General features: G+C 36.3%; 4 protein-coding genes and 1 long non-coding RNA gene across 7 annotated transcripts; 2 read left to right on the forward strand and 3 right to left on the reverse strand.

Annotated features, from left to right (window-relative positions):
* Window positions 1-8,118: 8,118 nt before the first annotated feature.
* Window positions 8,119-8,900, reverse strand: LOC115632885. The gene is made up of 3 exons (XM_030530164.1): window positions 8,607-8,900; window positions 8,376-8,546; window positions 8,119-8,310 (listed from the first exon to the last, which is right to left on the reverse strand). The coding sequence occupies exons 1-3, from the start codon at window positions 8,887-8,889 to the stop codon at window positions 8,261-8,263; spliced, it is 504 nt and encodes a 167-aa protein (XP_030386024.1). The 5' UTR covers window positions 8,890-8,900; the 3' UTR covers window positions 8,119-8,260.
* Window positions 8,901-9,845: 945 nt separating this feature from the next.
* LOC115633106 (mucin-5AC) lies at window positions 9,846-18,836 on the reverse strand. Of its 2 annotated transcripts, XM_030530489.1 has the most exons (3): window positions 18,799-18,836; window positions 17,942-18,141; window positions 9,846-12,886 (listed from the first exon to the last, which is right to left on the reverse strand). In XM_030530489.1, the coding sequence occupies exons 2-3, from the start codon at window positions 18,108-18,110 to the stop codon at window positions 9,957-9,959; spliced, it is 3,099 nt and encodes a 1,032-aa protein (XP_030386349.1). In that variant the 5' UTR covers window positions 18,111-18,141; window positions 18,799-18,836; the 3' UTR covers window positions 9,846-9,956. The 2 variants fall into 2 exon arrangements, with proteins under 2 accessions (XP_030386349.1, XP_030386350.1); XM_030530490.1 differs by lacking the exons at window positions 17,942-18,141; window positions 18,799-18,836 and adding an exon at window positions 15,353-15,455 and having other exon boundaries at window positions 9,846-11,537.
* On the forward strand, window positions 18,763-21,245 carry LOC115633107. 2 transcript variants are annotated; one of them, XM_030530491.1, is made up of 5 exons: window positions 18,763-18,838; window positions 19,180-19,411; window positions 19,917-20,174; window positions 20,256-20,731; window positions 20,792-21,245. In XM_030530491.1, exons 3-5 carry the CDS (start codon window positions 19,952-19,954, stop codon window positions 21,113-21,115), a joined length of 1,023 nt encoding a protein of 340 aa, XP_030386351.1. In that variant the 5' UTR covers window positions 18,763-18,838; window positions 19,180-19,411; window positions 19,917-19,951; the 3' UTR covers window positions 21,116-21,245. The 2 variants fall into 2 exon arrangements, with proteins under 2 accessions (XP_030386351.1, XP_030386352.1); XM_030530492.1 differs by lacking the exons at window positions 18,763-18,838; window positions 19,180-19,411 and adding an exon at window positions 19,505-19,805.
* Window positions 21,246-22,543: 1,298 nt separating this feature from the next.
* Window positions 22,544-42,979, reverse strand: LOC115633105 (PDZ domain-containing protein 2-like). Its single transcript, XM_030530488.1, has 6 exons — window positions 42,961-42,979; window positions 23,937-26,749; window positions 23,731-23,859; window positions 23,272-23,668; window positions 23,071-23,208; window positions 22,544-23,000 (listed from the first exon to the last, which is right to left on the reverse strand). The coding sequence occupies exons 2-6, from the start codon at window positions 26,559-26,561 to the stop codon at window positions 22,852-22,854; spliced, it is 3,438 nt and encodes a 1,145-aa protein (XP_030386348.1). The 5' UTR covers window positions 26,562-26,749; window positions 42,961-42,979; the 3' UTR covers window positions 22,544-22,851.
* A 96,669-nt stretch (window positions 42,980-139,648) lies between these two features.
* Window positions 139,649-140,139, forward strand: LOC115633109. Its single transcript, XR_003996321.1, has 2 exons — window positions 139,649-139,734; window positions 139,883-140,139. It is a non-coding gene; the product is annotated as an uncharacterized LOC115633109 (long non-coding RNA).
* The last annotated feature ends 4,040 nt before the right edge of the window (window positions 140,140-144,179 follow it).

The following is a 144,179-nucleotide window of genomic DNA, read 5'->3' on the forward strand; positions in this document are numbered from 1 at the left end:
AATCTATTTCTAAAGTAGGACAACAACTTTATAAAACATACATACTATATGTTGGAGAACTCTTTGACTTGTTTTCAATATGAGAACAGATCTTTATGTGTTATTCTTAGTTACTGTTGAAGTGTAAAAGCATTCGCTTTTAATTAAAATAATGCCCTGAAAATGTGTCTGAAGTTATTTCCGTACAGAGAAAATGTGAAGTGAAATTGGAAACATGGCCTAAAGTGCTGTTCCTGTGCACGTTAATGTCAACTCAATAAACTTTTTATTTATAGCCTTGTTGTCCTTCCCCAGTCCGAAAAACAGCTTTATAACATGCATCGATTCCTTACCTATGGTATAATTTTTTTTTATTTTCCGCACACAGTTTTCCCACAAATTTTGCTGCTCTTTCCACAGCGACTGCCAACAGTATCGTGTTGCGTTTAATCAAAAGTGAGATTTTTAATGCCAACAGCCAAAGCACAACAACACAACAGTACAACAAAGGCGACATCCCAGCGGTAGCAATAACAACAATAATCACGATTACAACATGCCAACATATTGTTTTATTTCCCTCTACTTGCCATAAAAGCGAAGAAGACCCAACATTGGTAGCCGTCGGTTATATAAGGAGACAAAAACGCCCCCTCCACAGCCCCGGCTCCAGTCGACGCGCAGTAGGAAGATGTGCAGAAATAAAGATAAACGAAAACGAAAATGAAAAGCTGGAAATGAGTAGCGAATACGTGTTATTCGATGCAGTAATGCCTGCCATTGCAGATGGCAAAGTTCGGAGATGAAGATGCCAACGACTAATGAGGCGACTGGCGACATCTGTTGTTGAGTAGCTGAACAAATGGAGATTCTATGCATAACAGGGAGTGCATATGACATACTATATATTTTTATGGCAACAACTTCAATCCAAAGTTAATTCAATTACACTGAGCCCAACAGTGTGCTAAGCCTACAAAATTCGTATAATATAGTATATAGTATACAGAAACTGTCAAATTCCTCTGCTCTACTGATCTTTTCGTAGAAGAAAAGAAAATTCGTATTAGTCGAAGAAAAGTTGTGTTTGTAGCTTGTAAGCTCTAGCGCTAAAAGAAGTGTAGATTAATCTTTTTTTCCTACACCAATCACAATTACGTCATTTTGTTGTCTATTATATTCCAAATAATGGAATCATATTATGAATAAGTCATACATGCTATCACCGATTAGGCGAACCAAAGTAGGAATGCGTCTTACGAAGTACTCGTATTAAGACAATGACAAGCGATTCCTTATTTTACATTCATCAAGTTACAGGTACGGATATATTGCAAGTAGATTTTGCAAACAGTGGGGATGATCAGTTGCAGAAACAGAAGTATATACGCTTCTATGCTAAGATTTAATTAAGTGTATGCGACTTAGTGGAATTAAATGTAACCATCATGTGGAATTAAATATAACCATGATTCAAGTACTTATCTTTGGATCACATATTAGATTCGGTATCTTGACTCAAACGACTACAGGAATTAACTGTATTTGAATAAAAATCGCCAAACCTCTACGAAGGCTAAAAAATATATACATATGTGCATTCATGTAACTATGAAACAAAAACATTAAAATTAATTTTAAACGCTTATTGGTCTTCAATCATCCATTTCTTTGCTGCCAATATACACCAAGTCTGTAAATAAGTCTCAAAATACTATATATATATTTTTCAGGCTGTCTGCTTCAAGCTTATTCTTTGGACATTGTTCACTACTGCCTCTACACACATTATCTTCGGTCTGTTCCTTGTTTTTGGCCATTATTCACACACTCCCAACTAACTGGTTGACTGTCAAAATGACATTGCGGGAAATTGGCATCACTGTGCTTCTTGTTTTTCTTTGCTGCTCGTTGTTTGGCATTTAAACTAATCGTTTGCCACTTTGGCCTGTCATACGTCACTTTATCATGTACTTATGCCCCCGACACCCGATCGCCCGCCCATGCCGCTAACTCGGGCGAGCAACCGAGTAACCCGCCAAGGAACCCACCCACTCGCATTCTCTCTGGTCAAAAAACTGTCAAAGTTTGCCGAAGTTGTTGTTTTTGTCGCAACTCTGACATTTTACTTTGTATGCCCATAAGTTTCAAATTTCACTTGCCACCTGCAGAGTTTTGTTTACTTACCCGCCAGTTAAGATATTTTTGCTTTCCTCTTTTCGCTCGAAATTGTGTGTAGCGCCATCTGTTGTCGCATGGCTGCACTACACACTAACTTGTTTGGCTGCCTCTGCCAACAGCTAAGACCTTCCGTTGTATGTAGCCAACGGCTTTAACGACTCTCTGGTCGCGTGTTAGGAACGCATTTCGGAGGGGAGGTGTTTCGATTTGTTGTTCTGGTCGCACTTCGCTTATCTTATCGAAGGCCAATTCCGGGGGTTGGTAATTACCAAAACAGTATTTCAGAACCAACTTGAAAGTTAATTTAGATAGATAATAATATTTGTGCGCTATAGGAAATTGACAGCCTTTTCACAATTTTCAATACCTTCTTCAATCCTTAGATGTCTGAAAGTATTATGATATCATTATATTATAAGTTGGCGCCTTGCATCGAAAGCATTCTAAATTTCTGTTGGACAGGTAGAATATCTGTTCTATTGAGAAGACAACAGTCGTTGATAACTATTTTCGTTTGGTTTGGGGTGGTATTTCATTTTGATTTCATGTGTTCTTCATCAAGAAAATGTTTAATTTAGAATTACATTGATGTTTAGAAACTCATTTCAGTTTTCTCTTCTCAAAAGTGTAATTGTTTTCGTCATTCTAGACTCTTCCTTTTTAAATCAACCACAAATATATACACGTGTGTATGTTATATACATTTATGTACATATAGAATTCAGAAATCATTTTCATTGGATTTATTTATTATTGATGTTGTCGACTAGCTGCATTCTTCGTGTTTTATTTGACTGTTTTATCAAGTCGATTATTCTATGCAAGTAAAAAACGTTACTATATCTATTCAGAAGCAGTACTGTTCAAAGCTTTAATCGTCTGCCTGTCCAGCGTTTCCATTTCAAGAACCACAGACTAGCAAATAATTTTTGTTATTAATAAAGTTTACAGTAAAGTGCAGCCACAAAAGAAAACCAGGACAAAAGGAAAAGGAAAGGCGAAAGCGAAATAAAGAAATATTTAAACTGTTACTTTGGCGCAACTTTTGCTGAGATTCCAAAAATATTGACACTACATATATACGATTTTTATGTTCTTGTCCGGTAGAAGAGAAAAAGTTTTCATAGCGGTACAATACGCGTGCCAGAAGTTCAAAGGCGAAATGAAGTTGAAAAGAAAGCAAAGTTTTGCGAAGGAAGTGAAATGAAATTTTCGACAACAGGGGAAGGGGTAGAGGAAAGTGGCGGGAGGGGGTAGGGAAGAGGCGCTTTACTAAAAGTAAAGTGATATGCATAGCCAAGATGCAATCGGAGCGCCGAGAACAAGGAATGAGTGAACGGGAAAGCCGCAGGATCGCCTGCAAAGGGCGTGGAAGCGAATTAAAGAAAATGCAAAAGTGAAAGAAGTTAAAAGTTTTGCAATAAGTGCTGCAAAAACTCATGGATAACGGAGGGGCAGGGAGGGCAGAGATAATTGCAGCTGTGGCGGCAGCTGCAGAGTCGAAGCAGAAGTTGAAGGACAGCGAACGAACGAGAGTCGTAGAAAGTTTATGAAAGGCGACAAAAAAATATGTTGCCAAGACTGGCAGCAGGTATGGCTTAACTGTAAGCCTACAAGTATTGTTTGTATGTCTGCTCGGAACCACTACCTGAGTATTAAATTGACTATAAGTTCTCACCTGAAACCGCAGAGTTTTGAATTAAAAAATGGAAATTATTTAGATTTAAATATTGAGTCGTTCTGTTGCCTACATCGAAAATATTCTGGCTCGTCGTCTACCAAAAAAAATGTTTATTCATTCCTACACTTTCTACATTTGTGTATAAAAATATGTATACTTTTTCGAAAAATGTTTACTTGTTAAAAGTGTGTCTTGTATGGAATATTTCAACACTATGGGGGTAATTTTTCTGCATCACAATATTACGCAATAAATTTGAATATTTCGCAAATACCCATCCATTTAGTAATAATGGTGACTCTTCTTAGCTTGCATAATGGAATCGGAACTAATTTTATTTGTTGATTTCCATTTGAAAGATGTATACTTTTAACTTGTATAGAAACGAATTGCAACTCCATGGTCTGACAAGCTTTCAATATTTCGTAGCTTTTTAAAGCAAACCAATAAACCACCGTAATGTTTCAGAGTTGTATTATGTAGATAGTATTGCTAGTTTGCATAACCTTTCTTAATCAAGGACTAAAGGACCTAATTTTAATTGCTGCAAACAGCCAAACCATTTCTTAAATATAAACTTACTGCAGAAATAAATGGATCAATTGTATTAATTTTAAATTCAGGTATGAATGAAGGAGTTAAATATGTTGAAATAAGCAATACCGCCATTTTAAAGCTTAATTCATTCACTTTTAAAGCAAGGTGTTTTATTAGAAAAAGGTGTTTACAATTGGTTATAACATTTTACTTTTCGCTTTAACCTTAGAAATTTGGCGTCAGTATAAATTAGTGCAAAAACAAGAAAATAATGCTAAAGTCGAGCGGCCTCAACTCTAAAATACCCTGTACCACCCCACAAATAAATTTAATTAAAAACAAGTAGGGAAGCTAAAGTCGGGTATCCCGACCTTGAAATACTCTCTACATATGTGTAGTATAATAATGCGTATCTGTGTGCCTGTGCAAAGCAGTAACAACAACAACAGCTGCGGTCACTGCTTGGTCATATATACATATATGGCTATAACTTCCTGTTAAATCGGCCTATCATTATGAAACTCGACATACGGACTCATTAGCACTAATGGGCGGTATTTTTCGAATTTCAATGAATTTCCAAGAATTAAGGGAGTTATAGATTGCGAGTGAGAGGGGGGGGGGGGGGGGGGAGGGAAAGTCCAAAATACACATTTTGTGCGTATTCACATAAGGCATCTTAGACTAAAATTTGGTGTCCCTAGGTCGCATAGTCTCCCAGATATAGGCTATTATACGAATGGAAAATCGGAAAAACGCCCATAGGGGTGAAGTGGTGAAGTGTCACGCTGATCAAGAATATATATATTTTGTGAGGTCTACCACGCCTCCTTCTCTGTTACATACATTCGCACAAAACTAGCATAGGCTTTCACCCTTTGGGTACAGGCTACAAGTATAATTAAGAGTAGAGGCACTGTGAATAAAAGCAAAGGTGCAGCTGCCAAATGCGGCCAGCAAAAAGGACCATATAGCCCCAACAATGGCTGTAGTCTTTCCCCATACCCCACACTCGAAACCCGAAACCCAATCCCCACGCACATCTTAATCAAGCGGCAATTGTTTTGACCGCCAACGCCGATCGGACAGCGGCCCAACAAGACCGGATCGCCGTAGTTAGCGGCATTGTTACACTTTTAAGCGGCGATGCTCTCCAAACGTTTAAATATGCGACAAAGGTAGCTGAACCGGGCCGAACTAAAGTGGACCAAATGCTGTGCCTGCCCAGCCACGGCATAGCCAGAGCTGGACCAGTATCTGTATCTGTATCTGCACCACTGCGGTTCATTAGCGCACCAAATGCGATTTGTTGTGCTGCGAGCTGTGGCGTGTCCGCAAGAAGCACACCCCGCCATCGCCATTGCCATCGCCACACAAAAACTCGCCCACTTGGGGCACATAGGAGTAGAGCACATATGGGCACATATGCGGCTTATAGCGGGTGTTCATCTGTGTGAGGGGCTGGGCAGGGGAGGGGAGGGGAGGGGAGTGGAGGGGAAGTAGTTACAAAGAGACTAAACTAGAACACATGAACACGTAATTTAGTAGCCGCTTTAGCGCTTTTGTGTGAAAATCACAACAACCAAAGCCATGGCAACGGCAACGGCAACCACTGGTCCGCCAGTCCGCCTGTCCGTCTCTTGTTTATGGCCATTCGCCTCATTGCTGGCACTTTTTTGCAGAGGAGCGGCGGGTGCCGGTGGCTCGACAGTAATAGCCGGTTTGCCGGTAATTCCTTTTTATAAATAGCAACGGTACAAAAGAAGAGAAAAAAATGTATTTCATTTACCAAAACGACCCAGCGTGTATGTGTTCATGTGAGGGACTGGTAATTGTTGGGCGAACCTAAATGAGCGCGGGGCCGGTCATGAAACTAATCAGTTTTTTGGTCATGAAAAGTCACTTGAGGAAAATCAAGGCTGGACTCGGCAGCCGAATACAAACGGCGACAATTTCTGTCGGCTCGAAATGAAATTGCCATTGGGGGACCAACATAAACTTGGGCTCGGGTCATAGGTGACCAGCACTTTATGTTTCCGTCCGCGCCCACACGAGCACCAAACGCTCAGCGACTGGCCGAGATAGAGCATCAAGAAGGGTACTTCAAACGCCCACGGGACCTTGGACGAGTTGTGGAAAAGCCGAAGGGTCAACGTGTGAGCAATGTGATCATGAGGGAGCTAATGTTTTTGGCCAAAAAGATTAACTATCGAGAGCATTAAGTTGCGTGCAAAAATAAAAACAACTTTGGAATATAATCTAACAAGAGTAAAAACAATGGCTGTATTACGGACTTACCATTCCTTTCTTACTAAAATAGAGGGCCTTGGTTTCAATTTAGTTACTATTGCCAGCCAATTTTCAATATCAACTGATTAAAGCATTAAGAACAGTCTCTCTGTCCATCCTTCACCTTAAACTTCAATTCAATCCGAGTAACAACTCCACTTAAGCTGCGGCCATAATTTCCATGGAAATTTGTTTTATTTCTCCAGAAATCTGTATGTCATTAATATGATTTTCTTCAATTAAAACCAATATATTTAATTTTCTGAGACAACAAACATGTGTAATTAATCAATTTAGTCCACAAACTATTTGCATGTCTCGCCATAGCTTTAGTCATTAATTTTACATTCTACGAAAAATTTAACAAAATTGTTTATAGTTCCTATTTTGGTAACTGTATTTACTTATATTAATATGTATTAATATTGGAAAACCCTTTTACGACACTTTGTCACTGTGTACTTCCAAAAAACTAATCAAATGGGAATCAAATATACTTGTAGTATACATATTTATATATGTTATATATATGTTATTCTTCCCCAACGACTGTTGTTATTTAATGATTTATTCAAAATGGATGCAAAATTAGCAAAAACTTTAAACTCATTTCAAATATATATCACGCTTTATTAGCAAACCCAATTTGCAATAAGATTAATTTAAAATTGACTTGACTTAGGCTTGGGGTAAGAAAGCGGAAATATAAATACATACCTTGACATGTATTTGTATTAAAACGAAAGCTTTTATGATTGTTATAAGGAAATTGTTTCATAATTCGAAATTTTCAACAAGTCGCCAATTTATTGATTTTGTGCTTGAAATGTATATTCCAGAGTTTACCAAAATCGTCATATTTCATGGAATAAATTTCCTTACATGCAAAAAATATGATTAGGCTGGCCAATTTTTGTAAGTGTTATGCATGTATGTTTTTGTAACATATAGATAGCTGTAATAATTGTTTGGGTGTGCATATAGAAAATAAAGTCTGTGATATTTTAAAAACTTCGAACAGGTGGCTCTGTAAAGACTTACCATTTGATTAGCCTATCAAGTCGGAGTCGATCTATTTCAGATATTGAATAAGACTCGGGAATCCATTAATAAATAATAATAATAAAACATTCACTACTCCCAAAAGGTGCACTCAATTCGTAAATCATTCTCGAATCTCGAGTGCTCTGCAGCGTAGAATGTAAAGTTGTTATCGATAGCCAACGGCATGCGGCGCTGAATTTGAATTTTAAAAACAAAGATAATTTATTTTTTGGACGACTTGGCATTTTATCATCTTGGCGTGTTTATGGCCCCTCTAGATCGTCAGCAAACTAATCGTATGCTTCAGACAATTCGGAAATTGTATATAAATTAATTTTCATTATAATCAGTACTTAGGCCTTATCAACACTTCAGTGGCTGATTGTTTGTCTGATTGTAAATATTCGTTTTGTTTTAATTTTTTCTGCTCTTATCAAATTTTATTAAAGCTGCACACAAAGATAGTCTAAAAATACAATAAATACGATAGACGGTACATACATAGCTATATATTATTAATTATCTCATCGTTCAGTCCATATTGCGCTTTTATTCCTGGTAGGAAGCCTCAGCGTTGTCGGGAATCAAATCGGCATCATCTTATACACATACAAGTATATCTATAAAGTTACCTCAGTCTATAAACAAAATGTTTTTCACATACCTTGTTCAGAGTCCAAGGCATCGGCAGCATTGGACATATCGGGAATCAAATCGGCATCATCAGCAGCGACCTCATCGGCATCACTGGCAACGGAAATGTCGGGCACCAAATCAGCATCGGCGGAATCGGAATCCTTAGCATCGGCAGCTACGGACATGTCGGGGACATCGCCTAGAGAAACTAGCTGCTTAACAAATTGCATGGGATGCGAAGGTGGTTCTTCAATCTCACCATCAGCGGCTACGGAAATGTCGGGAATAAGATCCATATCGTCGGCAGTGGCGTCATCGGCATCGCTGGCCACCGACATATCGGGCAAGCCACTCGCAATGCGGTGAATATGGCTGAGCATGTCGGCTATCTTGGGCAGCTGGCGCAGATGCAATTCCACAGACTCTGCATCCGCAGCAGTGGAAATGTCGGGAATAAGGTCAATGTCCACATTTGGGGGCCGGGGGACTGAAGCGCCGAAGACAAGCGGCATCAGAAGCGCACAAACTGCCAGGTATTTCATTTTTGCGGGTAGCTCTTTCAAAACTAAACTGCTGGCCTAGCATTGTGGGGCTTTATATAGCTTCGGCATTTCCTTATCGCTCAATTCGCGTAATTTACAGTTTTCTTTTCAAGAGCTCGCGATAAGATTGAAGAAGGGTTCCCACTGATAGATTTATGAGCAGATAGCAAGCAGTTCTCCTATCCAGTATATGTATGGTTAGCTATCTATAGTTATTTGCAATGAACAGACACTCTCCCTAAACTTCGCAATGACTGGTTGATTCGCACAGAAATTTGTACTTTGCAGCTAAATCAGCTATGACGTAATATATAGTATGCTATCAATTTAACTTAGTCATCTGTATTTAAGCATACTTGTATACACAATTTTTCTTTTCCTATACTTCATTTCAAATTTCTCTATCTTAGCCAAGCACTGTCTGTCAGAACCACAATGCTTTTAATGTAAACACATTTAAGAGGATGTTTAATATTTAAACTATTTATCAACAGTTTCCTTCTCTGCTCTTAGCCTTCAAAAATTTCTTATGATTTTATTAGTGATGGTGTTTTCTTTTTCACCGCTTCGTTTTATTTCGTATATACTTGTACTCACAAGAGAAGGAGTCTTCAGTGAAATTCTCTTTGAAAATCACTTTTCCCATAATCGATTGTGAAATTATGGAAAGATGGATGCAATACTTTACCATTTCTTTCAATTACTGCTCATACTTTACCATACACAGGAGCATTGGGTTCGATTTCCTTTCTCCAGTGATTAAAGACAACTTTTACTTCTGTGGCCTTAAGCTTAACAAATCAAAGTTTCAATTTTATTTCAATAATGAAAAATGTAAATGAATAATGTGTAAAAAAAAGGATAATACATTTCCAAGAAGTATAACATTTTTCCGCGAAATATCTTAATTATAATTATATGTGTATGTGTCTGTATGAATAAAAAGTCGAAAAAAGTATGAAAACATTAATAAATCAGATAATTATTTATAAAAGCAATGGGTTGGTTTTTGTTCTCTCTTAAGCGAATGTAAATAATGGTTGATGCTTTGGTTAACACCTCGGCTCTTACATGCCCAAAATATCATCGTTGTCATCGATATCCTGGGGCTCACGTTTCAAGGAGGCCAGCGAGAAATTATCGGCGGCAATGGTGGCCGCTGTTTCCTGTTGCTTGCCACACACTCCCGACATAGTATTCGATGTTTTCTGGGGCACCGTCTTGCGAATCTCGCCCAGCAGCTGATTCAAAGTTTGGGCACGACTGGCGAGGCTCTTCGAGTTGTTGGGACGTGCGGTAACGGTGGTTCCACCTTTGGGATTGGCCACCACCAGGTTGGGGCGCTTTTGTGGTGAGATTTCAATGGTACGAGCCTGCGGCTTCGTAAAGACTTGTTCACCGCTGGCCACACTGGCTATTTGTGGAGTTTTAATGCTTGAGGGCGATGGCTGCCTGTTGTTGGTGCCAATTGATTGTTTGCTGTTGGCTCGAACGAGCGGATTTTGGCCCGCCACACCATTTGTCGGATTTGCGGACGCAGTATTCGAGTAGCGTGGACGCTGCTGCGGCACTGCAGCCTGTCCGGGCGACATCATGCGACGCTTCAGCAAGCTGGCGTTGTCGAATTCGTTCAAAATGCCGGGACTTGGCTTGTGGAGCACCCTGGCATGCACCGGACCACCGGTGCCACAAATAGAGTAGCGACGATTCATCTGGCGTATAGTATTGGCTGACGTAGCAGCACTACCACCAGCGATGGGTGTACCAGTGGGTGTGGTGGAATTTTTGTTGATGGCATTCGCATTCGGATTATTTCCGAAAAGCGCTGAAAGTGGACTGCCAGTGACGTTGCCAACGACGTTCGTGTCCTGAGCCTTGGAGACAGTTGTGATCCTGGCGGCTGGCACTGCAAAGGCTGTGCCCCCACCAGCTGCCGGCGAGGCACCCTCAGCAGCATTTGCTGAACGTTGCCCAATTACCGGTGCACCTGGGGAAGTAGCAGCACCTGAGGCGCCATTACCATTAGCCGCACCTCCGGCCTTCGGTCCCGGCATCTGCAGTATGCGATAAAAGCGCTTATCCTGACTCTCGGCAATAGCAGTGACGGCTGCTGTACCGGGTTGCTTACAGATCCGTTGCAAAATGTGCCGTGGCACACTAATCTCCTCGCCAGTGCGCGATCTGAGCTGCACCGAAGCTGGGGGCGAGTGGGAAAGCCCGGCGCTGAACTTGGCCGCGCTAACTAACGCGGCAAGCTCTCTAACCAGTCGCAGTTCCGGATCGGTGACGTGCTCGAAGTTTGAGGGCGTATTTATGTTGAAGTGCTGCACCTCGCCGGCGTTCGGAAAGTCTGTGGCATCATCGAAAGTCTCCATCAGTGATTGTAAGATCTTCTGCTTGAACTTTAGTTTCTGGCGCGCATTCATTTCGGCCATTTGTGGGCGTACGATTTCCAGAAAGTGCTCATCGCTAAAGATGTCCATGTTCTCGTATTGGGTGGCGCAGTCCTGCCGAACGGGCAACACAATCGGAGAGGGGATTGTAGTGATGACCACATTGTTGTCATTGGAGGTGGCGCTTGTGGAAGTGCTGGTGCTGGTGGTGGTGGTGGTGGCACTGTTAAGCTGCTCTGTACTACTGCTGTTGATCTGAAAAGGATCAATAAGTTCTATTATGTTGCCAATGTCTTGTGGCGACGACTGACGCTGCTGCTGAGAGGCAGTGGCGGAGGCTACGGCTGAGGCTGCTACTGCGACTGTGGCAGTGGGTGTTGGGGTTGTGGTTGGGGTTTTGGCCGCTACAATAGTTGTCCCACCGATAGTTACACGTTTGGGTGCAGTGACTTTGACAGCTGGAGAAGAAGTAGCGGAAGAAGACAAGCTGGTTTCTGTTGCTTCTGCAGCTGGGCTCGACCCTTTAGCTGCTGTCGCACCAAATTTAGAAACTATTGCATTTGCCTTAGATAATGCCGAGGTAAATTCTGTGCTTGCTGCCGGCGATATTGAACTGCGACGATTTGGGGGAAAAATCAGAGTTTTTGGAGCACTGCTGACACTGGCATTGGGCCTGGGAAAGATATCGTCATGGGGCAATCGCAACGCAGAATTTGTAGCCGCCTTGGCATTTTGTGACTGCTTCTGTTGACTGATCTGTCGGGGCACTGGGGCCATCTTTACCGGAGACGTTGAGCTGCGCATGCTCTCCGCCACACCCAAGCACATTGACTTGCGGCGCTGAAGACGCGTCATGCGCTGCACTGGCACGGTCTTGATGGGCATTTCGGAACGCTCGGTGCGTCGTGGCCGACCGACGGGCCTTCCTACGCGTGCACGCGGCTCCTCCATAGGCTGCTCCAGTGGATCGGGAGTGCGCGACTGTTTCTTGCTAATGATGAGCAGACTATTAGGATTGCTGCCACTAGCACTTTGCTTGATAAAGAACTCGGCTCGTGGCGAGGGCGATGAAGACCCAGAGCTTGCCTCCCGCTCCCCTTCGTCCTGCTGTTCGGATTCCTTTTGAGATGCAGGTTTGGGGTCCGTCTCGTCGTCATCAGTAGCCAAATCGACCGATTGCACACTACTGCGCGGCACGTTCACCTCTCTATGCTCGCTTTCCTGATCCTGTGCGATACGTTCGTTATCCTTTTTGTTTTTATTGTTGTTCTGCTCGTCCATTTGATGTGGCTGCGGCGTTGAACGTCGCTGGACTGCCCTATTGCTCGGCGACTGCTCGCTGTTAAAAGCCCGCGCATTCACCTGTGGAAGCGAAGCTCTCTTGCCGTCCTGCTCGCGATCGGCCGACATGCTGTCGCGCTTGTGCTCGTCGTCGGCGGTCACTTGACCGTCGGCTGACAAGATGTGCGGCGTTAGAAACTTCAATTCGTCGGCGAGATGGAAGGGCGGTCGCTTCTGACCCGATCGACGCTTGTGGGCATCGGCCATCAACCACCGCCAGTAATCGTTGCGTATTTGACGCCAGCGACCCTTGCATTTTTCAACTGTATGTGGCGGGCAAGAGAGAGGGAGAGAGAGTCAGTCAGAGCGGAAGATAGCAAGCAATGATGGTCCGAAAGTACAGGTAAGGCTGACATTGAAGCCTAAAGATCAACCCCGAACGATACCTGCTTACAGAAACAATCCTGACTCGGCTTAGCAGATGGGCCTCATAAACGCTTATAGATACTATGTGAGGGCCATAAAAATGGCGTTACACACGTGCACCGCATTCGAGCAATACTGGGGCTTTCAAATTGTCTACCCAAATTCCATGCTACCTAGACTGATATATAAGAACGCTGTAAAGAGGTCGCAAAAACCCATGGCGAATAGGCAGGTTTAAAAATCTTAATAACATCTGTAAATTGTTAGAAATCGTTGCTTGAACATTTCAGTGGCCTATAAAAATTGCAGATATAGCTTGATTTTTAACTAGTACCCAACGCTAGAAAGAAGTTTAGAAGGACATATATATTTCGTACTACAACTATAATCCAAACAACGCTTGCTATTAAACATTTAATTTAGTAGTTTTGGTTAATGTCTGTGTGCATGTTTAACTGATTTGCTAAAAAGCAATTTAGGGAAATTTGATCCTTAAGTGTTAGTGAAATATTTAGTAAGTTATTTCTACTTACAGCTAGAAATGAAATGCCGAGTATTAGAAAAAGTACATGGTATTAGCTAGCTCGTTATAATGACAATGATATTTAAATATAGTTGAACTTTCTGAAAAGGAATCAGTTCACTTAATATGTATAGTGCGTTCGGAAAAAATATCAAATTTCAAATATGTAATAAAACCACTTTAATAAACAACAACCAAAAGAATGTTCTGAACAGTTAAACCAAACTAGACACAGATATTTTTAGTTTTAAGTACAGAATACAATTCATCGTCAGTTTAACTGTCAGTACTTAGCTATGAGAACAGTTTCAAAAATTTGAGCAATTTATTTCAATTTTATCGTCATCTGCGATTTACGACTAACCTTAAAAAAGACAAAACCCTGTACTATAGTACTATAGAATTATTTCAGAAGATAACAAAAAATGTACATAATTCCGAGGCAAAAAATAAAGCAATACCAAATTGTTTACGATATTTAAGCGACAGTTAAAGTTTCACAAAGTCAGTTTGATTTTCCACAAAAAATTGATCATCATTGGAAATACTTGTTTCAACAACTCCCGTCGCTGCTTATGCCTGTCAGATTTAATTTTTTTATTTTTAAGCGAATAAATTCATATTTATGTTAAAAGGTAACCAGGGAAGATATTTGCATTTGTTGAGAAAGGGCGCATAGTAGTTAGAAATCAAAAAATATAACAACGGTGATCATTATAGGAAAGTATTTCCAATACAAATAAAACCCTGATGTGCAACCCGTTTGCAAAGTCATACACATTGACATTTCTCATATATGTTTATTTCTGTGACACCAGAGTCACAGTATTGCCATCTCAGAGTTAGAAACTCATGCAAAATGAATCGCTAAGAAATAACACATGCACAGAACACAATTTAATATTGATACGAGTATACTTGTACTATATGATTATTGAGAATAATACCTAAATCAACTATAAGTAATTTCACAAAATGAATACTCTTCACTATACCGGATATATATATATATATATATATATATATATATATATATATATATATATATATATATATATATATATATATATATATATATATATATATATATATATAGCATTTTTCATGACGTCATCAAAGAGATAAAATTTCCGAACAAAAATAATATATGTATGTATGTATTGACAGCTACTCTAAATTTAGTTGATATAAAATTTATATTTTAAAACTGCAAAGTCAGCTCACTTGTAAGGAAATAAATAGTAATTAGGAATTCAGGAAATGAAGGCGCATTTCGAACAAGTTTAAGTTTGCAACGCTATATAGATTTAAAGCAGCTCTGTTGAATAGAATAGAATACAATAGAATAGAATAGAATAGAATAGAATAGAATAGAAGACAATTGTTTGTAGACAAACTTATTTGTACAGCTTTTGTTCTGATTCACACCTCTTCCGCCAGTTACTTTTCAAATAATATTTCTTGCAATTACGGGTATCGATAGCGTAGGTATCGATCTTTCGTGCATCGTGTGAGAACAATTTTCTTCACTAGTCCATCACCAAGACTTGCATATACTTGTATGTATATGTTTGGGCACGAGGGTGTATTTTTTTATTATTTCTTTTGACCATTTCGGCAACTTTATTGGATGTAATGAAATCATGAACGATGCACCCAATAACCTTAATTTTGTATTGCCGCTCCTTGCCAAGCCGCCTCAAGCCGATTTTGCCGCAACATCAGTCGTCATACTTTACATATGTATGTATATATTTGTACATAAGCAGTTGTGTATGTGCAAAAAAGCAAAGAATACATATTCATACATACATAGGTACATATGTATGTTAATACATACCAAGTCGCAATAAACCATTTGAAGTATGTAAGACATTTTGGCGGACTCCTACTTCGATAATTCGATGTTGCCGACGAATCAAAATAATAATAATAATTTGGAATGCGTATTGGACACACTAATCAAAAACGTCAAAACATTACACAAAGTAGTTTGGCGAAGCTTGCTAAGTTCTAAAGTCAATTTAAGACACAAAACGCTTTTAGACGCCGACGCGCCAACTTGAAAACAGGCCTGCCAACGCGTCAGAACTGAAACTCGCAAACCGATTAATGGGGCCAATTTAGTCACGTGGTGTAGTGGTGTGACAATACACTAATTGGCATCACTTTGTAAGAACTACGGCCCCAGTAGTTTAAGGATTTAGTTGTATTTGTTTTTTAACATCTGATCAGTGCATGCGCACAAAAGTTGGGTTTGTGATTGTGAACCGCTGTGAAAATTGACTGTAAGTGGACCCTTTTTCGCAGTACTTACAATATTTCAGTGAAAAGGTGGGGGTTTAACAACGTCGGCTGAGGTATAGATAGACACTTTTGCAACCAAGTGCCCATGTACATATGTATGTAAAAAGTATACATACATACACACACATGTTAAAACTTTAAAACGTCCACATGCAACGAGAAGCTATTTTGCCTTATATTTTTAGAAGCAAATAGATAGTTAAAAGATCTTTATATTTTTGCGATCCTGTATGCTTAATATTTACAATTACTTTGCAAATTGTCTAATGTGTACAGACATACGTATGTATATTAACGTACTCGGAACGTACTTTGGCGAAATTCAGACGTACAATAAGTTTGTTTTTCTTGCTGATGTACGGTTTCTTACGTGGGATTCGGTCACGAAAATGTTGTTTATGTAAGAAATTACTTATGGTTGGTCCTGTGACATGAATATTGAAATCTAAGCCAACTCTTTTGCGATTTCCACGGCTATTGTTTGGGGATTCTTTTTAATTTGCCGCAAAGTCCAACGTTTGGTTGTGAAAGACAGTTTTTCTTTCGCACCTTTTCTTATAGTTATTTTTTTTAAAGTTTGAATAGTTCGAAGTCTTTAACTTTTTTGGAAATATCCTTTTGCGATAAACCTTCCAAATGGTAATTAATAATTAAATTTCGCAGATCTAAACGGGTACACTGCTTTGTACCACTAATTTTTCTAGAAGCTATCAAAAAAGTGGTCAAAACTCTGCAAATTTATTCCTAAACAGGTCATTTGGAATAACCGTAAAGAAAAAACAAAACAAATTCTAACAGGACATCAAATATGGCCACTGACAGTCGCCAACAGCAATGAGGACGTTTTGGCCGTCAAATTTGACATTGCTAAACGGTATAATTTATAAGACAATTTGCAAAGAAATTTCAAATATTAAAAATACAGAATAGCAAGAGTATATACATTCCTTCAATTATCTATTTGGTATTATGCTTTTTAAAGCAAAATAGCCTTTTAGCCTGTGTACGTATTGAAAAAGGACTGATCATAACATCACTTTGGACGTAAGTACATTGGTAATGCTTTTAAAACTATCGCGTTGAAATGTGGAGTTTGAAACTAATAGGCTACGACTAAATCGTATATGTAGCTTTCAAAGGCATATTAACTGGTTAATTGATTTATAAAAAACTGTCAGAACAAATTATATGTACAAACCTGCCAAAAAAGGTCTTTGAACGTATTTGAACGAACAATTAATATTCCATGAGGGCAACAATAAATAAGTGTTTTAACCAAACAATTTTTTCAACTTTATAAGTTGTATACTAATAAAGTCCAAGCACAAATGACTCTTTGCTCAAATGTAGGTAAACACAATGTGACCTCATCTCAATTTTTTAATACTAAACAATCTACAAAATGACATCCATTATCAAATTCAAATTAATAAACTCTTTGTAAATATAAGATTACAAATTCAATTTCCATTTCACAACTATTTTGAAAACAGAACACCATTAAATTTGGTAATTATTATTCTTTTTGTACCCAAACCATTTCCCAAATTGCCATAACTTTGAATATTAATTGTGCTTAATATATTTGTTTCGAATGGAAGCTTTAAACTTATCTTAAAAGTTTCTTCAGAAATAAAGAAACAAAAATATATTAAATAAAAAAATGGGTTGAAAAATAATTGAAACAAACATTACATGCACACAAAAATATAAGCAAAATAATAAAACAATAACTGCATGCCAGTACTTCGAAAAAACGTTTATTAAATGCACATGCAAGCAATTATTAGAAATGATGTTAGTGATCCAACACACAATATTAATCAAATAATTCCTGCCGATTAATTTAAGGCTTCACTTTAAAAGTTGGTAATCCTTATTTGATATTAATGTTTTATTTTATATTTATATTTAATTGAATTAACTAAATGTTTTTCATAACGATTAAACGCAATTGAATTTGCAAACGCGATAAGTCGATTGCAAAGCCCCACAATTGTCAACACTAACAATCAAATACTTTTACGTTCGTCAACTTTGGTCGCTGCTTGCCAACATACTATTCCCAACAAACAACTGTGTCCGCCGATAACAATATAAATGTGTATTGTGCAGCACTTACCGCTCTCTCCGATTTCCGCGGCCACGACGTCCCAACAATTGTCTGTGTGTAGCCTTTTCCGATAATTTGCATTATTTCGATCATATAATATGGGTTTATCAGCCACGGCACGCAACAAAGCGATGTTAAATTTCATTGACGCTTTAAACGGAGATTCGCCCGATGCCATTGTTTCTTTTAAACCGCTGCACAATTCAACACTTTTAAAATTATATTATTTCACTTTCTGACACAAAACCTACTTTAGAGTAAACAGAACGCGTCGCAGCAGCGAAACTGACACAACAGAACTGCGAACAAGTATCACACACACATACACCAACGCACAAGCTTGAGAGAGAGCGAGAGAGTCTCAATGTAGCAAACAGCTAGCGGGAGAACGCGGTCAAGTTAGTGCATTGGTATTGGTGCGTCAGCAGACAATTATGCGGGGTTGTATTTAGTTTGCACGTGAAGCAGCCGATAATCGATAACTAGGATTGTTATCGTGTTGTTTTTAATTCTTGAAAAAAGCAAATATTCCTTTTTAAGCAACAGGGTATTTTTTCCAAACACAAATTTCAGTTAGCTTTTGGATATTAGTGCCTTCACTTTTTTCTTTATGCAAACTTATATATCATTTAAAATATAGCTCCAAATGTTGTACTGATCTATGTACGTTGAAAGTCGGCCAGTTGCTAGTCGGCTTTCTGGTAGTCTAGCTGGTAATTCTTTTACTTGAAATGCCGTCACTCCAGCTGGCAGCACTGTTCATTCGCTCGCGCTCTCAGCACTTGTGAGTGTGTGTGTGTGTACAGTGGCTGGCGCGCAATTGTGTTGCTGCCAGAGGGTTGCTTTGAGTTTCGCGCGGACTATACCTTCTGCCGGCTGAGCCCTGTCGACTACGCCACTGTTGCGGTTGGTTTGTTTTCATTTCGTTGGGTAGGGTACTTTGGCTAAAATTGTTGCAAGCCTTTTTAGTAGGACTTGGTAATGGTTTTTATCGAATTATTAAATTTATAACAGGCAAAAATTGTGACGTTGCGCTCTAAAATGCTATGAATTGAATTGCCAAAATGCTATTGAATTTTTAAATTTGACAAATTCCAACACAACAGACATACATGTGTATGTATGTATGTATGTACATAAATAACATTGGCTTTTACTTCATCGCATCTGTCGTTTTGACCTCGCATTTTCGATTGTACATTGTAGTCTGTTACTTTAGTACAACGGCAACACTCGTCGTATTGCAGCACAGCAACACTGTTCGTAAAAATTGAGCGAGAGAGAGAGAGAGAGCACAAAATAATCAAACACATGTCTGTGTGCTTGTGTGCAAACGAAATAAAAACAAGCAGCGGCAGCAACCGACGAGAACAACCGCAATTTGCAGTAGCAGCAACATCACGGGAATAAAGAGAAAATAGGAAAGATAACTAAAAGCAGGGCCAAAGGCGATTTATAGAAATTAATAATTGCACGCAGGTAAGTGAAAAAACTATAGCACCAGTCGTCGGCAGTCGCAATGGCAACACTTGTTGTTGCTTGTTGATTGCCTCGGTCGCATTGCCAACAGCTTAGCGGCAACAAAAACGGAGAAGCGCCAAACAGCTGTATGTGCACCACACAAAATAAACGTAAATGGTATTGGTGTTAATTGTTCAGCATTCGATGCTGATAGTTCCGGTCGCGTTGTTCACAGCTGCTATGTAAATAATAGAGATAAATAAATTGAGAGAGCGGCCGGCATCCATGAAGTAATTAATTATACCACTTTCCTTAATCTGAACATTTTTACTTTGATTTTGTATCAAATTCGTACATACATACATTTGAAGTCTTAAGCACAAGGCGAACGTGACCAAGAATACCCTATTGTGTGAGTTCGTGTTATCGAATGTGTAGTTATTGTCGCCTGTGCCGGGGCGAGAGCGACACATTTGATTCTCGTCAGATTAAACAGACTGTTTTGTTTCTATTTGTGTGACAGACGCTGTCAAGTCGTATGAAAATTAGAAACTCAAAATGAATTCGCGACGTAGAGCTAGAGCCGGAAGTAGGAAACACTCCTACGCATCTGCTGCAGGAGGCAAACAAATGACGCCCGAAATCTACGAAATGAATGTAAAGATCTGTCGCCTGGTGGAACGATATCCTTGTATGTACGATCGCAGTGATCCCAATTATATGAAAAAAGCGACGATTGAGTCCGCCTGGGAGGAAATTGGAAAAGAAATGCACGACGCGGGTAAGTAACTGCCGGTCGGCGATACAGCATCCCCCAGCTTCTTTTGAGTTGCTACTATTTTTTGTTCACTACTTTTTATAGTGCCGTCGTGCAAGGAGCGTTGGCGCAACATACGGAGTAGTTATGCGCGGTCGATCAATGTGAACCGCCTCACCATCCACAACCGCATCACACCGTATTATCTGAGCGAGGAGCTAAAGTTCCTCTCCCGTCATATCACCCCCGGTATTCCTATTCCCACCCGCGCACAGCGTTCGAATCAAACGTCGGGCGACGATGGTGCTGGCCATAGGTTAAATAATCCCAAAAAGCGGCATTCGCGTAATTTGAGGCGCACGAATTGTGAAAATGCTCCTGAATTAGATGATAGCTCATTCTACTCCGGGGCCTCGAATCTGGAAGAAGAGGGTTCAGAAGACGGGCAAGATGAACGGAAGCCGGTGCAAGGGCTTCCAAGCCAATCGCAACGCAGCAAGAGCGAGAATAGCGCCGTCGAGACCCTGCCTAAGAAACGAAAATTCCCAGGAACCTCAGATAATGAAGTCAAAGCGGATAATGTAAGTATTATGACTGTTGCCTTGGTAACACTTTGCTAAGCGTTATTTGTCCAAATACAGATCGGATCGGAACCATCATCCACACCATTGGCGATGGATTGCGATGAGGCATTCTTACGGGGTGTTCTACCAGAAATGAGACACATGAGTTTCCATCAAAAATTGTTCTTCAAACGCCGCGTGTATGAGCTCATAGGGGAGATCTTTCCGGAGAGCGAGGACGTGCAACCATCTATAAATGGCGAGACCAGTTCTACCCAGCATGATGATGAAAAACCGCCAGAAATAGCCATGACCTCTCAGCCTCCATTGCAACATTTAGGTTTGGTTACTCGTTCCTATCTTCAGCTTCCAGCCTTGCGTAAAAGACCTTCCAAAGATTAGAGTGAATGCCACAGCATTTCAATACAGTATCGGTTGAGAATGGAGACCATCGACATTCCAACAAGTTAATGTACAGTGTTTTAATGTACTATAATTATATAAATAAAACCTTCTTTTAATGTTTACACAATTAGCGCCTTTTCTAATTGCATCGAATCTCAATAATATTCTTGAGTGATCAAATGTTTTTTAATATACCTAACTTGACCGAATTTCTATTGGAGTCTAGTACTTGTAAGCTTGATGGATGCTCCCCAAAGTATGCTTCAAAAATAGTCCACTATATGCCTTCATTCGGTTGGCATATATTTTTCCTGTCCCTTTAAATTTACGTCTAAAAATAAATATATACTTTAGTATTATTTATAGCTATTATTCATTAATTAATGTACATATTTATAATTTTTAGACTACATGATCGTGTAATGTCTACATAAATATACCTTGATTCGAAGTTCAAATAACTGTTTTGTTGAAACTTATTTTTTTGGTTGATCCTCCTATGAAAAAACTCCAAAGTTCTCCTTTTCTATTAAAATGATTATTAAAATTTAGATATTTGCTTCGATGTTTTTATACAAAGTGTAGTGATCGTGAGAACACATATTAAAACATTAGTACAAATGTTATGATCTAGAGAAATAGGGGACAAATATTTTTCCGTGATTAAGAAAAGGTCCGATGGAATAGGTTGTGAAACGTGGAAAGATTTTGAATATGTTGTTGGAGAGAAAACTCGGTATTATTGTCTTATCTATATGAAAAATTACACGAAGATGAAATTACTTCCGACCCACATAAAACATAAATAAAAATTCATGAATTACATCATCTTTTTATATGAAAATGTCAAAGTTAGTTTACGATCGATGCAGAAAATGAACATTTCTTCACGCTGATAATATATTTTTTATTATGTTTTTTGTTTCATTTTATAAATTGCAGATATACATATGATATTAGCAAATAATTTTGTTTGCATACATTGTTGTTGTTGTTGTTTAAATAATAAAATTATGATAAAAGTAATTAAAATAATATATAACGTTCCCGTATAATTTATGGCATAGCATAATGATAAAAGTACACCGAAGTTCGATTCGTGTCCATATACTCGTATTGATGGTATACCAAAAAATTGCATATAAGGAAAATACCGCTGTTAAATAGAGGGGTTTCGTTTTAAATTGTAATACGATATATATATATGTATATATATATATATATATGTATATATATATATATATATGTATATATATATATATATATAGATATATATATATATATATATATATATAGATATATATATATATATATATATATATATATATATATATATATATATATATATATATATATATATATATATATATATATATATATATATATATGTATATATGTATATTAGTTTAGTAATATTATGTACATATCAAGCAATACATATTATGTATTAGGCTCAAGCGCCGCAAAGATTAAAAGTTAAACTCGTTTTAGAATACATCAAAGAAATTGCACTTTAAATTATTTAAATATATGTATGATATTGTTATACGCGTATATATGTATGTATATATATATAGATATATATCTCGGTATATATATGTAAATAAAGTCGTGTAAATGCAAAACATAAAGTCGCAACTTAGTCGTCCTCGTTGGCAAGGCCCGTCTCGGGATAAAAAAAACGAATCCGCTTCGATTTCAAACTTAAAACTAATTGTGGCGCATTCTGCGTTTTAGGCAAAGGAAATCATGACAGGACCCAGCGGGAGTTGTTTCATAAAATTCCAGGCGTCGACGCGTGTCATACGCGCCGTGGAAGCACCATTTATGCTCAGAATCTCATCGCCATTGCGCACCTGACCGGTTTTCTGGGCAGCGCCGCCTACAAATTAAGATAGCAATTAATAGAATCTCAAAATAATAGACAACACGAAATTGTTTCGATTCTTTACCCATGAAAACTTTCTTCACAATTAGTGGGCGGTTGCCCAGCGGCGAGTCGAAGCCACCCTCGATGGAGAAACCTAGACCACAACTATCCTTCACAATTTCCACACAGCGTGCGCCACCGCCAACAACAGTGTCCTCGGCTAGATAACAGATAGGTTAGAATTTAGAGTAGAGTTTTGAAAATGCCGCCAATCTTGACTCACCCTGTGCGCGTATTTCCGCGGCGCGCTCCAACAGCTCGCTGGTGCTCAGCTTGGCCGCCTCTCCGCGCGACATCTGACGACGAGCACGTATACCCGCTATGGCAGCATCTACGTCCGACTCATGCAAGCTAGCCGGCTGCTGGGGACTGCTGGAGCCGGTGCTAGGTGTGCTGGGCGTGGCCGCAGATCCAGTGCCGCCCTCATTGGACACAATATCCAGATCCAGGTCCAGGGAACGTGAAGCCTTGTGGTAATTGCGTTTGCGTTCGTAGTCTAACTCCGTGGGCTTCTCATTTAGCGAGCTAAGCGAACCCAGCGAGGAGCGTTTCTTGGTCAGAGTTTTAAGCACCAGCGATTCGGAGCGTGTGACCACCAGCACCACCTCTGGACGTGGCGTCTGGTTAAGAAGAAGAAGAAGAAGTTAATCAAAATTATTCAGCGGTGTATTTATCGACTCACCTTGAGCAAACTGATGGATTCTCGATGGGTTAGACCCCGCATGCTCATGCCATTGACGGCCAAGATGCGATCGCCCTTCTTCAGGCGACCATCCTTGGCGGCTGGTGTGTTGCTCAAGATCTTGTGTATCTGTAGGCAGAGAAAAATAGAGAGAGAAAGGGAGAATTAATTATAGAGAGTCTGGGCAATATTTTTACTATATTTACCGTTATTTCCTTAGCCTCATAGTCAGATCCACCAGCCAACGTAATGCCAATGCTGCTCTCGGGCGTATCACGCTGAAGCACAATAATGAAGGCTTCGGGAGTTTTAAGTGGCGGATCCGCCTCCTCGACAATCTGTTGGACATCCTGGGCGGTAATCAGACTCTGATTGCTGCCCAGCGATGAGAAGCTACCGAATTCTGTGGCCGTCTCCTGTGAGGTGCTCACATTCTGTGTGGTCGAGCTAACCCCCGATGAGCTCGAGGCGAGAGAGTCGAGCGAGGAGAAACGCTCGTGATGGGGTGTGCTGGCCTTGCCATTTATTACCACCGGTTTGTGTGTATTGTGATGGGGGGTGGGCAGAGGAGCTGCTGCAGCAGCACTGCGTTCAAATTTCTCACGAAGCTCTGCGGTATTCATCTTAGCCGGCTGTTGCTTTGAGGCAAGACTGCGACGCTCTAGCAAGAGGGAAGATGACGATGCTGGGGAAGATGTGTTGATGGTTGCTGCTGTTGTGGATCGCTGCTGTATCCATTTTGACAGTTCGGGGGCGGGCGCAGTGGGCTCCAGGGCCCGTTGTGCCAAGGGAGCTGCCACGGGCTTGGCACTGACCAGCTTGAGCTTGGCTTGCTGGGTGGGGTCAGCCTTGAAACTGGCCTTGCGCTCCTCATCGATGAAGATGGCACTGATTTTGGCAGGCGTGACTGCCGCATCGGAACGACGACTGCTATCATCGGTATCTGATGTTTGCTCCACATAGGCCACACTAATGATCTTGTCCACGATCAGCTGCTGTCCTTGCAGCTGCTGTTGTGATGCTAGCTGTTGTTGTTGTTGCTGACCACGCAGAGCAGCGACCTTGTAGGCGCTCATGGTCGGTTTGGATTTGAGGCGTCTACCCACACAGGCTTCTCCGTCAGTGCTATCATCCTCCTCGGCCTCCACATCCAAGACATAGGGACATTTGGCGCTGCGACATTTCGCCGAAGCGAGTATGCTTTTCCGGTTGGAGCTACCTGATGTTGCTTCGCTATTGGCTGACGAGGACATGGTCGTGTTTGTCTTTAAGACGCGTCTAGTCAGATCAACGGTGGGCGTGCTGCCCAACGAACTGCAGCTGGCCTGTGAGCCCGCCGAACCAGAGGTCAGAGTCGAGGTGTTCGAGCTGGCTATGGAGGTGTTTGTCTCGGAGCTTAGGGTGCGCGTTAGTGCGAATTTCTCGGGGGGCGAGGCCACGCGTGCTGTGCTGGAGAACACCGAATCCGTATCGCTCTCCTGATCCAGATGCGAGCTCGGCAGAGGTGGGGCACGTGTCGGTGTCACGAGAGAAGTGCGTGGCGGCTTTGCTGGTGGCTGTGATAGCTGCGGCTCCAATTGGCGACGCTGTCCACCAATAATTCCCAATCCGTTGGAGGTTCCATTATAAAGACTGCGATAGCTACTCGTTGTGATTGGCGTTGTGGTTGGTGTAGTTGGTGGTGGCCGGGCGCGTGTCTCGCCCAAACCACTATCCGTTGAATCCTCACCACTGGCTGCCTTCACTTGACTCTTGATCTCCGGCAAATCCAGAATGGGTTCCAGCAAATGCGGCCGCTCCGGAATGACTAGGCCGCGCAATTTCGAGAGGCTACGTCGGCGCTGCTCCAATATATTAGTGATCGCTGCCTTTCGATTGGCCTCACCCTCGCCCGAGAAGCTAATACGCCGCTCCAATTGAGCGGAGGCCAGTGAGGCAACGCTGCCATGCCGACGCGGTAAAGAGGCATACGAGGGCGTATGCAGCGTATTTAGGGAGTACATCGAGTCGGCGTGGTGTTGCAGTTGGGGCAGCTGTTTGGCCAACTGATATTGACGCTGCACATCATTTAGATTCTCTACGCTCATGGCGCGAGTCTTCAGTGGCGGCGTCGCCAAACTGGAGCTGCTCGAGTCCAGCAAATTTTCGCTGCTCATGTTCAGCGGCTTACGTGTTACGGTAAATGTGGGCGTGGCACTGGCCGAGGGTGTGGGCGCCGGTGCGTCATTCTCATTGGAGAACATGGCAATTTTATCGCGTACCGATTTCTCCGATTTTTCGTCCTTGCGCCAATCACTAGACTTGCGCGGTGCGCTCAAGGAACGTTGATAGTCGCGTGTGGTGCTGCCGCCAGGTGGCGTACTAAGTGTGCTGCCGCTAGGGAGCGTGCTAAGGCCGTGGCTCGTTGACAGGGAACGCGATGCTCGCGCATCCTCCACATTAACGATCAAGTCCTGGCGATATAATTTGCGCGGCACTGTCGGCGGTGGTCCCGTCTTTGGCAGCGGTGGTGCTGCCTCTAATTTGCTGTTGCTATTGTTGTTGTTGTTGTTGCTGTTGTGTGGCGTTGCCTCAAAGCTGAGCTCTGTAACGGTGGCTGGCGATGCTTTGTTAGCCGCAGCCGCTTTCAGCAGCGTCGAGGGCGGCATTATCAGTGGCTCGCTGAAGTTTGGTGGAAACTCGTGGCCATCGGGAGGCAGACGCGAATAGGTGGGTGGCGAGGCGTAGCTCAGATAATCGTGGACTAACAACTGTTTTATGCTTGTCGCTCCTGCTGTTGTTTTTGTGATTGTGGTGCTCGTGTTATTCGCCAGTGGTGGCAACAGCTCCATTTTGTGTTTACTGGAATTGTTGCTGTTTGTTGTTTGTCCTTTTGTTGTGGTTGTCGTCTTTGACGCTGCGGTTCCTGTGGGAGTGCTGCCAGGTGTTGTGCTGGTTTTTATGTTGATGTTGTTGTTTATAATTGTGTTGGTTGTTGTTGTTGTAGTTGTGTTGTTGTTATTGTTTAGGGTGCCAAGATCTGTAATAGGTTGAAGGAATAGTTTGTAACAGACGGTTAGAACATTTAAGGGCAAACAAATGGTAACAATAATCAGGTGGAATAGAGCACATTTTGGGAGAAGGGAAATGTTTATAAACATAAAAGCTAGGTCCTAATTCGGGTTCCCAATTGTTTTAAGTTTAGCTTTTTTACTTTCAATAAATAACAGCCAATGATCTTTAGATAGTTTTTATATATTAAGTACATATTTAATCTTATTTATCTGCACAATGTGGCACTTGTTAGTTTATTTTAGTCGATCGTAGGCTAAAGATGGAGACTGTTACCTCTTCAAGTTGGCAGGTGCTGTGGCGTTGCCACCTGGACTAGAGTGATTCTCTTTTTCGATAATAAATCAATCGATTACATAACAAGTTGCCCTTACTTGTAAAAAATAAATAAAAAAGAACATTTGATGATCAAATTTCGAAATGATGCAGAACAGAAAATGTCTCATACAAGTATGTTATTTTTGTGACTGATATTTTGATTAAAGAGGCAAGGGATCATATTTGAAGAATAGTGTGATTTCCAATTAGGATCAGTGTTATATCAGTATGGATTGGGTTGGGTTTTAATGTTAGCATCCACTTTTACAAATAATACGAATTTGTGTAAAAGTCTGTTAAGATTCAACAAGAAAAATGAAAAGAAAGAAAGGAAAAGTTTTCAAAGCCATCATTTCCAACCATATTTAAGTGTCTGCCAATTGTTGGCTTATTAGTCGAGGGAACGCACTTTTTGCTCTCTTACAACAAACATGTAATTATATGTGGGTCTGCAAAACTTTCGCCCAAAAATAGATGTCATTAAGCCGCAACAACAGAAAAAAGTGACAAAGCTTATAAGACAATTTAGGGGGAAAAAAACCGCAATAGCGAAAAATTTGGCTGAGGCTTTTGTCTTAGCCGCGAAGCGTTGACAAACGTTTCTAATAATAATGACAGGGACAAATGCAAAATAAATAAATTATAGACAGCAACAAATAAAAAAGAGTTTAAATAAAAGCGAAAGCTGACAAAGCAGAATAGAAAATTCAGCTTAAGACAAAAGGGCCGAAAGTAAAAACAAAAAACAAACGGCGACCCCCCCGGGCTATTGGTGACAAATTTTGCATAAGTTGGGGGCGATGTGATGTGCGATTTCTATAACCTCTTAATAAATTAGTGCTAAATTAATTATTTATATTATGCATTTATTTGCAATGCACTTATAGCAAGGCTAACAAGCTGAAGTCAGCGCTTACAGATGCTTTGTTTTGTCTTGGCCATAAATTTAAATGGAATTCATCACAACGTTTTGGCTGAGAAAACACGCCCACATCAATTTTACTTGTACGATTTGCATTTTTAATTAAACATGTTAAAAACATAAACAAGCCGTATAAGAAAGGCAGACGTGATTAAATTTTATTTAAATGAAAATCGCCATGCGTTTCATTTTATATTTATTTATATTCTCTATTTTTATGTTTTTTGCTTACACACATTTTGCGATTTCTTTCAGCGACCAAAATCGTTAAGCAAAATGTTAATGAACCTAAGCAAATGTAAACGTTGCCGAAAACAGAATTGTTTAATGAAAGAAAGAAGGTTAAAGAAATTGCATTTCAGCTCAAGTATTGAAGTAATAAAGTAATGATATTGCCGAGCAGAACATAATTGGTAAATCCAACTGTTTAACCCATTCCAATTGGGCTAATGAGTTCAACTAACCACATGCCGGGAATAGAGTTTTGCGGAAAAAGGTCAGCCAGACATTGGAAATTAAAATGAAAAGAATTTATGTATATGGGGGGAAATGACATCACAGCCATAGTTCTATGGACTTATCTATTAACAAGACTAGCCCCATAGATTTACTAAATATTTTAAATATATTCTATAAAAATATATTTTGTGTTTAAAGAGTTGCTTTGTTTGAGCTTCTTTTGATGATGATTCCTGAATTGCTGAATTGATGCAAATATTTTCAATATTTTATTTTTATTTAAAACCGAAAATTTTTGTAAAAAGTTAATTATTTGCAGTATTGAGTACAAATAAATTCGATATTTATGCCATTTCCTCTTTTAGGCCACACAGAAACGTTTCCTAGATTAAATGAATAATTTAAAAAGAAGTTTCGTGAATATAATAAAAACTTTATTAAGGAAACAGAATTTTAGTCTCCCAACTGAATTAAATATATCGAACCACATATTTGATTTAGCTTGAAAATAAATGTAATCGAAAGACAAACTGCCTGCAAAAACATTGAAAAGCAGCTATCGTTAGCACGAACGAATGTATTTAGATTTATTAGATTTGCTCACAGTTTCTGAGTCAAAATAAGTTTACGATATTTATCCAGCTTCCTAACTTTGTTATTCTCGCAATTTTTCAGTAGATTTCTTGTTATTTTAAATGCCATATCTATATAGCCAGAAAGTTGGCCGGCCAATACTAAATGGCCGAATACTGAACGCTCGTTACTCAACGCATATCCATAACCTTTCTAACCTTTCACACTACCATCGGGGGCCAAACCAAAAAAAATTACACAATTAAATGTGGCCAGACAGAAACACAGCAGGTAGTAATTGTGAAATATTGTGGCGAAAAAAAATCAAGAAAATCAAATACCAAACGTAAGCACACACAGAAATTGTTAAAACATTTTGCTAAATGAGCTGAAGCCAGGGCTAGAATCGTGTTCTTTAATTGCTGGCCGCTAAAGGCGGCGGCCAATACGAAATGGTAGCAGTTAAGAATAAGAAAAAGAAGTTAAGACGCTGCGAGACTCGATCGATATTTCAATTGTTCGATAATAATCTAAAGCTTGTGAAGAATTAATATTCATAGGCAAACAATAATCAAATTGAAGAGCGAATAACAAATTTAAAGGCAACGAAATCGAAATTGCGCAGAGTGGGCTTTAAAGATTCGAAGATTAATCGTCCATGACAGGAGAAAAGTGGTCTGAAGGGGTTTCCAGTTTAGCGGCACATTTAAATAAATGCTCTCGCCCTATCAAATTTTAATTACTTTTGCCGAAATCTGAACAATTAAGCGTGACGAGTCGACGCGTAACCAACAACAAAAAATTGCTTGACGGCGCCCAAAGCTTTTCTCTCTTCCCCATGCGATAAATAATTATAACAACTATTAAATTTCATTAGGCATAGTATGAAATTAATAAAACGTAATTAGTTAATAATATGCGCTAAGGCATCGAAAATCCAGCACTTAATTGTGAGCAATTTTCAACTCTTATATAATAATAAGTGTGTGGAAAAGTTCTAAGACCATACACCTATCAGACTCTAATTGGGTTTTAAGTTTCGGACACAAGCTACTTATATAGGTGTGTCATCGATAAAGAGAGACAAAACAAGATACGTATGTTGAACAAACGAAACGATTGTTTCATTAAATTGTTTTGCTGCTTATGACAAAGCTAAAAATATACAATTATGAACTTCTAATCAAAAAGGAAATGACGTTACTAGACTGTGATAGAATGTTCAATAGAAGCATTCGATTTCGGATCGCTTGCTGCTGACTCAGCCCGGAACGTGCCAGGCTTTCTGCCTCACTAAACAAACACACCCAACATATGTATATTCGTACTTGTATATATTTATTTACTTAGATATTTTGTAGTTTGCAGTGGCACTTATTTATGTGCTTAGATTTATTTTATATACGTGTATGTATATCATTCGATGATTTCACGTTTAATTTATTGTATCTTAACAGCGACTCTAATGGGAATTTATTAAGCATTTCGTATTGGAGCTATTGTTAAAACGCAGCGTTTGAGATATTGATTGATAAAAGCACATTAATATTGCGCAGCAGCTGATTATCGAAAGGTACAATAAGAATTCGCATCGGTTTTATTAAAGTTGTTATTGGCAAAAATGTTTATTAAACGATTATTGGGTTATTATATTTTTGTAGTAATTTCCTTCAATTGCGTCAAGTGTTTCGCCTTTCTTTGTAAATTTATATATTTCTGTCAAAATTTAACCCAAAAAGTAGACCTTGTTTATCGAAACTCAGAATTAATGCAAGAAATGTATCGAGTAAAGAAAAAAAAACTGAAAAATACATCAACAACAACAAATAATAATAAAAAAAGGAGCAGATTGTAAATTTATATACTCCTGTTAAAATTTACCCCAAAAACTAGAACTTTATAGCCCCACCATCAAGGACATCAATATACAAGTACGTGTATCGATACTCAGACTCGCGAATTGTTGCAAGAAATGTATCGAGTAAAGAAAAAGAACTGAGACAACAATATATTATGTATGTTAAAAAATAATTAGATTGTAAGTATTTATTTATAGTAATTTTTAATAATCCTAATTTTTATAATGAAAATTACTCGGCTTCAGAGAATAGGTTCTTTGCTTGCCAAGCTTTCTGCTATAGAGAAACAGTTTCTCTATAAACAATCGAAGGAGGAGCTTCAGTATAATTTTATTTTTGGTTATTTTTAGCAATCCTAGTTATTTCTTGTTTGTTATTATTGCTTTAAATATGGATTATTTCCAACACATTGTTACTTTCCTGTTGTTTTATTTCGTACTGAATGGTATCGTTCGAGTATTTAAATTGAAGGTTGCAGGTGCAACTGAAATAGTTTATAATCGTGCCACTAAATGATACCATGAAATTGCTCAGCTGAAGAGATGATTGAAAAAGCCTATAAACAAAGTAACCTTGCCTTTCTCCAATTTTAGCGAGGCACTTAACCGTACTGAGATCATTTTGTTAAAATTGCAATTAGTTGGTTGTTATTGCAATTACGCGTGGTATGCTCCGTAAATACTTAAAGTATTGATTATGCTTGTAGCTAGTATTTTATTTAACAATACATGTATGTACAAGAGTATGGTTGAGCTTAGATTTCAATGCCCAAAGGTCATTAAAAGAGAAGCTTCAACTGCAAAGCTGCTCATTCAATCGAGTCGAATGGCCGGTTCGAGTACATAAAATTCTTGGCACTTAGCGCGAAAAAAAGAACGCCACATGTCATTTCAGAGCACTCCACTTTTGACTCTTCGCGCATTATAATATGTATGTACGAGTACCCATATACATATACATATATGTTTGAGGCATTTCCGTGCCGACTCGACGAAGAGCGAACGAAGCCCAAGACATGCCAAAGTGTCGCTTTTAATTAGAAGTGAAACCAAAGTGGCTGGCAAGCTGATGCCATGGCTATAGAATTTGTGCGCAACTTCAATGCCAAGAACTAAGGCAAGTTCTTTGGAATCAAGCTTCGAGCGTTTGATCACATAAGCCGCCTAATAACTTCCGTTGTTATCATGGGACCGACCGGCCAAACCAACAAACGACCGTTGACGGGAAATGGGCGCATGTGCAGTTTAAAAGTGCAACAATAAGCAGAGGGAGGAGTGAGAGAGAGAGAGAGAGAGAGAGAGGGGGGAGAGAGAAGAAAGAAAAGCCACCTACTGATAATTATAAACTCTGTAGGCCAGTGTTTCCCACAGCGCTCCACTTAATGGGCTGCCATCATTTGCCTCCCTCTCCCACTCTCTCTCTCGCTCTTTCTCCCTCTCTCTTGCTCAGTCTCGCTCTATCTATTTTTTAGCCAGCTTTTCATTTGTCTATAAAAATCCTGTAACAAATTGCAAACATTTAGCGCACAAAACGCTCTGCTCTGGCCAGTCGCGCCCCTCTCTGCGCTTCCCAATCAAACCATTCCCCGACGGTGGGAAAAATCGTTGCCTCCATGGCTGCTTACGTACGTAAATAATTGAAATTAATATTTTCTGTTGAATTTTTTTCTGCTTTTCAACAATTTCTTAAAACATTTTATGCTCGCCATTCGTCGGTGTTCTTCTGACGAGCCCCAGCAATGGAAAAAAATGCGTAGATTGGTAGCTCGCACATTTTTCTACACACACAGAGCCGCTTCTCCATGGTTCTTGTTTTATTTTCTCAGTTTTACTTCTTGCCACCAATTTGCTGGAGTGGCAGGCGCAAAATAACAAGCGAGATAAATAAATAAAAAATAAATAAAAACCAACAACACACACAATCTGAGAGAAATATTTCAGCTAGCAAGCATGGCATATTTCATTTTAATTATTTTATTAAAGCGTTGCCGTAATGTGCAATTATTTAAATTGTTCGTAAATATTCAATTGCTATGGGCAGTTTGATGGATGGACATACAGACGTACACAATATATGTATATATACGAGTATATATAGAAGCAAGTGTATTTGTGCGAATATATTGGCGCCTTGGGCACATCAAAGAGATTTTGATTTTGATTTGTGTTGCAAAATGCTGAGCATTCGAATACTGTGCAAGCAAGCCCTAATCGAATTTAAGGCTCACGTCAGGCTTATAATTCAGTTCTCTATAATAAGCATGAACTGCTTAAATGTGTCTAAAAGCACACTGTGTTGCCAATGTTTTCCAGTGCTGAGAAATAATGAGTTTTTGATTAATATTCAAATTGAATAAAGGCCAGAAACAGTAGCCTTCATTGTGCACTTTCAATTGAATGTCTTGAAAATGTTAATAATGCAATATATAGTAGTATATGTGTAGATTTATATGTACTGGTATGTTAGATGAATAATGGTACAACAGCATGTCGAATTGGCTGATTTATTTTCATTTGCAAAACTATGTGTAGAGCATAAGCCGAATATGTTGTTTATAAAATAATTTGCTTCTCATCGCCCAATTAGAAGCGTGATGGACGCCTTTTAAGAATCGAAAAATGCCAACATTTTAAATTTTTTCTATAATAAAGACTATATAATAATTATGCAATTTTGTTTTTTAATTAGGCAGTCAATACCCAAACAACAAAGTATTATTTTGGTAAAATTATACAATTAGTTAGTTAATTATTATATTTAGCAACTGTCTTTATTAAGCCATACGAATATTGGTGTGGCTGCCTTAGGATATTTATATTTCTATCTGAAAAACCGTATCAACAGCTTAAGCTCGTGCACACATGCAAATAATTTGCACACTTATTTGCAAATTTTGCACACTTTGTCGTTGCAGATTGTTGCTACACCTTAGTATAGAATTGTCTTTAATTATATTTGAAGTAAAATAATTTTCATGACACCCTCGTAAGCTTCGACAGATTTGCGTACAAATCATTTTCCTAGTTCGACAAGAAAGATTTTTATAAATTAATGCACTAGTACCAAAAAAAAAAATAAAATAAATAAATTTGCCTGGGGGACCGTTGCTTTATAATGCAATGCTGCTTGTGTCTAGACTGTCTAGGCTATATAAATTAAAAACTTGAATATTTTTTCAAAAAGAAAAAGATATGTTTTTAAAGGCAATAACCGTCTGTAAAAAGTTTTTAGTTTTTCATCATAATTTTTGCTTTTTGATTAGAAAAACGTAATAAATAGTGCAATAATTGAGTTTCTTTTTAGCTCTTATAGCACTGAAAAGTTAATTAACTAATTTAACAGAAACACTTCCAATCAATTTCCTTTTTTTTTTTTTATTTGAGATATAAACGTAAGCCTTTGCTCTTCATGCAATGCAGTTTTGTGACACAAATAGAATAATGCTAGTGTGAATTGAGAGGAATAGTTTTTGGTGTTAAATAAATGCATTTCAACTTGATTATTACTACATATAATCGCATAGATACGAGTAGGAAATAACAGACAGTATTAAAAATAGTTAAAGTTCAAGCAAAAACATAAAATTTGGGTAACAAGTTCAATAAAATCGTATCAAGTTCAGGTAATTCCAGCTTTAAGTTAAAAGAAACCGCATATTTGCTGAGCGACAGCAGCAACACTTCTGCCCCCACATGCGAGTCTCACAAATACTCTTCTTACCTTTAAAAATATTTAAGCACACAAGCGAGCGACCATAAGTGGCATAAACAGAGCAGCTGCTGCACAAACAACCGCTTGATTACACACACACACACACACACACACACACACACACACACACACACACACACACACACACACACACACACACACACACACACACACACACAAGCAGAAATAAAACATTAAAAAAACGGCCAAGCCATTTCTTTATTAAATAAATAAGAATGAAAAAAAAAAAACAGCAACAGAACCGCTCGACTTCTTGATGGTGGCAAAAATTCTTCAGGTCTGTCTCTTGGTGTGCACGCCGTTTTGCATTTAATGTGTCATGCAACGCTGCCTGAGTCCGCGGGCCGAAGCTGCCTCCGCCTCTGCCACAGACACCGCCACAGTCATAGCGGCTGTCGTTGCATATGTTGCAGTTGCAACAACAGCCAGTGGTGGTGGTGGTGGTGCTGGCAGTTCAAATAGTTGTTGTTGTTTTTGTTGCTGTTGCTGTTGCTATTGCTATGTTATGTGACAAGCGCCGCAAAGTGTTGCAAACAATGGCAAAAGGCAAAGAGAGCTGGAAAAACGGCTTATGCATATGGCAAGCAAGGAAAATGTGTTGCCAAGAAAAATGTGCGCTTAAATTGCAAAGAGAAAGAGATTGACTGTATATGTGTATATAGGTGTATGTGTGTGTGTGTGTGTGTGTATGTGTGTGTGTGTGTGTGCTTGTGCCGTTGCATAAATATCGAGCTAAAGTGCCAGGTTGGCTGCCTGTCGGCTGAGCTGTCGGCCAAGCAACGTCTGCCACACACGTTGCACGCACCCAGCGGCTTTGCAACTTTGCAACTTGACTTAAACGCATTTTTTTCACCGCCGCAATGGGCTTCAACATTTGCTCGTTATGTGAATGAGACAGATCAGCATTTTTCTTAAGCACACTGGCAAAAAAAGAGTTGCACACTGTCAAGGAATCCAACCACGGATCATCGATAGAAATCACTCATGATTGTGAAACATAGAACTTATTATTATACTAATATGCAAAAGAACATATAGAAGCTTCGTATAGACTTTCTCTAAACTTTATTGGAAAAATTTTCGAAAACTGACTGTCTGATGAGTGCTCACATTATCAATCTATTCTGTCAAATGGAAATTATTCAAAAATTGAATGCAAGTAAAAAATATATATACCCTGTATCAGAAGGATTAAAACTGTATATTGGGTAAAATATGTAACAGTCAGAAGAAAGCATCTCCGACTCAAGATACATACACATATATATTCCAGTATGCTAAGACAATTCGATACAGAAGGGGATTCGCTCTTCTTCTTGTTCTTTACGCAATATAACTCAGCGCCTAAAGTTTATTTGGGTATTTGGGTTGTATCAAGCAAAATTTGTGTATTAAAAAGTCTATAAAACCGAAAATAATTCAATATTATGCAATTTATGACAATGTTCAACACTCAGAAATCAATTTTACTCTCTTGAAAAATATATACGACATCTTTGAATACCTTTATAATAGGTAATAGTTGAATATAAGTCGTTGATTCCATAGCAACAGGAACTTATTTTATTTATCTTTAGATGTGAATCAACAGACATGCAAAAAATTAGCCCACAATTTTGTGTTCTATTACAAGTAGGGTTTTTAAAAAGGAGCTCCCCAAATAAATATTTGTTGTATTTAGCTACGATTAAGTGTAGAATTGGTAGTGTTTTTATATAAAAAAACAATTCGAGAAACTTGTGTGTGTCTGCATATCGGACCATATCTTTAAAATTTCCTATCGGCTGGATGGGGTATACAATCTGAACTGAATTGCAACTTTTATACTTAATATTGTATAACGCCTTTTAATTGAAATAGTATCTATAATGATAACACTGTCAATTTTTTGCAAAATAAAATCTGTTTTTAAAAAAAGGTTAACATTAGGTTTGGACTGTATTGTATTTTATTATACAAGTATGTTTGAATAGTCCTTATCTTCACCTATTTGCAATTTCCTTTATTTTTATAATTTAATGATTTTTAAGCTTGAAAATAATATTTGCCTTAATTTTATTGCCAGAAGAAATTCAATTTGTTTTCAAATTAAGACTCGCATTGTCCCATATATTACCTTTATTGTAGATTATTTCCCGGATTTAGTTTTTATACTCGTGCTTTCCTTCTTTGTTAGCTCAGGGTCTGCAGAGGATTGTACATGAATTGCATAATTAAAGTTATGGCAGCAGTTCATGATTGATAGCTGACACATTCCATAATAAATAAACCCATAAAATGAAGTCAGGCGTCTCTTAAAACAAAAACACAAAAACAAAAAACAAACTATGTAATTCCGATTTAAAGCGCATACTGCATTTTCCACAGCTTTTATAGCCACTCCGAAAAAAAAGAAGTAAAACGAAAAAAGATCATTCACACGAATTGCGATCGCATCTAAAAAATGCATTGCCCATAAATTATGAGACGCAGCGCCAGCATTTTTATATTTTTTGAAAACAAATAAATCTTGGCAGACACATAAAACTCAAAAACCAAAAAAAAAAACCAGAGTCGACTGGCCGACCAAAAGTGACCGCAATTTAAATAAAGAAAAATGATGAAAATAAAAACGAAAAGCTAAAAACTAATTAAAATAATACCAAGAAATTACGGAAGCAACTAATTGGCTTGACTTTTAAGTGTGACATTTGTGGAACGAAAACTTCAAGTTGAAGTTGCTTTTTATGTTACTAAATAATACACTCGAACTAGTTAGTTAGTTAGCCAGTTAGAGGGGCGCTCTTATATAACAGCAACAATGATAAACAATTTGAAGTCAAGTCGAGAATCGTAGCGAAAAAGTCGGCTGCCTTTTGATCAGATCTGATGCACGAGAAAAGGGGAAGAACATTTGCACTCGTTACTTAAATACTTGAATTCCAGGCGCATTTCGTTGCAAGATATTTCATGTGCCTTGTATCCATGGCCTGGCATCTCAAATATGAGTTTGAAACGTGTGTTTGATGGCCGCCTGCCGCTTGTCATTTAATTGCAAGCCAATCGACAATTAAATGTTGCAAATGGCATCAGGGGGTTAATTATATACACGTACTCCTATATAGGTATGTATGTATGTATGTATATATGTTTGTGTATAAACGGGACAGCTTCTAAATGTGTGTGTGTGTTGAAAAAGGGCGTAGTTGGGAAGCAGAAAACAGAGCAACGGGCACACGCTTCGCTGCACATTTTAAACGCCAAGGTTCAAAACTATTAAAAGTGTTTTCTTTGGCCCGAAAGGCCTCCTCAGAAGCGGTGCATTCAATTGTGGCATGATTCTGAGTTTTGTGCTACCAAACACCTGTGACTCTAACCGAACCGACCGACTCACCGACTAAGAGAATTTCTGTCTGTCTATCTGTCTGTCTGTCTGTCCATTTGTCGGGTTTGTCTGTCTGCTGTGATCTTTATCAGACGCACAGTCGGCACTTCAAGTTCAGTTTAGTTAGGTTTCGAAACCATTTTCAACTCTGTTCTCATTGTATTTCAAGAGTATGATGGACTCCTCATTTCCATTTGGCTGCGTTCGAGTCAAGTCAAGTGAAGTAGTTGTTGTTGTTGTTGTTGCTGCGAGTTTCTTCAACAGTAGCCGCCTCACCTTTTGTGTAGATTTTCTCGACAGATTCTACGCATTGTTTTCTTATCAATTAAAGCGTGACCTTTGTTGTGGTTTATCTGAGCGAATTAGTTCGGCAAGTTGTTCGGTCGGCTGCTTTATGGTCTAATTAGTTGGCTCTAGAAAGTGCCCACCAAAACTAAAAACACATCATTTGACTCTCTGGGGTCATTATGAGTTCATCAACTCATAATGAAAACTCACATGGGACTGGTGCAGGCGAAAAAGCCAAACATGACATCAAGTTACGACTTTCTAGGCGAACTTATCGACATTATAAATTATAAATAACCTGCTATCAAAGATCATAAAATACAAAAAATGATGACAGCATAACGAAATCAATTAATAAATGAAGGAAACACAAAACTTTATAATCGTTGAGAGTGTGTGAGAACGACCTTTATTTATATTTTATAGTCGACTATAGCTGTCTGAAGTTACACCTTTTAATATCTAAAGCCAAAGCATTGGACATACTATTAAAGAGCAATAAAAGCATTTTACAACAGCACCTTCAAATTGGTATACATTGGTGTATCTAGATTTATGACGTTTGCCACTCGAAGCTCACAAGCACCCATTGCTATGTATCTGATAGCTATAAAAACAAATACACCTGTCAACGAATGCCAAAAAGTCTATTCGATTTGTACAAGTGTCAGTTGGCCTGGCTTTGAAAGCACTGCTGCTGTTGTAATAAAATTAAAGCAAACACGAATGGAAAACTGTGCCATAGACTATGGAAATACCTAACAATTGTGCATGTACATGCATGTATGTATTTGCCAGATACAAATGTATCTGTGCTCTTCATAAATGCAACTGCAACTTCTGCACACAGTCGAGTTAATTTGAAGGTAAATGAAAAGAGGCAAGGTAAAACGTTTGTTAGTAAATGGAAATATTGAGTTGAATCTCGTTGAAAAAAAATTATTTTAAATTTTCATTTGAGATTACGACTTTTGTCAAATCTAATGAATAATTTAAAGTGACTTAGAAGGGGTACTATTGATTGCCAATTCTAAGTTACAGCGCCGCAACGGCGTTATAGTGTTGGAAAATGCCCGCAAGTTTCACTCCAAAACTCACAGATGGAATTTTTTTTAACTTTAAAAAGTGCGTTTTGAATCGAAAATAGCTACGCTCTATCTCCCTTCATGGAATCAAGCTAAAATGCTGCTGTCCTCATATTTAAATAAAATAATAGATATCCATATTGTATGTCACAAATGAGCGAAAAAATTCGGTACTCATGGAACCAGCAAATTTGAATGAATTCTTGTTTGTTTTTCGAAAAATATCAGAATTATTTTTGTAGCTAAAAGTAGTTAAAATAACAAAAAAAATGAAAAACAAAATATTTCAATTGCTCTTTTATATTGTACAGATTGCTATTAACCTTCAAGCATAAATTGTATAAAGTGTATGATTTCTCAAAATATTCCAATTTGGAGTATTTTTCGAATTGCTATTCAAACTCTGATAAATGACAAGTAAGAATATTATAATGCAAAAGAATCTATTACAAGCAAAGTATGGTCGAAGAGACTCAAATATTTCAGAATATATTGAAGACATAAGAAGACATACATTTACATTGTTTTTATTACCGATATGAAATCATAAATTATATTTATTTATGTAACCAACTTTTTGCAATGCTTTTCCTGTTCAGACTCCTTTTAATTCGATTTACTTACGTATTCACTTTCGGAGCGCGTAACATAATTACCTTTCAAAAATTGTCGCAAAAAGCGTTACAAAAAAGAAGAAAAAAAAAAACTGAGTTCGACATGAAAGAAATGATAAAAATGGTAAGAAAAAACCCAATTTCAATTGGCCAGCTCTTTGTAATTTCCTGAACTTGCCGCAACCCTTTGCCAATTTTTGCCATAAATTCTCTCTTTTGTTTTCGTTTTATTCGGTGCACAATTTTGTTGACATTTGCAAATTCTTGTCACATTTAGCGGTGAACGCAAAAATGAAAAAAAGACACGAAGCGATCATATAAAAAAATGTATTGTCTTGTTTTATTTTTGTTACTCAAGCGAATTTCAACTATTTATTTGTTGGCGGCGGCCTCTTTTTGTGTTTTTATTTAATGGCCTGCAAAGCGCTGGAGTTGCATTTAAAAACGCATTTAAAAGCGACTCACCTGCCCTTGCCCCCGCACCTTCCCCCCGCCTACCAAGAGTTGTGCAAATTATAATGCAGAAATTGAATGAAAGCAACAACAACAATGACAATAAGTTGACGGCTCTACTCGCGTAAGTAGGTAAATGTTTATTTTGCGCTTAATTCTGCATTTGACAGCACTTTGTGGCTTTGAATTTGAAATCGGCCCTTGGAGGCTATCGTTGGCGAGTGTAGGGCACGGGGTAGAGAGGTGCAGGTGACGAATTTGTAACATAAAATATTTATGTAAATTATTGATGCGAAAACGCGCAATGAAAGTAGTTCAGTTCAGTTTTCAAAAAAGTGTTTGTCTCTGGCATACAAATGGAATACCAAAAAGGTTGGTTTTCAACAAATTGGCACAACGAAAGAATTTCTTTGTGTTACCATCGCCATTGAAAGAACAGAACTTTTACTTATTTAGTATGTGAGCAGGTGGTTTTTGTTGCCTTTGTGGCTAAAAAGAATGTGTCACAAATGAAAGCTAATTCGAACCTGGTGGTCTATCTGTTAAACGATATTCCATATAGAAAACAAACTCTTAATTATGATTTTTTATGGCTAATATTTATTTTTAACATTATATTTATAGTAAGCATTGATTTTCAAACGCCGGCTACAGAAACTTTTGAAAATATAAATTCTTTCTTGGAGGGTATTGAACAAACACAAGAATCTAAGAAGAAGCTTAAAACCATGATGCTAATGGATAACTAGACTGATCTCCAACACCCTGCACCACGAAGGACTTTATCTACGTTATATGCAATATTTATCATTATATTCAACAAGATATTAAAGAAAATACTTGTATATTTAATCTAAAAATGGACAAAACCAAACATAGGCATAGAATAAATTCCCAAGATAATTTTGCGGAGCAGTGAATAATCAAATTTATCTGTGTATATATATTTTATATATTTATAATAAAAAAGTTTGACATGAGTTCTAGTTAATAAAACACACTATACTCTTGAAAGTTCGAGCTTTTGAGGTGAATTTTTTAAACATAGAACATCCTTCGAATTAAACATGATTTTTAAAGGTAACTTTCTTATGCTTCCTAAATAAATCAATCCTAGTCCCATTTAAAAAAAGGTTCCCTAGAAATCTTCACAAGTCAATTACTTACAAAAAATTAAAAATTTCAAAGCATTAGATGATGAAATACTTTGTTGAAATTAGAAAATAGAATAATTCTCGGCCTGAAATTACAAATTGTCGATAGTAATCGATACACAATCTGAGACTCTTCCTGCCCTAGATAAATTTGGGTTGGATTCATCCCTGGATTCATGCTCACGCATTGTTTCGAAATTTCAATCATATTAGTAAAATGTACTAACAACAAATCATTTTAAATAAAGAGTCAGAGTCAAAATATTAAACGATAGAGCTATTGTTGCTTTGAGGGCTTGGTCGGTTCTACATTTGAAAGTGTAAATGTTAATAGCCATGAAATAACGCTACTTCTTTTGACTTCGCTATCAGCTATGCAGGTATCAGCGATAGAGATCTATGGCACAGTTTTAACGGCTATCTTTTGATCGTTCCACATATTACTTGCCTTTCTAAATGTTGTTGCGTTACGGACACTTTCGTTTATGCAAAAACGTCACAGCCATGTTTTGTTTTTGGCAAAATATTTAAACAGTTTTGTTTACAGCACAGCAGAGGGATTTTCTTTTGCGTAATCGGCCGAATATGATTCCCAAGCGGGTTTTGTTGCACGTTTAACGGTAATCGATTTGGACGCCAACTAACGCATTTCACTGCAAAGTTATTTTGTGCACAAAATTAACATAATTATTATGTATTGTAATTATTTTTAAACAAAAGGCGCCGCGTGGGGGCTAAAAACATTTCTGTTATTAAAGTCTGCGAAGAAATTTCACTTTTTCTACAGTAGATTGTGTTTGTGTGTGTGTGTGTTTGTTTGTTTCTTTCTGCTTCTTCTTTTTTTATCATTTACTACACATACATACAAACATATTTCTTGTCTTGCCCAAATAGCAATTATAATAATAGTGGTAGCAAGCAGAAATGGAAGAAATGGAAGTTTTAAAAAACAATTTGCATTGCAACAAACATTAAATGTATTCGCAACATTTCTGCTTACAAATTATGAAAATGTGGCAATTAATTTTACGCTCAAATGCACGCCTAACTACAGAAAACGGAAATGGCCGAAATGTTGCAATTAATTTAATGGCCGATTTCGATTTTTGCAATGCACATAAATTTGTAGTAATCTTTGTAGTATCTTTGTAAATAACACATATACGTTCACGTTTTAAGTGCTCGTTAAACGTATTACACGAATTTATGGAAACGTGAATGAACTTGCAGTCAAAAGCACTGTTATTTATGCAAAAAGAACTTCACGGTCACTAAACTGCACAAACAAACACACAAACACATACACATACAGTCACATGCACATGCACACCCAAACACAAACACAATCACACACTCACAGTTGAAGTCAAACGGATGGCAAAGCAATTGAAAACCGATCGAGAGAGTCAAAGTCAAGTTTAAAAGCTTGAAGCGCGCGCATTTCCTCCCACGCTGCCGGGCGCTTTTTTAATTTTCTAGAGAGCCGTTCACGTTGTGGCCGCGTCGAGCGTCGAAATTCAACTGACTTGAAGAAGTTGGCGCGCTCCGTACGCCAGCCACTGCCACTACCAGCGATCGAGTTAAGACGATCGGCACTCGGCAACTGCCGCTCAAAGTCGTTTGACAGCCAGCTGTTCGCCTCTGCTCGGCATCAGCATCGGCTTCGACTTCTGCTTCGGCTTCGGCTCCGGCTATGCTGTGCTGTCGCGGCGCTTGCGATTCTTTATGTTTTGGTTTTTAATTGTCTTGATTATCAATAAAAAAAAAACAAACATTTTCGGCGAGGTAAGAAACTCAGCGACGAAAGTTAGGCTGCAACTCGCACAACTTCTGATATTCATTTAGTGGCGAAATACAAATGCGACTACTACTCAACAATAAAACAAGTTGTATTCTAAGGCAAGTTAATTATACATACATTTAAGTGTTGGGCTTTCAATTTCTACATTAAAATTTATCAAATCCATTTATTGCCATCGAAATTATGTCGCATTAATTAAATTCCTATAGCTATAACTACCAGTTAGAAGCGATTATATTCTAGTTTTAGAATTTCTGCAACCTATTTTGAGTCGAATAATTCTGTTAATTCATATTACTTTGAGTCGAAATAATTAATTCTGTTAATTTATATTGCTATAATTAAACAGTCAGTTGGGACAACATATATTTAGGTACTTCATTTTTATTGTTGATCATTTTTTCAATAAAGTAAATAAATTAAACATCAAGCTTACAAATTTATATATGCTGCAGAGCTAATCGTAAGGCCGGATGGACCTATGGCATCAAAGTATGGGGTACAGCCAGCCATTTTAACGTGGAGAAAGCAGCGCTTCCCATTGAAAACATTGAGGATTCTAGACATACCTCTTCGTAAAAGCTAACTTTGCATAATGAAATAATGCATATGGTTTTATTCCCCAATTTTTTAAATACTATAGGTATCTTTTAAAGTGATTCATCTTAAAATTTAAAATTGTTTCATTAAGAACATATCTTAAACAAAGATAAAAGGAAAAAAGTACAATTTGCCTTCGAAATTCAACGAAATTACTTTTGCAGTCAATAAAAATCTCAAAATATTAGTGTAGAGTGCTTACACCAAGTGCTGGTGTTTTCGCCACTACATGTACTGTATCTATAGTGATTATCAGGAGTTGCAGCAGCAGGCCCACAAGACGAGCTGTTCTTCATATGTGTGTCTACATAGATGTGTTTGTGTGTGTGTGTGTGATCGTATTACAAGCCGATGACAAATTTCTGATAAGCGAACAAAATCTTTGACTTACATTTTTGTAATTTGCCTGATGAAAAATTACAGAGCATGAGCAAGAGATGAAGATAGAGATTACAGGTTGAAGACCCTTGATAAAGGCAGTGTTGGAACATAATCATAAGATTTGGTAACTTTTGCCACACCTGGTTGGCAACATTTTAAAGCAATTACAAGTTTTCTGATATCAATCAGAATCACGGATGCAGGGATACACAAAATTTCTTACAATGATGACAGATGTGTTTCAAAAATTTGAAATCTTTGATCCAATCGCAGAGACGGAACGTTGCGAGCTATATTTACTAGAGTTCCTTAGTGGTTTTAAATAGCCGAAAATAACTTAAAAATTTAATTGAAAATATTCTCTAGGTCTATTCTAAAAACCTTTTACTGGTTCCTTTTTAATATCAGTCCTCTCTAAAAGTGATCTATAGTTGTATGACCCTATATCTTTATGATGCCTTTTCATTCGCACTTTGTACCTTGTCACTCACTCACAAAGCTTGCGTCAATTGTGTTCATGACTTGTCATTGGCGGCTCTTCAAAGTGTTATTTATGGTCTATTCTTGAGAAATACTTGAATGGAATATATACGACTATATACTATGTACATATATGAATGGGATGTGCCCAGCAATCTACAATATTTGCATGTGTCTCACTTAGCTTGGGCATATTTAAATTAATTTACGACCTTAATGTATTTAAGTTTTTTGCGCACTCGCACATGTGGCACTGATGTAACAATATTATTATTTTTAATTGCCTCAGTTTTCTTGAATTTTAATGACAATATTCACAGAATTACACAATGTGCACAATTCTGGTACTAGAACTTAATTTTACACAGCATTCCATGATGGACATGAGCCTTTGAAGATCACTGTGCTCGTTGATTAGTGAGTTATTATCTATTTATTACAGATCTGACCGACGATAATAGGCGATACCAAAAGGCATGTTACAGAGAACAAGATAATTTTAATGACCATGATTACCCATTAGTTGTATGCACCCGAAAAATTAACGACAATTGACATCATAAACTGTTATCAGAGCTTTGTCAAGTATTCATTTGACATGTTCCAAATGCAACATAACTTCATACTTTAGTCATGATCCAGAAATATAAGGCAGAACAATAATATTTAATTTTAATGATCACTCATCAGTTACATAGACAAAAAGGGTCATCAAAAGTTTGGACGCCAATATAACTCTATACAAAAGTGATTATATTTTGTAATAAACGTTTTAAATATCGTATTCGCAGGAAAGGAAATTTAGAGGAAGATAGGCGATCGAAAATTGATTGTATTATTTATATGATACGTTTTAAATCATAGCCATCATAGATATTGTGATAAATTATAGTAGTTTTTATAACCGTGATCTCGATTTAATTGCATTTACCCGAAAAGCCAAGTATTTATAATTCTTCTTCGCTTCATTTAATACTAATCGTATACAATTATAAACTTTTCTATAAGTTTAAATATATATACAAGTATATACGGGATAGTAATGCTGATCTCCTGCTTTTTAGGAGTCTTGGTTAAAGAGCTCAACTAAGAAGAGGACACCTTTTTAAACAGGGTCATCATAATAATAATGAATAGTTCAACGAAAATCCTGATGTTTTCCCTGGTACTGTTTTAGAAACTATTTGTATTATATACAATATACAAGTATATCAGTTGTATTTGTTGAAAAGAGAGAACATTAAGTTAAAAGCTAACTTAATATTATAATAAATGTCTGCTAATAATGCGTCTTAGTTTCTCCAATTATCATAGAAATCTCTCTACTCGTATATAAAAGCTCCCAGTTATGGGTGCTATAAAACGGAAGATGCACGACAAGCCCCGCAGACATGACTAAATCGAAATGGCATCCAAGGCAATGGGATTTGAAATAATTTTGCACTTCCCTGCTCGCTAATATCAAATTTAATGGCCAGCTGTTTTGCATTGTACAGAGTGCGTCGTTTGAATTAGAATAAGCAAAATACTTAACACATGTTTTACATGCGTAAATATGCAAGATCCGTTCATTATTCATTATTCATTACTCATTCTTATGCCAAAAGTGGGAGATGTTGCAAAGCTTTTTCGGCATGGGGGATGACGATGTGGTTGATGTTGATGTTGAGACAGAAAAAGACATTTGGTTTCTATTAGTATTGGGCTGGGTTGTCAATCACACGAATCAAATAATGATAAACATAACTCACACCCGAAGATGTCCAAAACCGAAAAACGAAAAAAAAAAGAAAACAGAAAACTACGCAGCACTAATGATAAATGACAATTTGAAATGGAAATGCAAGTTCCATTTGGCCACATTATAAAAACATTTCGGATGAGGAAAGTGTTCTATCTCCCTGTTCGGCTGCGTCTTGTGTGTGAAAGTTTGGCCAAGAAATTCATGAGAGAGAGAGAGGAAGAAAGTGGGTTTTCTTCTATTTTTAATTATCAAAAGGTCGTGCTTAGATGGACGACTCGCCGTGTAATGCTTAATCGTGGCTTGCCGCTATTATGCAATGTTTATGCTTGGCTGCCCAAATTGTTCATCATTCTAAACAAACAAAGTGAAAGTGAGCAACCACATATACATACATACAAACATACATACGTATGTAGTATATAATCGTATTTCCTAAATGGTTTTTAGCTTAATGTACTTTCAGTTTTCAATAAGCCATTGGAGTGGGTGGAAAATTCCAAGAGCCCAGCTAGGTCAGAGCTAATTGCCAAGCATTTGTGTTTGTGTAACTGATCTTAAACGCTTCAAATTCAGTTTCAACTTTCAAGTGATCATCATCATCATGATCATTGCGATCTTTATCTGAGGCACCCAATATCGGGCATGCTGAGAATACTGAGTGGGCAGCAGCACCAGCACCAGCACTTGGTCAGAAAGAAAGAAAGACACTCCAGCTCGAGCGCAAGCTCGACTCAGCTTATTAAAAATTCTAATCACATGCAATCACCAAGTTTCGTTTCGTTTCGTCTTGGTTTTATTTTATTTCATTTTTTTCATTTTTTTTTTTCTTCGAGTTGGAGTTTTTGGGGGCCTGGTACAATGACCAGCGAAGATCGCAGTCAGGCCGTCCGCTTATCGATTAATCATCAAATTAAAAATTACCGGCAAAGCGTGGAGCATGGAGCGTGGCCAAAGAGCAACAACAACAACAGCAACAACAACAAATAAAGCAAAAGTAAGTCGCACTTCACATTTTGCTTTTATCATTATTTTGGCTCTTAAGTCGAGTCCGCCGAGCCAATTTAAACAATATCTAGAATTTCACGGCAGAAACCACATTTTTGTTCCAAAACATTTCCTTTACGTCATTTTCGCTCGTTACTGCCAAAATTGGCAATTGTTGAGCATGAAAAATGTGGTGAGTGGAAGGGTTATTGTGTAGGGCTGCCAAAAACACACTCATAAAGAACAATGCTCACTCATTTGAAGGTGGGAAAGTATTAAATGGAATAGCTATGGATAGTAGAGATCATATGAACATGAAAGGGCAATCTAGAGAAGCTAATTAAGAATCCATTTGGTATGTGAACACTTTGTGGAGCTGGAAAATACATTCGGGTCGAACATTCGCAATCAACTGTACCAACATTTCTGCAAAAATCTAAATTAAAGTGTTTTCGTGATGCTTTCTGTTTAAATGCTCTTTCAGAACTTTTTCTGAAAATCAAATATTAGATGTCACTTTTTCAAAGTTAGGGAACATTAATAAAAACAAACCACATTTGTAAAATTGATATTCGAAGAAAATTATGGAACTGCATAAAAATATGTTATTGAAATTATTTTGTAGTTAGAAGATTTGAAGTGTTTGGTTTAACTAACGATTATTAGTTAAAGAAGTTGGAATAACGAGCATTTCAATATAAAGAGTTGTTTTCTGTATCGAAAGTAATTTGCAAAACAAAATATGACACCAAATGATTTTAAAATATGAATTGTAATCTACTTGTTTTTATAATAAATAGCAACATTTGAAAAATTACATTAAATGATTAATTGCAATATATTTATTGTAAATAGCGACGTTTCTGCTACAGTAAAGAATCTTTAATGTGCTTCAAATTTCCCGGAAGTATATCGAAAATTTGACATCAAGAGTATTTTTTGAAGAATCAAGAAATGTTTTAATTAATTAAGCCTTGGAAATGTGATTTTTAGCTGAAGTTTATGGCAGTAAGTTTATTCCGATTTGCATTAAATTCTTTCTCATTACACTGTACTTTACATATTTGCTACTATTGTGCATTTTTGCTTGAAGAGTTCAACTCCAAACTAATAAATATTTACCTATTTGTATTTTATAAAGTTTCTCTAGAACCAAAACTTTGCTGCTTAGAGGACTCTCTTTCCCTCTATATCTCTTTCTCTTTCTCTATCTCTCTCTCTCTCTCTCTCTGGATAAGTAATATTCTATCCTTCTCATATCACTGTACTGTACATATTTGATGTTATTGTGCATTTTTGTTTGACGATTTTAACCCAAAACCAATAGGTATTTAATTATTTGTATTTTTTAAAATTGCCCTAGAAAATTGAAAATTTGCCGCTTAGTGGACTCTCTCCCCCTCTCTCTCTCTCTCAGAATAAGTAATATTCTATCCCTCTCATAACACTGTACTGTACATATTTGATGCCATTGTGCATTTGTGTTTGACGATTTCAACTCAAAACTAATAAATATTTAGCTATTTGTATTTTTTTAAGTTTCTCTAGAAACTTAAAACTTTGCCGCTTAGTGGACTCTCTCTATCTCTCTCGCTCTGGACAAGAAATATTCTATCCTTAGGGCAATTTTTACACCTCAAACCGACCAGCCACCTATGCATGAATGTTTCTTTGTCCCCTCAGGCAAATCAAAATGCTAAAACAATTTGTCGTCTCTCCTCCATGTCCATGTCTACCCATCATGTTGTCGTGCGTCAGTTGGCAAAACAAATCAATCAAATGCGAAAAAAAATTGCATTGTAAAATATGCCAATATATAAATACGCCCCCCACTCTGCAATGGCGGGCACAATTGGGGCGCAACGTGACGCCCCACACGACGACGACGACGACAACGCCGACGCCGATGAGGATGATGAAAAGTTTGTTGTGGTAGAGGGAGGAGGGAGGGGGTTCCCCAATTGGGACAGAAGCTGCGGCGCCACAATCAGTGCCACAAGGCATGCAAATTTTGTCGGGCTCTCGAACCTCGGGCGCTCTAACGTCAAATGCGGCAAAACTTTAAAGCAAATCATTTGACATGTGACATTATTTGCACGACCGCCCCTCTCCATCCCCACTCGCCCCGCACGACGCACCCCTTTCATTTACATGCCATTTGCATTTGATTATATTACAAATTGGCGGTTCTCTATCAAAGGCTGCGCCTGCACTTGCCGAGCCGTGCTGTGCCGTGCCTCACACTCTGTCTGATAAGGCGAATTCTACAGATAGTTACTACTTTGTTTTTGCGTCTTGATTTGGTTCGACTACAAATGACAAAGTTCACCAGCGCCACCACGAACAATGCCTGGAATTGTTCGGTCGCATTACAGCCAGAGTCTGAATGCAATTGACAATAGCATTTGGGTTTGCATTCGTTGTGGTGCATAAATTTATGGTTTGATATTTAAATAAAATAGCCCCGTGCACCAAATATGGCTTTAAAAATGGCCATAAAGTAGCCGCACTCCAAACACTATTGCCCACTTGGCTCATTAAACGCGTTCGCATTCGCGTTCGCCAGTGTCGGAGTTATGGCCGAGCTCGGCTAATTTGTTGGTGCTGCTATATATGTTGGGGATACTTTAATTCGGATTCGCAAACTTTGCTTGTTAACATGAATTGGCCAACTGTCCAGTGCTGGCCTCTAGTTACATTTAGCTTGAGAGGTTCTTGAGTATGTTGACGCGTTGCTTTTTAGCATGTTTATTAATTAGAATTTGATTTGAGATTTTGCGGCTTTTTGACAAGGTAACAAAAAATGGGCGTTACAGCAATTCTTTCTAACTTATGCTACAGTAAAGACTGTTGAAGCCACAACACTCAGAGTATTCAAATTATTCTTCATTTAGATGTGTGTAGCTTTGCAAACAATTCCAATTCTTTACAAAGAATTTACTTAAGCGAAAGAGCTTTATATGTTTATATATAACTGTATTTATGTTTTAACATCTATGTAAGAATACGGAATATATATAAATATATCTATGTATATATTTTCGAGTGACTTTAGCAGTCGTAGCTCGGCAGTTTTTCAATTGCGGCCTCGAGAAATATCAGTCGTTGGAGAAAGCCCAGTTATTCTACAATTTCCACCTTTCTATAACTCATTATATGATTAAAATGTTCCCATATCTTATAACAATACTATAAAACCACTTCTACATATAATAAATACAGTAAATACTATATACAATTAACATACATATATATGGTAGAGGTGAATCTCCAAAACGCTTTTTGGTTTCAGACTCATGGAGGCTATTGTTATTTGTTAAATACGAGTTTAAATCAGTTTATAAATATGTAAATAATAAAATAATAATAATAATAATATAATAATAATATAATATTAATATAATATTAATATAATAATAATAAATTAACCATAAAAAGACTCCTTTTAAAACTATCTTAAAGCACGCCAGAGAAAAGAAATTATGGGTTTATAAATGTGTTCAGTTATTTATAAGTTATCAATATTATATATCGATTAGTAAAATATCGAAATATAGCACCCAAAGAGCATTTGTATTCAAAAAACAGACACTTGACTGATATTGAAATTTTTATGTTTTCCATGCATTTAAAAAAAAATGTTTTACTTTATATTGTATTATTTCTTAAATTAATTACAGATTACAAATTTAAAACTTTTCACAGATAGCTTTTTGGGAAAATGCGGATTTTATTTTCAAATTTAATTTTCTGTGCACAAGAAAAAGTTGTTCTTAGTGGCATGTTTCGATATCTTTGAATAAGATATTATTATCAATATGGTTGCTGTTATGTTTCATTCAAAGCGTAGCTGAAAGATTAAAAAATTCGTATAAGCCATTTGAACCGATTCTCCATTCTTCCTATAATTTTCCATAATTGTTAATTAAACGTAATCTGTCATGTTTTTCATAAGAAGAATTCGGTTTAATTTTATTCTTGCTGGGCTCTTTGATACATTAGTCTTATCATTTCTTCTTCTTCTTCGACCACACAACACAATTGTTTGACCAAGCTCTGGCCAGATCCCTAATGATACTACGTACAATGCAATTTATAGGCTAGCTCATAAATATGCCATTATAAATAGCACCGAAGTACAATATGGCATAAAATAAATTTAATGAATGCAATTCTAGAAATAAAAAGCAAGTATGTTATTGTAGCTATAGAGGCGTATAAAATAGACATAAATATATACTATGTTAATGCATTTTGGCCAAACGCACAAAACAATAACAACAACAACCATAATAACAACGATGGTTACAACAACATAAATTTCAATCAGCTGCCGCTTGGCGACTAACTAAAAAACCATTAAAAATAATTTTTAGCATAAAAATTCAATTTGTTAGACTGAGCTACGAGAAAACCAAAACAAAAATAACAAAAATTCAAACAACGAATTATGGCCTAAAGGAACTGCGAATACAAAATAATGCACAATAAACATAAATTAGCAATGTTTTTCATTTCATTTTTGTCGGTGCTTTACTGTTATAATAATAATAAAGTTTTTAAATGAATTAAATTGGCCGGCCCATTGAAAAAGGCCTCGTTAGGCACCCGCCCGACTCGCTCGACTGACCTTTGCAGGCAATGGATTCGCAAGCAAATGGATTCGTATATAAGTACTTACAGAGTATACCCGTACGTATAAAATAAATCGCCTGTCGACATTCGTTTGACAGCCGAGCGCAATTGGCCGAGCCAATTGGCCAAGTTCACATGGACTGCTGAGGCTAATTCATGTATTAGAAAGTACAATAAAAAGAACAACAACAACAACAAATCTGTGCAAAGCTAACTGTAATATTTGAATTAGGGCGTGCACCACAGAGCCAATAAGCCGGCAGCAGCATGGCCCGTCGCTGAGCGTTGGGTTTGTGTCTTGGCTAATAAATAAGACAACGTCGATACTGGCAGTGGAGATGTAGATGGAGACGACGACGACGACGAACACACCTTGTGAGGCTATATAGCAAGCTATATAGTATAGCTCGCTTATAATGAGATTTGCCATCTAAAACAATTGCCAATGTGTGTTGTTGTTGTTGTTGATAGTCGAGGTCTGGGGTTTGGGGCGTGGTGCGAAATCAAAGGCAAAACTGCAGGGCTTTTTGTTTTCGTTTCTGTTGCTGTTGCTGTTTCTGTTTGTGATTGTGGGCCTGGTCGCATTTTAGTTGCAATTCTTAACAACAAGTGCCATTGTTGTTGTTGTTGTTGTTGTTATTGTTGTTGCTGCTGCTGCTTTGGCTTTTTAATTAGTTTGAGTTTGGATTGGATTGACGTGTTTCCTAACTATTGGGTGGGCTACAACAGTAACTGTTTTTTTTTTAGAGCGAACTTTTTTCTTTAATTAACTGCCATGTTGTTTGCAATTTGACGGATGTTTGACATTTGCCAACAAATTGTAACTTTATCGAAAATGTTAGCACAAATACAATCAAAAAAATGATTGACGTCTTGCGGCATTGACTATGCGATGATTTGACAAATCAAATATTAGGCTAGAATTTGTAAGTAAGCTTTGCTTTTGATTTCAATTCTAATAGCAAATATGTAATTATAAGATTTCAAATTTTGCGGTTCACTGATGTGCAACAGTTTTTATGAAATCATAAATGTCCGGATATATAGTATAGTACATATGTTTTTGGCAATATTTTGGTCAATCAAATGAGAAAAGGTGAATAAATAAAAATTTATTTCATAACACCGATATTTCCATGTATTCAATATGTCCAGTTCAAGGACGGCTAATTAATACAAATATGTTCAATTCATTATTGGAGTAATTATTTCGGAATATATAGAACTCGTAGTTAAACAAAAATACTACCATATAAAAAATTAGCAGCATTGTTGGAAAGCTCTTCCACAGTATAACAGGCACTTCACTTAAAAAATAATAAACTCAAGAAAATACCACAAAAATATATATGTTTTGGTTCCTATACCACTAAAAAGTTATAAATCAATGTTAACAGAGTCAGACTTTTTTAGATCATAAATAGTAATAATACCCAAGTTTTCTTCAAATTGTATGAACAATATTTATTATTGTTCCCACTGTTCCACTTTAATAATAGTTCAAAAATGCACGAAAGTTTTGGAGACCTTTAAAATAGATTGGTATTTTTATAGCTGTCACTTAAAATATAATGTTTCTTCTTTAATGCATATGGGTAATCAAATGTTATCGCTTTCATTTCTGACAATGGAGAAATATGTTAATATTTGTAATCTTGAAGAGACATTTAACACAACATTACTCTGATGATTCAATAAATATAAATATACTTGTAGTATGCAATAAAACTTCAATGTCACTTAAAATATAATGTTTCTTCTTTAATGCATATGGGGAATCAAATGTTATCGCTTTCATTTCTGACAATGCAGAAATATGTTATAAGTTGTAATCATGAAGAGACATTTAACACAACATTACTCGGATGATTCAATAAATATAAATATAGTATGCAATAAAATTATAATTACCTACTTGAAAAGAAGAAGAAAGAAAAAACAAATTAAATATTTGCGTCTAGAAGGCGTGTGTGATGCCTTCGACCCCTGCAATTCTGTTTTGTTCATAAACAAAAAGCTACACCTCGAATTGTTGCTAATCAAATATTTAATCAGCAACAAAACCACAAGAGTGTATTTATTATGTTTAATAAAAAATAATAATAAAATGCAACAACATGATTCATTAAATCGTATTAAAAGGGTGAACATTTCTGATATCCAAAGTTCCGGCGAATATTTGCGCGATAAATGCATTCTATTTAATTTACATGCTAATTCAATAAACAAGAACTACTGGTCAGTTGGCTATTGTTTATAATTATAATTATAATTATTTTATTGTTTCAGCTACGCACAGAAGTGATGCCTGCGTCGACTGAGACTGCGAGGGCGACCGCTGTCTGATTAAACAATTAAAAAGAATGTATTATTAATAATCCACTACACATTTTGTTGATTGTCGTTGTCGATGTTGTTGTTGTTGTTGTTGTTTTAGGTAGTTATTGGTGTGCTGCGGGTATTTAATTTATAATTTACTGACACTTTATTCCTTTATGATTTGTTGCCGCTGCTGACAATTATCTAAATTAAAAAATTGCCGCAGCATGTTTTTCATTTCTTTTGTTAAATTCTCTCTCTCTCTCTCTCTTTTATTTATGTACAAGTATAACTATATTGTGGTGCAAATATTTCTGGCAATTTGTTCTTGTTTTCGCCTCTTTGTTTCGAACACATTTCATGGCAGTTAATTGGTTTTTGTTTATTGGTAGCAAATGGCAAGGTCGCCGAACGACACTGAAAACACTCACGCTGTAGATGCAGATACAAAACTACAGATACATTTGTGCTGTCAACAACAAGAGGCGAACAATCGCGCTGGCCCGGTTCACTGGCAGATTTTAGCGACAAATTAGCTTGTTTCTGGCCAAATGAGCGGCATGTCAAGTTGAAGTGTGTGTGCGTATTCTCAAGTGTTTGGCTGATAAGTTTGGTATTTTATCATCCATCCACCATCCATGGGATGTTTACATGGACCTTTAGAAGGCGGTGCGGGTATGTGAGCGTAGCCTCAACCTTGAGACATTTTTGGCACTGAGCCATGTGCAATGGATAGATGATGCAATTGTGGGGGTAAAGTCTATAAACAGCTCTGGTCACACTTATCTGCAATGCCCTACTCGTATCATCATCGCCTTAAATAGATGCATGATATTCTGGTTCCCTTACCGGAAACAAGTTTAATGTATTTGATACAATACTTATATAATAATACAAATTATAAATTTGTGCACAAGTTTTTTTTTCATTTTACTATAAAAGATAATATAGATATTGAAATGTTCATTTGTATCATCATAGCTCTAAATAGATGTTTGATATTTTTTACTGTGAAATAATTAATTAATCTATTTGGTAGATTATACATACGTATATAATAATACAGATTGGACGATTTCACTCCAAAAAGTTAAGGAATTCAAAAAATAAAGATTATGTTTTTTAATGTTTATACATTTAATGAATTTCAGAAACGAAGCTTCATTTTGCGAGAACATTGTTATCTAATTCGTCATCTATATAAATGTAAAAAGAATTGTTTTTACAGTTATTGCTCTTCGCAATTCAGAGCTCTCCGTGATAGCTTACTAAAATTAACTAATCAATTTACTAAAATCAACTTATTTGGAATCTTGTTGTCATAGACATTGTCATAATTCAAGAAGAAAATGGTATTTCAATTTTTAAGTTTTATGAAATATCGATACATTGAGTTAAAATTTGAGAAATTTAAAATTTGTTAAAAGAATATTATGTTTGTAGAATTATTATTACTTTAAGATGGAGTAACATTATTAAATTTCTAGCACAATAAATTAAAATTAAATATATTGCTCTAATTAATCAGTAAATACTCAGTGAGTAGGACTCAGTATTATAAGATCAATTATACTCAGTAGAAGATACAAAGAAGTAGACACGCCTACTATCAGATTATTTTAAATCCCTAATATTTTCTTTATATGCACATTTTATAACGTACGTATGTATGTATGGCGCCTTTTCTTTCTTTTTTGAAGAATTCTAGACTATTGTTATTCTATTTATGACACATTTGAACCACTTGTTGTGTAATGTGTTTTATTTCCTTCTGTGATCTTTTGTTATTGTTCGAATCAGTTCGATCAAACATTTGTTGTTATTCTTACTAATTTTTTCCTGCTTGTACTATCTTAAAGTTTAATTTCCCCTTTTCTGTTCCAACTTCCTTATCTACTCACCTACCCGGCTCTGACTCACTCCTAAAGTACTTGTCATTCATCATACCAAGTACTGGCTGGTGGAAATCGTGATTCAAATTCTGAATGCGACATTTTCAATGATAAATATTTGCACTGAAATCAAACGCGAATACCGCCAGGCGCCGCTTTCAAGCAGTTCTTAGCCCTTACCTTGGCGTTTGGTAACCTTTTGCTATATACTTGTACTGTGGGCAGGACCATAAATAACATTTGTGCCTAATTTCTAAGCATCAACGTGACACCAGACGCTTGAGCCTGTCCTTGCCCAAAATGTAACTCTCGGCACATAAATCATCCAAGTACTCGGCACCATCAGTGCCACCCGCGGGGCACTTAGTCAGTGTTGGCGCATTGCGAAGTTAACATAAAAACTACATAATTCACTTAAATGTCAAGTTTGTGGCAGCTAAGTATGTAGTAGAAATTGTAGTAGCTGCTCTGTTTTTTTTTGGCAACGCCAGCTGTGCAACTAGTGGACCCCCAATTCCCAGCTCCCCCAAAGTCCACCCGCTCCAGCTTTCGCATGTCACTCAAAAGGTGAATATAAAAATGTGGTAATAAAGCGTTCATTGGAATAAAAAATTGCACGGTGAAAACTCTTTAAGTTGCACATTTTTTAGAAATCTGTAATACTTTTGCTTCAAAAAAAATAATTAACAATTAAGAAATTAAGATATTAAAAAAGTATTAAGATAGCAGTTTCAAAAGTTTTAAATATTTGTGTAAAATTTGTGTTAATCGAGTTATTGAAGATATTGTTTTTATAATCGTGATATGTATTTCATTATTATTAGCATTTCTTTATATGAATTATATTTTAAAAATATGTATTATATTTGAAATATAATATTGCCGTGGGATCTCTGACTATAGGCCAATATATATATTTCACATTGGTTTGAAATTTATTCACTCTTCACCTTCACTCAAAAAATGTTTGTATTCAGCAAAGAACATTATTCAACATGATATTAAATTCAGTAAAAAACAATATTATTGCTCATTTTTCATACAAATATCGATTCATTGTACAAGGGTTCGTCTGTAGTTACGATAGTGGCTTATGTATTGTACGTATTGACGTAGAAAGATGCAACTAAAGCCATTGTAGTGCAAACAATTTCACTGGCGTTCGGGTCACGATTTATCATCGAAAGGCACAAAAAAGGGAAACAGCACTCAGCTCAGTCAAGCGGCAAACATTTTGCTCACCAATTTTTTGCTACTCTTTTTCATTTTTTTTTTTTTTTATATTTTGCAAACTGCCTTTTACAGCCTTCCTTGGGTGCTAGCTATAGGAGGGGGGATGACCAGGAGGAGGAGGAGGAGGAGATGTGCTCAAACAACTGCTTGTAGTGCCTGACACTTAACGTGTCATTTGTACAACTTTTATTAGACTTGACAATGAACTTTTGAACCGCCAGACCAACTTGGTGCGAGACTCTTGAAAACTTTCACATTGAAAAATGCTGCCAATGAACGGTTCAGAGATGGCAGAGACCACCAAATATCCAAAGAAGAAAAAGTTTTGATTTATTTGAAGCTTAGCTTAAGCCAACAGTAGCTAAAAATTTGATGACCATAACGAGTAAATCTACTTGTACAAAACAAATATCTAGCACCCACACAGCCACACACACAATCGGAGACACAAACATCGGCTCTAGCGGAGACAACAACCCTAGCAGAGGGCAGCAGCACGAGTGATTTATCAATGCCGCGTCGCCTTAAATAGTTGTTTACATTTTGCTTTTAACTGTTTCTTAAATGTTATTTTAATTTTGATTTCTATGTAAACATTTCTCAACAAAACTCTCAAATAAATCTTATCAAATTAAGACGCAGCTACAAGCTCCAGCTCCGAAATTTTGTGTGGGAAGTCACTTGCAACTGTGCGAGTTTGTGGGCGTTCTTGGCTTTTGTTTGTTTGTTTATGTTTGTCTAACCGTTAGTGATTGGGCAACTAAAGCGCTGCACCACTGCTGACCAAGTTAAAAGGTAAACGTGGCCCATGTCAGTTGTCAATTGTGGAAATTAATTAAGTCATTTCGTGCGACAACAACAACTACAACACACAACAACAATTGCCAAAATTGCTGGCAAATTAAATTGTTTAATTTAATTTGGGGAAGGAACAGAAGAGAAAAAAAAAAACACTTTGTTGCATTCAAGTGAAATTGTCTGCACGATTGGCGTTAATTTTGCTTTGGCCAACTTTAAACGAAAAATTCCAATTGTATGCAACTCTCGATTTGAATTTCTTGCCCAACGACTAGTGCAATAGACGGCAACAATACGGAAAAGGGAGAAACAAAGCAGATGCAGATGCAGAAGCAACAAATAAGAGTTACGACTGACGTTTATCTGACATTTCGATGCACGTTTTTTCATTATGAAAATGGAAAATACATCTCAACAAAAGTGTGTATGTACTTGCATCAGTGTATTTTTTTTTTTTTTCAAAATATTTCTCTTTCTCTCTCTCTGCATGTGCTGGTATGCCAATTACTGACCCAGCTTCTATACCGCTGCCAATTAGTTGCTGGTCTACATACCAATCTATTGTGTGTACACAACATACAGTTGCCTAAACCTAAAGTACCATCAAAAAAAAAAAAAAAAAAAAATTGCGAGTGAGAGAAAAAGTTATATTTGGCTCGAGGCTGGCAAAATATTTGATGTCTATTCCATCACAGTTCACAGCTCAACGCGACGCAATCAATAACAAAGCGAAAACTGATCGATCAAATCAACACGATGACGCCGGTCTGCCTTTGAGCAATCATGGAAACGATCGCGACAAGCGAAGCTGAGGAAAAAAGTGTGACCCTTTTCGACACACTTATCAAAACGAAGTGACACCATTTTCCAAACAGTTATTCAACTAAGTATTTAATGGGGACTCCCTGCGTCAGACCACAAATTTGCTCAACATTTCTGCAGTTTCAAGAGTTTATTTTTAGACTTATTCAACTTCTAACGATTTTGTGTGAAAATACGGTAATTGTTTTGAATACTTATAAAAGTTTTGCCGCAGTTCTTGAGAAAGTTTTGTTAAAATATATAATGTGATTAATAATTTTTCTTTATAATTTGATAATTTTTATAAAGAATGTATTTTAAGTAAGCGTCCTCTTAGACAATTTTGTATTTAAATTCTATTGTATATTAATTAAAATTTCGTTTATTTTACGCTTAAAAATGAAACATTTGGCACGTGAGCTGACCTCAAAGAATTCAAATCCAACTCTGCCACTTAAACAGGCTTTTGAACGAAAAGAATTATGTAGGAACTCTGATAGATTCATAATTATTGTTGTCAATGAAGCAGGCTGACTCAAAATAAAAAATTGCATGCTAGTATTTTCGTATAGTACTATAATTCATTGAAATTTGAGAATTTCTAGAGTTTTATTTTGTAATGAAGAAACTGAAAATTCGATTGTGTCTCTAACTTCTTTTTATAAAATAAATTGACATTAGTGTTTTACTAAGAAAGAAACCAAGAGTTAATTATGTTTCTAAGTGAGTGCCTTATTTAGTGGTGTATCATTACTATTGATTAAAATAGAGAAGATGATAAAAAATATGATAGAGATGATGAAGGAGATTATAAAATAAAATGATGATAGATGATAAAAGAGAGGAGAATATTTCATTTTAAAAGTATGTATCTGAATATGATACTTTGGGCCAAAGACAAGCCGACAGCGATTATAGCTTTTAGAGTAATCATCGACTTATTTAAAGAATTGTTTGATGACAATAAATTCTTCCATCAACCGAGCATTTTTAAATCAGCCTCTATCTAAGTCGCTCATTTAATTATAAAAACTAAAGCTAAGCTTTAGAATCTTCTTCTAGGTAGCTTTCTTTTTGACTTGGTAAATGAGAAACTTCAAGTTGTAAAATAATACTGTAGGTGAGACCGAAGTCATAACAAATTATTTAAGTACGATTCCAAGCTCCCATTAACATTTTATGGCCGCCTTAATAAACCGAATCACTCCTGCACATACTAAACATATATTCTCAAATAATGAGTGCGCTTAACTGGGCTGCTAACATATAACATTCCAATGGTAAAATAATAGTTTTTATTGCATTTTATTGCATTAAAATGCCATAAAAGTTGTCAAAACGCAAACAAGCTTCCGGCAGCTGATGCATTCACACCTCCGAGGGGCTGTCTCACAATAATTGGCCGCATTTGAAGAAGTTGTTATGAAAATGAAATTAACGCTCTGGCTGCAAGACACGCAGCTGTGGCAGCAGGCGGTGGTCAACGATGATGACGTTGTTTCTATGGCTGTTGCTGCGGTTGTTGTTGTTGTTGCTGTTGCTATTGCTGTTGAGGATGAGGATGAGCCGCCACATCAGCCCTATGCCATGAGCTATAGAAAAACGAATGTTTATATCACTTTCCTTTTGTTTCTCGTGGCATGAAAATGCAATAAAATGGAAAATAAAAGTGCACAGTGAAAACAAAATGAATTAAATGAATTGCATTAAGGCGCACATTTTGAGACTCCGTAGAAATCATGTCGGCAATACCTAGATTTGTGCAAACTTTGAACTTTTGGTAGCCTCGGACTTGAAAACTGCATTGCATTGCATTGACTTGATTTTTGCGTGGGCGCTTTAGACGATTTCATAATAATACACTTTAGTGAGCAAAGTCGAAGTCGGAGTTGAAGTCGAAGTCGTATTTAAAGCCGGACTCGAAGTCGACTTTACTTTTGGTCCATTTTTATTTTTTGTCTGTCTATCTGTTTGTTTGTTAACCGAAAGTGAAATGCATTTCTTGTTCGCAAGGGGGAAAATTATCGCTTTATCACGATTCAAACGGTACCACTTTGGTTTTAGCTTTTTTTCAGCCTGTGTCTGCCTGCCTGTCTGTTTTTCTTTATTTCTTTCTGGGCTTTCTCAGCTTCATTTGTAGCAATAATTATGCAATTTGCTGTTGTTCGTCTGGCCTGGCCTGCAATTGCCGCCATTGCTGGCGCATTTCTTTCTTTCGTTTCATTTCATTTCAATTCGATTGGCTTTTCTCCAAGTCGTTTGCATTATAATTTCTGTTGTTATTTATAATTGTTGTTGTGCGCATTGTGGGTGCATGTTGGAACAGTTGTCGGCGGTGCCTCGGAGGGAGCCGGCCTGGGTTTGATTTGTAGCTTTGCATAGTTATCACTCCTTCAATATCTACGAATTGTTGCCGTTCGAACAACTTAATAGTGGTATATTTCGCTTTGGCTTTATGACAAACTAATTGGTTACATTTGGCTGTTATGAAAGAAATTGATCGGCCTACAATTATGGGCAGCTGAGGTTCGGAAGAGATGCCATAGTATTTGTATTAACTCATATCTGTAAGAAAATCGCAGACATACTTTTGTGTTGCATTTTTTGGCTTTTATTCTGCTTTTCAAAATCAGCTTTGCATTATTTATGTTGGAGAGTAAAATTAAAGTTTTCAAAATTGTTAAAAATTTGTTTAACAATTTTTAACTCAAGTACATTTTTAAATATCATGATCTTCACCGGACGGTCTCTTATAAGAAATTATGAATTTGTATTATCATTTTTTTAGATTCAGCTTTATCTGAGTCTTTAAGTTATTTCATCCTGGCTAACTTTTGAATAAAGTCTGTCAAAAATATCTAAAATCTTCACCGAAGGCAATGAAAAGCTAAAGATTTTTGCATTTCTAGGATACTGGATGGAAAATAGAAATGGGAAACAGGATTTGTGATTTCTTCTGTGTCGGTCAGGTGAAGAAAGTGAGAAATAGGGCCAGAAAAGAGGAAATATGATATAAAGATGAAAATAAAATAGATTTAAAGCTCGCAACAACACTAAACCTATTAAAATGAAAGCCAAAGTTTATATTATTTTGATAATAATAAAATTTGACCAATTTTTTAATACTTTTGGGCAAAACAAGCTAGCCAAGAAAGAGCTCTACCGTGGTTCAAAAGCCGTCTGGAATCTTATGTTAGCTGCACAAAAAAATTTCAAACAAGCAAACACAAAAAGTTTCCATAACATTATCTAGCTATAGCTTATAGCTATCTTTATTTGTGGATATCCCCAAGTATTTGAGCCACACTTCAATCATCAAATTACGTAGATACTCGTACGTTATGTAGAAATTCAAAATACAACAATACAGTATAGAAATGAGAAAATTATAAGCACACTAACCTACATAGCTAGCCAACAAAATTCTATGACAAATTTCATTCGGCCATTTACAAACGTTGAAAAAATGACAATTTGCCACAGTTTGCTGAAAAGGCCGCGGCACCACAACAACAACAAAAGTTTTGCTACTGTGCGCCGCTGGCTGTGAATCGCAACTGCGGTCCAACATAAATAACAAAAGCAACAAAAGCAAGCGTGTTAATCCCGCCCTACGGTTATTGACGAAACCCACTTACATGGCACAGTCCCGACCATCGCAGACATGTATCTATATTTTTTGTTTATTGTTGTTTTTGTGTGATTTTCAAATTGCCAAAGGCCTCGGGCTGCATTAAGTGCAATTATTTTCGTTTTAATTATTTTATAAGAAATGTTTTCTTTGTTTCATTTCTCATATTTTTTTTATATTGGTGTTGACAGCCCAGCTATCTATTTGGAACCCATTCCTCAAAGTTATTGTCAACTTTTGCATTAAATATTAATTGTGGGAAACGAATTAAAAGGTGGGAGAAGAAGGCGGGAAGAACAAATTTTGTTTTTTAATCTAAGATCGATTGATGATACATTCTAACTATAAAATGGTAAAATATGTAAATCTTTCCGACAATTTCCGACCTTTAATAAAAATTCGAAAACAATTTACATACATTTTCATGTTCATAAACATGTTTAAGAGTTATTCTAAGATCAATTGATTCCACCTACAAAATGGTAAAATATGTAAAAGCGATGCTGCTTTCCATCAATTTCCACCTTTTAATCAGTTTAATGAAAAGTCATTTACAAATACAATGTATTATGCTGACATGCATATTTTGATTGCCAAATATCCACTCGTTTATTTAAATATTGCGTGCTTTTTTTTAATATCAGTTACAAAGGGTGCCTTTAGCAGTAAAATCGAAAAGTGAGCCCTAAAAGTGCGTTCTACTAAACATAAAATGTGTTTCGTTTCCACTCAGAGTTTCGGAAATATTCAGGAATATAGACATGATTCTACAGGCAAGCGATTTGTTGTTGTATTTAAATAAGTTGTATAGTTCATTTAAATAAATCCTGTTCAGTTTTAAGTCTCGGTATTTTTTTTTTAATTAAATTTTTTTAAACTATCTGATATGGAGAACCAGTAATAAGTTGTATAGTTAATTGAAATAAACCTTGTTCAGTTTTAAGTCTCGGTATATCGTTTAAATCAAATTTATTTATAATGACACACTGAAATGCTGAACCATTAATAAGTTCATCTGCTTTATACTCTATATTTAAAAAATTAAATTAAATATAAATAAATTTGTATCTCAAACGTCAAAAGTAAGCAGTTAATTTTTTGAAATTTGAAATCTCTTGCCTTCAATTTATATTTTTCAACTATGCTATAAGATTAAACAGAAATGAAAACTAAATTCTATTAAGCATATCCCCCAGTCGGAGTTGCTGGACCTAAAAGCACTTATATTCGTTTTATCTAGGAAATTGTTTGGGCGCATCGCATCCCATCGCAGCGAAAAAGAAAATATATATAATGGAAAAATGCTAGAGGAAAATATTTTTGCACGCCTAGCGCATGAGGCACGAGGCATGTGGCATACAGCAAGGGCTTGGACTTGGGGCGCTGCCTTTTTTGGAATTTTCACAGCCGCCAGAGCGGCGACTCTGCTGGTTTGATAAGCGGCAGGCAGCCACATCTATAAATAGACCAGCGGCAGCGGCTGCGCATGCGCAAGACATGCAGGTTCCTTGGAAAAATGCGACTGCGCGCGACGTAGGACAAGTTCCAAGATCTTTTGGGCTGAGGGCGCACTATACAAGTAAGTATGTACACATATATGTGTGTTTGTGTTTGTATGTGTGTGGGAGGCAAAGGGGGCGCGCCGCTGATGGCTGCGACGGCGGCGTCGACGGGCCGGGCCATGCATCATAGACAGATGCTGTTAAATTGATAGCGTGCATTTGTTGTTGTTGTTGTTGTGTTGTTGGTGGAGTTGTCGTTGCAACAGTTGCTGGCAATATTGGTGTTGTTGTTGTTGCTTTTGCTGTTGTTTGTTCTGCCTTTGCGTGTCTCACAGTCTCGCAAGTCTCTACCATCTCTGCCTCTGTATGCCATTTCTCCTTTGTGGCACAAAGTGCTCGTAATGTGGCGTAAGTTGTGAAGGCTTTTAGGTGTGGCTTATACGATGCTTTAAGCCTCAGCTAGGCAGCTTGAGAGCGAGCATTGGAGGACTCGACACTTCATTAATGGGACAGCATGTGGCAAGGTGAAGAAGAAGTTCGATATTTTCAATCGAAAATATGAAAGCTTTGTAGTCATTTCAATAATCGAATATTCACATGAAATACTTGTATAGCCTCACAGAACTGGCGCAACAATCTAGTCTTTTACTAAGAATTTTAACAAGTTTCTAGTTCGACAAGTTAAAGACTTACCCCTATATCTGTTTATTCTAAGCATTTTGTAAAGAATTTGTAGTTACCTGCAAAGAAAAGAGAGAAAATATTTGTAAGTAAAATTCAGAATTCGAAAACAATTTTAATTTTTACCATTTATAATGGAATGAATATGGATAAGGAATAATATTAATATTAACATTTTAAAAATGTTAATTGTGCAGTTTTACAACACTTTTTGAAAGCAACGTTTCATATTTATTGAACACTTTATTTCTGTACTGTGCCCCCGCGAGCCAACTCTAGGTCTAGGTTACCTTCGCGCGCCCACTTTAAATTGCAATTCAAAGTCAAGTCAATGCAGCGATAAGAAATGCCTTTTATTGGTTTTTCCTTTGGCTCGCTGTATTTACTGATTACCCCAGAGATTGTGAACAGCATTGAGTCAAGCACAGAGTCAATGGCAGAGTGCAGCTGTAGGTGCGGCTGCCAAAAGGCAGACATAGTAATCTAAATGGTTATTTTTAGATGATGAAAACTCCACTAAAAACATTAAGCTTTAAGCCAATAGCAAGTGCTCGCTTGGCATCGCCATCAAATGTAAATAATACATGTGCTAATATTAGAGCTCTGCATGAGTGGAGTTGCAAAATCGAAGTTATTGAGTGTATAATCATTCATTCGTGAATATAAAAGTGGACTTAATAAAAAATATAAATATTAAAAAAAATTATATTTGAAGTTATTTTTACAATATCATCTATAATCTTCAACATGAGTAACACTTATTCACACAAGTACATTATTATGGAAATTATAATTGTTTGCAAAATATTTCGAACGGTTTTTATACATTATTTGGGAGCACAGTATATATTAAGAATAATAGGATTAAGATTAATTTTTCCTATTTTGTGGCAATAAATGTTTGAAGAACTGTTTTGATAAAATTATTTTTTATGAAATAAAAGACTTGTGAATAAAAAAAACTGAAAAGAAGAAATGGTGATATGTTTGCAATTCTATATCACTAAAGGAATCACTTATATCGCTTACAAATTTCAATGAAAAATTATTGAAAGAAGCGTCTTAGCCATGCAGGGCTCTACACTTTAAATTTTATTTACTCTCATATTCATAAATATTTGTTGCTGCAACATAAATAAATAAAATCACACGCCTCGTGCTCACGACCCATCGCGTGAAGCTGCTTCATAAATTTGACTTTATACTATATAGTATATTGTTTTTGGCCACAATTTTCATTACAATTTTCACACCATGAACAATTTGGAGCCGTTGGAGGTGTTGTAATGCCAAAAATGGCAGCGAATTGTTATTAAAAAGTATTTCGCGCCACAATTTTATGAATTTTCTGCATGCAAAGGTGGGCAGAAAGCAGCAGCGGCAGCAGGCAGCTACAATAACAATAATAATAACAACAACAATGTGGCCTGCTAATGTCTGATAATTAATTAGATACATAGTTGAAAAATGATATAAAATGAAATGGATTTGAAAGAAATTTCGACTGTGGAAGTTGCCCGCATTGGCGCAGCTGGAAATTTGTCCATCGTTTTGGCATTTTGTTGCCCTTTCTTGTTGCTGGTGTTTATTGTTTTCGTTGCTTGTTATAATAAATAAAATAAATTAGCTCATGTTACGTTCACGCTTAACAAAAGCAATGAAAAATCAGCTAATACTTTTGCAAAATTGAAAAGAAAAAGAAACAAATATAAAGTTTAGACTAATGTGGAGGTAGAAAAAGAAAGTCTTCGCTTTGTTGTTTCTGTTGTGCATAAAAGATGAACAATTGTATAACATTTGACGTTTCTTCTTCTTCACTTTATTGTTTGAGCTGAGCAAGCCGGCACTTTTTGATAAATTGACAATAATTAAATGTTGGTAACGTATTGAAAAGGCAGAGGAGAAGCTTCAATCATTTGATTGACTGCTAATGTATTTGCTATAATTTTGTTGCTTCTTTCTTCTCTTTTTTTTTATAAATCAGCAGTGCTCCCTTATGTAATATTACAAATTGTGAAAAAGTATAAATGATTAAGTGCACATTTATTAGAAATGTTGCAAGCTTGTTATTAATGTACTCCATTATTTACTATGCCATATTAAAGAGATCATCATTATCAATGCGTTTTTTTTTCTTTTTTTAATGCCGCATATCAAAATAAATGATAAGTTTTAAAGTCGTTAAGATTATTAACAATTTCTTTAACATCATTTGTTATTACTTATAATAATATTAATATTTTTACTTATAAAAATAATAATAATTTTCAGACTGCATTTGCCAATGGGGCTTCTAGGCTTACAGAAGTTATTGGAATCTCTGCAAAATTATCCAACTATGTTCTTTTTTCTTTAATGTATGGCACTATTCCAATCAAAATAAAAATTCTTTTTATCTTGTTTATATAATATACTTTTAATTTATTCTTTTATCTCGTCCAATGATACTTATCTGACATATAAATAGAACATATTTCGAAACAAATGATTCCCTTTGTAATTATGAATATAATATTTATTTTCTGTTGTTTATCTTTAATGCGAGATGGTTTTTCAATTAATTAAAAATTATTAGCAGAGCTTGTTAAAATGTATACTTTTCTGGCTAATCAGATAGCGTTCTTTTATGACCTTTATTAGAATTGTTGATTCGAAAAATTCTTATTGAGCAGATTGGCTGGCTCCTTTCACATACCGTTCGAAAATATGATTAGATGAGAACTGGTTAAGAGAGATTGGTTGTAATGATCTATTACCCTCTGAACTGCTCCAACTGTGGAACAAGTTCAAATTCCAGCATTGAACCAGAAACGCGCCTCGAGTTGGATAAAATGTAATCACCAATGTATGAAGCTGACATTTACATCCGGATAGAGCTGAAACGGGAATGGTACGACTACCTTTTCTTGCAGCCAGAACGAGAGATGATTGCGCCAAAAAGTCATACCATATCCCAAAACACTCATATATTATCTAATATTCAACTTTAATGTACATAACAACTTCTCCTACTTCTTCAATACACACAGCTCTGCATAGCTTGAATAAATCTGTAACTCATATCGAATACTCCAATCGTATGGCTTTATTTCTCTATTGATTTCCACACATCACATTGTGATGTGAAGCATAATTACATACTCGTATTCGTATAATGCATTAGATCCGCTTTGAATGCAAATTTATTTACTTAATTTCTCCAAACAATCTCAATTGGCAAAAGTGAGCTCAAGTGTCTGGGCAAATACTTCAATAAAATTAATGAAAATATTGAGAGCGCCTAAGTGCGAAATTGAGGTTGAAATTTGTGAAAAATTCAGTAAAAGTTTTTGAAGAGTGCGACCGAAGTGTTTTTGTGGGGAAGGTTGGCGATGATGATTTACTTACAAATGGAAGTGGCTTACTAAATGCCTTAAAGCCTTCGATGCAGCCACAAATAAGCTGTAAACGGGCCAATATTGTCAACAACTGATCGCCAAGAAAAACAACAAAATGCACTCAAATAAGACAGAGATAGATAGAGAGCGAGAGAGAGGGAGGGAGGGAGATAGCCAGAGACCTCGATGCATACTTTATTAGCTGTAAATTTTATTAATGTGGCAATAAATTCAAACAAAGTGAAACAAGATGCATGCCAACCACAACAACAACAACAACTACAACAATAACAAATGGTGAGGAAGATGAGGAAGAAGAAGAAGAAGAAGCAACAGGCACACGGGGACTGAGAAATTGGCAAGCCAAGATGGCCGCGCTCGATTAGACGAGCAGGCGATGCGAGCGCATGTAATACTCGTACACAACAACAAAAGTACATAAGTCAGATGCAAAATGTGGCAACCAAAGCGAGACAGCAGGGGATCGGGCAGCCGGGAGCGGGGATCTGCATTTGGGCAGTGTGTCGCCGACGATGGCGTTGAAAAGAAATACACGAGCGTAAAATTTATTTAAGCCAAAGATAAGAAAAGTCTGCGAGCGTTCGATGCCAATGTGGACACAATATGCATAAAACACCAAAACGTACGACACTGAGCTCGAAAAAAACGACAGGAAAGCTTATGCGAAAAAACACCGAATGCTAAATACCCTGAAAAACTGTTACAGTGACAAGCTGATAGATATCATAAATCATCATTATAAAAGACTCGTTAAGTGGATAAAGGAAGATAAATATATAGATATTTTACGGAGTTTTTCCAGCTTGTACTATAAATAGAGTTATACTTGTATGAAAAAAAAATGAAATAAATCAAAAATGTTAATTAAGATAAGGTAAATAATTAAATTCCTATTGTCTAAATTCCAAAATAGAATAATATGATCTTTGCAATGATTTGTAGATCCAAATATTCTAGTGTTGTAATCGCAATACATTCCAATAATAAGAAGTACAATACGTTAGGTATTGTAGAAAATTGTATAATAATTTAGAGTGATTGGATTCAGAATGCATTAAAAGAAAAAAAATTCATGTCATTTATTCCAGTTAATTCTTTTCCATTCAGTTATATTCCATCTTATTCCAACTCTAAACTGCTTTTGGTATCTAATATCGTAAAAATATTACAAATATATTTGCATTTGAAAACCAGAGGATATCTAATTAATAAGTAGCTCTTGATAGCAAGGAACTGACAGACAGGGACATCATCTGATTGTGTCTGGTTAACATGTTACTATTTTTTTTTCGATGCGTCTCAAACACTATACCATAGTTTAAATGCCCTTAGAGAGAGAGAGAGAGAGAGAGAGAGAGAGAGAGAGAGATAGAGAGAGTATAGAAAATGGTTGAGGGAGGCAAAGGCGATGCATGTTTATAGCTGTTGCTGTTATTGTTGTTGTTTTTGTTGCTATTGTGGAACAACAAGTTTTGTGCGCGAACGACAGGAACTAAATCACGTGTGGCGTGTGGTTGTTGTTGTTGTTTTTTTTTTGCTTCGCCTGTTCCTAACTTGCTTGACTTTGGCTTTGGCCAAGTCATGACGACAGGTTCAAAATGTTGCTAAACAACTTGGCGGTATCGGAAAAGGGGCAGAAGCAGCCTCCTGCCTGTTGGCTGACTGCTTAGCAGCGCCTTACACATGTTTGTTTGTTTGTCATTGTTGTTGTTGCTGCTGCTGTTGTTGCTGTTGTGTCGTCTTTTGTTGCAGCACATGGCGTACCGTTAGTTAGATATATGCAACCGTGAGGAGCATGTTGCTGCTTTGCCACTTGCCATTGATCGCTGAAATAATATCTAATAATGCATATAATTTTCACATGCATCGATGCGATCGTTCGGTCGGGATGAAGCTACAATAACAGCAACAACAACAGCAACAACAACAACATCAATAATAACAACGATCGTACAGGTTGCCGCAGAGCAGAATATACGATATGCAACTCTAAACTGCTTTCGGTATCTAATATCGTAAAATATTATGGCAAATATTGTGGCATGGCGTTGCGAGCAGGCGGCTTAAGGCCATGTTGTCGTTAGGCTTAGATGTGGTAGTCGCACAGGATTGTCTATAATGTGCAAGCTTAAGCTTAAATTGTGGCGAATCTGTCGGTGTTGAAATGGATGGAAATGATAGTAGGTAGGAAATACAACTTAAAAGTATTGAAAACGGGATTTATGCAAATGTTTCTATGATATCGTAAGGAAGATGATGCAATAAATGTAGATCTCTAACATCATCTCTAACATCATATATTAAAAGAAACAGACTTAAAAGGAAAACTAGAAAATTATGGAAATGGATTATCTTAGAATGATTTTTAAAAAATTAAAATTAATTTTTAAAATCTTAACTGAATTTGTTAAAATTATTTTCTGACATTTGTCACGGGTTACAAAATTAATATGATGCACATAGATTTAGTTTAAAATGTTGTATATAAGTATGTATTATTTAAATATACGAAAGTGTTCCATTAATTATAGTATGAGGTTGTCTATGTTACCCCTAGGACAAGAAATATTATTTCTATGTAGATCAAGTTAGAGCTTCTTTAGCAATAAGAACTTAAGAACAAATATGCTATGCGAACACAAATAAAATATATTTTCTCTATATGTTTTTATTCGTTTTCAACTTTTCTAATACATATAGCTTTCTGTGTATTGTTAACAGGCTTTTGAAGGCAAGACCCATTTTTGTAACACTTAAAAGGAAAAAGTTTTATTCATAATTTACCAAATTTGTTTGCCAATTATAGCTATTATCCGTATTATTCTTATTGTTGTGATTCCATATACATACTTGTAGCTAAGCGCATTTCAGCTTAAATTTTAAATTCTTTACTCTCATATGCCAAAAAATTATACTAGTCCTTGGCTCATCATCATACTTGTAATGAAAATAATTTCCCATTTCGTTTATTGTTTTTGAGTTTGTTTTACTTACATAGTTACAAGTCTTTAAAATTTCTGTTGATTATATATGGACTATGCTAAACTTTTTTGACAGTATTAAACTTCTAGGATTTTAATTCTTTTATCAGTTATAATACATATATGTGGTATATCATAATCGACGAATATTTTACCTAATGATTCATAGACTACAGTAAGCACCCGCATAAAATATAAGTTTCACATGAGAAAATAAGTAAGATATTTCACATGCCTTACCAAAATATGTATGTTATGAGCCCGGAAAAGGTGTCAATCAAAATGTTTGCCTAATTATTCAACTCTCTAACCTAATCATCACAGTCGAACATACAAATATGTGTGCATTAATGTTGTCCCTCGACAGACACTTCGGCAATTACATCAATAAACATCAGCAATAACAGCAAACAAGGTATAAAAGTTAATGCAGACTGAACGCCCAGCTCCCCCACAGAGTTTCCACGCCCTCGCCCTCACATCTTTGAAATACGAATAGACAGACAAGAGACAGAGAGACAGACAGCTGCGAACTTTCTACAACTCAGCGTGCTTAACAAACTTGCCCATTTTGTTATTTGTTGGCTGTTTAAATAGAAATTGCGCAATATTAGTTAAGAGCAGTAATAACAGCAACAACAACAATGAAATTGATTTCTAAAAGAAGTAACAGCAGCAGCAGCACCAGCAGCAGCAACAACAACAACACAATTACAACGGTACTTTTGCTGTTAAGGTAAAAGAAGCGGGCGATTGCATTCAATGAAAGCAAAGAGATAACTATGAGCACGAAGGAGAAGAAGAAGAAAGAGCAGGCGAAGCTGGCGAGGCAACAAGCCGTGTCTAAAGATGTTTAAGCTTCAAGCTACATGCTACAGCACTCCCCTCCCCCCCCCAAACAACAGCAACACCAACAACAACTGTGCCTAACAAAGGTCACAGCATTGACATTGAACAAGAGAGTCGGAAGACCGACAGCCTTTCCAGCGAAAATGCTAACATAACTTTGTAAATGTTGTTGTTGTTGCTGCTGCTGTTGTTTAATATGCAATTACAACAACAACAAAAGCAGCAACAATTTGGAACGATGACAATGGGCCGGACTGGGGTCCAGGTACCGTTGTTGGCCGCCTCTCCGGCTGGCCGGCCAGCCAGTCAGTCCGTCAGTCAGTCAGTCAGTCAGTCAATCAGAATGGCGGGCGGACGATCGGCGTAAACGTTTAAAATTAAATTATACATGCGATGACAAACAAGAAAAGAATTTTTTCCAGCACATGTGTCAAAAGTTCAACGGCGCAACTTTTGCAGCCTCTTACCACAAATCAATCATTTGCCAGAGAACTGTTGCTGTCATACTTCATCTCCTTCTTCTTCTTCTACTTCGTCTTCGTCGCCTTCTTCTTCTTCTAATACATCTCCTTTTGTACGTCACACGTAATTATGCTGTAATTGATATTTTCTCTCTCTCTACTTCGCGCTCTCTTCTGGAACTTTGCAGGCGTCGCTACATTTCAAAAGAAATCAAAATTTGTAACGCCTTTTAAGAATTACCGCATGGCCATAGGTCGGGTTAAAGGGGTACGGGTACCGAACCAGGGGTCGCATTGCATAGGCTCTCCACACTTAGTTTGCATAGCAGTCTGGCATTCTATTGTCGCTATTGTTGTTGCTGCTGTTGCAGTCGTGTGATTGAATGTTTTCAACATTTGTCTAGTACCGTTAAACGTTTGCAGGCTGCTTTACAGTCAAACGGTCTAACAGTCAACCGTCAACCATCAACAGTCAACAGAATTGAAGTTGATGTTAAAGTGATTTTCCTGTATTGTTTTCTTAAAAGGGGGGCAGTTCCCGGGACTAACGAAGTTGAATTGTTTTCACAGTTGTAAAGTGCTGGACTGTTAATGGTTAGGGCGGGATGCAAGAACATAAGTAAAGAAAATGGCAAAAGTAATACGCGTTTCTAAAGATGAAATGGTCTCTGAGGCAATCTTACATAATTGTACCTAATTCATAATTCAGGTGGGGTTCTTTTTTAAGTCCCATAGTAATCTGTTTTCTTCACTCCAAGTAGTGGAATCCTTGAAAGGGAAAGTTATTCTCAAAAAGATGTACGGCTTATTTAGCAAGTCTTTAAATATCTTTATTATTGTAAATGTTTTTTGCGCCAAATATATTTTACAAATGTGAATAAATGCATTACGTTACGAAATGTTTTAAATTTGTCTGGTTCCTTTTCAATTACAACTTAAGCTCAAAGACAGCGAGGGAAGCTTTATCCTTCCCTCTTCCTTACTTATTTTACAAAAGCTTCAATTTAAAACTATTTATAGATTCAGGTATATTTTGCACGTGTAAGTTCTTTAAATGAATAACAATTGAAAATATAAATTAGTCGATCTCTTTCACAAAGTCTTCAGACTGGGCCCCTTTCTTCAAGAGTTTTAATAATAACCAAAACGTGTTCATTTTAGTTATGGGAATAATATTTTGATTTAGGGATAAATGAGGCGGTGCATAATTAGGAGGATATATATGCAGTTCTACTAAACAAATGTTGAAGTATTCAAAAAAACCAAAAATTAAAACAAAAAAAAATACATATACCGAAGAAGATAAGCAACATAGAAATTTCAGGTAGCAGATTTGTTTCTTTCAGACTGCTGTATTTTCTAAAAGATTCGATTAGATTAGATTAATTTAAATTGTTTTTTTTCAATTAAAACCATAATATGATCGAGCTTAGTTTCAAACAGTTTGAATACGTTTTTAAAATAGGATTACTTAAGAATATAACTGCTTACTAGAGTCGTTATGGAAATTTCAAATCATCAAATATTTTTCAACAATCTTTCAGCAATATTCCCTTTCAAATATAATTTAAATACATTTTAAATTAAAATTAAATATAAGCTACGTTTGTAAAGCTTACTAGTAAGCTTTCTGAAACATGTTGATTGTGTTTTTCTTTTATTTTCCGGCTAAGCGCGGCTGACAAAAGAACTGATCGTCATTGACTACCGAAATACTGGACAGCACAGAGTCTCGTCAAGCACCGAATTGTTCGGTTTTATGTCACAAAAGAAAAACATAAATCATTTCCTGCTTGGGTAACCATGATTCTAACCGAAGCAGCTAATTGCAATAAGCCAAGAAAAATAATCCGTGTCCATGTCGAGACTTACAAGCCCCAAGTTGCAATGAGCAGTAATGGCTTTCAGGCCTTTGTCAACTGGGCTTGCAACATGCCAACATATGCTCGAATGTTGTAACCAAAGGTACTCGTATGTATGCCATGGGACTACATCGGAACGCATCAAATTGTATTTAGTAGTGTTTTCGGGAAAAGTTCATCACTGCTGTGAATAGGAGGATTTTCCCGTCTTTCACACGACCTCTGAACCGATTGGTTGACTACGCAACGAGAGGGTCGTGACTGTTTGTTGTTATTTGTTATAGCCATTGACTCTTACTACAATATTTTGAATGATCTATCATTGTTGACTGTTGGAGTGTGAATATTTTGTACTTTGAAATTCTGGTGGACTTTCACTCTTGTTTTGTACGCAAATCTTTTGGCATTTCCTATGTGCTTTTCAGGCATGACTATTCAGAATCTGAATATATATTGTACATATGGTATGTGCTGCTCAGCCGCACATTTGTTAACAATCTTCACACTGATCGCTGCTCAACTTCGATGGCCATTCAATGCAGGCCACAAATAGTTTCCAAACTTGAAGTGCATTTCAATACCATGACCCCTTCAATCCTTCCCCTCCCCCCTCATCATTAGACACAATTTGTTAGCTACGCCTCAGAGCATGATTCGTCAGTTTTTGTTACGTCCAATGCCTATGCGTTTGATTTTATTCTAACTGCATGACAAACAAAACAGTAGAAAAATAACATACATATGTACACAAGCAGTGAGATAGATAGCTGGGAATAATGCATTATGCATTCATTATAGACAATTACAAAACACAAAGTGTCAACAAGAATGTAGAAGTTTCGGGTTAAATTTGGGGTTAGTTGCCACGTTTCGGTAGCCAAGAAAAATATGAAAAATAAATGGTATAAAAAGAATAACAACTCTAACAAATGACAGCACAAATGGAGCAACTGTTCACAAGCACTAGAAACTGTCTGAAGAGCTTTTGCCAGCAGTTCAATCAACTTGAAACCCAAAAGGGTTGGCCAACAGCTCCTCCATATTTGGTGTTGATCGCTCCGAAACTGTTCAGTTCAGCTCAAAACTGTCAAACTGCAAGCCAACTGCCACAAACAGAGACACACATTTATATTTATATACATACATATGTATATACTACTATACTATATAGTAGCACTGATGTCTGGGTAAATGTCAAACGTTAGTTAAGCGTGTAATTAGCTGCTAACTGGAAATTAGATTTCTGACAAGTTGGCAGGCTGGCAGGCTAGCTGCCTAGTCGGCTGGCTAGCTGGTTGGCAGCGTCAGGAGTCGCAAGCCTGTCCCGCGCGTGACAATTTGCAACTGTCATTTTGACATTTAGCAGCGTACGGGGTTAATGACGACCGCAGAGACCCAGCACAGCCATACTTATATACTATATACGAGTACATAGTATATAACCGTAGCTGCCACGCAGCCAAACTCGCATGTGGACAGCTGTGGGGGTTTTCGGTTAATTTTTCACATCGACACTCGTATGCGAATTGTGATTGTGTTGGGCAGCCTTGAAGCTGAAAGTTGATTTGTTGAGGCTTAAATTTTTGGCACAAATGTTTTAAGTTATGGCAGTGTATAGGTTTGGCTAAATGCCACTTCAATCTGCAGCTAATTGTTTGCTATTTTTTCTTTCAATTCAACCATTGGTCATAGGAGTTTTTTCATAAACTGCGCTGTTGAAAGGAGCCCATGAACAATTTTAAAACTTTTAATCAAAATATTTTATTAGTATTCCGAACTGGATATTAATATCGATATTATTTTTGAAACCTTTAAGTTCTTTGACAACAAAACGTCGAGTTTTAATAAGCTACTGCATAGTAGAATAATTAATGATGCCATTTGGAATACTTTACTTTCTTCAGGCATTGAACGCTTTTTTGGAGCACTTTTTATAAAAGACAATCCTTTCATAACGATTTGCAATCAAATTTGAAATATTTAGATAATTAAGAATTTTTGTTATTAAAAAAAATGTGATATCAACTTGACATCTACAATAATATATTGTGACATTCTTCCTCTTACAATGGCATTTCATAAATTATAAAACAGCTAAGGGATATTTTGTTTGAAGTTTGTTATTTGTAGAAGTTGAAATAAAATGTTTTTGGTTCTAGTTTCCATATAAGGTATAATGTAGACTTTTCTATAAACAAACATTATACTAAACAATTTTGCATTATTTGCTTTTTCATAAATTAAACTATAGAGTAGAACCGCAAGCCATCGACCTTTTTCCAAACAAATTTATTTTAATAAGATGTAGAACGATCCATTGCGGCTGAAGATCCATGGAAATAATAAACCATATCCCTGATCCCAATATCATATTATGAATAGAATCGCGAGCAAAACAAATTTTATTAACAATATCTTATTGAATATCTTATAGATTGAAATTCAGAAAAAATTTACAATTTATAAGGTTTCTCATAGCTTTATTTCTGAGTGATTAGTGCCTCAATATAGTAAGTTGAAAGTTTGACCGTATTACGAATATAAAATAAAATGTGCTTAGAAATTACCAATATTATTTTTTGGGCACATAGAGCTATGATTAGTAGCTTTGTCAGTTTCAAGTTTTTCGAGTCAGACTCTGGATTAAACGTAAAGCACAAATCCCAGCAGAGTTCGCTAATCAACAGCAATTAAAATCAATTAAAGGCATTGTGAAAACAATCAGATTGTCTGTTTAAACAAAAGCAATGATCACAATGCATAAATTGCTCGTCTCGCCTGCTGAAGCGCCCCCAACTACGATTAAAGACCCCAACAGTTGGCGGCTGTCAAATCAGCGCCTGCAAAGTTGACATTTCTATTATGTCAGTCAGTGAGTCAATTGGGAGCCGCGACTACAACAACCAAAACGAAAAAGAAATGCAACTGCAACGCACTGCACAATGTGTGGAAAAATTACAAATTCTAAACGCAATCAGACCAGAGAGAGGGGCTCAACTCCAGCAGGAGCACCACCAGTCCATGCCAAATAGTTACAGTCGGCGTCAAATGTTAATGACCAGCATTGGCGACGGCGTCAGCGCACAGCTCGTCTAAAAATAAAATCGCCAAGTACTCGTATAAAGCGCCAGGCGACGCAGTTGCGTGGCGAATCAGCGTAAGATTAAAGAGCCACATTTACAGACACGGTAGCATCAGCAATAGAGCTGTGCGGCTTAAGCTTAGTTCTCTGAACTAGTTCCAGAAGTTCCTGTTAGATATTTTAAATAGATGTATCGAATTTGATAACAAAAGTGTATTATTATATTGCTATTTCTTAGGCTTTTAAATTTACAAAACATTTAAACTTGTCAAGAAATTGATTTTAGAATTTTAAATGTACGTATCATGCCCGTGAATTAGGAAGAGAGCTAGAGTTAAGGAAGTGTATTTATTCAACAATGCTAATTTTATAAAAAAAAAGTCATTAAACAATTTTATATTTATTTTGAATTTCAAACTTAAAAAACCTTTTTTTTTGCAACATTTTCAATTTTTGGTAATATTTCATATAATATTATATTTAATGTATTTTTTCTGCAGATGGCAAAAATACGCGTATGGTTTTATTTCTGTTCTATATATGTACAATTCAGAATTGAGTTTGTTTGCTCTTTACAAGAATTGCTGTAGGATCGAATAAAGCCTTAAAAGAGTAGATCCAAATTACAGCGACTGTGGCATTTTCTATACCCCTTCGTTTCCTAGTTGATTAAATATTTATATTCAAATTTCTGCGTTTCTTCCTGAAAATGTTTAAAGCAAAAATTATGCTTCGGACTCAAAATTTGTTATAATTAGATAATGATGTTAAATGTGTGATGAGTGTATGTATATTAATTAAATGCTTAATAAAATGGTCATATTAATATAAAAATTATGATAAATATTCTTTGGAAATAAATAAAATAAATAAATAATAATAAACAAAAAAAATATATATAAATTTTTGCTTTTTGTATCAAAGGACATGCTTATTATTTTATTTTTTTTTACAAGATTTTGAAGCAATGTATTAAAAAAAATTTTTGTTAATACAAACAAATACTGTATTCTAAAATTTATTCCTTAAAATTTTTTAGCTTCATTAAAATATTTTTGAAGATTTTGATTAGCTACTGAGAAGATATCCATCAATCAACTTGATTTAAACTAACACTTTCCATCATTTGTTAAGTGTCCACTTCTTAAACCAACTCTTTTAGTTACTTGCTGGATAGTCGTCACAACTCTGAGCTACTAATTCGAAGGGCCTAGGCGTTGTTGTTGTTGTTGGAGTTTGATTCTGATTCAGATTCTGTGAGTGGCGCATATCTAGAGTCTGGCATCTGGCAGCCAACCATCGAGCAACTCATTTTGACTTTAATACGTGGTAATTATTAAAAGTGAACTGCACAGCCCAACAATAGGGCAGACAGACCGGGCTGGACAGCATTAAGTGCGCTTCTGGTCTTGAGTCTTCAGTTTTTCAGTCCACAGTCTTGGGTATTCAGTTTTCAGTCTTGGGTGTTGGATCTTGCATTAGTTGCGGTTTGAAGCTTGGCTGCCACAAAGGTCAGTTCGTATACATTTTTCTCTTTTCACTGTAAGTTTCTTTCTTATGCCACTGTTTATATACATTGTATATAGTACATATATAATACATATGTATGTGCGTGTGTGTTGATACTCGTATATAAATTCGGTGCGTCAGTTCTTTTGACAGATTCATGGAAAGAGTTGGACGCCTGCCCGGCTTGGTGTGACTTTTGGGTGTCTGGCCACAAACGCGCTTTTCTGACAACTTGCTCTCTGAACGCACTAGTGTTGCCAAGGGGGGTAGAGGGGCGGGGAAGCCCCGTTGTTTGCTTTTTGCATAAATGCATAAAAATTGTTTGCCATTGTTTGCAGTTGCATGGTGTGGCATTTTAGAGCTGCTGCTGTTACTGCTGCTGCTGCTGCTGCTCCAGTCAGCTGTCAAAATATTGAGCTGTCTGAAAGTTTTGTGACTGGGGCTGGGACTGCGACTGAGACTGAGACTGAGTTTGGAACTGCGCTGGTCTCTCTTGCTTTCTGGCTGACCCGACCGACTGCCATTTGCTTGCTTATATATGCATGCATGGCGTTGGCTTGACATGTTTGTTACACATTTTTAAGAGCACCACACAACCGACTTTTTTTTAATCAAAAATGTGGCACATAAATAAAAATGTACACGCAAACACACGCACATCGAAAATCTACCAGCTGCCAGTCCCAGCAATGCACGAGCATTGTGAAAAGTATCAACAAAACTAAACTGAATGCTGGTCCGATTAAAAAAGTTTAATATTTGAACATTTGCACATTTGAAGGCTTAAAATTGTTTCAACTATAGTATGTACTGGCCTGCCAATCAGCAAATATTTTCACATATTAACAGCCGAAAAAGTTGTCCAAAAAGTCATTCAAGCTTCTAAAACTTTGTGTTTGTTTATTGTCCAAAGGCCCTATAAAGCATGTGTGATTCTTTTGCTGATTAATTTCAAAGGCTTTTAACTATTTTAAATTCGACTATATTTACTAAAGTTTGGAAAAAAGACTGTGCGTCAAACTGTGTAGTCAAACAGCTCTTCCTTGCACGCCAGTAAGGCAATTCTTCATTGGCAAGAGGAAATAATAAAAGAATATAAAATATAAAAAACTGTTTGAAGACCATTATTTGCCCCAAACAGTTGCATTTGAAAATTCTGAAAAGCATTGAAGACTTTATATTTTTATCTTGTTGGCATTCTTTTACGAATAAGTTCTTGTTTATTTTTTTTAAATTGTTTATTCAATTTAAATTGAATATGTTCCCACTCGAATCACTTTTCATATAGTTTTCGGACCAGCTTGATTTTCAGCTCGTTATGAACCAGTATATATATGTATGTATAAGAAAAGTGCTTGCTGCTTCCATTAATTGTCATCAACTCGTCTCATCCCATTACCTGTCTCAAGCATTCAATGCATTAAGCATCCATGATGCCTATACCTTCGTCACTGATTTTTCAAACATATTTGTTTTTCTCACAGAACATTACCCAAACAAGAGTTGAACGCATCTCAGTGCAACCCAAACAGAGTGCAGAGTGCGCCAAGAAATGCTGACAAACATTTAGAATTCTAACGCCTAGCCGGGCATTACACAAACATTGGCAGGCAGACCTAGCAGCAGATTGAAAAGAATTAGGAAAAAGGGAAACCAATGGTCGCAATATATGCAAATATTTGAACCAAACACAATTTGGTGAGTGGAAAAATTTTGATTGTACGCGTATGTCATTTGTTTAGGCACAGGTCACTCGCACACGCACACTTAGACAGCTGATCAGGAACGTGGTATGCCTAACACCTGGAATTGAAGCCGAACCCCTCAACTAGCGTGGCAGCTTCGTGCCGCACATGTCGCTCAAAGATGCCGCCTGCGATCACTTATCGCGTGCTCTATTCAAACAGAACAGTTTTGTGGCACACATACTTACTACAGACCAACATGCCATACATATGGCATAGGTATTAACAATTGCACTTCTAACAAAAGTTTATGACTTCCAATCTAAGATTGTTGTACTTATATACGAGTATGTAAGAGCATATTGTATATCATATCCGTTTCTATAAACCGTTTCCATCCGAAAAAGCAAAGAAATAGAAAAATGTTCAACATGTCTATTTTCCTCTTTATACAATGACATTTTAATTGCTTTATTGCATTTACAGTGAAACCTCTGCATGGTGCATTTTCAACATAAAAATTGTTCTCTTTTTTTAAAAAAAAAATAAAGAAAATTGTAGACATGTTTTAAAAAGAACAACTATTTTTTTGATAACATGAATAAGGAGTAATATAATATAATAAGAATGAGAAGTGAAACGAAACAGTTCTTCTCAGCGATAACGGGCTACAATTTTTAACCAACTTTATTATTTATTATTTTTTGAAAAGTTTTTTTCTGAGGAATGAAAATACAGCAAGCTTCTCATTAACAATTTTTACGGCATCTTCAGAATAAATTACAATATCAACATTTAATTTCAAGGTTATTCTTTTCAACAGTAAAATCTATAGGAAAACGTAGATTATTAAAAAACACTTCTTGAAAGAAAAAACCTCTTAAGTTAGTTTTAAAATTTCTGTGGTTTCCCACAACTATATTCTTTTATTTCCAATTCGGGTTCGTAATCATTCAATGTGTAGAACAATTTTCTTTGAGTAGCTAAACATTTCGTCGAAGGTCAAGAAATTTAAAAAAAAATTAACTTAAATTCAATCTAATTTTTATTTAAAAAAACCTTTTTACAGTATTAGAAATTATTTTTCTTTTTAATTTTTGTGTGATATTTTGAATTTTACAAAAAAGGAGGTATGTTCTTTAAAATTAGATTACGAAACGACAAAAAGATTCAAGATCCTTTTTTTGAAATCTTAAATACACCAATTTAGAATGCATTCTTTTGCCGATCAGATTCGTACTTTTGAAGCCATTCATTTCCTATTTTGAAATCTTAAATACAACAAATTAAACTGAATTCTTTTGCCAATCAACTTCGTACTTTTGAAGCCATTCATTAGAGTTCAGGTCGTATACAAAGTATTTAAGGGATCACCTAGTTTTCTGATACCCTGCAAGGTGTTCATTTTGAATATGTTTCACTGTCTGATGTTATAACTATCTACGGACGTTGTTATTGTTGTTTGTTTGTTGTGTCTTGTGCCCGCCTTATGTGTTACGTCATTTGCGTAATTGCAGTTTCTTCCCCCTCCTCCCCATCCATCGTCTTCCCCTGTGACGGATAGCCCCCATAACTCAAGAGTCGACAACAAACGGCCTACCAAATGAGGTCAACATTGTTATGGCCATGTTTTCATGTTGTTGCTGTTGCCGTTACTGTTGCTGTAGCCGATTTTAAATTATCGGTCAACTTTTGTTCACGCTGAAAGGTCTGCGCCGTCGCCAGAAATCTGTCAAAATTAATCAGATAAATGTGTCACTATTGCTTGTGACGCCCACGCCGAAAAGGTCGTAGTGTTTGACTTGTTTATGGCCAACAGCAGAAACAACAACAGCAACAACAACAACAGCAACTTGTTTAACTACAACAGCAACACATTAATTAGGTAATGGAAAATTTGAAGACTTACGCAGTTGCTCCCAAAAAATTATATTGGAAGAAATAGTGCTGTGTGGATCGACGTCTAATAATTCAATTTTTTTATTCACTTCTGCTTCTTTTCCTTCTCCTGATTTGTTATTCAGCTTCAGCGCATTGTTTTGCAGTCGCAGCTCACTCAAGCGTCTCAAAAGTGTTTACACTGCAGCGGCAGCAGGCACAAAAGCGGATGCAACATACACTTAACACACACACAGAGTCACACACACACACACACACTGATGCACGCAAATGAAATCAAATTGGAATTTAATCAAAGAGCAAAAAAAAGGAACACTTTTTATTTTGCTAGCCGCCGTTGAATGGCGCCTGCAACAAGTTGAGTGCAGATTTTTGGACTTTGGACGCACGCAGATTTACGTTATTGTTGTTGATGTTGCGTGTGGGCGCTGCAGTCGCCGCCGCCGCCAACGTAGATGTATGAAAATTCCGTAAATATTTGCGTCTAAAGTGAAAAGCGAGCACAGTGCCCGATGACGCGACGAAGACGCGGAGAGAAAGAGATCAGCGAGACAACGATAGAGGCGATGCACGTCCGTTTGCGCGGAAATGCAATGTCGGAATGAACGAAGTTGCAGTCGCAGCAGCAGCAGCAGCAGCAGCAGCGGTAGCAGAGGCAGCGACAGCGACCGCGATGTCGGCAGCGGAGATCTGCGCAAGAAGTGCACTGCAAAGTTGCTGGCGCACTGCGCGAAAGATATGAATGCGCAGGTAAAGCGTGTGTGCGAATGTGTGTGTGTGTGAGTGCGTGTGTTTGTATAGATAGATAAAGCGCATGTGTGGCTGTGAGTGAGTGAGGGACGCGGCAACAGCGAAGCCGGCCAGCCGGCCTAGGCCCATATAAACGCATAAGAAACACACACACAACACACCAGCAAAAGTCACGATTTGGCAACATGTTGTGCAGTGATGTGCATGTTGCTGAAAGAAAAACTAATGTTGCCAGCGATCAATGTTGCTGGAAGCTTAACACATTTCAATAGTATTTGGATAATGTTTCCAGCTGCTGGCTCTGTTATCATCATAATTGTGTGTTGCTAAAGAAAAAGCATAGATTAACTAACAATGGAACCTTTCTACTACGACTTTTAAAATAAAGCTTTATGCATCATAATCAATAAATAAATTGTATACATATATACAAATACAAAATTTGAAAAAAAGCATAGCTAACAGATGTGAGACAATGTTAACAAATAATATTAAAAAGTTATCCTAGCAAGGGAATGAGCTTGTATGTACATTTACTGTTTGAATTAAAATAAATAACCCCCTTATGGGCGATGTGTTTTGGCCAGCTTTTGAAAGTACTTAGTTCTAACTAAAATTAATAAAATTTTTAATAAAACATGTGGCTATTTTTTCTTTAAGAAGTATTGCCTATGTGCCTCAACATTTTTTTAGTGAAATGTTGCAGACTTGAGAGCTTGCTTTTCTTATAAACATAGCAACATAGACGCACTGTTGCGTTGTGAAAAATAGTTTTAAGCGCTCTCTTTATAATACCATCAAAACTGGTTCCATTGAGATTACATTTGTCTTGATAAATTCTATAAAAAGTTATTTCAAATCTTATCTGAATTTAAAAAAAAAAAATACAAAATACAGCTCAAGTAATATGTTGCGTTGTAACAAGTTGCTTGTGAATAAAGTGCTTATCAGCATAAGCTTCTTGCAGCAAAAAAATCTCTGGCAACACATTAAATTACAAAGACTTTAAGAAGACAAACGTTTTGTATTAAATTCAATAGATAGTAGATTAAAGAAATCGGCTCAGATCAGATGGCAATAATAATAGCTGGTACGATAGTGTAGAAAAGCAAGAACAAAAAATATTTACTAATATTTCTTGATATACAATAAAACATTTATAATTTTACCCAAGACAAAGGATCGGCATTATTCAAATTACTGCTGTCTTGGCTCATCTGTAATTTAGTTCTAATTATAAAGGTATATTTACTTTTCCCTTTAATTCTCCGCACAAACGTGGCGCGTAAATTGGTGGCCCTGATGAGAGAGCCTTTCCCAAACATTTGCGTACATTTGTATGTATTTATGGCCCGCATTCTAGTTGCCACACATGCCACAGCACACTGCCTCAAATTCCAGAATTTCACACAATACAAAACCAGGCTAATAACCACAAATATGAACAATCATAACAATCAAATGATGTCGTCTGCCGCTGCCACTGCCACTACCGCTTGGGCTGCTAATGAATGCGAGACTCAACTTGTTGCATCTGAACGAGATCGGATGCAAGATCGGAGATCTCAGGTAGCCTGAGAACATTTTGAATTGTTTCATAAAATGCACAAACAAAATGCGACGCACGCTAATTGTGTCAGGCAAATGACAGCCGGAGATGCGCGACTGGAGGCCTCAAAAGTGGAAGTGATGGAACAGAAGAAGTATGTCCGGGGAGCATTTACAGAACTACATAAGTAAAATGAAGCCATTTTGTGAGCCAAACCAGGAGCAGAGCAGACGAAGCAGTAGGCTGATGCCGATGATGATGACAATGATGACGATGATGGCAGCTGGCAGGCCAGGTTATATGCTAATGCCAACAAGGATCTGTGCATATAATTTATGCTTGCTTATTGGCAGCTGCGCTCGCCACAGCGACAACAACTGCCTCAGATTTGCATAAATTTCATATGCAACATGAAGCGGCGACAAGCGAACGAGTGGGCGCAGCATTTGCCGCTGACATTGGCATTGGCATGAAAAGCATTACCAGCTTGAACTTCAAAAGTAGTCAAAATAGACATGTTAAGATATTTTAACTCTTTTTTTTTTTTTTTTGTCTTGGCTTCTTCTACTTTAGTTTGCTGTGCCTCAAAACATTTTGCCGGTGAAATTTTTAGCAATGACGTTGACCTCATTTCTAGAGTCAACAAAAAAAAGATGGAGAGAAGGTAAGATGCGGCGCATTGTTTGACCAAAAAAATATGAAATATATGTTTGGCAACGGGCCGAACGTCGCGTCGCGTCGCGACGCTTCGATCGATTATGATCAACTGATTTTAATGAGTTCGCGCATGCGCAGGCAGAGGCAGAGACAGAGGTAGAGGCAGCCAAAGAACGTCGCTACGCTCACATAAGCAGGTCAGTTTTTATATATAGTCTGTTTAATACATGCGACTATATGTTTATGTATGTATTGTCTGCGAAAGGCAACAACTGAAAGTAAAAGACAACGATCGACACGATCAACGATGGCGCACGTTCCAAACATCAGACGGCAGGATGAGGAAGGCAGACAGGCTAACAGGCTGACGCTGAGGCTGCTCGAGGTTGACCCAATTTCGCTTTTTAATGGGGTGCCAAAGGCCCCTCAAAGCGCAACATATTTCTGTGTGCAATGTGCCAAAAATGATTGGCGATTGCTCTCTCGATCGATCGTTCGTTCGTTCGATGAGCGGTCAAACGATCCATCTTTATTGCACGCCGCCTCGCGCATTTTACACATTTTCGCATTTTCGCATTTTCACGCTCAATTAATGTTTATGACAAGTGATTGTGTCGCAGCGATAACTCAACACAACTCGAACTCGATCGTCGACGGTCCATCCACGATTCTGGTCGCGATCAGAGAACGCAACTGTGGCTGCGATTTGAATTCGGACAGTTGCGACGGCCAGACACATGTTGCGTGCTGAGAATGTTGCATAGAAAGTTTCGCAGCCTGCTTTGATTTAAATTTATGTTGCTCGCTGCTATTTGACATGTGAAAATCAAAGCTTGATCGATGTTATGGCCACAGTATCGGCTCAAATACATTTTCAGATGCATTTTAGAAATGTGCGGCAACTGCAATTGGACTGTGCGCTTCTTGTCTGCATATATATACATGTGTATGCGTGTGGATTTGGTTTGCCATTTTGTTGTGAAAAGCGGCTTAGAGCCATAGAGTAATAAGCTTAGAGCACATGACCATGTAATTCTGATATATATACATATATACATGCATTCATTTGAATTGCGTTTCCAATTCACTTAAGTGGATTGCAAACGGATGTGAGGGATGCTAAAGCGGATATATAGTATACGAATATACTGCTATGAGTATATCAGTGATTTTTTGATTGATTGGTTGCATTAAATGTGCCTCCGATTCATATCTTGACAAATTGAATTATCTTTACACTCAATAGAGTATTTAAATAGCTATTTAAATGAACAAAAGTATAAGGATAATAGCTTGAACATTTTAACACTCTTTTATGTTAAAAAACAAGTATATACTCGTAAATACCTGTAAAATTCAGCAAAATGCAAGTGAATTAAATGCATTCTTAATTTTTTATAGGTATGATCGTAAATATAAACGATTTAAAACAGCAACTAAACTGTTGTAAATTAAATTGTGAGCAACTTCAACCCACAATAAAAGATTCTTAAGATACAAAACATTTACTTATTCCATTTACTATGAATAATTAATGCTTTCTTTGCTGCTCTGCCAGTCCCACTTCTAAGCAAAGACAAATTCTTGCTGGGAAACAGTATTACAATATGGTCATTGAATTAGGGAAGTAGGGTTTGCTGCATTCAAAATATAACATATTTATAAAATCTAATTCTAATTCAATTGAAGTACAATTTCGATTAGATATAAAACTAAATATTGTTGTTAAGGCGCCTTCTGCAACATTTTTCTGGGCAATTTTTATTTTCTATTTTCTAACACAATTCCATTACAAGTTTCGCATAACATTTCAGCTCTTTTCGATTTCAATGCTCATATTGTATCGCTGCACTGCCAACTAATGACTTGCAACGATTTCGATATTTCTTAATAATACCCATTACCCAAATTACCCGCATAATTGTGATAATCAAACTCAATCGAATTACGAACGTTTACGGAGTCAAGCAGCCTGAAACTACAAAAGTGATTTCTGTGTTTTAAACTAAAGTGCACGTTCGATTTATTTGCATTTAACCTGCTTTCCCTGCCATGTCATGACACGAACCGACAAAAAAGTTGCAACTGAAACAGCAACTGTGGCACAAACACACACACACACACACCGCACTTACACTCACACAGAGATGCAGAATGACAGAATTCGAAATTGTTGTGCGACATTGTCTTCGTGCTGCTGCCCGGCACTTCCTTCTAAACAGGCAACAGCAAAAGCAGCGGTTATGGCCACAAAAAAAAAGAAGAAACAAACAACAAAAGCGTTGGCTGGTCGCCTCATTCCGTGTGGGTGGGCGACAATAAAATACTCGTATATGCAGCGAGTTGCGCTCGCAATGCTGCGTTTTAATCTCTCAATTCAAATTCAAAAGCTGTCTAGTTCTACAATCCTCCACAGGCAGGCAACAGTGGAGCGGACATTTCTCCATAATGCTGCTGCTATAATAATGATATGATGTATTGTTAACATAATAAAGTCTTCAAAATGTTGGCCTAAGAAGACTGATAGATAAAAAAATAAAAACAAACAAAACAAGTTTTAGAATAAATGATACAGTATTGGATACAAATCAGGGATCATGGGATTCCAAGAATAACTTTAAAATATTGTTCCGCAAGAAATCCACACCTAACTCCTTCCTCTACGATTTACATAATATATTTGATATAAGTCGGTAAATGCAGGTTTCACACGATAGTAGATACATATGTTGTTAGGTACATTTTAAATATTTATATTTTATTAAATTAAATTACTTTGCTAAGAAATTTCTTCTCGAAATTGTTCAAACTTAAAACTAATATTAAGTTTGAGCTGATTGTGAATCTCAATATCAGAAAAATAATAGTCACAAACATATTGTCTTAAAGCAAACAAGAAAATTTCACTAAATCAGGAGCCAAGAAAAATTGTTAATTTTTTTTATTTCTTATGTTATACAAAGTTTTAAGTTAATTCTATGAAAAATGCAAATTGTTCATATAAATGTTTGAGACGCTTTTCCCCCCTTTGAAGGTTGAATTTTCCAAAACCGTTTCTTAATGCTCCACCTACACTATGTGTCTAAGCTTCAGCTGCCAAATGCTAAATTTGGATCAGCCGGTCAGTCAGGACAAATTGTTCTATATTACGACTAAATCGTAATTACCAAAAACCCATTTACATTTAAATTCTGAACTAATGTTTAACAAACTTTTCAAAATATACAAAACTATGCAAGAAGTTATTTCTTTTTTGATATCATAGTATACAATATTTTGGAAAACACCCATTTCAAGGTTGAATGTCAACTTCCTCTACTGCGAAGCCATACTGTAGATACAGTTTGCGGATTTGACGATGCGGTCAAACGCCAAGTGGTGAAAATAAGTGGGTAGCAGTAGCACAGAGCGAGTGAGCGGTTTGCGGTGGTGCTGGCGGTGGTTCTGATATTGAATGCGCTTGGTGGTCGCTTATTTTGGATAGCTGTTGATACTCGCATAGCACGTGGGGTGGTGGCTTTTCTTGCAAACACATCAAGCTCCCCATTTTAGGTTTGGATTTAGGTTTTGATGCTTGTGTTTGCTTGCGTTTTAATCGGAAATGCTATTTTGATTCCATTTGAGCTTAAAGCCAAGATATTGAAGCTTTCAATAGATTGCTTGAATCTGCTTCAGATGCGGATAGAACGCAAATGCTAATTGAACTGAAGTTTGTGATTAGAAAGTAAAAATTATAGTAAGAGCAGAAGAATTGCAAATGCTGCTAAATTTGTAATTTAAGACTAATTATTACGTTACGGCTGTTAAATTTTGCCTCAATTATTTAAGAGATAAAATGCAAGCTAAAGTTTGAAAACAGTTCACGATTTTTAAACACTTTTTAAATGTATTTATTTTATTTTAACTTGTCGCAAGGAACTATCATATTTTGTGATAATTTTTGTTTCAATAAACTTTAAAAGGTATAATTTTAGAAATTATATCATAACTGTATATTGAATAACAAAGGTGCTAAGTTAACCGAAGACATCGAGAAGAAGAATTTATGAAGTTTGAAATTATATTTATATACATTTTAATTACAAAGGATGCAGAGGTAGTTCAGTTATACTTGTATAAGATGGTAGAAGACTTTGAATTTCTTTCTCTTTATTTCTTTCTTCTTTTTATTTCTTTTTTCTTGGCTACCAGCTACTTCAATTCATTTTGCTGATTTAGTTAATTATTCAACGACTGGAATTAACAATGCATTTTTTTTACAATTAAAATAAAAAGTCCTGAATTAGTTCAGTCTATTCAGAGTAGCGGGGTTGAAGTAGATTTAAGACTTAAATAAATTATTTATTTATCATGTTCAAGACGGTTTGGTTCAAAAATGAAATAAAACTTTGCATTTATACGCAATTCTGTTCTTTATAGTATGATTATAAATAATCTCAAGATTTTTAGATTATAACTCATCAACCAATAACTTCAGTTTCTAATTTTGTTTTAAAATTGCGTACATAATTGTAATGAGAGTGTTAGAGACCCACCACAGATGAAAGATAATTTATATAGCAGCATAATATTAAACTCAATACAGAAAGGGATTAGAGAGCTTCTTCTCGCAATTATCAAAGCCGGCGAGTTTCATTTCCGCTTCAACTGAATTTAGGTCAGTAGTGATATGTTTATAATTTGAATTGAACTCGCAGGTCGCAGTGCTGAAGTATTTCTAATCTAAACCACGGGCCTTGGCCAACTGAGACGAATTGGGTGCATTAGCCCGATGAATGAAGAGTAGGTACTCGTAGTAGTCGTTGGGTCGGACCGAATGCAGCCGCGGGTTACCTCAGCACATCCCAAGAATGAATGACGAAAAACACTTAACCTGTGTCGCGACGTGCTAATGAGTTCGGCAACATGCGTAGTGCAGTGTAGAGTGCTGTGTGTGACAGTGTAGGAACATACATACATACATATATGCATGTGAATGAATGTGAAAGTGTTTGAAGATTTATGAGCAGCAACACCCCGGCTCAATTAGCCGGACACGGGAAAGTGAAATGTTCTCAAGAGTGAGCGAGCAAGTGAGTGAGAGTGGAAAAATGTGCGAACAGTTAGGTAGGCAGAGGCGACTAAAGTGCAGGATAAAGATAAATGAAAACAATGGGAGGAGACTGACAGAAATAAAAAAAAAATAAAATAAAACACTTTAACGCTTGGTCCTCATAAATCAAGTGACATGATGTTCGGTCGAGCAGTACTGATGTCGGTGGAGTTTTGACGGAGCTTAAGTATAATCAACCCAAACTGTCATAACAGCAGCAACAGCAGTGGCCAAAATATGAGTAACGGCTGTATAATAATGTTGTTCTGCCCGAGTGTACACAAAACGCAACGAATGCTCATTTATCATAAGAGGTGGTTGGCTGGCTAGCTGGTTGGCTTGTTTAAGCATGTGGAGGGCCAACAGTTATTGCCAATGTTCTGCAACGTCAGCTGGCCGGCACAAAAAGGCTACCGAAATTGAGGTCAGTGAGATGAGATGGAACGCAGGAAGCCCGTCAAGTGTTGTCGCCAGGCCGAACGACCTTAACGGTTTGAGCGAAACTTTTCGGGACCAAGCCTGAATGAACTGTGTAATTTGAGCGGACTTGGTAATTTCGAGACATGCCAGTCCCAGTGCATGTGCCTGTGGCTTGGCCCGAGGTGTTGCCAAAACGCCAGTTTCGTTCATTGACCAAAAAGGAAGAAGAACTACGCCCATGCACGGAAGGTTTGCCAAGTTATTTGCACGCTTTTGGTTTTCATTCTGTCCATCTGTCTCACTGTCTTTCTGTCCGTCTGACTCTTTGCCAGTTTATCTGTGTGGGTGCGTATGTAATTTAAGACTTTCTTCAGTAGGTGTGTGAGTGTGTGTTTGTGTCTCTCTCTCTCTCTCTCTCGCTCTGGTATTGGTAACTTTCAATGGCCAGCTGCCTGATGTGGGTTCGTGACTGGAAGACAACGGCACCTGGACAGCAAGTTCAAGTTGTCGTTGGTGGCCGAATTCTTTATATTATTTCTGTTTAGGCCACGCTCTGTGTGGGGTAACGGTAACGGAAATTCTGTGTCAAAGGAAGTTGGCAACTGTGACAGGTTCAAGTAAGCATATCGATAGACGATAAACGATGATGAAGATGACCTCAATAAATAATATTTAAGTCACATAACCACTAGATATAATTATATTACAAATTATTTTTATTAAATGGAATTAGAGGGGCTTTACTTATTTAATAAAATAGTTAGTCTTTAAACGTACATTCCCAAAATTGTTTTCTTTATATTGGAAAATGAAGGTAATACGATCTGATATGCTTGTGACAGGTACAGACTATTCTATCAAATGATTGTAGCGATTAAAATTCGTTAATTGGTATGTACAGTATAGCTCTGATCTGCCGCCTTTTCTACAAGTATGGCATTTTACAAATATGTTTAAAAAATGTCCATTCACGTTATTATCTCTGATTTTTTATTTTTTGATGGAATTCTTTGGACCATGTTTAAGTTTTATGGTGAATGGCAAACCATTACAAATCGGGTGATATACTTGTAATAAAATGCTTTCAAAATATCAACTTGAAAATATTTTGCGATACGTGCATCCGCAAAGAATGTCTTATTTTCTACTTGCATTCAACTTTTCACATCCATTTGATTCTAAATAAAAAAATAATGTTAGAAATGTCTGTTTTGGAGGTCACAAATGTTAATAGAAATTCTATGTACTATCGACAATTAAGATAAAGACTATTTAAATATAATATGTCATGTAAAGCTGTTAAAAAATTCAACTGTGTTCGAATTGGAGAATCTACTGAGGAGTTATTCTTAAAATTAAAGAATTCCTATAGTATTTTAAAAATGTACGGAAGTCTTACAAGAAACATAAAACAATTTAAAATTCAATAAAGGCTTGCTTCTTTAAATTCTATGCAAGATTTAGATTTATTTTAAAGAATTTGCAGCCTTTGTATAAAGCTTAAATGTTTTTTCTAAAGTTGAATTTTTTCCACATTTAATAAAAATTGGAGCTCATTTGCATATTCATCAGCAAAACACCCACCACATAAGTCATTTAACTGTTTTCGCCTTATTTCCTGCCATGTTTTCTTCTTGCAAACCAATTTCTAACACACAATCATCCATTGACAGAAGTCCATTAAATTTTGGCAGCCGGAACAAACTCCAACCAGCAGCAGCAATGAAAAAAAAAACCGGAAAAACTGTAACTCATGTTGATTTGGCTGGGTGCATGTGTGTGGGAAAACCGTTGGAAAACACGTCGCTAGCCGTTGTCGAAATGGAAAACACAATTAGATGACCTAATAAATATGCACACACGTGACGCAGCCTGACAGTCTCAGCTATGTATGATGAGGACGGCCAAGCGAGATGGAGAGGAAGAGAGAGAGACAGAGAGAGAGAGACAGCGAAAGCCCACAATGGCCAAAGAGGTAAGGCAAATTCTTTTTATTTCGGTTTTTCAGTAATGCAAAATTTATATGGGAATTACCTTGACTTGGTGTCGTGAGTGTTGGCTGGCATGGAAAGTCTATAATGTTGACAGCCGACTTGGTTGGTTGGTCGAACGGTCGGTCGGTCGGTTGGTCAGACAAACTAACATTTGCCGGCATTTTGGTCATTCATTGTCTGCCTTTATTGGTGCATTTGTAGATCGGCAGTCGAACGCAGCGTGACTTTTAGAGGTGCTGGGCTAATGGTTATGGTCATGGGAAAGCAGTTCACTATATGGATTGCAGTAAAAAATATTCGAACTCGTTTAGTTAAGGTTGGCAGCAAAGTATTTTTTATTTAAAGCTGTCCGTCTTAAATTTGAAGCAATAAATATACATACATCTATAGTATTTGTAGACAAAATTCCTATCTTAAATTGTTCAAGATTATAATTTGTTATTAAATTATTTCTCAAGAGCATTTATTTATTTATAAAACTCTTAAGTTAATATATTCGTATGAATTGAAATTATAAGAGTTCTCTAAATAAACAATGAATTTTTATAACAAATTTTATTTTCTGACCAAGCGATCATTTCAATAAGATTTTGCTGAAAACTCTTTTTTTTCCAACTTTATTTATTTAAATTGTTGTTGAGTATTTTGGTGAATTTATTATTATTTTATTATTTAAATATTAAAATTCACTTTTTTGATTTAACAACATCCTTCTGAAACGATAGTCAAATCTGATGACAAGTGAGATATAGGAATTGTATACAGCATAGGGTATACTATTCGATTTCGCTGCCTACGTTTGTATTCTAGTAAAATTAGTCATATACTATACTTTTGGAAAAATTATTCAAATAACTTATAATTGTGAGCAATTTTGACATGGGTTCAAATATAATTTTGTATTTTTTGTTCGCTTCTAAAAAATGCTGCGTAATAATAATAATAATGACGAGAGAAATCGATCTAGACATGTCCGTCCGTCTGTCCGTCCGTCTGGATGAACGCGAGGATCTCAGAAACTATAAAAGCTAGAATAACCAAAGTTGGCATCCAGATTCTCCTAGGTCCGAGTAAGGACGAGTTTATGTTTTTTTTTTAAATTTTCCCCCCCTTCCCCCGCTACAGAATTTCGTCAATAGCGTTCACATTTCAAATGCTACCTAAACCAAACTTTGCATTAATATATAATTGTCTACTGTTGTATTAAATTTTATTCAATTCGGTCAATCCTAAGAAAAGTTATTAGCAAAACAAATCCTCGGCAGTACAACCCCCCCAAACTGCAGCAACAAGTTCGCTCTTCTTCTTCCTCTTTTTGCTGCTGCTATGGGCGCATATAACTCAGTGACGGAAGTTTACCTGGGTACAGGGTATTACACTGTCGGGCTTGCTCGACTGTAGCGTTCTCTCTTGTTGATACAAAAAATAATGATTTTTAAGAAGATTGGAATTTTTCAAATTTAAGGATAAATTTAAAATTTAGCCGTGCAAGCTCGGCAGTAAAATAGCCTGTACTCTTCACAAAAAAAAGAAAATTAGAAAAAAAATTATTAAAAAAATTAAATTATTTAAAAAATTTAAATGATTAAAAAAAATTAAATTAATTGATTAAATTAAATATATTTAATGCATACATACAAAAATATTTTTGGCTAAACCTTTCGTCTTAATTAACCTATCGTAATGAAACTTGGCATATGGGCTCATAATCACTAACTGGAGGTATTTGAGTATTTATTCCAAAAATTACAGGAGGTATGTAAAAATACGTATTACGGAGGATTGTGGGTGTATCAGAAAAAAAAAACACAGACTCGATCTGCCTAGGGCATAGGGGAAGCTGAATGCCAAGTTTGGTTTTCCTAGCTATTGTACTTACTGAGATCGTTGCGCTCATACAGACAGACGGACAGACGGACGGACGGACAGACGGACATGGCCATATCGACTCGACTTGTCATCCTGATCAATAATATTTATACTTTGTTGGGTCTGCCACGCCTACTTCTGTGTGATAGAGTAGTTGAAAGAGTTGTAATGCGATGTCCATTAAATCATTAGGAAACTAATCAAATAATTTATATTTATTGTTCAATTATCGTTAAAATCGCATTTCTCACTCACACACAACTATGAGAACACATTTTTCAAGTATGCACACACTCACAACAAAATGCCAGTACAGGCGATACTTTCTCAGTGTCTTGAAAACAAATTAAGCGCATTTCGAGTATATTTGATTGAACTAATTGAAACCTCAAGCTTAGCAACGTTTCATTAACTCGTGCAATCTGGCTACCTGTCGGCCTGTCTTCACCTTAAATGATTACAGTACCCGAAAGGCCTATCAATGTGGCATTAAATTCAGATTGGCTGGCTTCTTCAATACTCGTATATGTATGTACTATGTACGTATTTGGTTCAATCAATATATATTTGCTCCCCTTTTTGGCAGTCGGAGTCAGTCGTTGCCATTATCGTTGCGCCCATCTGCCTCATTTATCATCGAAAATTGTGCAGCCTGTTGAGTTGCAGAGAGTCCGTCCAAGTCAAGTCCGAGTCCGAGTACACTGTCTGTCCCCGCTGTCCTGTCCACTTATTTGGCTTTGTTTTGGCAGGCGCTCAAAAACAACAAAAACTGTGAGACCGTCCCAGTCGCCACTCACGTGACCCACATTAAGCTCCCTGCACGATTCACGAGTGCGACGTTTGGGGTTTTTTTTTTCTTTCCCGACGCTGTTCGCAGCTTCCTTGTCGGTGTATTTTTTGTTTTGGGTTTTTTTTTTGTGGACGCTGTCGCTTTTTAGTGATAAATATATGTTACACTTTTTTACTGTTATTGCGCTGCATGTGTGCGAGCCGCAGTGCATTTCTCTTCTGGCCACAAGAGCGTACTCCATGTGGAGGCAACTCTTCCTTTCAAATGCAACGCCAACGGCAACTGTTGCAAGTTGCTTGTGGATAGTTGCTGCTCTGCCTGCGACTGCAACATTAATCGTTGCGTCTTGTTTTCTAATTAAATGCGGCCATGTGGGTGTCTTGGCCGTAATTATTCTACCAGAATTATTTCTATTCGTATTCGAATGCTACAGACAGACTTTTACTTTGCATAGCCCGCCGCTCTCATAACTCACAAATGTGGGTCAATTAGAGAGAGAGAGAGAGAGAGGGAGAGGGAAATGCGGGAAAAAATTGGGCATGAGAAAAGTCTTGAGAGCAGTGGGTGGTCGTACTCGGAATGGAGCAGCTTAAGTTGCCCAGACACTTGAAGTGAAGATAAGAGGCAGCTCTTAAATAATGCCATTACTTTTAACACTTGTATTTTCTTTGAAACAATTCAGCATATTTACAACAATTTACAGTTGACACTATTATTGAAATAAATATACAAGTACATATATAAACAATGCCTTTGTTGTTCCCACCTATGGGGTATATAAGATGCATCCCCAAGCTGAGTTTTTTTTTTTTAAATATCCCTCTTTGGATGATGGATGACTGCATTATCTTTTTTCATTATTCCTTCTACAAAGTAACAATATATTTGATAAAAAATTAGATCAGAGTTCAACATTCGAAAGAGTCATTCAACAACAGTTTTCTTTTTATATAGGTGCTGGAATGCAATTCGATAAATTCGACAAAGGTGATCGAAGCAGCTGGCAAGCAGGCCTCTAAGTTTATTTTTTTCAAAAACATATTTGAATATAATGTTAAAACCTGAAACTTCGTTTGGAATAAATCAAAAGTGAAGAGAATGCTCATTTGTTAAACGAGAATTCTTTCCATCTGGCCACTATAGCACATAGAAGTCGTAGATTCGACTTCCCGCTTCGGAGCTCGACTAAAAATTATATCTTTTAAATAAATGTGTCAAGAATTTTAAATTTTCACAAATTATTTCCGAAATCTATTGAATGACAGCAGTTTTCTTTCTATATAGCTGGTGGAATGCAATTTGATAAATTCGACAAAGGTGATCGAAATAAGGCTCTAAGGCTTTTTCTTTTTGTTCAAAAACATATTTCAATATAATCTTAAAACGAGAAACTTCGTTTGGGATAAATCAAAAGTGAAGAGAATGCTCATTTGTTCAATGAGAATACATTTTGATTGACTAAATATTATATATTTTAAATCAATTTGTGTAAATTTTTGAATTTTTACAAATTAACAGCAGTGTTCTTTTCATATAGAAAAGGTTTTTTTTTTGGAAAAATATGTTTGACTATAATTTTGATTGAAAATGATTTGTGATGTGATTTATATGCTTGTGTGCCCCAATTAGAGGCTGTCTGCTGTCTTGGCCTTAATTGTTTTGAGTTATCGTCTATCGAATATTCGTATGTACTGCGGCACTTACAGTGCATTTTTGTAGATCGTTAGTTGTGCCCTCGATTGTCAAATTTAAAGCGCATGCAATTGCCTCGGCAATTCATAATCCGTTAAATCAAAAGTGCAGGCATTTGATTTCGTGTTTGCCAAACATAATAATGCAAAACGCGCATTGGCACTGAATTTAAGAACCATAATTCGTTAACAGCCGCAGGATAAACACCGCGAATTTATCATGAGAACCAAAAAACAGAAAAGAAAAAAAATCACCAGAGAAAAAACGAGAACTGCAGCAAATAAAATGGCTAACTTTTTGTTTTTCTCCTTTTGCGATAGGAAGTGAAAACGAAACGCAAAGCGCACAAAGCGGCGAAATCGGACAGTCAGATAGTCGGACAGTTGGACGGAGACAGAGACAGAGAGTGTGGCAAAGAGCGACTGGCAAGTCTATAAATTACAGTTGCTAGTCAGTCGGTGCTTGGTTTATAATCAGCCTGGCGCGTTTTTAGCTATTTTGGCGCTTTCACACGCAGCCAAAGAGAATGATGAGTGCGGGCGATGGGGGCTGTGGGTGGACTAGGGAAGAGAGTAGGAGGTAGGAGGTGGGAGGTGGGAGGTATGAGGGGACTGCTCAGCGTTCCGCTCGTTATCGGCCTGACACAATCACAGGCGCTGGCTTCTAACTAGCCAGCAATTTTTGCTTCTGCTGCTGCTGCTGCTTAGGCTTTGTCTGTCTGGTGGGTCTGGGGTCTGGCTGGCATTTTGGCTCTTTGTTTGCCGGTCTCTGTGATAAACATCTGCTCTAAATTCTTTTTTGCGCTTCCTTGCTGGCTGGCTAGCTGGCTGACTAGTTGGCTGACTGTCTGGCTTTTTGTTAAATTCGCCAAGCAACCAACTTAGCTGCCCCTTCATTACGTCCCGCACTCTCTTACCACTTTCAGTGAAGTTTTTTGAATTCTGTTTTGTTTCTGGCCTGCGGGTGGTTGTTGCATATTTTTGATAAGCAACAAAGAACTTGCAACTGTCGGCAGCTTGTTGTGCCAAATTAATTTCGCTTGACTTTCAAAAAAACACATTGAAATGACGTATGCTGCTTGCCTCGAAGCATGAAAAATATCCAATAGTTAATATTCAATAGGACTGGGAAGAGAAAGGAAATATGGTGGCTGCGTATAAAGCTCCATTGTATTGGTCTTTATATTTCTTCTCAATGAGTGAGTGAATAAGGATTGAAAGCCAACTGATCTTTTAGAGAAATATATATATTTTATAGTAAAGATACATGAATTATTGTGTTCTCATAAAAGCACATTTAAATTTTATAAGCTTTTTCACAAAAAGCTGTCACAAATTGAATTGGAATGAAAATTCTTGAGATTATGTTAAATTTTCTTTACTTCTATATTTACAAAGAGAATCTTAATCTGGAAATTCTTTTGAAATTATTTATTAATATGTATGAATAAATAATTTCAAATTGATTCAAATATGTTTACATCTCTTTGTCTTTTCTTAATATAGAATTTCTGAATTCTTAGCTTACAAGTTGAAACATTCTTTGTAGAAGTTGCGATTGACATCTTGAGCTATATCGATTTAGAAATTTTAGGTTTTTTTTTTTGTGGCCATAAATACAGCTGAGTATGATTAGCTGCCTGCTTGTAAATGCATACAAGAAGGGGAAAAAGAGAAGCAAAGCAAGGCAGTGCAAACATTTTCTAGATAGCTTGGACAGGAAATGATAGAAAGGAACAATAGCTGATGAAATGAATCTCTGAAGTTGATTAAGAGTTTCCTCAAATCGCAATAGGCTGCTAAAATAGCAATGAGAACGAGTAGTTTTCGCAACCAAGACTACCACAGGATATCAAAAGATGAATCAATCAATTGTTGAAGAAATATAGAAGGCAGATAAAGTATTACAATCAAATAACAATTTAAATGTACGTTAATCGATTTATGGATTATGATTTTGTGTATAATTTTTTCCGCTTTACACTTTTAATTGTTGTTAACTTTTTATATTTCTCCACTTTCTTTAATTAAGAAGAAAAGGCTAAGGTGCATGTACTCTTCACATTAAGATATCTTTAGCTCACTTGTAAATTCTTAATGCTTTTAAGAAAAGTGAATAAATTGAATTGAAAATTGCAGTGAAAATTATATGAAATGTAAAGAAAAAGGACGAACCAGAAGAAAAAAACAAGCACAAGCCGGTTAATAAGTTTTTACCCTGCATAAAAATTCCTGCTTCCACCTACATATAGTTGAAACGCTGATCAGATATATAATATTGTCTAGCATATCGGTTGTAATTATCTGAGCATACTCTTATGCTGCTTAACAGAAAAAGGATTCATTAGTCAACTGAAATGGTTTTTTTTCTTTTGTCTGAAAAGAGCCATTAGCAGTTGATATGGCATTTAACTGGGAATAACAACTAAACGAATGCCAAACTATATTTATTGTAATAATAATTCATTTGATTAACTCGGCGCGCAACTAAACGCCCCATTAGCCTTTCTAAACCGTGTCGGCCAAAGGCTGGCGGCCTACACAACGTCACTCCTAAATAAACTCACGTTTAACTTGTCCAACAGAGACATGACTTGGCCTGACTTGAAGCTGACTACTGACTACTGTGCTGGTTACTATTTGTTGGTTAGTTGGTTGGCGGCTGCCTGGTCTGGCCTGCAGGAAAGGAAAGTTTTTTTTTCTTCTCAATTTTTCGTTTTGGCATCGTGGCAATGGTTTTTGGTTTTTTATTGAGCCATTATTAAGTTATAAACACGTTGCTATTAATACAAATACAAATAAATATGCGATGTATAGCAATTGTTTAGAAAAGCCAACGACAGCAGCCACAACAGCAATAACAGCAACAAAGTGAAAGGTTTGGTCAAAATGAACGACGAAGCCGACATAAGTTTGGCAAAGGATCTGTCCAAGATTTTGCTTCAGCAATTTAGTTGCACATTTCGTGGAAAGTCATGCAAAAGTTGGCAAATGTTATAAATAAATATTGCCATGTTGATATGTCTGTATTCTCTCTTTCTGTGTGTGAACAGTAATGGTAACAGCTAGCTCTTAAAGGGGGCAGTCAGTCGACCCGTGGGCGCTTAATGCTCGCCCGATGTTTGAGGCGAGGGTTTGGTCTTTTCGGGCTTTATGCTCGCATATAGTATAGTATATGTACTTGTCTATAGTATTATAGTATAGTCTATAGTATAGTATAGTATAGTATAGTATAGTATAGTATAGTATAGTTTGCGATGTGTTCGCTGTTCATTTGTTTTAATGGCCCATTTCAAATTGAGTTGTAGCCGAGCCAACTTTCCTTCAACACGTAACGAAATGGACCCAAAATGTGGGCGTTTGTGTGCCGATCGGGAGAGTATATGTTTGTGTGTCTTAGTCTAGTGAATGGTGGTGTGAGGGCGTAGGGTGTTGTCTGCAGAAATTTGTGAAGCATCATTTAGTTGGCATTTATTTTTTGCGGGCTATATAAACAATTATCAAGGATGTGCGCATGTTAATTGCCATGAAAATGCGAGTTGCAGGCAGTTTATTTCAGTGTATGGCTTGGAAAACAAATTCGTTTGGTTGCACAAGTGTAAATATATAGCTCTAAAAAACTAATTAGAAGAGATGTTTATTTATTTATTTATTTCCATCGACAAACAGTGCAGTCGATGTACAATACAATAGAGAACTTAAAATAGGTAAAACTAAAGAAATAAAAAAGCCTATAAAAATGACAAAAATATCTAATAACGAATCCGACACGGTGGCGGAATTCTATTTGCCAAACGGCCAGCTATGCCCCGATTCACAGCAGAGAGTAGTCAGATACGTTATTAGACCTATCAAAACAGAATAATATTACTGTATAATTATAAAGAGGAAAAGGTTTGGTTTGAATTGAAAACGCTTCGAAAGTAGTGGACGGATTTAAAGGATTCTTTTACTGTTTGACACTATCCCCGGTTAACATAGGCTATATTATATTTGCAAAAAAGATAGGGATCCTTACTAAAACGGCAATAATGCAATCCAAGGTGTAAACAAATTAACTAAAAAATTCCTGAACAGAAAATCGTATTCAGGGTTATATATGATATAATTTATCTCGCGGGAAGTACTAGCTGCTTATAACAACAGTTTAGTGAACTGGTAGTTTTTATAATTTTTTAATTACATTTTTATATAGGTCCTTTTATAAAAAATGCTGTTAAACAGTAAAGCAAATAATTTAGTAAAACGGCATTTTAATTTAGGACCTTTCAAGCCCGTGCGACAGAGTCGAATATCATATCGAATGATAAACAAAATTTAAGAACCTCTTAAAAAAAGTAACAAATAAATATATAAAAATCAATAAAATATGAATATTCAAACTATGTTTATAATGTTAACTTATAGAAATAAAGCGTGTATGTGAGTGTATTATAAAATTTAATATTTTTAAAATTTTATTTAACCCATACCCGTGCGAATCCGGGGCGCTACGTTAATCAAATATTCAAGTACATTTGTTTAAAGGTGGGAGCTATACTAGAAGTTAATCGAGTTAATGAGTTTGGAGGGAGCAGCTAGCTTCTTATCTAACAAATTATGAAAAATTGCACTCCATTTGTCTGGCCTTTCCCCATTTCAGCAGTCATTATGTGCACTTTCATGCACATTTGATTGCATTAAAACTTAAGTGCAACTTTCTACAATGGCTGGCTAATGCAGTGATAAGTCAGCAACGCCGACCACGCCCAGCTGGCCACCTATTCGGATGCTAAACAAATACATATAGTATGTATTGCAAATCGTTGACGGCCAAGAGCCAAGCCAAGCCAAGCCACCCACCATGGATCATGGAAAGAAACATTCAGGTTTCCTGTAACAATAAACACAGAAAGAAACCCCAACCCATATTTAAATTTATTGCAGCGACTACTGTCCATAATTTTTCAACAAATCGTCGCTCAGCTGTCACACTAATCTTGGCCACTAAAACAAAATTTGCATATGGGACGATGATGTTTGGGGGCTGTCGGCACTTTTTTCCTTTAGGCAAGTTTTGGGTTTGGTTAACAGTTCGTTTTATTTTCTTGGCCTGGTCAGTGAAGCATGGATGCGGAATAAACGAAAAATCAAACACACCTCAACAACTGCCAAGAAAAAAATAAAACAACTGTCAGTAGCAGACAAAAAATTGGAAAAATCGAAACAATTGTGGGAAATTTTGTACAAGAAATGAAAACATTTCAAACAAATTGAAGAGACAGACCCGTATGTGGGTGTGTGTGTGTGTTCATGTGTGTATGTGTGTGTGTGTGTTGCTGCCAACGTTCAGTTATTAACAAGTTTAAAAATTGTTTTTACCACATTTGGATTTGCCTAATGCTTTTTATTGGCTTTGTTTTAATGCCATTGCTATTGCTATTGCTATTGTTGCTGCCGGTGGCCGGTGTTGTCTGCCATTATGGCATATACTTGTAGGTGTGTGGGCTGTCACGCCCACTCCCAGACAGCGCCAGCCACTGCATTTTGACAGCTGCGACGGACAGGCGGCAAGTGCGTTCAATGCGCATGCGCAACAAACTTGAAAGGCGAAGTCGCTCTGCTCGCTCACCCATTTGACTCATGCGCCGACTCGAATGGCTCGTATAGTATACTACTCGTAAGTATGTAAGAGTATGTAGGTATGACTCAAATGTCAGGCGTTACATGCTGTATTCTAACAGTTTTGTAGCGCAGAGTGTACGGCTGTACATGAAAGCAATTAATATTGTAATTGCTAACAACATTAGCCAGCCTTCTAATATGATGACAAGAAGCAGTATTGTTTATAATTTGCAAAACAATTAAACTCAATTGTTGTCGTTAATTTGATGTAACAACGTGTATTTCGAAGATATTGGATTTTTTTTTGTTTCAACGAGCTAGCAGGAATCCCACAATGTGAGCTTATTCCTGAGTTCAATGAAATTGAAATTTCCAAGTTTTCAGATAAATTGTCCAACCCAGAACAGATCGTAAATAAAGAATTCATTCATTTGAAAAATTCAATAATAGTTTAATAGTATTGTGAAAGAAAATTGAAATAAAATTAAAAAATTTTTATTTAAAAAAAAAATTTATTTATTGTACCTTGTGTTTATAAAATAAAAAGTATTTATATATTTTTCTCGATATTGAAAGAGTTCAGATAATATAAAAGTTAATGTTGAAAAATTATTATTAATATTATATTAGAAATGAAATGTTATTCGAAACTAGTTTTTTAAGAAATAAATCTAATTTAGAGTTTCATTTAATGAAATTGAGAATTCCATGTTTTCAGATAAATTGTCCAACCCAGAACAGATCGCAAACAAAGAACTCATTCATTTAAAAAACGTTTAATAATAGTTTAATAGTATTGTGAAAGAAAATTGAAATAAAATTTAAAAAATTTTATTTTAAAAAAAATTTTATTTATTGTACCTTGTGTTTATTAAATAGAAAATATTTATATATTTTTATCGATATTGAAAGAGTTCAGATAATATAAAAATTAATGTTGAAAAATTATTTGTAATATTATATTAGAAATTAAATGTTATTCGTTTTTAAATGTATCTAGTTTTTTAAGAAATAAATTTAATAAAGAATTTAATTCAATGACATTGAAATTTCAACCCAGAACAGATCTTAAATAAAGAATTATTTTATTTATTTATTAAATGCTCCTATGCGATGTGAAATCAAGATACGAACAGTTCTTAAATAAAGAGAAGAAATGTGCTTACAAAATAAAACAACTAAAAAATATACTTATTTATATCCTGGAATACGTTTAATAAAAAAAAATATACTTGTGTATAAAAAAGTAGAGTATAGTTTCATTTATAAAAGCCAGAAAAAACTTAGTAATTAATCTTCAAGATAAAAGTTAAAAGGATTTGAATATGAAACTTCAACAAAAAAACTAAAATGAGATTTTGGAAGTTTTTGGAATATGTGTATAAAAGCTGATTTTATCCTAGCGTGCAATTTTTTTAGCCATAAAATAATGCTGTTATATAAATATATCAAAACCAGTAGTCAATGCTCGCATTCAACATGTAATTTCGATTAGCGATTGGAGATTAATGATTGCCGATTATCGATTAGTCTGTGGTGAATGGTAATTGTAAAGAGTTGGAGCTATTTGGTCACACTAACAACGGCAATGTAATTAAAACACTTATCAGTTATTATGAAACAGTTATCAGAACTACTATCTGCCGAGTCGAAAATTATAAATCTGATTATGAGATTATGTGTTTATTGATGAATTTGTGTCTGTTAGACCGCAGCATCTTTTTAGGCTGTGCATTTACTAATAAACAGTAGGATTAAAGTCAACACATATTGTTTACCATGTTGTTTGGCTTGTCTATTATTGAAGAATTTAAATTGCAATTGAAAGTAGATCTTAAAGTTCAATCAACACATAAATCTACAGTTAAGTAAATAACACTATTCGCAAACATAATCGGATAGTGAAACCTTCGAACCTGAAGATGTTCGGCTATTAATTTTACAGCTTACCCGCCACAACTTTTGGCATTTCTAAAATCGCCGACCATGACTCAGTTCGCACACGGATTTACATACCTGCAAGAGACGGAGAGGGAAAAAACCAAAAATAAATACAAATATAAAAGTATATGTCATTAAAAGTTAATTTTGCATCAACACTTCATAATGAAATCGAAAGTGCTTCAAGTATTTTATTAAACAAATGAATAAATAAAAAGCTAAAAGGAAGCAGCTATCAACCGTTGAGCCTCAATTGCAGTGGCAAGAGGCAAGACGTGTGAATCTTTTTCATTATCAGCAACTCAGAAACAGAAACAACAACAGCAACAACAAATAAATAAAATCTTTTGACACCAGTTGAGCCGTCTTCGAGTTGATTGCTTGGCCAAAAGACAAAGCTCTTTGGGTTTCTTAAAGCTGAGGCTGATGTCGATGCTGATGGTGATTGAGCAGAGAGTTTGAAAGACCGAGCACGAGCATGTTTACATTTCAATTGTAAAAGGTCGTTAACAGCGTTAACCAAGCGAAGTGGCAAAATGTGTGGCCAACGCTGTGGCTTCAGGGCTAAGCAAATTACACGCAAATATGCGGGTCAATAAATGAAATGAAATTTTTTGCGCTGGCATTATGCAATCAAAACTTTTGGCCAGCCATGCTCTCCAGACGCTAAGTAACTAACTGACTGACTGACTGGCTGGCTGACAGACTGACTGATTGAGTAAATGAGTGACTGAGAGCAATGATGCCGCTGCTGCCGATGCTCATGCTGCTCATTAATTTCATAAACGCTGGGCAAAACACAAAAGAAATGCAACTTTGAAACCGAAACCCATACTTAAAAATAGCAGCAAGGCGAAATAGAGAAAAGCGCACACCTCTTGACTGCCGATTGCCGACTCTCTGCCACGGATTAAATATTGTTGTTGTTGCCGGTGATGATGGTGCATCGCTGCACAGTGGCATGAAGCCACTCTTGTATATAATAAAATCTATACAATAAGAAATTGGCAGGCTAGCCATACAGTTAATTAAAGAAAAATTTTTAAAAAAATTTTAAAATAAAAACTCAGTCCCATCGATTGTTTTAAATCTGAATAAAATGTGAAAAAAAATTGGCAAAATATAAACCAATATACAAAACCATGTTTTTACCAACAAGTTAAAAACTTTACCCCATCTACTCCAATATGTCAACCAAAAACTAAATATAAGCTCCCATTCCCATAAAATCCCATTTGTCTAAACTACAAATTGCCCGAAAAATAACACCTTGAAGACCAACATAGCTTGCCGGACTGGTTAATAAATCTTCCCCCCACGGGTCAATTGCAATTATTATTTTTATACTCTGTACATGAAATGTACAAGAGTATATTAGGTTTGCGGGAGCTGAAAAATGTAACAGGCAGAAGGAGGCGTGGCAGACCCCACAAAGTATATATATTCTTGATCAGCATGACGAGACGAGTCGATCTAGCCCTGTCTGTCTGTCTGTCCGTCTGTCCGTCCGTATGAACACCTGGATCTCAGAGACTATAAGAGATAGAGACACCAAATTTTGCACAAAGATGCGTTATGTGTGTATTCTATACGAGTTTGTTTTATTTTTTTGATTTTCCCCCCCACTTCCCCCCTATGGGGGTTTTCCCGATTTTCCATTCGTATAATCGCCTATATCTCGGAGACTATAAGACCTAGGAACACCAAATTTTAGTCCCAGATGCCTTATGTGAATACGCAGAAAATGTATATTTTGGAATTTCCCTCCCTCCCCCCTCTACCACGCAAATCGTTACTCCCGTAATTCTTGGAATTTCGAACTAAAATTTTGGAAATACCCCCAGTTGGCTATTATATGTCCGTATGCCAAGTTTCACTATGATAGACCGATTTAACGAGAAGTTATAGCCATAAATATATTTGCTGATGCAGCGCTGCTCAAGCGCTGCCCGCGGCTGTTGTTGATGTTGCTGTTTGGTTGACTGCGAAAATGCTTACACAGACACGAATTGATGCGCATAGGCATACATACACTCACACAGACGCAATTGCTATGTAAATGTGCAATTATACGTGAGTTCGAATACCGAGAGAGGTAAAATCGATCAAATTTTTTTTTTATTTTCTTAATTTTTTTATTTTCTATAATTATTGTAAACATATGTACAGAGTATTTCAAAGTCGGGACACCCGACTTTAGCTTTTTTACTTGTTTTTAATTATCTTTTAAGTGATTCTAAGCTACCCCCTGTTAAGGTTTTCTTTTTTTATATCGGTAGATCTATTGACGCCTCTGACCACACTTGGCTGTGAGAAGGGGCACAGCTAGCCGAAAGGCAAATAATATTCCCCCACCGGGTCGGAGGCGTTAATTAGATATTATTGTAATTGTATTAGATTTCTCCTTCTTAGGCTTTTCTAGCTTATAAGATGCTTTTTATAATTTTTCTATATTTTCCTCCTATGTCGACAAACATTTGTTTGTTGACATAAATAAATAAATAAAATAAAAATGATGTTAAATCTTTAAGATTTGTATGGTCAAAATGGTTGATGAGCTCATCTAAATATTAAAAGCATTTTTTTTTTTTTTTAATTCTTTAATCTTTATTTAAGATTTGTCCTAAGTTGGGCTTTAAATATTTAAAAAAACATATTGTAGAATAATCCATGTACTCCTGCTACTAATAAAAAAGAGATTATAGCTTTAAGATTTAATATAGTTATAAGTATTATACGATTTTTTCTAGCCTAGTCTTCCCTGGCCATGACTAATGTGGACTACAGTGCGCAGTTGCCGTTGCTGCCAAGGGGATGCAAGGCTAAGGCGTGTGTGATGATTATTATGGCCTAATGGTGGGCCTGCTAACGTACTCGCATACCAACCAATAACAACAACAACGGCAGTAGGAACAGCAGCAGCCGGCAGCCAGCAGCTAGCAGCGAGCCATCGATGGCGGCCAACTGCCGCGTTTGAAGCAGCGCGTAAAAAATGGCAAATAATTTTGCTTGCTGGCTGATTAGTTGAAAACAGTGGGCGGCTGGCAGGGCGAGCTGAAGAGCAGGAGCCCAGTTCATTGGTTTGATGCACTCGGAAATATGTAAGTGGCAGCTGGAAGCGTATCTACATACCATTACGTTGGCAAAAGATGTTGGAAATGGGTGAAATATCTTGCTAGACTTTATGAGGAATTGTGGCGGTAAAGACTGATATTTGAAGACTGCGAAAATTTTGATAAGAAAAGAGAAAGGGTCCAGACTTTATTTAATGAAGTGCTAATTAGATAGAACAAAAATAAATTAAAGCTGATCCGAGGTGGTAATTATATTTTGAATGTGATTTCATTTAAGCGTAATTACAATATTCTACAATTTCATCCATATTTAGCTTAAGATCATGATAGAGAAATGAATAATCGCTTGGTATAATGCATTAAACTCTTCTGGCACACAACTTTTAAAATTTTAAAATTTAATTTTTTAAAATGAAAATTCTTATTTCTGCTCAATTTTAATCAATTTTAGCTTCAATATACATATGTATACTGGGTGGTATTCTTAACTACACACATTGATTCATAATTGATCGTTTTTGGTTAACTACTTTGATTAGTTGATTGATTAATAGGCAAGATATTAAATATTCTTTGAAAATCTGAGACCACTAGCCAAATCTTGTTTAAGTAATAAAAGTATAACAATTTTTTAGATAATATTGAAACTTTTTTAAAAAGGTATATTTCTCTTTCATGAAAGAAGATACATTATGTACTAACGATCAATTTCAGGACATGTTGGAACTATAATTATGATATGAACATACATTAGAGAAAAGCTTGTAGGCAGAAATCAAAAGATTTCGAAAGCAAAGCTTCCAGACACATTGAGTTGATTTTGAGTCTTAAATATTTGTCGGTGAAAGTTGAAAGACCCAGATGTGTTATTTCGCTAAAGCTAGCCTTGATATGCACAGACTAGCACAGCACCATAAACACAACCCAGTCGGAATCTATTGTGGTTTGTTCTACTGTGGAAAAAGACTTTAACACTTTAGTTCCCACACTCTGTTTGACAAAAGCCCTGGCAGTCTAACTATAGTCATCCACTTAGTTTTCTATGGCATATAGAATTTCGCTCGACGCCTTCTGCCAGCCCTCAAAAGAACTCTAGCACCGTTTGTTGTGACGCTGGCAAATTGTTTACCATATCAGCCACTTCTTTGCCAAGTGTAACAAATGACGCCTTGGCCAACTGAGCACACGCCCAAACACACAAAAAAATGAACAACTAAGAAATAATAATAATAAAAAAAAGTACAAGCATATGCAAGTCAAGCCGTTGAGCCTATGTGTAACATAGCCTGTGTGTGCAAAGGTGTGTGTGTGTGTAGCTGCACTCAAGGTCGTTTCATTACTCAGCGGCGTCCTTGGATAATTACACACACGCCAGAGCCAAGTCAAGCCATGCCCAGACCAAGCCAAGACCACGACGACGAAGTCAACAGCCGCGCGCAAAAAGACAAGCAAAAAAAAAGAAAAGAAAAATGAAAAATAAAAAGAAGGCACATAATAATAATAACCAAGAGTGTACAAGAGAGAGAGAGGGGGCTTAGTCTTCAGCTGCGCAGCTTCGCTTCTTCTTTTTTGTGGCATAAAAAATCGCAGAAGCGGCGCACATCCGCGTGCTCTGTTGACCAGACCCGTCGTCTTGGCCTGACTCTGTGCGCTCGGTTCGAATGCCTTGTTGTTGTTCACGCAACAAAAGCTATGGCCAACAATCTGATCTTTTATTCTCTGCTCTCCATCACACAAGCACACACACACACACACTCACATCTCTTTGCATTTTCTGCAACATTACTTCCTTTTAGGCTTCTAATCGCTCGCTGACTCAACAACGCAGCAACCAGGCCGCGTTCCACACTTCTCTGCCAACGCTGCGCATTCGTGCGAAAGTCCGTCAGCATCGTCCAATGTGTTCGTTCGCATTGTATCTGCAGCAGCAACAACAACAGCAACAACAGCAGCAGCAGCAGCAACAGCAGAAGCCGCAGCAGAAAACCATGTTTAGAACAGATACGTTCCTCAACGTTTCTAGTTTTGTGCCCCGGCTTGGCCTGGCCCGGCCCGAGCCAACAAACCGACTGACCGCCCGTCCGTCCGTTCGTCCGTCTGTCCGTCCGACTGTCCATTCAGCGGGTTCAATGGACGCCAAGCTCCATGCATTTTGTCCGCTGGCATTTTATGCAATTTTTTATTTGCTTTTATCTTGAAGTGAGTGTACGCTGCCCTACCTATGAGTGCTTCTGCTGCTTGGGCTGCTTAGTTTCCTAAGAACTTTGGTTTCCGAACTGATCCCATAGTTGAACCTAACTATGAAGCGTTTTGTGAGACCGCAAAGTGATGCTTTGAGTGTAAATTTAATCAGATATTGAGTTAAATTTATGGTAATATATTACCTATATCTTTAGGTTGGTTTTGACTCAATAGCCTAAGCTTATGAGGGCGTGTTTCTGAGATATATATATATGTATAGATATATTATAATAAGATAGTTGCATTAGGTTGCAAATATTATATGACATTTAAAAGCCCTATTGTTACAAAAAACATTCTCGAACAAAATTGGTTAGCAAAATTAAAAACTTTTATAAATCTGCCATAAACAGAAATAATCCATAAACTTCATTAATAAAGACAAATTCGAATATTTTTTATATGAAATTAAAATTCTTCTTCTTTAATTTTTAGCTTCGAAAAACATTTTGAAACAAAAGTGGTAAACAAAATTAAAAACTTTTATAAATTTGTCCTAAACAGGGAAGGTTTATATTTAAACTTTATTAATAAAGACAATTTCGATCATTTCTTATATGAAATTAAAATTCTTCTTTAATTTTTTGCTTCGAAAAACATTTTGAAACAAAAGTGGTAAACAAAATTAAAATCTTTTATAAATTTGTACTTAACAGAGATAATCCCAGGGAAGGTTAATATTTAAGCTTTTAATGATAATGACAAATTTGAACCCGTCTCATATGAAATTAATATTCTTCTGTCTTAATTTTTAACTCATTGGAAATAATACTCAAAAAACTATATTACTCTTTAGTAGTCCGTCAGTACATCAACCAATTTAGTACGAGAAAAGAGTTGGTTGAAATGTGGTTTTTTGTTAAAGGTTTCAAAGTCCAGTCTAATATAAATCTTAGCTACCTATACCTACACCTAATTCTGTTTTTACACGGTAGATTGGTTCCAGAAAAAGTCGTGTAAAAAAACCATGTAAAAAATACATTGATTATATGTTATTTTGAATCGTGCTAAATGGAATAAACTCGTGTAACCATATATAAAATTTTTAATTTTCAAACCGTGTTAAATCAAATACGTATAAAAAAAGACTGTGTAAAAACAGAATTAGGTGTAGTTATAGGTAGCTAAGATTTATATTAGATTGGACTTTGAAATCTGAGGTTAGAGCTTTTAAAGTTCCAAGTTACTAAAGGTACATCGCAAGGAAATTTTAAATTCTGAAACAACTTCGAAGGGGGAATTTGGACGGCCTTCTTTCTTCATTCTTCACAGTACTCTGTCTACAAATGTTCAAGATCTACAAGCTAGGCACTGAACTTTATAGACGAGTTAATGCATCTACATATAATTTAGAGTATATGCATAATTAAAAAATTTGATTTGGCTACTCTTCTTCAAAATACAAATCGAGTTGCAGAAAATGTTCAGAGCTGGTTATAGGTAATGCTTGAGCTTACCACATTATTGGCAGTTAGCAATACAATTCCGAGAATTGAATTTCCTTTTCATAGCATCAATTATGCTATTGACCATGATGTCATGGCAACCCTAAAGCAGCTGTGCTACGCTTTCGAGTACTCGGCCATTGTTACGATAACAATAAAATGTGGGTGGGTGGCTTGAACTTGCACCTTCAATTGTATGTATACGAGTATACGGGTATGTGTGTGTGCCCCACAATTATAGGCAAGCTGTATGGGCAGACGAATTACTTTCAAAACTACAACAACAACAACAGCAACAAGAAGGAGAAAAAATAAATAAAACCGAGAACAACATCTGCACAAATGCACAATACGGCCAGATCTGGCCGTTAAAGAAACACTAAAGCAGCCAAACTTGAAGCTGACCACTGAAATAAGAGGGAAGAGGAAGAGCAACAACAACAAGAACAGCAAATAAAGGAAGCTAAAGAACATGAATAAGAAGAAGACGATGGCGACGGTGACGGAGATGAAGAAGAAGTAGCTGCAGAAGTTGGAGAAGTCGGAGCATTACTCAAGCGTAGTAAACGCCAATAGGCAGCTGTTTTTTTCATTTTTGGTCAACTGCAACAACAAAAACTACAACAACAACAACAGCAGCAACTGCAACAACAACAACAGCAAACGGCAGTTTTATGTCGCCGGAAGCAATGCTAAAACATTCGTTAGAGTCCGACCAAGAAGTAGTGGAGGGGTAGACTGAGAATGCGTTGGGGGGGGGGGGGGGGGGGGGGAGGGCTAGGGGGAGGACCATCAACTTCTAGTGAAGTTCTGTGTAGGTTTGTTTGTTTGTTTGTTGTACTTTTTAATATAAGAAATGCATTTATTTATAGCACTCAACGTACTAGTATTTCTTCTCTTTGCTCATTATTCGTATGACTTCCTTTTGTTGTGTAAATAGTGCTATATTTCTTATTATTCTTCCTCTACTTCTTTTTAACATTTTGTTGTGACTTTAATGCTGAATGGCAGAAAGGAAGGAAGAAACTCTGTAATGTTCTCAAGAGCGGTACGTGCTAAGCGCAGCTACTAAGTACTGCCTCGATGGCTACAGAAATAATATGGCCTCACAAATTATGGGAATGCGAGCTGCAGGTGATTAGGCAATTGGTTTATTAGAGATCGTGATTTAAGAATCGGGTTAATGCAGTTATTAGAGGGGACGGAAGCTCGTCATTTGTGTGCTTTAAATAGAGCAAGTAATTTTTTGAATAATAACTGAATTGAGACAATTGAATACATTAATGGAAACATTGGTATTGGTTAGTTGGGTAGAGCTATGGAAACAGATAGATAATGCTAATAAGTCTAAGAAACAATGGAAGCAGTTAGGTAACTCAAATAATTAACTCAGTTGCAAACGTTTTATTTATTTATTTATTTTCATCGAACTCATAAGTATAAGATCATTTTCAAACGAAGCAGATATGCTTGACAACATTTATACTGCATAAAAAATTGCACCTCAAGTTCCTTACTGGCCTTAATTGTGAGAAAACTTTATAGTATTTACTCGTATACTCGTATATGTAAGTCGATCTAGGCAGTAAAACATTTTTATTCTATTTCGCTCTCTAATAAAAATTTGAAGATTATATTTCCGACACTCTGCAAGTTTATCCTCACAATCCAATATTATACTCTGCTCAGACCCATCGTGGCTTAAGATATTACAACTAAATAGAAAGGAATGCAAAAGTGTGGTCATAGGCTATAAGAAATTTAAGAATCCATCTTTGCTTTTGGAGTAGATCCGCAAAATAAACGACATACTTATGAGGCAGCCTTGTGAGAAATCGAAATGCATTTCCAAAATCGTTTTCATAAAAGCCCTGCAAAGGCTCAGAAATAGCGAATAGCTCTGATTTATTGTTGAAAGGACTACTGAAGAATATCACTAATTATACGCAAATTAATATGTTTTTTAGAAATGTATGTGCCGGACTATATTAAACTCCAAACATGAGATAAAGCTACTTAAAAGAACAATATTAAATACAAAACATTACATTATTTATTAAACATAATCAATATAGGTAATTGCGGCCAAAATTAATTAGTTAGTAATTAGGATTATTAATAACCACACTAATTTCAATAACAGTAGGTCTGTAAAATGAAGGACAGATTTATTAAGTAGGAATGTCAAATCCGAATATATTTACGAGCTTTCCAAACCCCCCTTCATAATTTTGGCAGCATTGTAAAAACTTGGAAAAAGTGAATAGCTCGAATTTATTGTTGAAACGACCACTGGAAAAACTCAAATTAAAATATTTCTTACAAATTTAAGTACTTGACGAAATGAACTTGCAAACATTCGATAAAGCTACTTAAAACAACAATATTAAATATAATTATTTGTTAAACATAATCAATATAGTCAATCGTACTCAAAACTAATTAGTTAGTAATTAGAGTTCTTAATAACCGCACTAATTTCAATAACAAGCTCATCTAAAATTTTATGAAATTTATTTCAATGTAACATGTTGGGGCTGGCTTCTTCAATTCATTGTATTCCCCCATTAAGTTCGTTATAAATGATTTATTTGCATGCAGCTAGAAATTGCAATGCACACAATTTCATTTCCATTGAGATATTTGCCTGCTTTTTTATTATTTGTTTGCAGCTTTTCAAACATTTTCATTTGGCATTACTGCGAGCTATTTTGTTGCAAGTGCTTTCTGATTGCAACAAATTTGTCATGGTTGGTCGGTTGGTTGGGTTGGTTGGGTTGGTTGTTCAGAGCCTGAAGGCGTCGTCGTCGTCGTCGTCAACTACACCCACAGTCATTTGATATTCGACCAAATGCTTGACAAATGACAGAGGCTGCTTAAAGTTTGTTGCTGTCCAGGGTGCAGCAACAATAGCAACAACAGCAACAACTGCCGACGCGCTTAACGCATTTGGCAAATAAAAGGTCTGTTTTTTTTTTCTTTGCAAAATTGAAAAATGCGGCTACAAACACCAAGAGCACTCAGTCAGCACATCGTGCCACATCGTGTGGCGTTTGCATTGGTCAATGTTGAATGTTGGTGTCTTTTGTTTGGTTACAGGGCGCGTTGTTGTCGATGTTGTTGCTGCTGGTGTCGACAACATGTTGCCAAGAAGCTGCGAGCATAAAAATGATGAAAAGTGCTGAGTGCAGCAGCTGCTTTCTACTCGTCTAACAAGTTATCTAGTCGTACTCGTATATATTTTTTCTCCTCTTGTGCCACTGTTACTGTTGTTGTTGTTGTTGCAATAGCGGTTTGCAGTGTGCTCGCAGTTATGTAAACTTTTGGCCATGTTTGCCAAAGTCGCAGCCAGCAATGCTAAACTAAACTTTTCACAGCCACAAATCACTCAATTAATTTACACTTTGTAGACAAAGTTGCCGAGCTGTGAGTTTGACTGCTGAGCCCAGCCAACAATAAATTAAGTCAACAATTTGACGTGTTGCCTTTTTTAATGAGATTCCTGAGGGCCCACTGGGCGCCACTACGACAGACAGTCCGGAGAAGCGACTGTGGCACACAGTAGCCACAAATGTTGCAACTGCAGTGGCAGCAGCAGTTGTTGAATTGCCAACTTATAATTATTAAGTTACGGCATATTAATTTATTTGCTTTTTAATGGCGCTCCCCACACAGACAAAGTTACGCTTCCACTGAAATTCTAAGCCAGTTCTACTCTGAGACCAAGACTGAGGCTGAGACTGAGTCTGAGTTTGAGGCCCAGGCTGAGGATGCTGCTGTTGTTCAGTTCATTTTTTGACATCTGATGTATTTATGTGCGCTCGCTGTGAGCGATTTGTGGGAAACTGTCCTGTCATGTGTAGCAAAATACCAGACGGCACTCTGATTGAGTGATTTATTTGGAAATTGTTAAGCTAAAGGTACTATAATTAAAGGGGCATAATGATGCTTAGCGCAAAAAGAGCAGCAAGTGGACGATTATGAAGCCTACACAAGTGACTTTGATTGCTTGGTCTAAGCATAGGGACGATTCTAAAGCACCAGCAGCAGACAGATACATACATAGATAGTGTATGTCCAGCTTCTTCTTTGATAGAATCTGGCAACCTTAAGTGCCTGTCCATTAGGAAAATTAGTCTAAAGGTAAAATAAAAACTACAAGAGATTAATAGATGATTGGTTAGGTCCTATTGGAAATCTGCTACATCTGAGTTTTGTAGATAATTACTATCGATATTGACAATGGCTAGTAATCGATAATAGTGTTGGTAAATAAATTGAAAATTTAACAAAGTTCTTCAATGAATATCTAAGCTAATGCAAAGGACGGTGCTTTGGATTCTTTTAAATAATGAAATAGCACCTGGAAACTACTTATAATTACTTACAAAAATAATGACAGTTAGTGGCCAGTTATCGATAACAGTGTTGGAAAATAAATTGGAAATTTAACAAAGATCTTCAATGAATATCTAATCTAATGCAAAAAGCGATGCTTTCCATTCTTTAAATAATGAAATAGCATCTGGAAACTGCTTATAATCACTTACAAAAATAATGACAGTTAGTGGCCAGTTATCGATAACAGTGTTGGTAAATAAATTGGAAATTCAACAAAGATCTTCAATGAATATCTAAGCTAATGCAAAAAGCGATGCTTTCCATTCTTTAAATAATGAAATAGCATTTGGAAACTACCTAAATTCACTTTAAAAAAAAAATTATAATTAAGAATTTACTGCAGTCAAACAAAGTCCCACTTTTTACCCAAACTAAATAAACATATTTAAAAATACATATAATTCTAAATTATCTTTTGTGTTTACGAAACATTTTGTGTAAGCATATATATTATATATATATATATATATATATATTTTTAATTGTAGCTATGATAAGTATTCCCGAATTCCAACTATAAAAATAGTGTTATTAATAGTTAAAATAAGTATACAAATATTAGTTTCTAATAGGAATTATTTCCCGAGAAAGAGACTGATTTGCCTTTATAAAGAAGCAAAGAGGGATGGACAATATTGTGTAAAATCTGTGATGAAAAGTACATTGTAGTACTCGTCAACCCACTTAAAAAGAAATGCGTTCACTCTTTGGAGAAGATATAAGATATAAATACTACAGTTTTCTTCTCTATTCCCATGCCATAGCATTAACTTATTTTACGAATTATCGATTCCCCAAACAGATATTCTTAATGGACACAAATGAAAAGGTTACGCTGAACGCAGCCCAATTTTTAAATTACAAGTATTTCGATTCTCTACGGTTTCCACTGCTTATATGATAATTGATGGCTACAAAAATTTGAGTGCATATTGAATGCTTGATTGCTACGCTGGCTATCATTGAAGTAACATCGGAACTCTTTCGTCATTACCAAGTCTGATATGGTCAATACACTGGCTGTGCCAAAAGTAACATAAAACTCAATTAAACTGCAATAAAGAAACTAAAGATAACAAGGAAGAGAGCGAGAGAGAGGGAGGGAGGGATGTAGATGAAGAAAGACATACAATGTCTTAATAATAAGCATCAGAGCACATCCAATGCTTTTTGGCTAAGCAACTGTAAAGAAAGGAACGCAAGCACACATAGACGGAGACAGAGAGAGGGAGAGAAAGAGAGAGGGAGAGAGACTGTGTAGCCCCCTTCCCACTACACATATGTATGAAAAATCTTGATCTAGATCAGGAAGGAAATCAAGAGTCGTTATAATTGATTAACTGCAACAGCCGAGGCGGCAGCAGCAATAACAGCAACAGCAACAACAACAACAACAGCACAACATCTAGAAGTAACAAGCAACGAGGCAGAATGCAGATGAAGAAACAGAAACAGGAAGACTTTTGAGCTGAAGAACAAGCGTGAGGCAGTCACGCGTGCGCTAAACTGAATGTCTGGTTCGGGCTATTTTCGGATGCTACGAGTATGACCAGAAAGGGAAAACAACCGTTGCGGCATCAGCATCAGCGTCGTCGTCGTTAGAGTCCAACATTACGGTAAAAGCAATGTGCGCCTTCTTCGTCTCACATGTGATTAGATTAGAATTGCTCGATACTTAGTTAGTTACGTTAGATAAGTTTGGTGCGGCTCTCTGGTGTTGGCAGAGGTCATAAAAATAGCAACACAAACTAGCATCGTCGCCGGACATCGTCTACTCTGGACGTTTGGGGCGTTGTTGATGAGGGCGCTACGACCGCCGTCGACAACATTAAATGAATGAGCCTGTCTGACTGATGCGTGCAACTTGGCCATAAAAAGTGGACAACAGCAACAGCAGCAGCAGCAGAAGCAACACCAACACTGTGGAAATAATTTAGCTGACAAGAGTCAGTCGGTCCACAGCAGTTGGTCAGTCGTCTCAGCCCATGGTCAGTCAAGTGGCAGTCAGACAGAGTCGCCAGTCGTCTTAAGGAAATGCATTAAGAGACACGACGACGATGACGATGACGATGAGGTTGACGATGACGATGACGACCGTATAGTAGTATCTACAAGTTTGTAATTTTACAGTTAGACCCGACTTTGACTGCAACAGTGGCAATAGCAATGGCGGTGGCAGTGTGGCGGTGGCAGCAACGGCTGCTCTGCCTAGTGAGCACATTAAAAAGCTACACCAGCGGCACTTAGTTCAAATGTTTTTGGCTACCAGCTACCAGCCGCGCATAGCAATGGGTGGCAAATGAGGCTATATAGTCGCATTGACTAATAGACAGTTAAGCAGAAAACCTTGTAAACTTTGCTAAAATAGTGCGCAAGGCATTGCCTTGCTGCACTCTTATAAGTTAATAGAATTTTCTGTTCCAGCAGAAATAAACACCAAATCATTTCTAACGGCAGGAAGTTGTTGCTTCTAATGTGCCACAATAACTGTGCTAATTTATTTCCAAAATTGCATTCCATTTATTGAACTATTATTTCTTAAGCTAGAATATTTGAAAAGAAATGGCTACAAAAAATGAAGGTTTAATGGGGAAGATGAAAGTAATGGCTTAATAGAATGGAATAAAGCAAAGGATAACTTGAAGGCCCTGGCTTTTGAGTAAGTTACGAAAATGTCATTACATTTCTGAGTATACTATACACTCTATATATAGCTAAAACAAATCTGAATTAGTTATCGGTTTCATTTGAAAATAAGAAATAAGCTGTAGAAATAGCTAAACATTTGCATACTTTTAAACAAATACTAGGTCTGGAAAAAATACAAACAAATAAAACAAAAATGCAGCTGATGTGTATAATAAATAAATAAAGTTTTTTTTTTTTAAAAAAAAAAAAAAGGTTTCCAATTGCAGTACCAAGCTATAGCAAAAAGGGCAGATAACCATTGTTGAGTGCCACAAGTCGTTAAGTAATGAGAGGCTGAGAAGTCAATATTTTTGATGTATTCCATGCTATTAGTTCAACAGTTCACTGGTATTACATATATAAGAAAGGATCTGATTACATCAACTAGCATTTTGGCATTTCAATCTACACCGTGCAGGATTATTACTCGAAGTGTGTTGCCTTACGATCGGATATCAATTTTCGTTACTAATCTACTAGGTGACCAGCAGACAGTTGCCCGTATTATTTCTCCATTAATACTAGGGAGTGCGACCAAAAGGCAGAACAAATTTCAAACTACTAGTAAAAGCAATTCTCAACATCTTCTACCAACAACAGAAAGATATATCTTTACAAAAACTATCTTTTAAAAAAAAAAACAATAAAAATAAATTCCAGCTATGCTTTCAATTTTAAAGACTATTCAAACAATTAATTATTAATAGAATAATGATCACAATGGAAAATTATACATTTCCTGCTATATTTATATTATTATTTATTATTTCTGTATTTTTTTTCTCTTAAATGAGGATTTCCTTTCATTTCTTTAAAGCTTTAATTCCATATCTTTATAAAAATCTCTACATCTTCTACCAACAACAGAAAGATATATATTTACAAAAACTATCTTTTAAAAAAAACAATAATAAATAAATTCCAGCTATGTTTAGAGTTCGCTTTCAATTTTAAAGACTATTCAAACAATTAATTATTAATAGAATAATGATCACAATGGAAAATTATGCATTTCCTGGTATATTTATATTATTATTTATTATTTATGTATTTTTTTTTCTCTTAAATGAGGATTTCCTTTCATTTCTTTAAAGCTTAAATTCTATTTCTTTATAAAAATACTATTGAAGAAAAGTACTTTGAAGCATTTCGCACACGTTGGCAGCCCCACTTATTATTTAGCCCACAGGGAAATTGGCAGCAATTCAGTCAATTGGCTTGAATGAAAATTTAATCAATTACCTTCTCTAAATTGAATGTTTTCGTAAAATTGTATATATAGGCCTGATTGAGAACAATTTAATAAAAATAAAATCAAAGATAAAAAAACATAAATATTCTTTATCGCAAGATCTTTCAAATTTCCACAATAGGAAAAGTGATCTGAGAAAATTTTGTTTACAATTCTACTGATACTAGATGTCGAAAGCACACTTATTCATGATGAAGCATGATGGCTCTTCCTTTACTTTCTTTGGGCAAAACGAAAGCTTTGGGCAACTGGGTCATATTGTAACCCCAAAACACGAAGTGGCAATCATTTTACTTTTGATTATAACTAAAATGGGATGGAAATGTGGAAATGTGCTGTGAAAATTATTTACAGCTACAAAAGACAAGTTAGTCGCTAGATAAAAGCGACCTAGAAAGCTCCCCATTGGCAACAGTAACAGCAACAGCAGCATCTGCTATGTCGAGCTTCTTTCTATTTCATTTGGCAAGGGACAAGAAGGCAGCAAAGCTGACACACACAGAACGAACCAAATTGCCAAGTGAAAGAAACCTTTTGGCCACAAACCGAGACGAAGCGTGTCAATGCAGCATTCGTGCCTCAATTGGTGATGCAGCTGCTGCAGCATGTTGCCTGTTGCCAATTGACTGTTGCCTGTTGCCGCTCCTGCCCAGCATATAATTTCATTTGGCAAAACGGACTGATAGACAGACAGACAGACAGACAGATGGGCAGTCACTCATTCAGTCAGTCAGGCAGGCAGGCAGGCAGGCAGTCAGTTACTCAGCTAAGATTACTTTGCATGCCAAATGTTGGGCACAGAACCTTAAAAAAAAAACAAAAAAAACAACTACAAAAATAACGTAAAGGTAACACAATTTGTCGTCCAAGCCAGTCAGCCAGTTGGCCAAACCAAACTAAGCCAAAACCAAAGCGAACCAAGTTCAAAGTCGTGCCAAAGTAAAATTTTTCGTTATTAGCAACGCTGGCGAGAACAGTGCACATGGCCGTTTGGCCGCCATCTCTTCTGCTAAAGAAGGTCATGGACGGATTTTAGGTTGCAGCTTTTACCAGCGCCTTCATCTGCCTTCCCATCCCCATCTCCATCCCCAACCTCTCTCTCCCTCTCTCTGACTGTCTGCTTGGCCTTCTGCCAGCACTTGGCCAATTGGCAAAAAGATTTATTATTGAAATGCATAAAAATATGGTCATGTCTATGGCTCGCCATTTGCTTATGTTACACATCGGCATATATATGTATATATACAAGTATATATATTGTTTATTCTTACTAGCAGCTGAAGGAGCAGGCAAAAGGTAAATCAGTGTACTGCATACTTTCTAGCTCTCCGGTTTAGGCCAAAGTGCATATAAATAATTCAGTTATGGCCAAATTTGTGTAGAAGTTAGAATTTATGGAAATTGCTCATAAGAATATTATAAGTATGTAATGATTGCAGTGCTTGCAAATTTCTAGAAAGCCCATCCAAAATGTCAATATCTTAATCAACAAAGCGTGACTTTTTATAGCCTGTACCCAAAGGGTGAAAGGCTATACTAGTTTTGTGCGCATGTATGTAACACACAGAAGGAGGCGTGGCAGACCCCACAAAGTATATATATTCTTGATCAGGATGAGAAGCCGAGTCGATATAGCCTTGTCCGTCCGTCCGTCTGTCCGTCTGTCCGTCTGTCTGTCCGTCTGTCCGTATGAACGCAAGGATCTCAGAAAGTATAAGAGCTAGAATAACCAAACTTGGTTTCCATATTCTCCTAAGACCGAGAAAGTACGAGTTTGAGTTTTTTTTCGATGCACCCCCCCACTCCCCCGCAATTCGTGTTTTTTCTTATAACTTCCGTAATTCTCGGAATTTTGAAATCAATTTTGGTAGGTACATCCAGTTAGTACTATTGTGTCCGTGTGCCAAATTTCATCATGATAGGTCAATTCTGAAGAAAGTTATAGCCATAAGTAAAATCGCTGCTCATGCGCTGCCTGCAGCTCTGTCGGCAGCGCTGCCCGCAGCTGTTGTTGTTGTTGCTGCTTTGGTTCAACTTTGTGCTGCATACATACACGCATATAAACACGCATAGGTACGTGATGTAAATGTATGCTGTTAAAACTAAACATAAACATATATTCTAATTTAATTTAATTAATTAATTCATTAATTTTTTTTAATAATTTAATTTTTTTTTTAAATTTTTTTTTTTTAATTTTTCTTTTTTTGTAGAGAGTACAGGCTATTTTACTGTCGGGCTTGCTCGACTGTAGCGTTCTATCTTGTTTTCATATTATTTGTGTCTAGTGTGTCAAGAATCTTTATTGTATTTGCAAATCAGCTACGAAATTAGCTCTAATGTTATAGATGGCTAATTTTTCCGATATAAGGAAAACACTGCCAACTAACAAATGCAGAAAAATTAAGCTGGTAGCATTTTATAAATACAAATTATTTGTCGACATAATGTACAAGTCTTTAACATCAAAATAAAGTTTCAGGAATAAATCTATTTAGATACAGGCTCGGTTATACACAAATCATAAACCAACACTATCTAGACCAAAGTAACTCAGATAATCTACGCAATCAATAGTCCTATATAAAATATATTTAAACATTGTCAATCAACATAATTTTCTATAATGCGTGGCAATAACTTTTCTGACGATATTCCGCTTTTGCTGTTATCGAACTCATCCAAGATAAGAGAAGCCAATCTTTTCTATTTAATATACACACATAAATGCATATTTGTATTAAGGTAATATCAAAATAAGTTGCAAAATATTATAGTTTTATAGTTCATAGTTGTACATTATTATGAGAATAATAATCATTAGAATCGAGTGGAATAGGGACAAATCGATGGATTTCAGAACGCAACTAATCAGAAAATGTATACTAGCCTTGCTGTTTGTTTCAATAATATTCTTTTTAAAAGCCTTGTACAATTAACTTCTATTATAAGATTGTTTGGAGGAAAATATTTATAATTTGGAGAAACTGTATTTAGTATGATTTTAGTCAATAATTTAAATGCTAAGTGAACTAGAATTGTATCGTTAGTTCAACAACGAATTGTTAGCTATTGAAAAATAAATAATTGCCAATATTTAAAAGCTATACTCATGAAAGTAATTGTTATTATTTCGTTTTGTTTTTCATTTTGTTTTAATTTAAAAATATTATTTGAGCTTTGTTAAGCATTTAGATTGTGCACAAAAAAACCAAACATACTCTTTTTCATTTCCTGCAGATTTTCCAAAATTATCAGTTAAATAATAAATGAAATTAAAGATTTGAACATTTTCAATTGGAAATTGCGATAAAACAAAATAATAGCCAAAGCTTTTTTAAAATAGTAGTCGAAAAATATATGATTGTTTACTTTAATCATGCGTAGATTATAATTCTTAAAAACTTGATCAAATTGATTAATTTTCGAGTTTACAATTTTCTATAACATTCGTCAAATATTAAAATGTTGAACTGAATTTGTTTATAGTTATTATTGATGAGCCATACCTATAACATTTCTTTGTTTCACAATATTGTGAAGAATTTTGAATTAAAGAACTAAGAACTTTTGCGGAAAAAACTTTACATAAATTGCGATTACTATGAACTTTATAACTACTTTCTTGTAATAAATGGAAAATAATATTATCTTTTCGCCTTTTAATGAAACCAATCTGGTTTGTAATCTCTTGATTTATTCAAAATTTATAAACCACCAATATCTGTTATATTCTTCTTCTCTCATGTCCTCAATAATCTGGATATTTATGAGTACCTAGATTACCTAATCTATTTAAAGTTATATTTTGTGGCAGACACATTGCATTAGAAAATGTATGATTATACTTTTTTAGGATCTTTAGCACTGGTTTCACAAAATTAATTACTTAAGCCCTCAGCACTCACGGCAAGACATTTTAATCTGTGTATTTTTCTGACTTCAATGTGATAATAGAGGCAAGGAAAAAATAGATAACTAAGCATAAAAAGAGAGCAGATTGGTACATGATTTCTTTTCATTTGTTGTGTAATTGCATTTTGTCAACTGTTTGAAAAGAAAAATTGTTGCTCAGCCACAACCTCCCACAAGGAGTGGCCACACCTTGCTTTAAACCGCAAAATTTAGCAACCTATACTCGTAGATATGTACTACATAGATATGTACTACATAGATATGTATACATAGATAGTAGGTAGTATATGCCTTTCATTTATTTGAATATTTGTGCAACGAAACCGCAAGCTTTAAATGTGCCTGGGTCAGCTAAAATAGCTTGGCCAACGCTGCGTATGAGTAATGTCAACAAATGTGCCACTTTTACGCGGCGACTCAATGACTAATTTGTCTGTGCAAATTGTGTTGTGAGTGCGTGTGTGTGTTAAAAGCCTTAATAGCTTGCGGTCTGTCAATTACACAGTTTAAATATTTAAATATTTAGCTACATTTCTGGGATTTCCAATTTTTATCTCTATAAGGTACAAAGCAATTGTTTTTTGTTTTATTTATTTTTTTTTTTTTAGATACCTTGCTTGGCTATTAGAGCAGCACGTCGTTGAAGGCGATACATTTTTCGTTGTTGATGTTTTATTTACCGAACTCGTTGAAACACACGCAAATATAACTACACACTTTTCGCATATAACTAAGTTGTACAACTTGTTGTGGTTGTTGTTGTTGTTGTTAATCGTAGTAGAACAGATGTTTGTTCATTGTGATGCAAAGTGTGGGCCAAAAACAGTACTCATCGCATCGCAATCGCACAATTCAAACAACAATTGAGGCACAAAAAATACGAATACTAGACGCGGAGCACTTCTGCAACAATTACATTAACGTGGCGCGTGATCTAAAGAACCTGGGCAGCACCAAAAAAATACAGGCAAGACAAATAGCAAGCTTGAAGTATCTTTTGTTGTTCTCGTTTTAGAGATCGCAGCAGCAGGCAGACGGACGATCGTACCGCTTGAGATGACGTGCAAAATTCAACTGAATGCTGAAATTGAACTTCCTGCTGTGTCGGTGCAAAAAAGAGCCGTGTAGGAGTTTTTGGCTTGTCCAGAACCAAGACACGACGGCCAGCACCGACAAACTGCAACTTGTTTGGCCACAGTGCGAGAGATCGCGGCAGAGAACAACACATAGAGAAGCAGAGAGAGATAGAGAGAGAACAAAAAACAACAAAAAAAATAAAGAAGTACTTGCCAATCTTTAACGAGGCTTAAGGTAAACAAAGTTCCTAAAACAACAGCAACAAAAAAGTTCACAATGCGCAAGAACTTGTTTCCATTGTCCATAGTTGGACAGCACATTACAATGGCCAGAAAAGTTAAGAGAGCGCCGTGCACTGTTTAACGCTAAGAGCAGGCAGTTAAGAGAGTGGCCAAGTGCTGGTTGCGTGCTGCAAATCCAACTTGTTGGCTACCGCGATCGAACTTGGAAGCTGCAATGCTTGACACTGAACTTCAATGGAGCTTTAAAATTTGTTTCGCCGGAGTCGAGCTTCTCACAACTTGTGAGTTGTAGAGTGCGGACGAACGAGCTTGATGCCACATGTATGAAGTGCTGTTGTTGTGGTCTTCACACCCCCCATGTTTACGAGTACTAGCCGATTTTTTATGTCAATAAGAGTATAAATCGTGATCTATTTATAAAGTAGTTCTGAACGTAACTTTGAAAATTAGCATCTTGGCAAATCTGCAGGAGGTGTTAAAAATGTTTCGCATTTCAAATGATACTTTATTGTTGCATCTAAGAGGTATTTAGGATTTCTTAGTTTCTGGCTATAGCTTCAACGATCTCATACTACATATACCTCCTTAAGGTTTGGAAAATACAATATCATAAATAATAAAGATTTTAAATTTCATCCGATTATTAAATAATAGACATTGATTTGATATTCTAGGTACTAGGAAGGTCTTTATTCTATTTTAGCAAACTGATTTGCCAAATTGACGACTGGAAAGTTATTTCCAATCTAGATTGCCTGGGTACGTGGAAGAATTTAGAGAAAAAGAAAGCTATGTCAAGCAGGTGTAAACGTTTCTGTGTTATCGGTTAACGACCTTATCGTACTACTTTTAAAGCAAACTTAGTTTTTAGGAATATGTTCGCACTGTCCAGACAATCATGTAGGATTGAATAATTTGAATTTCTGAAAACAGCGTAATGTATTGTAGAAAACATTATGGTTTGAAAATATCGAAACCCAAATGCTGCTTTGTCGTGACTCTCAAATTAAAAGCTTTGGCTATTAATTATGCTTCTGATCTGACTTTTGATTCTACAAAATCACACCCACACCCATATTTTTGAAACAACTAGATGAGATTAATATGCTTTATTAAAACATGTTTTTACAGTCCACTATTGCCCACAAGCTCATTAAACATCTTATTAATTTTTATAAAGTATTTTGTTTGAGAACTTACTTTTACTTCCGCAAGCTTAAATATAAAACAAAATACACATTTCAAAACAAGAAACAGTAAGAGTTTAAGATTGATTGAGATATTAAGATTGATTTTCAAGATACACTTAAAATAAAAATTGATATCGGCTTGAAAACTTATTTATTACCAACTGCATCAAATATTGAAACATAAATTGTGTTTTTTTTCCAACAATCGGTATTATTTAATCGGTCAAATATCCTTTCTTATTAAAATAACTTTTTTTTATTTTAACCCTTTTTACTATTCTATTAATTATTTCAACTTCATATTGCCTCTTTTTTTCAGCATCTTGAGATTTACGGTTTTACATGAAAGATTATATTTTTTAATGTCTTATCATTAGTCTATTGATCCGCTGTTATTAGTCATTACTGCCCAATCAGTTAAAACCAGTGTTATCAGTTATTACTGCCCAACCAGTTAACAATGAGGCAGACGACAGAACTTATTAGGTAAAAGTTTCTAAAATTGCTAAAAAAAAAGTTCCCAAAACTGAACCTATACTTACTATTTGGGGAACGCCTCAGCTCAATCATGATGCGATCACACAAGAATACTACGATCGAGATGAGTTAAGAATTAAGATTGTATAATCCGAGTGGATTTAATGGATACAAGTGGATACGCTTTATAAATGAACAATATAATCGGGAACAGCTACTGGTCCACAGTGATGAGAAAATTTAAACAATTCTGTGCCTGAATTTTACAATCTGTTAAAATTTAAACTAAAACGGTGCAAAAAAAAATCAAGTTCTTACATGACAGACAAAAGAACATAACATTTTTATGAGTACCCGTTAAATTTACGATATTGTTTTAATGCCTCCATATATTTGGATGTTCTAGCCAAATCGGTAGTGTATTTCAGTTAATGGAGAAGAGAGAGCGCTTTAGGCTACAAACTTAAGAAGCAGCCAAACGAAGTTCTAGTCAATCGCTGGGGGAAGGAAAAGTACTGGCCATAAAATAGGGAAACCCATTTCATTGCTGCTGACTTATTAATTACACAGCTTTAACTCAACTAACTGCAATAGAAACTGCATTTTTATATTCTGCATTCTCTTCTGCTGCTTCGACTTTAGATCGAATCAGCAAATCGCATTAGAAACATTAAAAGACCCTATCATTTGCAAACCACAAGTACCAGCCCCATTTTCCCCTATTCCGCCCTCTGGCCAGTTGTCAAGTCTGGATTTGTTGTGTGTATTTGTTATCATAAAGTTTTGATCATAAAACAATCATCAAACTGCTGCATAAACAAAATGCTTAGAGGCTGCGACATATCGAGAGATCGCTGCAAAGATCCTCCAACTACTGTTTAAGTGTCATGCCACCAAGTTTTTAACGATTGCCTATCCAATTCCAGCCAATTATAGTGCGACCGTAAAAATTAACACATAAAATGTTTTGCATAATAGGCTAGGGAGGGGGGGAAAGGGGAGGGATAAAGCGATCGAAAATCAATAATCGGCCCATCAAGAGGGCAGCTGCAGTGCTGGGGCGTGCCTTCGGGCGCATTGATAAAACGCATTTGGTGTAAACAGGCTTGTTTAATTCCGATGGCCGATGGCTAACAGCTGTAGCCGTACATAAAAAAAAAAAAATAAAATTGGCCCTTGGTTGGGGTTATCGTGAATATCATGAACATCGTGCCATAAGGCCATAAAGCGTATGCATTTTGTGTATGGATTTTGATAGCCGTTGAAATTGGCCATAAAACTGATAGCGTTGCTTGCCTCTTAGTGGCCCTTAGCGGGTAATGAGCTCGAAAATGAGCAACAAAGTTGGCCAATTGGCTTGACAACTCGGTCGCGGCTCAAACAAAACTGCCAGACAATAAAGCGTGAGAATACACATATATTTATGGCCTTTGTTTTGTGAGTGTGTGTGTGTGTGTGTCTCTCTACAATCCAGCGATCTTTATCTCGTGCTGTAAATCTTCTCCGCTGTGAAGAAGTAGAAGAAGAGGAAAATACGAGTGTAAGAAAGACATCGAAACTGTTTGGCATGTAAATTTGTTTTTTTTTTTTTTTTTTTTGGCTCAACTGGCTACCAGAAATATTTTGTCAGTTGCTTTTCAAAACTGATCAGCGGGTATTCTTCATCTGTTCTTCCCATCTTTTTCTTTTTATTTGGTATTAAAATAAATTACCTAGCCCGCCTGTGTGTGTGTGTGTGTAAACTTTGACCTAATTGTGGTGCGTGTTGCATGTTCAGATAGGGATATAGATAGCTATACAAGTAGCCATATATGCAGAGTCAGTGTCAGTCTGCGAATTGCTGTGAAATTAACAACTTAATGCCGAGCAGGTGTGCGTGCGTGTGTGTCTCTCTGTGGAGGTGGAGGTGGAGGTGGGGCATGAGATTGACTTGATTTTGGTTTCGATTTGCTTTTATTTGTCGTTGTTGTTTGTTCTTCTGTGCAGGTATGAGAGTATGAGACTTTGTTTCGACTTGGCTTTGATGGGTCAGCAGTGGTTTCTCTCAAGTTTATTGAACTTGATTAGCCAGCATGACCGGCATTGCTTGTAAACAGATGCTTATCGCTTATGTTGGGGAAGGGGGCAGCCAATTGGCCACCTATTGACGCCCTACATTTTGCCATAATATTGGAATTTCTAGAGAATGCTGTTGAAATGCCAACATACTCGTATAATTGCACAAAAAAGGAACTTTCTTTTTTCATTTAATTTAAAATAAAACAGTGTCAATAATTACCTAAAAATTTATACAAACTGCAAAATAAACAAAAAATATTCAAATAAAAATATGATGCTTTGTTTTTAACTTTACATTTAAAATTTATAGAATTTAAGTAGTAGAGTTAGTTAGAAATTAAAGCATTCTTCAGCAAATAATATAAAATAATAAATAAATATTTTAAGCCAACTTCTAGAAAATATATCATTTTTTTTTATATTTTATGTCAAAAGTTATAAAAAAGCCTTTAAAGCCAGCCTTTAAGTAGGACAATTCTAATCAAATGTTGGGGGAACACTATTTGGAGGGAACACTATTTGCCTGTTCGGTCAGGGGCGTCAATAAATCTGCCAAATAAATACAACACTTAACAAAGAAAGAAAGCTCACAGTAATTTAATAGAATGTTTTCAAAACAATAAAAAAAATAATAAAAATGTGCAAAAAAAGAACCGTCTTTTCTGGTTAAAGATTTCAGAGATAGCTGAAGGAACAGACTTTTATCAAGGGAAGTCACAGTTCGATTGAGAGCAGGTGAAAATGTTTATTATAAGTTAAGCATAAAACCCGAAAAGGAAAGGATGGAAATACCTTCCACATATTAAAATTCTATGATTTGATTAAATTTGCCTCAATGGCATTAATCGAAGCTGGTAAACGGTTTTTCTCTATGCTGGTAACACCATTTTTCACATTTTTGTGATATTGGAACAGATTATAATAATTAGTGCTGGCCACACCTGCATTTTGATTACGACACGAAAAATTAGTGCGGCGATTTTTTGTGATGAATGCAATGATATTTGTTTTTCCACTGGCATTATGACAGCGGAATCATGAAAAATGTTGCCTAAGTATTTTGGGGATTCTACTCTATCGAAAAAGCAAATAGTTGTAAGGATTATGAAGACGTCCATTCACCTCTATAAACGATAGTAGCATCGCAAAAGATGAAGGAAGTTGTGCTCGATCTCTGGATGGAGATAGCTGAATCGACTCAACATATTTTGGTTTTTGTTATTTACTGGATTCTTTAGTTGCTCTATTTTTCGACTTTTCTGATATTTTATACGAACTGAAATACATGTAACGTCTCTCTCTCTCATTTTAACTAATTAGTGCTCATTAATATTATTATTAATTAAAATATAAAGAGTTAGTTGTATCACACATATTGCTTTAATTTTGTCATCGATGATGGAAACGTCGCATGTCTTCAAGTGTGTGGTTGAATTAGTTTGAAAGACCTGTTTTTTAAGCCCATATCCAAAGCTCTCTATAAATGTGTAGCCCCAGTCTAGTTCTTTGTTATATAACAACACAGCCCCACGGCACATGCCCCGAACAGATACGATATGTAGCGTGCAACATTCGAGTATTTGCCTTGTGCCAAAAGCTACTCAGCCAACTACTCAAGTGAAGTGCCCCAACACTCAAAATTTACACAAAAAACAAAACAAAACTAAACAGACCCAAAATTCAAATGTACCACACGACTTGGGCATAACAAAAGATTGCCAAAGCCCCTCACGTCTTTGTGGTACCGTCTGCCAAAACAAAACTTTTGCTGCTCCAGCCATGGCCCACGATTTTGCGAACAGACTGACAGACAGAAAGACACACACACACACCCACAGGCAGCAACAACTACAAATCTACTTATTTTCGCATACAAAAATCATTAAATGCGATCATTGAACCGCAGCAAGTCAGAACGTAATAGATATACGTATACTCGTATATACCGTCTCCAGGGAGACTCCGACGCCAACTCCGACGCCGACTCCGACTCTGACCGATCGATCGATCCTCCTCAAGTGGTGGTTAAGAAACAAAAGTCACGCACTGTTTGCAGTCCCGGGGTCGGCCGGGCAAGAGCATCGCATCAGAGTTTATAAATAAAGTATTATGTACACACAGATTAGCGCCGAAATCAATAGAAATAATAATAATAATAGCAATAAAAAAGCAGAAATCAACTACAAATTAATCAATAAGTGCTGCATAAATTTGTCACAGAAATGAAAATAAATTGTTGGGAAGGCGCTTCAAAAAAGATTGCTCGCCGCTTAACCATTAATATCAATTTATGTGCCGAAATTGTAGTCAAAATAAAAATATTTCAATTGGCATTTAATTGTGATGGCACGCACAGTGGGACAAAAGGGGAGGATGCTACTTTATTATTAAAGAAAAGAAAAACCCAACAAGTAGCAAGAAAAATGCATATAAAAAGTTATATTATAAGTGCAAGTTTTCTTAACCTTCTTTTCGATTAATATCAAATACTAATGGACATTAATTAAATAAGTGTTGTCATTATAAATCGTATAGGAATTATGGGTTGAATTGAAGATCTCGTGGGACTGCATTCCCTTGTGAAAAAGTCATCATCTTCATCATCTTATATGCACATTATTTATAATCATTCATAAATACAGAGAAAAGTTGTTTTTGTAATAAAAAGAAAAACAAATAATATAAAATCTAAAACTTATCCCAACAACAAATAATTTCATACAGAAGAAAAAAGTCGAGCAGCGAATATGCTTAAAAAACCAAGAACACAATAAATTTTTGATATGGATATGGAAATATTGGAAGCGATTGAATAAAATATTTGAAGGTGAATCAAAGAGAATTAACTTCAATCTATGTTATTGTCAGCAAAGGTTATATTTAATTCGTGTACTCTTAAATGAAGAGTTTTATGGGAACTTTCTGTTGAGCTTGATTTAATTAAAAAGCAGGTGTGGCAGTTCAACTAAAAGTGTTTGTTTGTCCGTCTGTCTGTATGAACGTATACAAATCTGTAAGTATACTTGGTAGAGTCATCAAATTCAAGACTCTGCTAAGCAAGATCAATTTAAAGTTTCCTAAAATAAATGAAAATAAATCAAATCTAATCCGTAAATAATCAGCCAACATATAAGAGAAGTCCTAGATGATCTCTTTTTCTATTTGAAGGCAAAGAGTATATTTGGTTCGCCCCCAAACGAAGGCATTTCATCTTAGAACTCTAGGATCGTGCTGTATTTTGAATAAGCTGTGAGATTGATGGCGGGTGTTGCTGAGTTGTCCAAGAACATCAAAATAGATGACCAAGTAACGCTATTAGTATGATCTTGCAGATCTTGCAGCGAGAATTTGTTTAGTTAGAAAAGCTCCATAATTGTACATATTATTAACGGAAAGTCTTTATTTACAGACTTTACTTAAAATTGCTTTTAAAATGTTATATTTGAAATTCTTTTTAAAGTTTTTTGATTGGAATCTCTAGATGAAGCCTCTACATTAAACAAAAATTGTTTTGATTTTGAAATTTACATTCAATTTATATTTCTTCGAAAAAAGCGAGTTATATTTAAGGTTCTACTTGTGTTTGTATTTCAAATCTTGCACACGATGTGTTTTATCCATTTACTATGGTAAAACTTAAAAGTATTGGGAAAAAAATTCCTAAGATTCGAATTTCTTTACGGAATCTAACGACATCATGTCCAACTTTAAAAGAATATCTAACTTGTCCTTTAATTGTGAATAAACGTAGATTGGAATTGAAATCATTTACAATATTTCAATGCTTTATATCCCATCGTATTGTGACGACAACAAGTGTTGCTGAGAATTTAGTATTCGGAATTAATGCCAATCGATACAATTTCGAACTGTCGATTTGTTTTCGCAGCATCTTTTGTGGCATGCAGCAATCGTAGCAGCCACAATGACTTCAACTTTGATTAAAGCTTAAGCATTTTGACCTTCAGCATTCATTGAGATTTTTAATTTATTATTATTAAATTCGACGAGTTCTACTCATTGGCGCCTTTTGGCAGCCAGAGCGGCACTTCAATTGTCGAGCACTCAGCCGCCACAAACATACGAGTACGCGCAGCACTCTGATAGGCCGAGTTCAACAGTTTAATTATGTCGATAAATATGTTTGGATTTACGAGCAATAAAGCTGCTGTTGCAGTTCAGTTGCCCCTCCAACTAACTAGAGGGCATTGCCGGAGTTTAGGTTCGACGTCTACAAATTGCCAAAGTCGCATCTGTTGTTCTCTTATCAGCTTATGTTTTGGCACAGTCATTACGACCATTTCATTATGGCCAATGATCGTGTCCAAATGAAATCTATTTTGTCGCTCACAAATGTTCAACAAAACTTTGCCAGCTCCACTACATACATAAATGTGTGTACGTGTTTTTTTTTTTTCGTTTTTGTCGCTACAAATTTCTTTCTCTGCTTAATTTGGCGGCAATAAAGCGCACTAATGCGATTACATTAGAGACAGAAACGGAGACGGAGGCCCGCACATGGTTGGGGGCGAGGGACAACATGAGGGGAAGTGAAGCACATATGGCAAACGGACATGGACGACTGGACTGACTCGACTCATATTATGACAAAGAGCCGCTTAAAACGCCACAGAGAATACAGAAATACTCGTACTTTGCTGTGCTGTGCTGTGCTGGCCAACAAACAACTAATAATAAAAGTGAAATAAAAAATAGAAAAATATGGCCGAGACCTGGCCACGACCATCTCAAAAAGTCAATGAACGTTGCGTAATTTCAATTAAGTTTTTTTTTTCATGAGAATGAGAATGAAATTGCATTTCAAATCCCATTTTTTCTATACTCACTATAATCTTACATTTCGCGCCAAAGCGAGGCCGGAGATGTTGAAGAAATTTGATAAGCCGAGAACTTACCGCAACAAATGCAAAATGTGAGTAATGGCTGACCGGTAACGACAATATGCTGAGCTTACCTGCAAAGAAAGTAAATGGGAAAATAATTAGAAATTATGTAATGCAGAAGTGTTTTGTTAAAAAATGATTAATTTGTTATATAAATCAATGGTGGGCTTCGTGACGCGAAAAGACACTGGGAAATGTTTAAGTGGAAGTTGAAAAAGTTCTTAAACTGTTGTTAAATGCATTTAATTATTATTGCAAAAAAAATTATCATTTGATAGCACTCGTAACTTTTTTAAATAATATTTTCAACTGCTAAGAGCCCAAAACTATTAAAAAGAATGCCTTTAAATCTGCATATTTTAAGACGATTCCTGATTGGAATAAATTGCAAGAATAATAAAAACTAATTGCTTTTAAAAGCTTCCAACTTCGCTAAAAACTAGATACTTAATGAAAAATATATTTAAAAGCCAATAGACCACAAATAAATAAATACAGAACTATTGTTATTTGTTTATTTAAATCAATTATTGTGTAGTGTTTCTCTTTAAGAATCATTTCTGTTGACGGCAGGTGGCAAGAATATTGCTTAATTTATCATTTTTTTTTACCAGAATTGGCAGTCCCTAAGAACAAAACAAGCCCTGAGTGTCGCAGGAAACCAGTGTTGCCAACTTTTCAGAAGAGCAGTAAGCTTTTTTGGCAGGAAGGAGAGTGAAATCCAACTGTTGGAAAATCCAAAAAAGGCGGTAAAAAGATAATTAGGTTCTTAAACCAGCCACGATTCCCGAAATAATAAATAATAGTTTTTTGGTCGAATTTTGGTCGTTCAAGCCGGATTTAATACAATTTACGCAATAGCTCCAAGCCAATGTTTGATTAATACCGTATTATATATAACAACAAATAGAATACTTTTTATATATCAAGAAAGTTGTTAAAATCGCGTCTGACCCATGACCGACTATTTAATATAAATAGCTACTTAAGAATTGGGTAGATACTTAATTCAAAAACAAAGACCGAACAAATAAACACTATATATTATGAAGTTTGTAGAGTAATAAATAATCAGTATATTAAAATGCAGTCCTGAAGTAACTAATTCGAACAACTTGAATGTGATTATAAGCATAAGACCATCTGTTGTGCTTGAAGAGTATTCTTACTTCTTAGTTCAACCAGTGCTCATTGGTGTGGGCTTTTAATCTGCCGCTTTATTGCTTAGTATTTCCAGCTATTTGAAGCGAATCTTATTTAATTTCTTTACTTAAAAAGGGTGGTAGGTCGGCGTTGTTAGTTACCTCTTTTAAAACTCCTGCTCAATAAAGTTTTCTTAAGCAATTTGCTTAAATTTTCCCTGCATTAATATTGAAAATGCAAGTTATTGTTATGGAAGGCGACACAGATAAGCAGCAGTCTTCTAGAGAAAAGTTCAGAAGTTTTGTTCAATTCTTATTCCACAAAAATTAATTCTGCGAGATTTTTACTGACTTTTCTATCGCATTTTATAAAGGTACAATATTTCATTCAAAAATTGGTCGAATATCCTAATGCCTATCCAATTGTATGTTTTAATTAGTTGCTTGTCTGGCCTTTCATTTGCTTTTCTGTGCATTTAAAAATCAATACTCAAAAATTTTACCAGCTTTGTATAAGCTTAGTGAGACGAAAATCCGCAACGCAGCTATATTTTCAACCACTTAGGCTAGATGTACTGCAAAAGGCTGCAGAGGACAGAAACACAGCCTTCGAACAAGTCATTTGCATTTCTAAAAACACAAGCAAAATAAAGAGTGTGTGTGTGTGTCTAGACTGTGTTTCAATATTGAAATCCTTTTGTACATTGTATTGCCACTAAAATACACACAAACACAAAGGAGTACACCTAGGCTCCCCCATAAATCTCTTATTCAGTCATATATGTACGTATATAGTAGTATGCTCTGAACAATCCTCACATGAAAATTGCATTCAACAATTTGCGATGTGGGGCGCAAAATTTGCACGGCGCTGAGTCAACAATTTGTGCGCATGGCGCTGATAACAAAAGGTAAAATGCTACAAATGTATACACCCATTCATACATATGTACATATACTTGTATATAGAGACAACTTGTTACATATATACAAATGCATAAACAAATATACATGCGGCTTCACAATGTACATACATACTTGTACATATGTATGTACATATAATGTTGGTTTGCTTGAATGTATATCGTATCGTATGTATAGAAAGGCTACGATGCTTTTTGCCGGCTTTTTAGCTTTTGTTGCTACAAAAATATTTGCCAATGCTTTTGTTAAATGCTGCATGTGTGTTGCTTTGTGGGTGCGAGGGTCGCTCCAAAAGTACCTGCGATGTGACTGCGACTCTTAAGCTTGATAATTCTTTTAAATACGTTTCTTTAACACAACTATAAGAATATTTGTGAAACATTAGTTAATACAAAAAATAATGGGCTTAATTATTTAATTAAATAATAGTTAAATGTGATGATAAAAATAACTATCCCTCTTAGTCTGAAACTTATATCAGTCTGTTTAAGCCAAATTATATTGAAGTTAGTTAGCCTAGTAACTCTGGTTACTGATTGGCTTTAGCTTCGGGCGCCATTCTGGAAACTTTGCAGCTTCAAAACTTAAGACAGATTGAAAAAAAGTGCAATTGATTGGAAAAATTATATTTGAATTATTGGTTCCACACACAAATTTGAGCATTTGTTTTTGGGGCTCCAGATTAATTGCTAAGGTCTGCTCCATAGCTCGTAAGAAAGATTTTGGTCAGACCATTTGAGATGGACAATAATTTAAATTTTTAAAAATTTCGAGGAGACGTTCGATACTTTTTAATATCCATTTAGACTGGCACTTTTTCTAGCTGTCTTTTAAAAGAATTCAAATCTTTATTAGAAGTAGAAAGCAATTATATTCTGGACACATTGACACTTGCTTCCGTTAAAGAAACGCGTTTTTGAAATTATATATTTTTATTAATTTCCGTATAAACGTATAGCTGATTGTCGACATTTTATTCTGGAGAAAATTGTGATAGAAAATTGATAAAGATGATAGATTTTTTACAATCAGACTACTCTGTCAAAAATGCCAAGACTTAAATTTTGTGGAATTTCAAAGACTTAACGATCAAGTGGAAGTAAATCTTCGTATTCTTTAGGAAATTGTAGGAGAGGAGAGAAGTATGTAGAGAGATAATTTTTCTTGACAATAAATTATGTTCCTATAATGCTGTGTTTTTAATATTTAATACATGTTTTTTGAGAATAGTTAACATTTGATGTTGGTATATTTCTAATATTAAATGTCTGTCGCCTTATTCGTTCTATAATTTCTTGCTCTTCGTCTAATTCCCACAGTGTTATCAGTTCAATAGGAACTTGGCCTCAAAAGAAAAAGAGTTTAACGCCCAGCATGAGAAATATGGATGGCACTATCGAAACATCGATGGACTCTTCTATCGATAGTTATCATGCTCTAAGACAGTATCTTTTCAAAGTATCCTCTGCAATGGCTCCCTACTCGCGGTACTGTTTGATCAGCTCTCGCATTTGTGTTCGTGCCTCTCTGACAGCCAAGTGTTCCTTCCAATTGTTGCTGTTGCTGTTGTTGTTGCTATTATATTGTATTGTGCACTTTGGCGTAGGCTACCAACAAATACCGCCACTGTAGCCGTCGCTCGTTCGCTTATTATGAATTATGGCCACGTTGACAGTTTTGTCCCGAACGAGGGCGTGGAAAATCAGACAGATGCGCGCAATCTGTCGTTGTTCTTGGTATTTACCCATATGATTGTTGTTGTTGTTATTGTAAATAAAACATTTCTTATTAATAACGACGTTATAAAACTGTCGTGCCGAACACTTGGCCAGCTCTACAGCTGCGGGCGGTCTCGGTCTCCATTCCCAGGAGTTATGCAGAAATCCTAAATCGCAAATATTTGGCAACAAGAAAAAATATGTCTAACTTTTTCCACTAAATTAAGCAATTAATTGTACATTTATTTAAGCCGACAACTACAACTACTATATTTATTAAATGTGCATATTCTTGTTGTTGTTGTTGTTGTAATTTTTGATGTTTCTTCTACAACATATGGGCATAGATTATAACAAATCGAAAAGTTATGCGCCGCGCTGTCAGAGTCTGTTATATTTGGTGGGCCATCAAATAAAGCAACAAGCTAACAAATCTTGCTTTTGGCCAACTCCCGCACCGCTCTGCACAACAACAACAACAACAACAGCGACTACAACAACCTCAACAGAAATTGAAAAACTGAAACTTAAAGTCAATTCGCCGGCATGTGACTTAATTGATTGTGACGCATGGCATAAGACGATGTCGGCATTTGAACAACAAGCCAAAGCGGTTTATGCGTGAGCAAAAAATCGAAGTTAAAAAAAACTGAACAAAATGAAAAGCGAAAGTCAAATCATTTGCCTGCCAAATACGCAGTTGAATGAGTAGTTAGTTATTGAGAGCATGATGAGTTGGCCAAAAATAACAACCATTATGAGAGGAACTGTATTTTAACTTTTAAAACTTTATGATTTAATATTGTGGATGGATTTACCAAATTGCTTCAGGAACTGTTTAGATTAAGTAAAAGTAAAATCTAATATCGTCCGTACACCGATATAATATATTAATATTTTTAAAATACATTTCCATTGCTCCTCCATTCCTAATCAACAATTTTATCCATTTCTGTATGCAGACTCATTGAACTCTTAATTTTTTTTTTCTTTTTAAATATTGATCTTGTAAGAACCTATTTTTAGAATATTTATGTCCACATTTTTTAGATTTAATATTATTTGATTTTCATATTTAATTTATTGTTTATTTTTTAATATTATTTCTGTTTTTATTTTTTACTGTAGCTAATTTTTAAAATGTTTATGTTGTTAACATTACGTTTCTAATTTAAAGAATTTATGTATGTTTAATTTTAATATTTTATTATACCCTGCCCTAAACCCAAAGGGTAAAGGGGTATGCATGTTTAGTGAGAACGTATGACACACATAGTAGGAAGCGTGACAGACCCCACAAAGTATATATATTATTGATCAGGATGACAAGACAAGACGAAATAGCTGTCCGTCCGTCTGTCTGTCTGAGCGCAACGATCTCAGTAAGTACAATAGCTAGGATAACCAAACTTGGCATTCAGAGAGAAAAGATGGCCATGTTTGTCTGTGTGTCTGCCAATCTGTGCGTTTCTCCGTACGTCTCATCTAGATCCCAGAGATGCATTATAAGTCATACAATAGAATCGGAAGTTTTTTTTTTGGATACAGGGTATATCAGTGTCGAGCTTGTTCGACGCAAACATGCTCTCTTGCTCTTTAAATGGATTTGTTTGTGTGGCGAATTTGTTTCGTTTCATTTACATGGTTTTTGTCAGTATTTAATCTGTTACATTGGCCATTTGGGGCTCATAGCAAAATGGAGCTAATACTGCAGCAACGAACCTCCCATTTGAGGTCTTTAATTTGTCTCATCATCATAGTTTCAAAAATTGGCCTCCTCCAAACCAGAAATACTTGCCACTGGATTAGCAATGCAGCGGTAAGTACTATACATATACATATATAGTATTAACAAAACCTTTCTCCTGCCTGCTTCGAAAATATCGCGATTCATTTGTTTGACAAGAACTCCTGTGACTTATTATAAACTATCCTGATTCAACATATATTGGAATTTTTTCGAACAGGAGACCTGGGATACAGCTTTGGGTATATGTCTCAAGAATCAGCTCTGCTTAGCCGATTTTGATACAAAGGACCACTTCTATATTCTTGAAGCGCTTTTAATGAACGTGCAACCAAAAGAGGAAGATGAATTTTGGTTCGGCCTTAACCGACTACAAGGACCAGGGCTCCACTACATATCTAATTTTGAGTCCATAAGGTACGTGCCAAAATTTTCTCAAATCGCCGTCATCGAAAACAAGAAGTGTGGCTTTTTAAAGAAAAAAAAAAATCCTTCTGTTCATATTGACTTCGGCGACTGTCAGGAGAAACGTCGATTTATTTGCATGGAGAGTTTAATGTGTAAAAATGTTACTTTATTTAGTACTTTTACTACGGGATATAATATAATGCCAGCATGCGAGAAGAAAGCATTACAGAGATACATAAATTGAATTGTATAGATTATGGAATTTCAAGTGCAATAATAATTATATTAAAAACACAACCAAAAATAGTATGTTTTTCCGATTATTATTATATCACAGAATATAGAAGATTAAAAACCAAAATATGTTAAAATTAACTTTTAAATAATATTAATCTATTTCTATTTGTGTGGTTCAACACTCTCTAACTAAGGGTGATCTTTGTACCGAGCGTACATATATAGTGCACCGCTTTTGGTGAAATATCTTGAAATATAATGAGATCAGTATATTTTTCTTATCCATACGCAGAGCAACAAGCCTCTAAATTGGATTTAGAAATGCATGGAAAATTTACCATAATCAGCAGAATTGTTGTGAAGAAATATTTCCTATGTATTTATTTCTGGGCCTATTCAATTGACTTCGACAAAAGTAACCTGCGTACCCTGTAACTGATACGAGGCTGATACATCCGCACATATGTTTGCAGATCGAATGTGATTTTTAATGCCCTAAATGTAATAGTTTAGTGCACAGATGGACGCTGGCAGACCCCACAAAGTAAACTTATTATTGTTCAATACGTCCGTCCGTATGAACGCAAGGATCTCAGAAAGTATAAGAGCTAGAATAACCAAGCTTGGTATCTAGATTTTCCTAAGACCGAGAAAATACGAGTTTGAGTTTTTTTTTCGACGCAATTAAATTTTTGTGTGGCTTTTTCTTTTGTTTTTCACTAATAATCCCGAGTTTATTTACCATTTAATTAAAACACGCAACTATTATATCAACTTAAATATTTTTTATTTTATTTAATTATTAATTTTTTGTAAATTAATACACTGTTTTTAATTTTTTTTTTTTTTTTTTTTTTTTGTGGGTACATGATATTTTTCTATCGGGATTGCTCGATCTTTTGTTTTGACTAATATTTTATTATTTATAGAATATAATTAAACAATGTTTGACAACATTAATTCATTTCGTAATTTTATGATCAATTTAGTAAGAGTTTAGTAAGAGAATTTCTTTCTTTAAGCATTTTTCTTTCAGTGTAAAGTTTTAAATATTAAAGAGTTTAATTGAAATGAGAAGTATTATTTATTTATTTTCTTTTTAATTAGGAAAGTGAATTTATTTGTTTAATTTATGCGCTTTTTAAATGTATTTAATTGAAATCTTTCTGTTTTTTTTTTACATTTTAATCATGAAAGACCAATGGATATTCTATAATATAGAAAAAGCAGTTTTCTTAATAAAACTATTACCAATATTTGCAATTACATTGCCATTCCTGATAATCCCTAAGCTGGCATCTTTGCAACACTACTTATACTTTCTTGCCGATTTTTCTGCACGATATTTTAGCAGAAACTGAAAATATTTTTCAGCTATTTTAGCACTTTTATTTGGCCATTTATCAGATACTTCTGTGTGTGTGTGTGTGTGTGTGTGTGTGTGTGTGTGTGTGTGTGTGTGTGTGTGTGTGCGCGCTACTAATCGTCATCATCGAAAGCCCTTCGCAGCCATTTGCTCGCGCCCATGGCACAGCCTTGCCCTGCCCGGTCCGGCCAGGCTCGGCCCATGACCAATGCCTGTTAGCTGATCAATCGTACAATTGAGTATAAACTCTACTTTATTTGCAGTACGCAGTGGTTAGCAAAAAAAAAAAGGAAATACAAAAAAATAAGTGCAACAAGGCAGCAGGCGACGCTTTTTTGTGAGTTTGTTGCTGCAAATGCCGTTTGCCAGCTGCCAGGTTGGCCTGTTGCATGGCCCTCCTTTGGCTTTGTTGTTTTAATGGCTTTCGCTAACATAAAAGCCATTAAGATAACATTTTTATAGGATTTCAATGGCAGTCACGGCAGCCGGTTGCATGCCACACGGCTCAGCAGCAGCACCAGCAGAAGCAGAAGCAGCAGCAGCAGCAACTGCAACAAAGAAGAAGCTTTGGCGTTTTTTATAGCCAAGACCCAACATTGGCAACAGCCCCAGCACCAGCCCCAGCCCTACAACAAACCACGTCCAAATGTCATTGACTATCAATAGAAGTAGTAGTTGCAGTTGCACAGCCCTGCACTTGGCAACAGGTTGCCCCGGCCTGGCTTTTGTTTCAACTGGCTGGCATTTGTCTTTGTGCCTCAGCGACTTCTGCTTGTCTGTGTGCGCTTATTAAACGCAATATTTGTGGCAAGTTACAGTTCGCTCTTGGCCATATGCCTGTACTTGGGCCGGCCATAAAGTGCGATTTATTTTTGTTGATTTTTTGCGTGCGTTCGATCGTTTGTTGCGCCGTTTGCTGCGCCGTTTGCTGCTCTAAAAGGCCCACAGCGTACCACTTCCTACTTCCAGGTTCGCATCATGGGCACCAAGGGAATGTCCTGCATGGTCAACTGAAAGCGCTATAAGCTGCCATTGCACTGCATTTCTCTGCTTCTAATGCTCTCCTCAACCAATCTCTGCCCAACCCCAATATCTGTACAAACTACCGCCACACTTGCACTCAGCAAGACAAAAAAAAAAAAAACAAAAAAAAAATCCACACAGAGTCAGACCCCAATGCCACTCGATGATGCACTGCGCTGACCCTGCCACTCGAAATTGCGCACCATGGAAACGGAATTGCAAATAACCGATACAAATTAAGTAATGAAATGTATTTCTTAACATGTAACCCATTTCTATATTTTGTCTACATTTTTAACTTTAAAATTTCATAGAAGTGCCAATTGCCGCAACTAACAGCATTAGCTCTTTGTGAAGCAAATTTTAGATTAAGCGGAAAATCTGATATTACGAAAGAGCGCTGTTTTTTAGAACAAAAGTTGGAATATTTTGATGCATTGGAACTTTGTATTTCGCAAAGAGAACAGAACAAACAATTACATATTTTAGGAACGAACACTTTCTCATATCAAGATAAGTTTCATGTCAAGTTAACTTTAAAAATTCTTGCAATAAACCACACAATATCCATAGACTTCTAGTCATCTCCCATATTAGTCATTTAACCTACTGGTAGGCTGCGCTCTCATCGATGATTTTTTACCACAATCGATTGTTTTTATCGCAACAATTCACATCTCTTCTTTATGAAGGAAAAATGCAGGACTTGTAAGTGAAAATATTATAGGAATAACCTCTGCATTATTATTTGTCTAAGAATATATGAAAATAGTAATTGTTGCAGAAGTTCATTCCTTCCCTCTTTCTGTGACACTTTGTTTGACCTGAGAAATTGCTCAATTATCACGTGACAAATATTTGCAGCTTTACTGATTCCCATAATTTTCAGAAAATTGTTTATGTTGTTTGGTGGCAGTTGCTACCTTTCCGAATCGGAGAAATAAAAGCGTTTGTTTTAAAGTTCTACACGACCAAATCGATTCAAAAGTCAAATCGAACATATTCATAAACCGCCCAATGAAGTAAAGAAAAGCCGAATGGAGCACTCTTTAATTAAATTTTGATTAAATACTGAAGGCATGAATATCTGAAAACGTTTCTAGCAACTTATGCCCCATCAGGGAGACTGTTCTACAAGGCTGGGCAGATTAATTTTTTTTTATTTAAGCAATCGGTAGAATTAATGGCTTCTTTAAAAAAAAAATCGTAACAATCGATAACACCACCCTTACTTTCTTAAAAGTCGGACACTCACGGTCGGCCAATTTAGGTCCGCTCAAGGGGAGTGTCCGCTTAAAGGGATACTTAAATACTTTATACACCGATCGATTGTTTTAGAAAAAGTGTCCGCGGAAGAGAGTATCCGGATAAAAGGACCGTAATCTTGTTTATTAAATTTCAAAAATGATTTCCTTCTTAAAATATTTTTTTCTCATTATACATTACAATTCTCTTTGGATACCAATAAAAGTTCCTTAAAAAA

Source organism: Scaptodrosophila lebanonensis, unplaced genomic scaffold (genome assembly GCF_003285725.1).
Source record: "Scaptodrosophila lebanonensis strain 11010-0011.00,11010-0021.00 unplaced genomic scaffold, SlebRS2 tig00001415-arrow-pilon, whole genome shotgun sequence".
Classification (NCBI taxonomy): domain Eukaryota; kingdom Metazoa; phylum Arthropoda; class Insecta; order Diptera; family Drosophilidae; genus Scaptodrosophila; species Scaptodrosophila lebanonensis.

What these genes read in the sequence shown, in the direction of transcription:
- LOC115632885 (XM_030530164.1), bottom strand. Translation starts at nt 8,889, where the DNA reads ATGAAATACCTGGCAGTTTGTGCGCTTCTGATGCCGCTTGTCTTCGGC. An exon ending in CATTTCCGTAGCCGCTGATG is followed by an intron (nt 8,547 to 8,606) that starts GTGAGATTGAAG and finishes TAGTTTCTCTAG; the next exon opens with GCGATGTCCCCGACATGTCC. An exon ending in TGCCTTGGACTCTGAACAAG is followed by an intron (nt 8,311 to 8,375) that starts GTATGTGAAAAA and finishes TATGTGTATAAG; the next exon opens with ATGATGCCGATTTGATTCCC.
- LOC115633106 (XM_030530489.1), bottom strand. Translation starts at nt 18,110, where the DNA reads ATGGCATCGGGCGAATCTCCGTTTAAAGCGTCAATGAAATTTAACATC. An exon ending in CGCGGAAATCGGAGAGAGCG is followed by an intron (nt 12,887 to 17,941) that starts GTAAGTGCTGCA and finishes CGCCACATACAG; the next exon opens with TTGAAAAATGCAAGGGTCGC.
- LOC115633107 (XM_030530491.1), top strand. Translation starts at nt 19,952, where the DNA reads ATGAATTCGCGACGTAGAGCTAGAGCCGGAAGTAGGAAACACTCCTAC. An exon ending in AAAAGAAATGCACGACGCGG is followed by an intron (nt 20,175 to 20,255) that starts GTAAGTAACTGC and finishes TACTTTTTATAG; the next exon opens with TGCCGTCGTGCAAGGAGCGT. An exon ending in ATGAAGTCAAAGCGGATAAT is followed by an intron (nt 20,732 to 20,791) that starts GTAAGTATTATG and finishes GTCCAAATACAG; the next exon opens with ATCGGATCGGAACCATCATC.
- LOC115633105 (XM_030530488.1), bottom strand. Translation starts at nt 26,561, where the DNA reads ATGGAGCTGTTGCCACCACTGGCGAATAACACGAGCACCACAATCACA. An exon ending in ATGAGGCTAAGGAAATAACG is followed by an intron (nt 23,860 to 23,936) that starts GTAAATATAGTA and finishes CTCTGCCTACAG; the next exon opens with ATACACAAGATCTTGAGCAA. An exon ending in CGCGGAAATACGCGCACAGG is followed by an intron (nt 23,209 to 23,271) that starts GTGAGTCAAGAT and finishes TCTGTTATCTAG; the next exon opens with CCGAGGACACTGTTGTTGGC.